At 48.6% G+C, this 143130-nt stretch overlaps 2 protein-coding genes across 2 annotated transcripts; both read right to left on the bottom strand.

Moving 5' to 3' along the window:
• Positions 1-26645: 26645 nt before the first annotated feature.
• LOC308587729 (papilin-like) lies at positions 26646-72088 on the bottom strand (the record flags this gene model as incomplete). Its single annotated transcript, XM_081195497.1, has 14 exons — positions 26646-27054; positions 37543-37674; positions 38981-39148; positions 40804-40971; positions 44343-44510; positions 46077-46244; positions 51415-51582; positions 54129-54296; positions 56710-56877; positions 58196-58363; positions 62874-63041; positions 70193-70327; positions 71543-71608; positions 71992-72088. 14 exons carry the CDS (start codon positions 72086-72088, stop codon positions 27044-27046), a joined length of 1953 nt encoding a protein of 650 aa, XP_081051623.1. The 3' UTR covers positions 26646-27043.
• A 14134-nt stretch (positions 72089-86222) lies between these two features.
• On the bottom strand, positions 86223-94728 carry LOC308588196 (actinia tenebrosa protease inhibitors-like). Its single transcript, XM_081196587.1, has 8 exons — positions 94623-94728; positions 92579-92746; positions 91241-91393; positions 90570-90725; positions 88399-88536; positions 88105-88287; positions 86589-86765; positions 86223-86424 (listed from the first exon to the last, which is right to left on the bottom strand). Exons 1-8 carry the CDS (start codon positions 94708-94710, stop codon positions 86399-86401), a joined length of 1089 nt encoding a protein of 362 aa, XP_081052713.1. The 5' UTR covers positions 94711-94728; the 3' UTR covers positions 86223-86398.
• Positions 94729-143130: the final 48402 nt, after the last annotated feature.

The raw sequence follows: 143130 nt of genomic DNA, 5'->3' as shown, positions 1-143130 counted from the left end.
CAACTTTCCCCTTTTCTTGTGAGGAATCCTATTCGGAATAAGGGAATTTCCCTTAAAAAAGGGAAACGTTGACAGCTATGCTCCGGGAGGTGTTTCTGTTTCTGCAACATTTCTGCCTTCAACTTGCCAGAAGGTGCAGCCTGTTAGGGTTCATCGCTTAATTGGTGTGGATGAGGTTGCAAGTGGGTCAAGAAGGGAGGAGATCCGTGTGCGAGAGACGGGGAGAGAGGAGGGTGAGAGTGTGTGTGTGTGTGGGGGGGGGGAGATGAGGTTCATTGCTCCCACCATCTGGTAGCTTTTGATAGCAGGCAAATCCATTCATTTCCTTGGCACTACCCCCCTTGGCCTAACCTGTCCAAATGCAGATTTATTTTATTTACTTATTTTGCAAAAATTATATGCCGCTTGATTGTAAACAGCCTCAAAGCGGTTTACAAGAAGATCAAACAATAAATCTGGGGGGGGGGGGGATTCATGACCGTACTTAAAAACATACAAAAAGTTGAAATACTAAAAATTGCCTCAACTTCCTAGGCATCTGATTGGGCTTGTCTTGTTTTCAGCAGGCACTGAACAGAGTACAGTAAAGGCACCTGCTTCATCTCAGTTGGCATGGAGCTCCAAAGTTTAGGCGCCAAGTTCTTACAAATGTGGAGCAGGTATTATGTGGCACTTGTAAAATTCTACCAGTCGGTTGAGTGGGCACACGTGGCGTCAAGGCAGCCTCTCAGGTCAACTGGTCCCAAGTTGTTAAGGGCTTTATATACTAATAGCAACACCTTGAACTTGGCCCAGTGGCAAATCAGCAACCAGGGCAGATTTCTGGGCACAGGTGTTGAAGGATGACAAGGTCTCCCTCCTGTCAGCAATTGTGCTGCAGCATTCTGCATTAACTGCAGTTTCTAAATCAAGTGCAAGGGAAGAGCAACCTAGAGAGCATTGCAGTAATCCAGTCTGCTTATGAGATTCCCATGGGGGCAAATGGTCCGCCACTGTCAGAGCAGGATACTGGACTAGGTGGGCGGGCCATTGTGTTAGGATCACCCTACTCTCGTGTAGGACCTTGATAGAGACACATGCCCAACTGGCATGTTCTGTCCCTCCTGGTAGGTCATTCGGGAAGCTTTCTTCAGCCCGAACATCACAGCGACTGATGCCAAGAAGCATCAGCACACTTAGATCCTGCAGAGTATTGGCAGTTCACGTAACAGACTCAATAGCTCAGTGTCTTGGCTAATCTACTTTATTTACATATAATACGCTCGGAGCATTATGCTTTAGCTCCTTCCTCTTTCTCATCCGACAGCAAAGAGAAAAAACAAAAGACAAGAATCCCACATCACGGAACACAGTAACACAAAACTTCCCGTCTCCGTCACTTCCCACACGGTGGAATGAAAACTGTCATGTGATAGACAACAATCCCATGACTGGAAACATGGAGCAAGAATCCTAACACATTGGCCTAAACCAGCAGGTCTCTTCTGAAGTTATGATGATGATGATGATGATGATGATGATTTATATACTACCCTTTATCAAAAGATCCCAGGGTGGAGGAACATATTTTACTGAGCATAATAATATAAAGAAGGCTGATCGCCGAAGAATTGATGCTTTTGAATTCTGGTGCTGGAGGAGACTCTTGAGAGTCCCATGGACTGCAAGAAGATCAAACCTCTCCATTCTGAAGGAAATCAGCCCTGAGTGCTCACTGGAAGGACAGATCCTGAAGCTGAGGCTACTTTAGCCACCTCATGAGAAGAGAAGACTCCCTGGAAAAGACCCTGTTGTTGGGAAAGATGGAGGACACAAGGAGAAGGGGACGACAGAGGACGAGGTGGTTGGACAGTGTTCTCGAAGCTACCAGCATGAGTTTGACCAAACTGTGGGAGGCAGTGGAAGACAGGAGTGCCTGGTGTGCTCTGGTCCAGGGGGTCACGAAGAGTTGGACACAACTAAATGACTAAACAACAAAAAATAATATAAACATAATAAAATAGTAATAGATAGCATAATAATAGATAGCATAATGATGAAATAATAATTACAACCTGCCATAGATTAGTTAATGGCCAGAGGCCACGTTGAGCCTCCTTTGGCCTCAGCCAGCGAGTCTTGTGTTCTTCTGGCGTTCTTCATCCACACCACATTTCCCCGGGTTTCGTACAGGAAGCCTACATGGCCCCCACTTGATCTCCCCCAAATGCCCCTGCCCCCTCCCCCTCCCCTCCCCGCCTGCTGCCTGCCTTTGCCCTCGCTCAATGTCACACTCGGAGTCTGTCAACTTGAAAAAAGGTTTGCATCCGATAAGCGATCGGCCTGTCAGGCGCCGAGTGTCGCTTGCCCGTGATTTACTGCAGCGCCGCTAACGGAGCACAGATTTTTCTTAATCTAAATTGAAAACTGCTCAAGTAGAAAAATAATTTCATTGCTTCATCTTAAAAGGAAGGTGGGTGGGGGGAGATGGGGGCAGGTGAAGGGGGAGACATGTGTCAGCTCTGGGCTCACTCAGAGAAGGAGCAGAGACCACAGCCAAGCAGCAGCGTCCCACAGCCCAGCACCGGGGCGGCCTCATCCTGCCATTCCCAGGAGGAGGAGGAGGAGAGGGCAAAAGGCCTGTGGGGATAGGCGATGCTTTGGGGCAGGTGGCAGCTGAAGGGAGGCCAGGGAGATCTTGAGAATATCCATGCAGCAGCACGAGGCCCAGAATTTGGCAGAAGGAGGAAGAAGAGGAAGGGGGCAGAATAGAATCAGGGTTCCCCTTTGCCCCTTGATCATAGACCTAAGATCTGGAGAATGTTTGTGTGATGCAGCTGCCCTGGCTCAGACCCTTCATGCTCAAGAAGTCTGTCATCCAGCTCTGTCCCACCCCTAGCTAAGGGTAAGAGGTTCTTCTGGGGTAAGAGGCTTGGCTAATAATAAAAATAAAAATAATTTTTTATTTATATGCCACCCTCCCCAGCCGAAGCCAGGCTCAGAGCAGCTAACAACAATAAAAGTAACACAGCATCCTAAAATCAATTCATTCTAAAATCAGTTCAGAGTCAAATTAATGGCAACCACTGGGGTGTGAGGATTACCAAAGGAGGGGGTCAGGCTGTGCCTTGGCCAAAGGCCTGGTGGAGCAGCTCCGCCTTGCAGGCCCTGCGGAAAGATGTCAAGTCCCGCAGGGCCCTAGTCTCTTGTGACAGAGCGTTCCACCAGATTGGGGCCACGGCCGAAAAAGCCCTGGCTCTGGTTGAGGCCAGCCTAACCTCCCTGTGGCCCGGGACCTCCAAGACCTTACAGGACCGTACGGTCCTCCGTGGGACATACCAGGAGAGGCGGCCCCATAGGTACCGTAGGCTGCAGTGCTATATCGGATGTGGCCGCATCAGCAGAAGTCTAGTGTGTCCAGATCAAGGGAAGTCATAGTCCCACTCTATTCTGCCTTGGTCAGACCACACCTGGAGTCCTGTGTCCAGTTCTGGGCGCCACAATTCAAGAAAGATGTTGACAAGCTGGAACCTGTGCAGAGCAGGGCAACCAAGATGATCAATGGTCTGCAGACCAAGCCTTGTGAGGAACAGTTGAAGGAACTGGAGAAGAGAGAATGAGAGGCGATATTATAGTTTTCTTCAGATATCTGGAGGGCTGCCACATGGAAGACGGAGCAAGCTTGGTTTCTGCTGCTCCAGAGAGGAAGACCTGAGTCAATGGATTCAAGTTACAAGAAGGGAGATTATGACGGAAGATTAGGAGGAACTTTCTGAAAAGACTTTTAAAATTCATACTTTGTAACATGGAAATATATATTTGTGTGCAAGTACAGATTTAAAACTATTGTTTATGGTAAATATTTTTCTATTGTCTAATCTTTCTTTTTTCTTCCTTCTTCTTTTCTACACATTGCTTGAAATATGTAAATAATTATGTATATATGCATATGACTGAAATTTGTTTTTTATTTCTTTTTTTGACATTCTTGTATTATTTAATAAAATAAAAAAGGGGGGGAGGAGAAACTTTCTGACAGTAAAAGCTCTTTGACAGTGGAAAAAACTCCCTCAGAAGGTGGTGGACCCTCGTTTGTGGAAGTTTTTTAAGCAAAGATTTGGTGGCCATTTGTCAGGGATTCTTCAGCGGTGATTCTACACTGGAGGGGACTGGACTACATGATCCTTGGAGTCCCTTCCAACTCTACAATTGTGTTATTCCATGATGACCAATAAATACACGTTAAAAAAGAATACAGTAAAATATAACCCAGAAAACAGCAGAGATACAAAAATCATCCCCCACTTTGCAGAATCAGTTGCCTGGAGCTCACGGGCGCTGTGGTCCAAAAGTTTTCGAGAGCACCAGGTTGGCAAAGGCTAAAGGGACAGAGTAGTTTAGGGATGGAAGGGCAGCCTACGAGAGGAGGGCTGCTCCGAGACGGTCTCCCCACTCCCAGGGCCTCCCCACCAGAAATCCCACGCCATGCCGCGGGCCAGAGGGGCGACGGCCGGCAGTTAAAATGGTAATTTCCGAAAGGCAGCGGATGGCGGGCGCCTTTGCTGAGCTGGTAATGACGTGCCCACTGAGCTGCATCGCAACGGCGTCGCCACCAAATTAAAGAAATTCTTTTTCCCGTTTAATTTGAAAGCCACCGCTGGGAAATCTCCCGTGGCTTCGGCGATGATTTCCCCCCAGGTTGGCTTTCTGGAGAAATCTTTAATTTTGATTGTCACACTTTGCGGAGTTTTAAATCAAAGGGAGCGGAGCCATAAATAAAAACCGCCAGCTCAGGAAGCAGAAAAACAGAACGGCAGCCGCCGAGGTGCGCAGCTGCTGCAGCAGCAGAAAGCCACAGGTCTCGCTCCACGGATGGGCGCAGGCTCAGGATGGGCGCAGAGACCTTTGCCGGGGCCTGGCACTGCGGAGTTCATAGAGAAGCACCGCTGACTATTAAAGCACATATTTCATTTATACAAATATTTCAAGGCTACTAATTCATGAGGGCGAGGGGAAATATCAGAGCGGTGCAGGAAGCCATTCAAAGAGTTAAAATCAGAAACCAGGTAACTATTGTGGAGAAATGTGTCCTTCGTTCCCTGCGCAGGGTTGGCAGAAGAGAAAAGTTTTCAGCAGGCATTTAAAGATTGAAAACAGAAGGCGACTGCAGGATCTCTTTGGCAGAGCATTCCACCGGGGATATCAGGGGGAGGTGGGAACCATTGCTATTTCTGGTATTATTGTTGTTGATGTTCGTTTATCATAAACATATGTGCAAACCAGCACATAACCATAAACACAATAACCACACACGGATTATATTCAGTAAAAAAAGCCATCACTAATTCTGAGGAATCTGAAATTTTGACTTGGTTGTTTCTAATGGCTCCTTCCTTGTCCCTCCACTGGCAAACAGAGACCTTTTTTCTCCATCTGGCTTTTGGGAACCGACTGCTTTTAATGAAACGGCTGGTGCTATCCTTCTTTTTATCGTGATTATTTGTATATTTTAAGCAGATCGTATATTTGTATTTAGTTTAAATTTTATCAATGTTTAAACACATTGTTAACAATCATTTTGTTAAAAATGATTGTTTCCCCCCTCTGTTTTTTGTGATTCTTCTTTTTATCTGTATGCTGCCTCGAGTCCCATCAGGGAAAAAGGTGGAGGGTAAATAATTATAACAGACCCCATTGTTTTATGGAGCTTTTACCAGACATATATAGACTCTTGAGAGCAACTAAACTAAAACATCTCCCCAATATAATGAAAATGCCACCAGACTCTTGCCCTTTCTTTTTCTCTGGGGACTTGCATGCCACACTCCACAAAAAGCCAGGCTATTTTACTGCAATCCCATCAGCAGAACCCTCTCTTGAAATTCTCCCAGCCCGTTGTTTTAAGAACCCTCAGTTCTACTGAATTAACTTCAACCTGTTGTCCATAACCAGGTCCCCCAATTTCCGTCTGCCTGGAAGACAATTCTTTTTCTTCCAACTGTTACACGTCCCCCCTAAGTTTGGTTTCCTTGGAATGAAGGTCAACGGAGACCGTGGTGTCCTTAGGAAATACGGTTTCATTTACACATCTCTAACACCCCAACCGATCTTGCTTCTCCATTTAGTCCAAGCTTTGGATCTGGCACAGAGCAAGCAGCTCTCTGTATCTCCAGCTCCCAGCCCAGCCCACACATCTACCCAGGTCATGGTTCTCCTACCTAGCAGCTGGGGGATTGGGCCGTGGGGTGGAAGAAAGGCTCACAGATGAGTTGCAGGGTCACGTCACTTACCAAATTTGCCTGACTTGTTCGGTGACCTCTTTTCTTTGATTCTAACCCTCCCCAGGCACAGGAGCCCAATAATTGGAAGCAACTCAGGGTGTCCTTCAGACTGACCTGCTAAACCCAAAGTTTTCTTTTCCTTTTTTTTTGCTACAGTTCTACAGCTCTTTTCCAATATTTTCACCATCAGTTTGCCCAATAAAAACGCTGCTGTGTTTCTTCCTCTTTCCCCTCCCTTCCCCCTCTTTTCCTATATAATAGTGTTAATCTGCAATAACAGAGGCGCTTTTTAACTCTCCTGTAATGAAGACCTTGGAAAGGGATCACTTCTCAGCTCTATTAGCAATTAAAATAATGAGGGTGGGGGTGGGGAGACGAAAACTCCCAGTGCCGGCCTGTGTATGAGCCCCCTTCTCCCCCCTCCCAGACGGCAGTTCCAGTAGTGAACTCCGGAAAGGTTACCACTGATTTGCATTTTACTCTTCAGTAATTTCCACACTTCAGGGTGCAATTAGATAGAAGGCTGGAGTTATGAATCTGTCGGCGTGGAGAGACCTGAATGCTAACTGACTCGATTTATCCGTGATAAAACCGCAATAATGCCGGCAGATTTTTCCACCGGCCGCTGTAATGGACCTTGACTGCATTAAATGCACATTTTTAAATTTAATTTAATTTTTTTAGCATATCTGATGGCCTGGTTTTCTGTGAGGCACTTCATTCAGTGGAGGGGTCTAGTTGATAGGAGCAGCTGATAGCAGGAGTGAGAGAGAGGCCATGTACACATTAGCAGCTTGAAAAGCAGCAAGGTCACCTGTCCAGCCCTGAACAAACATTTCCAGTTGCATTTGCGCAGTGCTGTGCACCCCAGAGATGGGGAGGGGGTGTCTTCACCCCAGGCACATTACTGGATTTGTTTCCCAGCGCCTGCTACACCCCCAGTCCCCTAAACGCCTCTTCAGGGAAGCTGCAATCTGCACATGTGCAATGGCTTTCTGAACTGTGCACAGTCCAGCTTGACCACGGCTTCCCTCTTCAAATCTGACGGAAGGCGGTTTGAGGGGAAATTCATCAAACAGGAGTATTTTTCAAGAAGCTACAGAACTGCGGCTAAGGTCACGCATACACAGCTGCAACGACCCTTCTGACAATATTCTCAGAGGATCCAAGCTTCAGGGACAGGCTTCCTTTTCCTTCGCGAAGCACACAACCCAGCTGATTTTTCCCCCCTTGCAGGAGAGGGCTGTCCCTTTAAGTTCCGTCACAATTTAGCTGGATCTTTCTGATCTTCAGTCGCATGATTTTCTCTCTCTTTCTTTGCCTCCATCAATTTGGCCTGAGATTTCTTTCTTTCTCTCTATTATCCGCCCTGATTAACTCAACTGCACCTGTCAGCTTTTATTCCACAGAGCGGGGAGCAGGAGCGAGAGCCTGTTAAAATGCATGAGTTTTTATCACATTTGCTGTTTCCCGGATGGCAACGCTGAACCAGAAGCGGGCAAAGGGGAAGGAGGCAGCCACCCTGGGCTCACGGCTCCACTGGAGAGCAACCTCTCAGGCTGGCAAAATAAACTTGCCACTTCCAAGCGGCTCAAGGCGCCCGGGAAGTTCGGTTCTCACTCCAGGAAAACAGACAGCCTGGCTCTTCCAGAAAGCAAGCTCTCTCTGAGCTGCGCTTCACACAGCCAATGCAGTCCTCTCACAGTGTGGACCATTTCGATTCCCAGCTAGGTTCATTTTTCCTTCTTTTTGTTCCTAGGAACATCAGAGGGGCCCAAGGGATCAGGTCAATGATCAGGCACATCTAGTCCAGCATTTTGTCCTCACAATAGCTGACAAGATCCCTCAAGCAGGATCTGAGCCAAGAGCCCTCTCGCCCTCCTGTGGTCTCCAGGACTGGCATTCATAAGCACTGCTGTCCCCAAAAATGGAGGGCAGAGAACAGTCATTGTGGCTGGTGGCCACTGATAGCCACATCTGCTGTGAATTTGTCCAGTCCTATGTTAAAGTACAGAGTGTAGAAGTTGGGAGAGAGTTCTAAAAAGGTAAAGGGACCCCTGACCATTAGGTCCAGTCGTGGCCGACTCTGGGGTTGTGGCGCTCATCTTGCTTTACTGACCGAGGGAGCCGGCATACAGCTTCTGGGTCATGTGGCCAGCATGACTAAGCTGCTTCTGGAGAACCAGAGCAGCACACGGAAACGGCGTTTACCTTCCCGCCAGAGCGGTACCTATTTATCTACTTGTACTTTGATGTGCTTTCAAACTGCTAGGTTGGCTGGAGCTGTGGTTTAACCCACAGTGCCCCCCGCGTCCCTGAGAGAGTTCTACCGTGGTCTTAGAAAGTCCACAAAATCCCCAATGAAACTCATTACTAAGTGTGAGCTTTACATTTTCTTTGTTTAGGCATTCTTATTTCCAGAGCAAAACATTGGAAAGTAGGAGGGTGTTTGCTGTCTTCTTTTTACTGGAACTTAAGGTTGTAAAGCATGCAATAACCAGGCCAGATTAAGATTGGTTGAAGCCTTTAAGCTGTTCTAATTTCACAGAAGCATAGAATTGTAGGTTCATCTCGTCCAATGCAGGAATCACAGCTAAAGAATCGCTTACGAGCAGCCGCCCAGGCTCTGCTTAAAAACCTCCAAGGACAGAGAGGCCACCACCTTCTGAGGGAGTCAGTTCTCCTGTTACCATCAAAAGTTGGTCAGACCTCACCTGGAGTCCTGTGTCCAGTCCTGGGCACCACAGTTCAGTAATGATCTTGAGAAGCTGGAAGGCGTGCAGAGGAGGGTGACCAAGATGATCAAGTACCTGGAAGCAATGCCTTGTGAGGAATGGTTGAGGGAGCTGAGTATGTTTAGCCTGGAGAAGAGAAGATGGTGAGGTGATATGAGAGCCACTATGAAATATCTAAAAGGCTGTCACACAGAAGATGGAGAGGGCTTGTTTTCTGCTGCTCCAGAGGGCAGGACCCAAAATAATGGATTGAAATGACAAGAAGGGAGATTCCGAGTAAACATTAGGAATAACTTCCTGAGGGTAAGAGCTGTGTGACAGTGGGATGGATGAGCTCATAAGACGGTGGACTCTCCTTCAAACACACCTTAGACGGCAGGTATGTTACGATATGGATGCAATGCGGCAGCGAGCTGCAGCTAGCTGGAAAGCAAAACATGATGGGAATGTTGGGACTGTTCCGTGGGAACAGAGGGACAGTCTATTCACAGTGCTGAGCACCGGATTTAGCTCAGAGTGTAATTTGAGCTGTACAGGAAGTACAGGAGGTGGAGTTTGTCTCTCTGCTGTTGGAGTTTGAAGAGAGCAGACGTGTTTCTCTGTAATGCTGCAAAGACAGAAATAAAGGCATGTAAATACATTTCTGTCTATCTCTTTCCCCTGCCTGGGGGGGCAGGGAAGAGTGGTGTGTTCTTCTCACGCTTGAGGAGGATCGCCGATCGTGACCTAGCCTGGATCCTGCTCGGGAATGCAGACAGGGAGGTCAACAGGAGATCAAGCCGGGTACCTGGAGAGTGGCCAGTTTCTCCTGAGAGGCAAGATTTCCTGACAGGTACCCCCCCAGGTGGGTGCTGTCGAGAGAGCAAAGTGGCAACCAGGAAGGATTCCTTTTCTCTCTTCAGAGATTCCTGCATCTGCTTTGGCTGGAAACAGGTAGTCATTTCTGCCACCGAAAAGGCAGAGTGAAGTTTGTAAGAAGGACCATGGCTTGCAGTTTGCATGCAATCCCACCCTTGCCTTTGGTCATCAAACTGGCCTTTGCTGTATTGGAAGTCTCCCGTATCCCATATTCCTTGAGGTGACCAAAGGGCTTGTCCACACTGGAGCTTGTTGTGTGCTTGCATCTGTTTGGGTTCCCATTTAATTAGAGTTCCCATTTAATTTCCATATGATATTATTACAATTATTATATATATTAATAATAATATTTTGTACCCCACCCATCTGACTGGGCTGCTGCAGCTATTCTGAGCAGCTTCTCACAAGGTATAGAAAAACACAACAACAACAGAACAGATTAAAAGAACGCCGATACAGGGCTGCCTTCAGGTGTCTACAGAAAGTCCTATAGTTATTTATCTCTTAGACATCTGACAAGAAGGTGCTCCACTACTGAGAAGGCCCTCTGCCTGGTTCCTTGTAACTTCACTTCTTGCAATGAGGGAAATGACACAAATCTCCACATTTACCTCCTAGGAATTTAGGTTCGCCTGATGTGGGAATAATCTGATAAGCTCTCAACCACTCCACTCAGGGCCACATGCAATTTGTTTGGCTATTTTTGAATGGGTGGATCAATGGCTACTTCGCTTTCAATGCTCACTGCTTCTTCCTCAGCTCTTGTGCTCCTCTTCAGGCAGTGAATACATACATACATACACACATACATACATACATACATACATACACACAGTATTTGATTTGATCTCTCATATTTGCACAAAACCAGAAATCTGCATGAGCAAATTTCTAGTCACCCAACTGTGCTTTTGCACACTTCTTGGACTGGTGTCCCCCCCCCCCTTTTTAAAAGAAACTGCCAGTGCTTATTTGGCATAACAGAACCAACAAATTAGAAGGCAGGGAGGAACACAAAAGGCAACTCCTATTGGTATTGATGGGGAAGACTAAAGTTGCAGATTCCTCATATGCAAATTCTAATACTCACAGGTCTGGACTATTCCAGTCTGATTTGAACGGGGAGGCAGAAATGGATTAAGAGCTAAGCAGTGCTCAAATGTGGATTCACAGTGAAATTGCATTCCGTTGTGGACAAGCCCAAAGAGGCATAGAAGAATCTGTGTGCACATCTCCCTGGGAAACAAATCCACTGCCTGCCAAACCACTCCTGACGCCCTCTTTAAAAATGAGTGTCTGTCTCCAGTCTCTGCAGAGTGCATAACTTGAATCGATCAAACTGTTATTTCTGGTGCAGCAACAGCTCCCTCAGAAACTGGAGCCCCCCCCCCCCCGGCAGGCACTCAACTTCCTCACATTGCAGTCACCATGGAAATGGTTCTCAAGGGCTTGGCGGAAGGGGAGGGAGGGGGCAGGTGTAGGGAGCGCCGTACTAAAAAAAATTACTGCTCTGATCTCCAAAAGAAGAAACAAATCGGCAAATAGCAACAGATGCAGCCCCTTTCAGGTGCATTCCTCTAAACTGAAGCAGAAGCACAAGCTGTGTCCCAGAGCTTTAGTCTGGATGTCAACTGCCATCCAGACTTTCAGGATCAGGTTCAGTGATGTGTTTGCCTCCCACTGCATGAGATCTGGGGATGGGTGTGTGTGGAAAATATAGGCACTTTCCTCTGAGATGTTCTTTCTCTAGATGAAGAACCTGTGCAGGCAGGAGATGGTCTCAGTGCATGCTCTGAATGTGCCTCCTTCACAACAGCACATGCCTCCTATTTGGAAGAGGGGAGAAGGGTTTCCGGTGCAGAAGAGGCATAATAATAATAATAATAATAATAATAATAATAATAATAATAATAATAATAATAATTTATCATTTGTATCCTGCCCATCTGGCTGGGTTTCCCCAGCACTCACTGCATCTGCTCATTTCTTAAGAAGCTCTCATCTTTATCCTAAGTCCATCTGCTTCAGGATTGTCTCTACTGACTGGGGAGATTTCAGCTGGGGGCATCTTCAGTCAGACCTGGAGGTGCCAAGGCTTGAACCTGCAACTTGGCTACTCTAGCAAGGGTGATTGGGCGCTGCTCTGCCTCCAAGCTTTGGGATATGGGTTGCTGGAGGCGAGGGGGCTTTTGCACACAGGCCTTGCATGGGGGCTTCCTATAGGTATCTGGGGGGCCAGATGGGCACTGGCCTGATCCAGTAGGGAGAACTATCTAAAGGTAAGGGTTGTTTGACAATGAGACGGACAACCTCAGAAGGTGGTGGAGTGACCTTGAAGTTTTTGCCCAGAGGTTGGATGGCCGTTTGCCAGGGGTTACCAGTATTTAGCTGCAATTCCTGCATTTCAAGGTGTGGGAATAGAAGACCTTTGGGATCCCTTCCAACTCTATAGTTTTATGATTCTATGATGTCAAACAGGTGGGGTTTTTAAACATCTAATTTTGCTGAATCTCAAAATTCAATATGCTGGAACTTTTGGTGGTGGTGGTGGGAGAATAGTCTTGAACCTGTTAGGATATTGATGTTCCATTCCACCTTAAAAGGAACAGACATGATTGTTGTATGTCACATGTCTGTTTACTCTCCAGCACTGCTTGCTGGGAACTTTGGTTTGTGTATAGCTTTTGCTTATGTTTTCTTGGACACGAAGGGGAGAAGACATGTTTTTCCCTTTGTCCTGATGCTGAATAAAATGCCTGTAAATATGCTTTACACAGCCTCTGTCTGCCACTTCTGTTGCGTATTATTCACTCTGCTGATTAGAGCGTGCTCAAGCTTCTGAAGGCTTCTGAAGCTGTGAGTCGCTGTTTGATGCTGTGCGAAGAACTGGAGATCGCCCAGCTGCCGACCGGTGGGCTGGAGCCAGCTGGGGGCCTGTAAATTGCCCCGTTCCCTTGGACGCATCCCAACAGAACCAACGGATTCAATTTATAAGAAAGAAGATTCTGACTGAACATTAGGAAGAACTTTCTGGCAGTAAAAGCTATTCAACAGTGGAACAGACTCACAGAATCCTAGAATTGCAGAGTTGGAAGGGACCTCACTTCCACAGGAGGTGGTGGATCTCCTTCCTTGGAGGTTTCTAAGCAGAGATTTGGTGGTCATTTGTCATGGCTGCTTTGGCTGAGATTCCTGCCTTGCAAGGGGGTTGGACTAGATGGCCCCTGGGTTCCTTTCAAACTCTACAGTTCTATGCTTCTACCACTGAGCCATATCTTCCCATCTCCGCTACAAGGAGTCCAGACACAGAGGCCAAAACTAGGACCCGTCTCCATCCTCTGCTAGAGCCTTCCTGGTGCAGCCTGACCCTCCCTGCCACCGCATAGCGAAGCATCCATGTCTTGCGCAGCCTTGATGGGAAGCGCTTGGTTTGCATGCCCGCAGGCAGCTGCAGGAAGGGACAGGAAACAAATGAGTCTGTTTATGGAGCCCATAATGTGACCGGCCAAACAAGTCGCTCAGCGAAGCGTCTCCAGCCCTGTAATGGGAGGTTATTTACAGCCATCCCTTCTGGGTGCCAGGCAGGAGCGGCTGCGGAGCAAGACACCCGTCTGACAGTGTGCCAATGTCACCGTGAAGGAGGCTCAGCTGCACATGCAGACACACAAACACCTTCCTGTCCTGGGAATGAGAGAGGGCTCAGCAGGCGGGGGGGGGGGAGGGGGGTTCAGGTGGGGATGAGGTTCTCTACCGAGCGTTGATGCCAAGACCACTGTTTGACAGTGGAACAGGGTCCTTCAAATCATGGTGGACTCTCCTTCCTTGGAGGTTTTTCAACAGAGATTGGGTGGGCATCTGCCTGGGATTCTTTAACTGCGATTTCTGCATTGGAGGGGGTTGGAATAGATGGCCCCTAGGGGTCCCTTCCACCTCTACCATTCTGTGATTCTGTGACTGCCTATGCACCAGGAACGGCCTGCCTCTTCTTGGGCACAGAATTCAGGCCAGCTCACTCTTCCTTGTCTTCACTTGAGCCCACCCTCTCCCAGGCAGCCACCCTGCAGACCTCATCTCCTGAGCTTCAGGGCCCCGGCCATCACCACATAGGTGCGCAGTGAAGAACCAGGACAATCCTAAGCTTGAGGGGCTCTGAAGGTCGTTCATTCATGGCATTGTGCTTTCCCCACTTCCCTACCAGTGGTGAACAGTTACGGATATAGTGTTGGTCAACTTTGGGCTCCTGCGGAGAAGAGGTTGTGAGGGGAATCAGGTGTTTCTGTATTTGTTGTTGTTGTTTAGTCGTTTAGTCATGTCCGACTCTTCGTGACCCCCTAGACCAGAGCACACCAGGCCCTCCTGTCTTCCACTGCCTCCCGCAGTTTGGTCAAACTCATGCTGGTAGCTAAGAGAACACTGTCCAACCATCTCATCCTCTGTTGTCCCCTTCTCCTTCTGCCCTCCATCTTTCCCAACATCAGGGTCTTTTCCAGGGAGTCTCCTCTTCTCATGAGGTGGCCAAAGTATTGGAGCCTCAGCTTCAAGATCTGTCCTTCCAGTGAGCACTCAGGGCTGATTTCCTTCAGAATGGAGAGGTTGGATCTTCTTGCAGTCCATGGGACTCATAGGCGCCGACTCCATGGGGCTTGAGGGGGCTCGAGCCCCCTCAAAAAATTTTTTTGGGGGGCTCAGCCCCCCCAATAATCTCAGGCGGGCGCCCTTCCAGCAGAGCGCCGCCGCCGTCCCCCGCCTCCTCCTTCGCCAGCCAGCCAGCCGCGCGCCCTAATCGGAGAGCCCCGGCCGGAAATCCCGCGAGAACAGGGGAATCCCGACTGGCCACACCTCCCAGCCAGCCAATCGGCTGGCTGGGGGGGCGTGGCTTGCCCTATTTAGGGCCGGGGCCACTTTATTTGCATATTCATGAGCTTATTTATTATTCATGAGCTTTCCCGGGCCCCCCCAATATTTTTTCTAAGTCCGCGTCCCTGATGGGACTCTCAAGAGTCTCCTCCAGCACCAGAATTCAAAAGCATCCATTCTTCGGCGATCAGCCTTCTTGATGGTCCAGCTCTCTCTTCCATACCTTTTCCCCCAAATATATAAGTAGGACGTCAGTGAAGGAACCATGAGAGACTCTTGCCAGACAGTCTGCCTCTCCTCTACATTGGACCTACAGAGAGAGTCCTTGGACCTCTAAGGAGCCAAATTGACAGCTACGTCTATCTATTACAAACACCCCTTAAACAGGGCGCTCCCCTTATTTTCTCCGGGCTCTGATGCCTCTCTCCTTCTGAGGGATCTCCAGCTATCAGAAGGACCACCACATAGAAGAAGGAGAAAGCTTGTTTACTGCAACTCTGGAATGAAAGATCCAAACTGATGGATTCAAATTCCAAGAAAGGAGATTCTGAGTGAACATTGAGAAGAACTTTCTGGTGGTAAGAGCCAGTTGGCAGTAGAATGGACTCCCTCGGAAGGCAGTGGCTCTCCTTTGTTGGAGGTTGGATGGCCCTCTCTCAGGGATTCTCTAGCCTTGATTCCTGCATCGCAGGGGGTCAGACTGGATGACCCTTGGGGGTCCCTGCCAACCCTACCATTCAATGATTTGCCAGTGCTGAGCCCTGGATGGCCAGAGTTTCAGCACTATCTTCTTCCATAAGCAAGATATGAGAGAGAGAGAGAGGGGGGGGAAAGGCTATTTCTGTAAAATTCTGCTGCCTGTCCCACCGACAGCCAGAAAGAGCAAAACAAACCCCTTACCTCCTTCATCTCTTTCCTCCTCCTCCTCCTCAGCCACCCAGAGACCGGAATAGATGGCTGTGGAGCTGAAAGGCTCCAACTGTGGAGGTTATATCCCGGCGACAGCCGCATCCATCACCAAATTTTCATTATTAAGAAACATTCTGTACACAGGGACAGATTTCGCACCTTATCTGAACCCAGCAGCTGTGCCCTAAATTCTGAGCATGGCACTTGTCTGGAGGAATTCACTTGCCCGTGTTTAAAATTAGTGTTAGCATCTATCATTTCCCTGCACCAAATGGGTTTGTGTCGGCCGCTGGCAGCCCCCATCTGTCACCAGAATGCTCTGCTGCCCGCCTCCGCCCCTTATCCGTCACTGCCAGCTCCTGGGACCCTCAGGTGGGCAGCTGTCACCCAGAGGGCAAGGGACTGGCCAAGGGTGCAGCTCCGAGGGGCTCCTTAGGTGTCCAGGGAAGCAGGTTTCCCTTCTCAACACTCTGGACCAAGACATACTATGGGCTCTGAGTGGGTTAACTGGCTGCGCCACAAATAGGGGTCTGGTGAGGAATCAATGTGAGCTCCCAGTGGCCGCACCACCAATGCCTTATGGGTGAAGTCGCAATACTGACATCTTTACAGGAGAACGATAATGCTGCAACATTTAAAGCCCCAGAACTGGAGGTGCAGGGAGCTTCCAGACAAACCATTTAGACCATTTCCCCCACATATCCTTATGCTCAAAATAACAGCAACTACACAGGTGGTGCTGTGGTTAAACCACAGAGCCTCTTGGCTTGCCAATCAGAAGGTCGGTGGTTCGAATCCCCGCGATGGAGTGAGCTCCTGTTGCTCGGTCCCAGCTCCTGCCAACCTAGCAGTTCGAAAGCATGTCAAGTGCAAGTAGATACCATATTTTTTGCTCTATAAGACTCACTTTTTCCCTCCTAAAATGTAAGGGGAAATGTGTGTGCATCTTATGGAGCGAATGCAGGCTGCACAGCTATCCCAGAAGCCAGAACAGCAAGAGGGATTGCTGCTTTCACTGCGCAGCGATCCCTCTTGCTGTTCTGGCTTCTGGGATTCAGAATATTTTTTTCCTTGTTTTCCTCCTCCAAAAACTAGGTGCGTCTTATGGTCTGGTGCGTCTTATAGAGCGAAAAATACGGTAAATAGGTACCGCTCCGGCAGGAAGGTCAACGGTGTTTCCGTGTGCTGCTCTGGTTCGCCAGAAGTGGCTTAGCCATGCTGGCCACATGACCCGGAAGCTGTACGCCGGCTCCCTCGGCCAATAAAGCGAGATAAGCGCCGCAACCCCAGAGTCGGTCACGACCGGACCGAATGGTCAGGGGTCCCTTTATCTTTACCTTTACATCAATAATGCATTTATATGACACCCATCTGACTGGATTTCCCCAGCCACTCTGGGTGGCTCCCAACAAAAAATAGTCAAAGCACAATACAACATCACACACTACTCAGCTTCCTTGAACAGAGCTGCCTACAGATGTCTTTTAAAAAATCACAATATTAAGAACAGGGCAACCACAATATATCAGCCTTTTGCAATTCTCCTGCATCTTTTCTCCCTGTTTTTGATCCCTCCCAACACAGAAAATCCAAACTTTTAGGAAGAATCAGCAACACACACACACACACACACACACACACACACACACACACACACACACGTGTTTGGATCTAGGCCAGGGGAGGACTTTTTCAAGGCCACATTCCTTTTCTAAGCAAACTCGCTGCATTTCAATGGTGGGCGGGGCTGGAAACAAGAGAAAGAGGAGAAATGAATGCAGTTTTTTACCTTGCTACAGCAGGTTGCTTCCAACACACAAAAGAAATGCAACTCATTATTTTCCATCCAGGCAAGCAAACGCCATGGTCAGCATTCAAGGACCCATTCTAAGTAGACCAGAACACCTGACTTGTGGGGCAGGAACAGCGCAGGATGCAACCAGGGTTGTGGTCTGGGAAGAATCCCAAGAGCCAGACAGAGAGAGGTCTGGAGGGACACATTCGGAGGGACAACCCCTGGCCGGACATGGTGCTCCTGTCCTCTAATACCCATGGCGGGGTAGGAGACCTGGAAATAATTCCCATATATTTTGCATCTGTTGTCTTTATCCATGGAGTTTTCTTGTCAGGGATACTGGAGTGGCTTGCTAGTTCCTGCCCCAGGTGGTTCGCATTTAGTCAAAACTCTCCACTATGACCTGTCCTTCTTGGGTGGCCCTGCATGGCATAGTTCATAGCTTCTCTGAGTTATTCAAGCCCCTTCACCATGACAGAGGACGAGATGGTCGGACAGTGTTCTCGAAGCTACGAACATGAGTTTGACCAAACTGCGGGAGGCAGTGGAAGACAGGAGTGCCTGGCGTGCTCTGGTCCAGGGGGTCACGAAGAGTCGGACACGACTAAATGACTGAACAACAACAAATTTTGCATCTGGCAACAAATGCACTGCTGACCAAACTAAGCCGCCTAGAACAAAATATACATAGGTCAGAATGGAGTCTACATTTCTAGGTAAAGGTAAAGGGACCCCTGACCATTAGGTCCAGTCGTGGCCGACTCTGGGGTTGCGGTGCTCATCTTGCTTTACTGGCCGAGGGAGCTGGTGTACAGCTTCCGGGTCACGTGGCCAGCATGACTAAGCCGCTTCTGGCGAACCAGAGCAGCGCACGGAAACACTGTTTACCATCTGAAGGCAGCCCTGTTTCGGGAAGCTTTTAATGTTTGATGTATTATAGTATTTTAATATTCTTTTGGAAGCCGCCCAGAGTGGCTGGGGAAGCCCAGCCAGATGGGCGGGGTATAAATAATAAATTATTATTATTATTATTATTATTATTATTATTATTATTATTATTATTATTATTATTATTATTATTATTCCCGCCAGAGCGGTACCTATTTATCTACTTGCACTTTGACGTGCTTTCAAACTGCTAGCTGGGCAGGAGCAGGGACCGAGCAACGGGAGCTCACCCCGTTCCGGGGATTCAAACCGCTGACCTTCTGATCGGCAAGTCCTAGGCTCTGTGGTTTAACCCACAGTGCCACCCGCCACTTCTAGAGTTAACGCCTTACTTCCAGAGCCACTAGAGGGCCATGGAAATTTGTGTCCCAGGCTTTTTTGACTCGTCTCCCCATGTACTACCTGGGACCAAAGGGGTGCATTGGTTGCCAGATGTGAAATCTATGGGCATTATTTTCAGCACTCCTACCCCCCTATTTCCCCAAACCTGGATCTTGGCATCTAAGAATTATGCCTTGATTTTTTTCTCTCTCTCCTTGCACCAACACTTTTTACCTGCAATACATTTCAGGGGTTAGGGAACGTTCTGTCGTCTGTCAAGTGTGGTCGTGAGTGGGTCAGGAGGGCCTGGCAAGCCAGGCGCCAATTCTAACGCTCAGAAGAAAGGCCTTGAGGTCTTTTCACGGACTGTGGCTGGATGATGAGATGGTGAGGTGCTGGGGTGTCAGAAGGTGTCAGAAGAGGGGTGGCTAGATAATGAAACAGCCAAGATGACACATTCTGCCTTTATGGCAGGCATGCTAATAGCCTTTATTGAATGAAGTCTGACTAATTGGGAATTTGGTCTGAGTCTCTGTACTGAACTCCCAAAGGGAATTTTCTCCCAAAGCTGCCCCACTCACTGGATGGAGCTGCCTTGTGAAGAATTTCCAAGATCCTCACAACTCAGGGATGTGGTGGAATGGGGCTCCCTTTCAGAAGGGTCATGCTTCAAGCCCCTCACCCTACAGAGCACCCAGACATCTCTAGGTGAGGGGTGGAGAGAAGGGGAGCCGGCAGAGGCATCTGGACAGTGGTCACATACCTTCCAGAGAAATCGATGGTTGGAAAGGATGCTTCAATCAGCAAATGGTTCACTGGTTTGAGATGTTTAATCTTCCATTTGACCTTATCAAAAGCTTATTTGCACTGGGATTTAAAATTAAGTTTTCTTAAATTATCTGCTCCCGATTTTACACCGTATTAATTTCTCTTCAAGCAAAAGGGACTTATTTCCATACTCCTAGAGACAGGGAAGGGAGAGTGTCTATTTTCACCTCCCCATCTTCCAGCGAGGGGGATGAGGATCTCTCAGCACCATTTTGGGGAAAGGGTTGTCTACGCAGGGCTTGTGTCCGAGGAGTTATTTCGGAGGGTGGTCCACTCTGCCCAGCCTATGGCCATTTCCCTGCTTTACTACTCTGAGATCCCTTCACTGGAGAGGCCACAGATGAAAGCTATGCTCAGGGCAGTGCAGAGTGTGAAACTCTGGCATGCTAGCTATGGTCATTGTCTCTGGGTGGACATTTCCCTGACCAAGGGGGGCTGGAGCATGTGCCTTTCAAAGTGATGGTGTGCTCATGTGGTTTTCGACAAGGCACAGCTGAGCATGTTGCTTGTACATACAAGATACCCAGTCCAGGTTCAAGCCCTGGCTTTTCCAGCTAAAAGGATCTCTTGGGTCAGCAGTCTGGGAGCTGTCATTCCTTGAGATCTCAGATCCTTACGTTATGAGTCCCACTGAAATGTCTTGGAGGGGCTGGTCAGACCTGGATGTGGAATGGGAAGTGATGGAGGCTGACAAAGAAGGCAACTGACAAGCTGGAAGGTGTGCAGAAGAGTGCGACCAAGATGATCAAAGAGTCTGGAAACTAAGCCTTGTGAGAAACAGTTGGAGGAGCTGGGAATGTTTAGCCTGGAAAAGAGGAGACTGAGAGGAGACACGATAGCCATCTTCAAATATTTCAAGGGCTGACACTTGGAAGATGGACCCAGCTTGTTTTCTGCTGGTCCAGAGGGGAGGACCTGAAGCAATGGCAAGAAAGGAGATTGCAACTAAACCTCAAAAGGAATTTCTGTTGGCAAGAGCCATTCAAAAGTGGAAGGTGGTGGAATCCCATTCACTGGAAGTTTTTAAGCAGAAGTTGGGCAGCCATCTCTCAGGGATTCTTTAGCTGTCATCGCTGCATCACAGGGGTTTGGACTAGATGGCCCTCAGGGTCCCTTCCAAAATGCAGTTCTTTGATTCTATGTCCCCAAAGGAGGAGGAGAAACAGCAGCAGCAGCAACAACCACAGGGGCTCCTCTGCAGGAATGGGAGACTCAGATATCCCACCCCCCACCCTTAGGTGGTGGAGTTGGGGAGACAAATGCAAGTGATGAGTGTTGGGGTGCTGTGCCTGAAAGTGAGGCCCCAACCCCCCCTGCAATTCTTGGGCTGGAGCTGTTCCTTCCTTGCCGAAGGCAGGGCAGTGGCTGTGAGTACCAATGGGGCAGCCTCCCCATGGCTCGTCTTCGCCTCCATTATCTCTCAACTTTGAGTGGGTTAGCAGCTAATGGTTCTGAGGAGCAACCGTCTCCTGTTGCCAGGCAACCAGCCCAGGTGAGCTCTTGAACTTTATCTGGAGAGCTGGAATTTACTAGGGCGTCATGATACAGAGTAACTCTCCCTCCATCACCAGCCAGAGCCACAAGCTTTCACCAGGGCTGTCTGCTCCATTTGCCCAGCGGGTGCAAGATGCAAGCTTGGGGAGCAGCAGTGGCAAAGAGGTGATGGGATGGCCGCTTTCAAATATCTCAAGGGCTGTCCCATGGAAGATGGAGCAAGCTTGTTGTCTCCTGCTCTGGAGGGGAGGACCTGAACCCATGGCTTCAAGTTACAATAAAGGAGATTTGGACTAAACATCAGGAAGAACTTTTTGATTGTAAGAGCTGTTCAACCGTGGAAAAGTCTCTCTGGGCAGAGTGGTGGACTCTCCTTCATTGGAAGCTTTTAAGCAGAGGCTGAATGGCCACCTGTCATGGATGCTTTAGCGGAGATACCTGAATTGCAGAGGGTTGGACTAGATGACCCTTGGCTCCCTTTCCAGTGCGACAATCCTAAGAATCTATGAAAGCCACAGAACTTAATGCCAGGCTGCCTCTCAGTGCACACAGAAGCTGAGGAGCAAAAATAAGAAGGTTCTGCTTCCTTCTTTGCTCTTCTCCGTCTTCTCCTTGATTGACACTGTAATTGGTCTTTGCCTGCCACGGGCTAATTGAGGTCAGCGCTGATTGCAGTCTGCGCCTCCTGCACTTCTCTTCTCATCCAGTCATGATGACATCTCCTCACTGCCTGGCACTCATCCTGCTCCTCACCTGGTTCTTCCCTGCAGTCCTGAGATGCTGGTGCTGGGCACCCCCCTGGGGAAACATCTGTCCTTATGTGCAAGCAGCACTAGGCAAAACCCCACCACCTCCTCTCCTCCATCAAGGGACAGGGCCACTTGCTTGCCCTGGGCCCAGCTCTGGCCACCCAAAACAAGAAATGGGGTTTGTGAGCTGGAGGAGTTTGCATGCCTGTTTCTGAGTGGCAAGGCCTGCATCTTCAAGGGTTGCCTTTGGGCCTGGTTCAGCAGTGCCAGCTGACGCAGAAGGAGGCTGCCCCATTGCTGATGGGGGCATCTGGCGGAGAATATGTGGTACCCTTGTTGAAAGAGCTGTGCTGGCTGTCCACTTACTGCTGAGCCAGGGTACCTCAGGGACCCCTGAACCAGCGGTTCTAAACCTGTGGGTCCCCAGATGTTGTTGGACTACAACTCCCATCATCCCTGAGCTCTGGCCTTCCTAGCTAGGGGTGATGGGAGTTGTAGTTCAACAACATCTGGGGACCCACAGGTTGAGAAAGGCTGCGCCTGAACCCTTCTGTCCCAGCTCAGTCACTGGGATCATCTGCACGAGCACCTCCGGTCGTTCCCTGCATTCCCAGTGCATCAGCCCAGTCCTGTGGAACCCTCCGCCACTAGAGATTCCGCCAGAGCCTTCTGCGCCCACTTTCAAATGCCTGCTGAAAACTCTTCTATTCCTTCAGGCCCAGACAGGCAATTCAGAAGACACCCTTCCAAAAAGAGTTAGCTGGTTTCTGAGTTTGACGATGTGCTTTTTATTATTCTATTGCTTTTGCAGCTGTTGCAAACCACCCTGATATAATATACTGTATATGTTTATGAATACTGGTGTACAAATATGTTTTCATAAACAAAGAAAGAAAGAAAACCATGTGCGAATCAGCCTGAAATCTGTCTGGGTGTAGAGAGCACCCAGCTGGGGGTCAGCTCTCTGTCTCTCTCTCCCTCCCCCCCCATCTCTCTATCTCCCTGAAACTGAGGCAGATCATACCTGCTGGCAGCCCTTCTTCCAGTGATTGAAGGAGCCCTCGATGAGGCACCTGCCAAAATGTTCCGGAGAGAGAAAAGGAACTGATGATTGCCTCCTCCTCAGAGAGAGAGGCCAGCTGCACGGTGGCTAAGCAGAGGAGGAACAGGAGAAGGAAGAGCTCTGTGACCCCAATCAGGGAGAATGCTATTAATGCCTCCTTCTTCCCAGATACACCTGGAGATTTGCATTGATAGTGATTGTGCCCATAATGAGGCGTCCTGACCTCTCTTCGCCTCACTTGCCGGCCGTCTCCACCACATCGACTGCAGGGCTGGCAGTGGGAGAAGGGGCTGCTTGTGCCAAGTTCATGGCTGCCCTGCCCTGGCAGCAGATGTGGGGGTGATGTCCCCAGCTTGGCCTTGTCAGAGCAGCCACAGCGCCAGCGTCAGCATCTCATTGGGCAAAGGATGAAGGGGGGGGGGCTTTGATTCGCATGCCTGAGGAACTGTACGCAGAATATGGCACAAAGCAAGAATAGCAGTACAATGGTACCTCGGGTTAAGAACTTAATTTGTTCCGGAGGTCCCTTCTTAACCTGAAAGTGTTCTTAACCTGAAGCACCACTTTAGCTAATGGGGCCTCCTGCTGCCGCTGCGAAGTCACAGCGCGATTTCTGTTCTCATCTTGAAGCAAAGTTCTTAACAAGGTACTATTTCTGGGTTAGCGGAGTCTGTAACCTGAAGCATCTGTAACCTGAAGCATCTGTAACCCAAGGTACCACTGTATATCTTTCTTAATGAAAACACACAGATTGCCCAGGAAAAGAGCAGAGGGCCTAATCCTGCCAGAACTATGGATCCATTCTGGCCAGCTTCTTCCACTTAGCCGATGGGCTTTCCAGAGGGGCTGTACCGCATTGCCTGGCGGTCACATTGTCGAACTAGAGACCCGGGTTCAAATCCCCACTCAGCCATGAAGCTCACTGGGTCACCTTGGGGCAGTCGCTTTCCTCTCAGCCTGGCCCACCTCACAAGATTGTTGTGGGGATTAAACGAGGAAGGGAGAAAACCATGCGTTTTCTTGAGCTCCTTGGAGGCTGGGAAGTGCAATACAATTAATTTCAAAAAAATAATTAAATATTTGATCAGCTTTTTTGGCAGAAGCAGATGCTCTCAACTGGGTTGCTGCGGACCAGGAAGGATGCGAGCAAAGGGGAGCGCCTGGGGGGGGGGAGGGCTTGGGTTGCGGGAGAAGCACATCTCCCCCCCCCCCCGTGGCGCCAGAGAGGATGCAAATGAAAGACGCTGAATGATGTCTGCCGAGACGCTTCATTTGGGTGATGCATTTGAAAGGGGCTAATTAGAATGCTATTAATATTTATGGGGCCTTATGCGAATGCCGATAGTCGCTATTGGGAGGTATTAAGCCTTATCGCCTTGGCCAGGAGTTCGCGGGGTAACGGGAGGCAAATTTAATTGTTCCGCGAGGGGGGAGGGCGGACCCTGATAACTCCAGCACAAAGCCACCGGCAGCCAGCGCAGGGGGATCAGCCGGCCAAATGGGTTTTACGGCAGGCTCATCAGGCGTCTCTGGGAATTAATTAGCCGGATCACCCGCCAGGCATGGGGCGGCAGGGGTGGTCTTCTCAACCCCTCCGACAGGCCCATAAGCTTTGGGGAGGACCCAGAAGGTCCACCTTGCACCCACGCTTAGTGACCTGCTTGCCGGCTGCGCTTCATGCCCCAGGCATGGGGAGGCACCGCGTGGAGGGGGGGGGGGTCCAGGGTGCTGGAAGGGACCCTCTTGTGGAGAGCCTGCCGGTCAGAGGAGGAGTCCTGGGGCTGGTGGGCTCAGGGGTCAGACTCGGCACAAAGCAGCGCCCCAGGTTCCCCCGAAGGTCTGCCCATAAACCTCAAATCAAGTAAATAATTTCCCAGTAGTGATGTATGGAACTGAGAGCTGGACCATAAAGAAGGCTGATCACCGAAGAATGGATGCTTTTGACTTCTGGTGCTGGAGGAGACTCTGGAGAGTCCCATGGACTGCAAGAAGATCCAACCTCTCCATTCTGAAGAAAATCAGCCCTGAGTGCTCACTGGAAGGACAGATCCTGAAGCTGAGACTCCCAAGACTTTGGCCACCTCATGAGAAGAGAAGACTCCCTGGAAAAGACCCTGATGTTGGGAAAGATGGAGGGCACAAGGAGAAGGGGACGACAGAGGATGAGATGGTGGGACAGTGTTCTCGAAGCTACCAGAATGAGTTTGACCAAACTGCGGGAGGCAGTGGAAGACAGGAGTGCCTGGCGTGCTCTGGTCCAGGGGGTCACGAAGAGTCGGACATGACTAAACAACTAAACAACAACAACTAAAAGTAGAAATAATCAGAATATTGAAACTGAAAGGACAGGTACTTTTCTGAGCACTTGGGGGTCAAAGGAAAGTAATTTAAACAACTGTTGTTGAAGCGTTTCGTTCCGAAGCTGCTAGCTGGGCAGAGCCAGACAGAGGATGACGACAGGGGAGTGTCCTTCCTGCCCCCGATCCCAACATAAATCCTGGCTGCGCCCATTGTCCCATGGAAGAGAGCCGGTGTGGTGTAGTGGTTATGAGCGTTGGACTCGTAATCTGGTAAACCGGGTTCGCTTCCCTGCTCCTCCACCTGCAGCTGCTGGGTGACCTTGGACCAGTCACACTTCTCTGAAGTCTCTCAGCCCCACTCACCTCACAGAGTGTTTGTTGTGGGGGAGGAAGGGAAAGGAGAATGTTAGCCGCTTTGAGACTCCTTCAGGTAGTGATAAAGCGGGATATCAAATCCAAACTCTTCTTCTTCCCATGGAAGGCGGTTGTCTGTCCTTCAGAGGTTGGGTGGCCAGGGTTTCTGCAGCTGTGATTGGGCTAGATGGCCTTTGGAGATCCCTTCCCCCTCTACAGCTCTGTGTTTCCAGCAGGGGCTCATGAAATCCACCCGCGCAAAGCCCACCTCCTCTTCTGGGTGCTGCTTAACTCCCCCCCCACCCCCGCTGCATCCCTGGCTCCCCTGCCTTGCCTCGTTAATGCTCTGATAATCCATAACTAGGTCCCTCTTCACATGCTTGCTGACCTCACGATGGAGCAAAGTTCGCATCCATTTTCCTTCCCCTCATTTGTCTGTAAACCATGAAGAAAAATCGCCACCGTCTGCCGGCATCAGGCAGCCACTTTGATGTATGGCTGTAATAAAAAGCCCATTTTCAGCTGCCTGCCTGCCTGCCTGCCTGGTCGGAGGGGCGGAGAGCGGCAACCGGGCAGGGCCAAGAGCCCTCGGATGGTATGGAGGAGACGGGGCAGTCGGGGCAGGGCTGCGTGTGCCCACTCTGGTTTGGCAGAAGGGCTGACAAGACGCAGGAGGTGACTCTGGGCAGAGAGAGAACAGATTCTGGAGAAGCTTAGCTTTAAGAGCAGAGCAGGCTTCCAGTCCTCATGAAGGAAAATGTATGCTTAGAAGTGTGTGGGCAAGGACTGTTGAAAACCTAGGAGCCAGAGGGATGGCTGAATAAAGTTTGTTTGTGTGTATAATAATAATAATAATAATAATAATAATAATAATAATAATAGGTCTTTGGTTGCTATGCCCCTTCTGGGGAAATCCAGCCAGATGGGCAGGGTATAAATAATAAAATAATAATTATCATTACATCTTAAGACCAGGAAAACCCAAACAAATTATGCAAACCAAGAGAGAACCGTGAAAATGTGCCTGATCAGTGCAGGTGGACATTGGAGCTTGTAGACAGTATTGGTTTATTTATTTAATGAAATTTATATACCACTTGATTGTAGGAAAAAACCTCAAACAAAAAAAGGTAAAATAATAAAATCATCGGTAATAATGTATCATTTAGAATCACAGAGTTGGAATAGACCACAAGGGCCATCGAGTCCAACCCCCTGCCAAGCAGGAAACACCATCAGAGCACTCCTGACATATGGTTGTCAAGCCTCTGCTTAAAGACCTCCAAAGAAGGAGACGCCACCACACTCCTTGGCAGCAAATTCCACTGTCGAACAGCTCTTACTGTCAGGTAAGAACATACAAAAAGTTTAAACCACAAAAGAATAGACCAGCAGCAAAGTACAACTCATGCAAACTTTCTGAACATCTGGGCGGGCTTGTCTAAATGTCTTCAGCAGGCGCTGAAAAGAATACAACGAAGATGCCGGCCTGATAATCAAGAGGCAGGGAGTTCCAAAGTGTCGGTGCTGCCACACGAAACAATCCGAGTTCTTAGAAATGCGGTGCAGAGATTAAGTGTTACCTGCAAAAGGACACCCAGTGAAGCCAAACATTGGAAGATTCCAGAGAGAAAGAAAAAAGTCATCCTTAATGCAGGGCAGCGTTAAACTATGGAGCTCCCTGCCACAGGGAGGCAGTGACGGCCACCAAACTGGAAAGCTCTCAAAGAGGATTGGACAAATTCGAGGAGGAGGCGAGGGCTGTATCCCAAGATGCATAGGGCTTTGTGCCACAAAACCAGCACCTTGAATTAAGCCCGGTAGCTGACTGGCAGCCAGCTAATTGATAGCATTAAACATGTTTCATTTACAAACAACAGCCCACAACTAATCACTCACCGAACATTTTTACTAATAACAAGATCTAGGAGAAAGAGGGGATGAACCATCAATCTCAAAAGTACATGTTTTATTTGTTGTTGTTTGAAATGAATTGTTTATTACCCAAAATAAAGTGCTAAAAAATAACAATGAGACTGCAGTGATTGGGTGGGTGTCTTTAGCCCAGGGCCAAATTGGACCTTAGGAATTGTGGGAACAGTTTTTAGGAATAGGCAGCAGGGGCACCCAGTGGCGAAGCCCATGCCAGCGCCCCCCGGCACCAAAGGGACCTCAGCCCCCAGAGCAGGGGTTGGCAACCTGCAGCCCGTGGGCCACAAGCAGCCCACGGGGGTCGTTTAAATGGCCCATGAGCCACCCCCGAACCAAGCCGCCAGTTGGTGAGTGCCCATGTGCGCTAAACCGGCACAGCCCGGAGCAGGGACTCGCTTCCGCGGTGCTGGAAATCACATCTGCACAGATGCCATCCGGCCCACGGAGCGATTGCTGTGGGAGTGAACCAGCCCAGGCAAGGTAAAACCTTGCTGACCTCTGCCCTAGAACATAGGTAGGCAAACTAAGGCCCGGGGGCTGGATCCGGCCCAATCACCTTCTCAATCCGGCCCATGGACAGTCTGGGAATCAGTGTGTTTTTACATGAGTAGAATGTGTCCTTTTATTTAAAATGCATCTCTGGGTGCATCGTTCTGCCCGGACACTGAAGTCCAGCTCCGAGGGCCTTCTGGCTGTTCCCTCATTGAGAGAAGCCAAGTTACAGGGAACCAGGCAGAGGGCCTTCTCGGTGGTGGCCCCCGCCCTGTGGAACGCCCTCCCACCAGACGTCAAAGAGAAGAAAAACTACAGTGGTACCTCGCAAGACGAATGCCTCGCAAGACGGAAAACTCGCAAAACGAAAGGGTTTTTTGTTTTTTGAGCTGCTTCGCAAGACGATTTTCCCTATGGGCTTGCTTCGCAAGATGGAAACGTCTTGCAAGTTTGTTTCCTCTTTCTTAACTCTGTTAATACAGTTGCGACTTGACTTCGAGGAGCAACTCATAGAATGCGGTGTGGTAGCCTTTTTTGAGGTTTTTGAAGACTTTGGTGATTTTTGAAGCTTTTCCAAAACTTTTCCGACACCATGCTTCACAAGACGAAAAAAATCGCAAGACAACAAAACTCGCGGAACGAATTAATTTCGTCTTGCGAGGCACCACTGTACCAGACTTTTAGAAGACATCTGAAGGCAGCCCTGTTTAGGGAAGCTTTTAATGTTTGATGTTTTATTGTGTTTTTAATAGTCTGTTGGGAGCCGCCCAGAGTTGCTGGGGAAGCCCAGCTAGATGGGTGGGGTAGAAATATTATTATTATTATTATTATTATTATTATTATTATTATTATTATTATAATATTTGTGGGGTCTTTCTGGTGTTCTTACATGAGTAGAATGTGCGCTTTTACGTAAAATGCATCTCTGGGTTATTTGTGGGGCAACAGGAATTCGTTCATTCCCCCCCCCTTCAAAATATAGTCTGGCCCCCCACAAGGTCTGAGGGACAGTGGACCAGCTCTCTGCTGAAAACGTTTGCTGACCCCTGCCCTAGAAGTTGGCTCCTGAGATCACACGACCTTTTGGGTCCCTTCCAACTCTGCAAGTCCATGATTCTATGTCTTCCTCCTCTTGCTCAAAATGCAATGAGAGGCATATGTGCAGACTTACCCCAGTCCCTTCGCTGCCCTCCTGGTGCCTCCACGGAAGAAGCTGCCACCGTCTGCCAAGGGTGCATGTGTTGTGGCGAGGGGCCTGGCTTGCACTAGGGGTGGGTGGGTGGGCTTCCTGCTGGGGGAGGCCTTGCTACAGATTCACATTTAATGCGGCAGGCACAGCCGGAGGCCATTCCTTGGTGTCTGCGAGCCAAGCTATCACAGATAAATATCGATGCACAGAAGGAGCAAGGGGCTGGCAGGTCCATTCCCCCCCTCCAGGCAGGCAGAGCATCCGTTACCTTAGTGTAACAGGGGCAATAATAATAATAATTATTATTTATTATTTATACCCCGCCCATCTGGCTGGGTTTCCCCAGCCACTCTGGGTGGCTTCCAACAAAATATTAAAATGCAGTAATACATCAAACATTAAAAGCTTCCCTAAACACAGCTGCCTTCAAATGTCTTCTAAAAGTCTGGTAGTTTTTTTCCTCTTTGACATCTGGTGGGAGTGCGTTCCACAGGGCGGGTACCACCACCAAGAAGGCCCTCTGCCTGGTTTCCTGTAACCTCACTTCTTACAATGAGGGAACCGCCTGAAGGCCCTCAGCGCTGGACCTCAGTGTCCGGGCAGAACAATGGGGGTGCAGATGGTCCTTCAGGTCTACTGGGCCTTTGAGGCCGTTGAGGGCTTTCAAGGTCAGCACCAACACTATGAATTGTGCTCGGAAACGGACTGGGAGCCAATGTAGGTTTTTCAAGACCGGTGTTATATGGTCTCGGCGGCCACTCCCAGTCACCAGTCTAGCTGCCGCATTCTGGATTAGTTGTAGTTTCCGGGTCACCTTCAAAGGTAGCCCCACGTAGAGCGCGTTGCAGTAGTCCAAGCGGGAGATAACCAGAGCATGCACCACTCTGGCAAGACAGTCTGTGGGCAGGGAGGGTCTCATCCTGCATACCAGATGTAGCTGGTAGACAGCCGCCCTGGACACAGAATTGACCTGCGTCTCCATGGACGTCTGTGAGTCCAGAATGACTCCCAGGTTGTGCACCTGGTCCTTCAGGGGCCCAGTTGCCCCATGCAGGATGGAAGAGGCCCCTGCCCCTTCATTAAGGCTGCATTGTCAGGCTGAGTTTTGGGCTGGCGTTCAGTTGAATCGGTGCAACATTCCCCACACCAAATCCCCATGCCAGGTAAAGCTGCACCGGTGGAATTCCTTCCTGTCGTGAGGATGCTGAAGGCACCGGAATGGCAGCTCAACCTGCAATAGCCAAGGTATGTATATGTGTGGCAGTGGCGTAGCGTGGGTTGTCAGCACCCGGGGCAAGGCAAGTAATTTGCGCCCCCTAACCCGTGGATTTGCGCCCCCTAACCCTAACCCCCAGATGTTGCGCCCGGTGCGGCCGGCCCCCCCTGCACCCCCCACGCTACGCCACTGATGTGTGGCACTGCTGCCCTCTAATGGACTCAGGCGGAAGTGGCCAGAGACCAGAGATCTTGCACTCTGCAAGTGATTCTCTTCTAGCTGATGTGGCGTTCTTGTCACAGAACGGGCTTTTGTGGCATAAATGTCAACTTTCAGATTTGAAAATAAGGGATCAGCAGCCTCACCTGTCCCGGGGACAGTCTATGGGATATCTAACAATCCTCCCCAACCATTTATTAAAAACAACAACACCGAAATAGAGCTTGGAGTAGCCTTCGATTTCCCTTAACTATCGTTAAAATCCACCCAACTTGGTGGTCTTCATTACACCTGGTAGTAGCATATTAACTACATGCAACATGTGAAGACGTCCTTCCTTTTCCCTTTCCTGAATCTGCTGCTCTCCAGCTTTGCTGGGTGACCCCACTGGCTTCCAGTATTATGTACAGAGGGTCAGGAGGGGGGGGGGCAGTGAGCATATCCCAGTGGGCGTGTGCATGAGCACACACAGGTGTGTTTTCACTGGGTGGCCTGTCTGAGTAGAATTACATGCAAAAGCGGCCTCCCACCTGTCTGCAGGAGCATCTGAAACATAGCTCAATGCTGCCACCTGCTGACCAAAGGGGACACAACCTCCTTGGCTGCCCAGATTTTCCCACTGTACGTGAAAGTATGGTCTCATCCACGCCACAGACCAAAAACACTTTTGTAGCACTTCAGTTAGTCACAGATTCTCCCGAAGAATGCCAGGAACTGTAATTTGCCCCTGAGAGATCTGGGATGTAATCCACTGGGAGCAGTCAAGTATAACATTCCTTGTTTTGCTAGAGTGGACATGCAAGGGAATGTTTGGTCCAGCCAGTCAGAAGTTCCTGCTCCTCCTGGCCTGGAGCAGCCTTCCTCTTGCATGTGACTAGCAGGTGGGCTTGACCTTTCCAGACCTGGTAAAAGGCCAAGTCACACGGCCACCTTTCTCTTTTTGACCTTCCTGTTCACCCTGCAAACTCCCAGGACTGCCACTGCAGTTCCCCAGGTCATCTCCCATATGGGGTAAACCTGTTTGTACATGTTTGTAACTGTAAGCCTGATGCCTGCCTTCAGGGATTACACTGTGCTCTGCCTGATCATGAGCAAACCTACTTTTTGTTGTTACTTATGAATAAGACGGCGAAGTCTTTATTCTTTTAGGAGGGATTCAAAAGGGGATCTTACCAGGAACACACAATTCAGTCTGAGCTAGATTGAATTGTATAACAGTAAATGGCTCAGACGAGTCAGCAACTTGTTTTCCGCTGCGTGAAAAGTGGAATGCACTCTGCTAAATGAAGGAACTTGCTAGTGCAAGTTAGGAAGGATATTAATAAAAAATATATCCTCTCCTAAGACTGTCAACATTCCCGCAAGAGAGCTATAGTTCCCAGCAGTCTTGACAAACTACAGTTCTCAGGATTCTTGGTGGAGAATGCCATGCGGTTTATTTGCGTGGGGTTGCTGTGACCAGCCTTTGCAAAGTCTCAAGTCCTCCAAGACCCCCTCCCACCTCTATGCTTCTTGTGGGATGTGAAACACAAGAGCAGTCAAGGACAACATTCCTAGAGTGAACATGTTTTCACCTGGGGAGGAATGTTTGTCCAGCCAGCAGGTCAACTTCCTGTTTCCTTCTGGGCTGGGACAGACTTCCTCTGCATGTGACTAGAGGTGGGTGTGGCCTCACCTGTGCAGGTAATGACAAAAGCACAGGGCAGGGCAGCCATCTCTCTCTCTTTGACTACATGCGTCGAAGAAGCAACATCTGCTTAGCCAAAGATGCTCTCTTGGCCTCCAGCCAAGAGAGGACAAAGGGACTGTCTCCTTATGAGATAGTTTCCAGGTGTACGTTACTTTTCTAAGCTGCCTACTGGGATCCTATTGTGAACAGAATGTGAGTAAACTCTTTTTATACTTTTATAGAAGACAGTGCTGTGTCTTATCTTTTATGAGGGAATAAGGGGGAAATACCAGAAAAGTTATTATAGAGGCTTTAGCGAGCCTGAGCTAACACATCCGCTGTGAGTTTAAAAAGGGGAATGTTACTCTGCTAAATTGTGAGCTTGTTTACACAAGTTGGAAAGGCTATTATCAGACAATATATCCTCTCCTGCATCCCTGAACATTCCCGCAATCCTGAGGCTTGTTGGCTCATGCAGGAAGGAAGCATCCCTTGACCTGATGCCCTTTGACCTGATGCCCCTCCATTGTCCTGTGCTTCGCAACTTGTAGCTGAATCTGTGGCTAAGCTTCAGGTAGGAGCAGACCTGCCTCTGGGTGTGTCTTTCGTACGTGCATCTCACCTCTCAATGCTGCAGTGATGAATAAGTGTGTGTGAATGGAGCTTGAGAGTGCTTGCACATCTGATGCAATGAACTCCTCTTTTTGTGTGCGTTTCCAATTCCTCTTGGAGGTTAGGTTTGAAAAAAGTCTGTTTTAACCTGTGGGACTGTGGCTTGTTCTTCCAGTGGAAACTTCTTTCCCAATTCCTGCAAAGGGGGTGTGGAGTCGTTTCACAGAACCATGGAATGGCAAGGGACCCTAAAGAGGCCTCTGGCCCAAACCCCTGCAATGAAGCAAGCACACAAATTTCTCACACTGAAATGTTGCACCTGGCTTTCCTTTGGGGCCGTGGCCTCTTTTGCAAGGATTCCCACAAATTGGGCAGTGGGGGTGGGGGGCGGCACACCTGGCGGAGGTAGCTCCCCCTGCAGAGTGAGTCTAGAGGAAGGGAGAGTCAGCTTGATGCCCCCAGAGGCTGCCAGGGTTTGGATGACGTGGGGGCAGCAAGGAGTGGCTTGGAGGAACACAGCCAGGTGCCTCACCTCTAAAGGATGGGCTTTGCGCATAGGAGGCCACACCCATCGCTGCAGCACTTCTCTGGGCCAGGGCAGTCACCATCATGCTGGCAGAGGCTCTTGGGAACCACACAAGCAGAACCAGGAGGAACAGGTGGGCACTCTCCAGACTTGGCTGCAAGGGAGTGTGGGATGTGAAACACAAGAGCAGTCAAGGACAACATTCCTAGAGTGAACATGTTTACACATGGGGAGGAATGTTTGTCCAGCCAGCAGGTCAACTTCCTGTTTCCTTCTGGGCTGGGACAGACTTCCTCTGCATGTGACTAGAGGTGGGTGTGGCCTCACCTGTGCAGGTAATGACAAAAGCACAGGGCAGGGCAGCCACCTCTCTCTCTGTGACTACATGCGTCGAAGAAGCAACATCTGCTTAGCCAAAGATGCCCTATTGGATTCCAGCCAAGAGAGGACAAAGGGATTGTCTTCTTATGAGATAGTTTCCAGGTGTGTGTTACTTTTCTAAGCTAAGTCTGCCTTCTGGGATCCTACTGTGAACAGAATGTGAGTAAACTCTTTTTATACTTTTATAGAAGACTGTGTCGTGTCTTATCTTTTATGAGGGAATAAGGGGAAAATACCAGAACAGTTGTTATAGAGGCTTTAGCGAGCCTGAGCAAACGCATCCGCTGTGAGTTTAAAAAGGGGAATGTTGCTCTGCTAAATTGTGAGCTTGTTAACACAAGTTGGAAAAGGATATAATCAAACAATATATCCTCTCCTGCATCCCTGAACATTCCCACAGAGAGGACAAGCCCAGTGTCATTAGGACCTTTAGGAAAGGAGAAGGTCCACCCCAGGGCCTGCAGCCAGCATGCCAGGTCAACCCCAGCATTCAAGCCCCAGGACTGGATCTCAGCCTCCGCTCTGCTCCTTTTCCACCTTAGCCCAGTCCTGGGAACGCTGACTCTGCAAGGTGGTAGCAGCAAGGACACAGTCTTCTCCTCAGTGTGTCAAAGAGCTTTACCCAGCAGCTCTAAGAAAGATTTGGGGGGCTGCTGGGACCATTTCAGGTGGGCGCCTGGAGCTAGGCTAGCCCTTGTTCTGGAGATGCACCCACCCACCCACCCATTTCACCTCCCTGCTACAGATACCAAGAGCATTCCCATGAACAAAGGCCAACTGTGTCACAGAATTAAGGAGGAATCTGCTCTTGGTCCTCTTTGCCTGCTCTTCATGTACAGGAGTCCAACTGGACTCTTCCTGGGAGCCCAGGAAAGCTACCCAAGACTTGTACTTGGCTCGTGGTTCTCCATGGAAGACACATCAAGAACATGAGCGAAATGATCAAACACCCAGCAATAAGGGACCATGGGAGAGGTTTCTCTCCAGCTAACTATCTGTCAGGTCTTCAGGTACCCAAATACAGACGGTCTTTTACCCTCGCCAGATTCAACGTTCTCCCTTCTGCCTTACTTCAGGGCAGATTTGAGGGTAAACCATACACAGCATGGGTCTGCCCTTGTGGCTCATTGGAAGTTGAAACTGCTCCACACGTACTATTACGTTGCCGTCTTTATGAGGATATACGTTTGACTTTTATTACACCTGTTTTGCAAAAGTCCAGGAAAGTATCGGAACACCATAGTTTAAAACTACTGCTAGAGGACAAGAATCCCAAGACGACATTAAATGTAGCCAAATTCTGTGTGTCTGCAATCAATCGCAGGAAGCAAGTGGTATCCCATAATGACCAAACCCCTAAATGTTAACCACAGGGAGCACGCTAATAATTAATTTTAATTTTTATATTTAAATCCTTGTTATATTCACACTGTCCTTTGTATTTCTGATATTTTTATTTTTTTTATGATCTGCGATATTGTGTGTGTTGCGGCTGGTCTGTGACCGTATTAATAAATTCATTCATTCACATCAAGAACAGTCCAGGAGGATATATAAGAACATAAGGAGAACATTTGCAGGATCAGGCTAATGGCCCAACTAGTCCAATATCTGGCCAACCAGATGCATCTTCTGGGAAACCCACGAGCTGGAGCTGAGCACAGGGCAACTTTCTCCAGCTGTGGTTTCTAGCAACTGGGATTCAGAAGCATCGCTGCCTCCAACTATTGTGGCTAGCAGCCTTTGATAGCCTTCTCCTCCTCCTCCATGGATTTGCCCAATCCTCTTTCAAAGCCATCCAGTTTGGTGTCCATCACTGCCTCATGGGGGAGGGAGTTCCATAGACTAACTCTGTCCTGCCTACTGACATGCTTTTTGTCAAGAGGTTCTGCTTAGCTTCCCCCCTTCTCCCCCTCCCCTCACAGTCACCCCAAAGATCAAATAGCACCAGGGAGTTCTTTAAACTGAAGTGACCCCCCCACAACAGAGATGGCCTTTCCCTCCCTCTCCTTCCCCTTCTCTCCTACACATGTGTGGAGGGAAAACAAAGCTTTAAAGCAATTAAAAAACCTAAGGATGGTAAATGTGCACCTCTAGGCTGGGTGGAATGTAACAAACTGGGTGGAAGGTCTGCACAAACTGATAGTAACAGGCACCCCTGAAAAGATCAAGGAGGCTCTGGCAAGCTTGTCTCAAGACAGGCTTGTCTCAAAGGGAATGAGCAGGATGGGGAGCGAAGAGCACAAGACCCCCTTTTTGTGACCTTGCTATTGTGTGAGTTGAAAATTCCTGCTATTGCTGTGTCACACAATGTAGTGGTCACATAGGATTGCTTTGAGGAATTATGAAAAATGAAGCAAGCCATTGTGTCAGCGGTGAAAGCATCGCTTTGACTGGGTTTGGGTCATTGACATGATTTCTGATCGATTCCACAAGCCAGTGGCGTAGTGTGGGGGGTGCAGGGGGCCGCACCGTGTGCAACATCTGGGGTTAGGGTTAGGGGGCGCAAATCCACGGGTTAGGGGGCGCAAATCCACGGGTTAGGGGGTGCAAATCCACGGGTTAGGGGGTGCAAATTACTTGCCTTGCCCCGGGTGCTGACAACCCACACTACGCCACTGCCACAAGCCTCTGCATCTCTGCCCCATTTTCTCTATGCCTGACCGTCACGTATTGAGCATTCTAACACAGACCAGTTGCTTCACCAGGCATCCTGGGTACATAAAAATAAGGAGATAGCTTTGGAGGAGTTAGATTTGATGTAGCTTTTGTTTAGGTAGATCTTAGGGCCAGGAACAGAGTTCACACTGAGGTGGTAAAATGCCTGTCTTTCCCTTCCTTACCTCCAGGGTTTGCTAAATGCATTCCTCCTTGGTTCCTGTTTATTTAGCCTGAACATGTATGCATGCTCAGATAGTAAATAGGTCTTTGTGGTTAAGAGGCTTCCTCTGATCTGACTTTGTCCCCACATGGGGATTTTTTTAATGCTCAGAGGAAATCTGATTGGTTCTTACAAATGCTGTGTTAAAGTTCTTTTCTTAATAAAAACTGCCTGGGCCAGGGCGTGGGATGCACACTTTCTCCCAGGGTCTTGCTAGTCAAGCCTCGTGTCTATTGTATTAATCAGGGTCCAGTCCTTTCTTCCTAATTAATCAGGGTCCAGGGATGTGGGTGGCGCTGTGGGTTAAACCACAGAGCCTAGGACTTGCCGATCAGAAGGCCGGCGGTTCGAATCCCTGCAACGGGGTGAGCTCCCGTTGCTCGGTCCCTGCTCCTGCCAACCTAGCAGTTCGAAAGCACATCAAAGTGCAAGTAGATAAATAGGTACCGCTCCAGCGGGAAGGTAAATGGTGTTTCCTTGCGCTGCTCTGGTTCGCCAGAAGCGGCTTAGTCATGCTGGCCACATGACCCGGAAGCTGTACGCCGGCTCCCTTGGCCAATAAAGCGAGATGAGCGCCGCAACCCCAGAGTCAGCCACGACTGGACCTAATGGTCAGGGGTCCCTTTACCTTTACCTTTAGTCCTTCCTTTGCCTTCAGAATGCAACATCACAATGTATGCTTAGTAGAAAGAGGAGTGTGTTTTAGCTCTTGGTGTAAGTCAGAGCACATTGCGGTCCTCGAATCAAGATGCACCTTGCTTGACAACCGTCTCTTGAGTCTAACCCAGGCAGCTCAAACTCTGACATTTCCCTAACACACACACACACACACACACACACACACACACACACACACACCCTCCCTTTGTGTGCCATGGAGCTGGCTGAGTTACCCCCCCCCCCAAGGGCTTGCCAGGAGCCCCGCAGCACGAACCTGACCCCGCAGCCTCTCACCTTTCACGGGCTCCTTGCACACTTGACCACACTGGTTGCCGCAACACTTCTTGCCCCCTGGGCAGTCACAGTCCTTCTGGCAGGTCATCAGGCAATCGGCAGGGTCCGGAGGGGGGCAGAAGCCGGGCTTCTCTGCAAGAGATCAGCCAGGTGTCTGTGACGTCTCGGGTCGTGGAGGGGATGGGTCCAATGAAGCATTTTTGTTTTCAAAAGCTGCGTCCCAAGGAACTCAAGGGGCTGACACGACACTCCTCAAAAATGGTAATTCAAAGGCATAAAGCCAATCCTCAGATTGAGTAATAAGTCCAGCACAGGGGAAGAAAGGCCATAGCTCAGTGACAGAGCACTTGCCTTGCATGCCAAGTTTCCTGGGTTCAAATTCCAATGGCATCTCCAGTAGGGTAAGGATAGGCCCCCTGTCTAAGACCCAGAAGAATGAACGGGCTGACTCATTGCAAAGTATTCTCCTACGTTCTCATAGAATCATAGACTTGGAAGAGACCACAAGGGCCATCGAGTCCAACCCCCTGCCAAGCAGGAAACACCATCAGAGCACTCCTGACATATGGTTGTCAAGCCTCTGCTTAAAGACCTCCAAAGTAGGAGACTCCACCACACTCCTTGGCAGCAAATTCCACTGTCAAACAGCTCTTACTGTCAGGAAGTTCTTCCTAATGTTTAGGTGGAATCTTCTTTCTTGTAGTTTGGATCCATTGCTCCGTGTCCGCTTCTCTGGAGCAGCAGAAAACAACCTTTCTCCCTCCTCTATGTGACATCCTTTTATATATTTGAACATGGCTATCATATCACCCCTTAACCTCCTCTTCTCCAGGCTTAACATGCCCAGCTCCCTTAGCCGTTCCTCATAAGGCATCGTTTCCAGGCCTTTGACCATTTTGGTTGCCCTCCTCTGGACACGTTCCAGTTTGTCAGTGTCCTTCTTGAACTGTGGTGCCCAGAACTGGACACGGTACTCCAGGTGAGGTCTGACCAGAGCAGAATACAGTGGCACTATTACTTCCCTTGATCTAGATGCTATACTCCTATTGATGCAGCCCAGAATTGCATTGGCTTTTTTAGCTGCCGCGTCACACTGTTGGCTCATGTCAAGTTTGTGGTCAACCAAGACTCCTAGATCCTTTTCACATGTACTGCTCTCAAAAAACGACAACCCAAAAGGCCTTTTTGATCAACCGCGTCCTCACCAAATGCGTAGAACCAGATGACGATGGCATTTTAATTTATTGCCACCCACCCTAAGGTCCCAGGCTGGGTTGCGACAATTTAAAATGGCACATTAAAGCTTTCAATTACTAAAAGAAAATATAACGGCAAGAAATAGGGTGGGTACTGAAAGATACATCTCAGGTGTCAGCGATCCACTGTGGAGACAGAGCGCAGCCTCAGTCGCCCTCCCGGCATCTGCCCAGAGACCCACCTGGGCCCTTGCAGGCCAGCTGGCATTCCTCTTCGGTGGGGAAGTTATTTAGGTTCCCCCTGCAGTTGCCATAGTCGAAAGGGGTGCACTCTCTGCTGGTGGAGTTGAAGTAGAACCTTTGGACGTAGGTGTTGCAGGGACCCGGCTTCTGGGGAAGCTGGCAGATATCTGCAGCCAGAGAGCAGAAGGGGCCTTGGGTTTTGAGCTGTGAGAAAGAATGAAAGGGGTGGGGTCTGGTGGGGGGGGGACACTGTTGGATATGCACAAATCAGTTTGCAGGTTCTGGGATGAAATAAAGCCTAGTTTCGCCCCTGCCCACTGCATAAGTGTTGGTGCTGACCTTGAAAGCCCTAAACGGCCTCGGTCCAGTATACCTGAAGGAGCGTCTCCACCCCCATCGCTCAGCCTGGACACTGAGGTTCAGCACCGAGGGCCTTCTGGCAGTTCCCTCATTGCGAGAAGCAAAGCTACAGGGAACCAGGCAGAGGGCCTTCTCGGTGGTGGCACCCGCCCTGTGGAACGCCCTCCCACCAGATGTCAAAGAGAAAAACAACTACCAGACTTTTAGAAGACATCTGAAGGCAGCCCTGTTTAGGGAAACTTTTAATGTTTAATAGGTTATTTAATTTTAATATTTTGTTGGAAGCCACCCAGAGTGGGCAGGGTATAAATAATAAATTATTATTATTATTATTATTATTATTATTATTATTATTATTATTATTATTATTATTATTATTATTTAAGAGCAGCCTGCTGGATCAGGCCCATTTGGTCCAGCATCCTGTTCTCACGGTAGCCAACTAGATGCCCCAGCCCTCTCCACTGTGACTTTGTCCAATCCTCTTTTAAAACCAACCACCTTGGTGGCCCTGCCTGCCTCCAGTGGGAGGGAGTTCCACAGTCTAACTCTGCACTGTGTGACGAAGGACTTTCTTTTCTCTGTCCCGAAACTCCCAACATTCAGCCTCACTGGAGGTCCACAATATCTAGTGTCATGTACGGCATTTCTGATTCACGGTAGAGGCTGGTGGAAGAAATAGGAGGCCACTGGCGATGGTGAAAGAGTGTATCCCCACAGGGTCTGCCCCCACCCTACTTTCCTAATCACTGTACTCCGACTTTTCTTTCTATGAAGCCTCTTCTCTCTGCCCCTAGGGGTTGGGACACCCCTGAGGAATGTCATGCAGAGAGAGAGAGGGAGCCATAATAATAATAATAATAATAATAATAATAATAATAATAATAATAAATTTTATTTATACCCCGCCCTCCCTGACCAGAGCCAGGCTCAGGGCAGCTAACACCAGTAAAATTACAGTAAAAACATAATAGGAAAAAACCCAATTTAAAATACAGTTTAAAATGCAATTTAAAATGCAGCCTCATTTTCAAAGTAGCCCATGGATCAAGACCATAAGGGGAGGGAAATATAAGAGTCAGACTGAGTCCAAACCAAAGGCCAGGCGAAACAGGCCCTTGCAGGCCCTGCGGAAAGATGTCACATCCCGCAGGGCCCTGGTCTCTTGGGACAGAGCGTTCTACCACATCGGGGCCAGTACTGAAAAGGCCCTGGTCCTAGTTGAGACCAATCTAACCACCTTGAGGCTCGGGACCTCCAAAATGTTGTCATTTGTGGACCGTAAGGTCCTCCGCGGGGCAGACCAGGAGAGGCGGTCCCGTAGTTACGAGGGTCCTAGGCTACGTAGGCCTTTAAAGGTCAAAACCAGCACCTTCAACCTGACCCTGTACTCCACCGGGAGCCAGTGCAGCTGGTATAGCACTGGGTGAATGTGATCCCGCAGCAAGGACCAAGCGCTTACCTGGGTCCCTGCAGGTCTCCTCACATTCCACCAGCGTTGCAAACCTGTTGGCGTTGCCCTTGTGGCCTCCGTAGGTGAACGGGTAGCAGCCTGCTCCAAGGCGGCTGTAGTAAAACAGGTGGATGGAGTGGTCCCCCTCTCCGGGATTGCTGGGCAGCCGGCAGATATCTGGAGCCGCAGAACAAAGAGAGATGGGAGGGAGAAATGGAGCTGGGACTTCTGGGCAGGAACAAAGGCACGTCAAGACCATCCTGGCTGGGAGTCCTGGGAGTCCTGCTCCCTGCCTTGCAGGCTTTCCCCAACTGGCCTGGGAGGGCAGGGCCAGGACTGACTCCAGCTGCAAAAGCTAGGGCTGCTGAACAGACTCTCGGGCTGAGGTCTTGCTTGGGGTTTTTTGTTGCAGGCTTGGGGGGGTTGCTGCTATTTACTTATTTTTTTGCATCTTTATTTGAGACCTTGTTGTGATGTATGTGGAAATTGTTCACTTTGCTTGTGTATTTTTAATGCTTTATTTGTTATTTATGTGGGAATGTTCAGGGAGGCAGGAGAGGATATATTGTTTAATTACAGCGGTACCTCTGGTTGCGAACTGGATCCGTTCCAGAGGCCCGTTCGCAACATGAAAGGAACGCAACCTGCAGCGACGCGTCTACGCATGATGTCATTTTGCACTTCTGCCCATGCGCGAGCAGCAAAACCCGGAAGTAACCGTTTCCAGTACTTCCGTGTCGCCGCAGGATGCAACCTGAAGAAACGTAAGATGAAGTGAACGTAACATGAGGTATGACTGTATATCCTTTCCAACTTGTGTTAACAAGTTCTATAATTTAGCAGAGTAACATTCCCCTTTTTTAAACTTGTGCAGCAGATAGTGTTTATGCCAGGCTTGCATAAACCTCTAAAATAAGTTACCTGGTAATTCCCCTTTTATTCCCTCATGAAAAGAATAGACACGACAGAGTCTTCTATAAAAGTATAAAAAGAGTTTACTCACTCACTCACTCTTTTCACAGATGGATCCCAGAAGGCAGACGTAAGTTACAAAAGTAATATACACCTGGAAACTATTCCATAAGGAGACAGTCCCTTTGTCCTCTCTTGGCTGGGCATCTTAGGCTAAGCAAATGTTGCTTCTTCGACGAATGGAATCAGAGAGAGAGAGAGAGATGGCGGCCTCCGCTGAGGTATTTTGTTACCTGCACAGGTGAGGCCACGCCCACCCCTAGTCACATGCAGAGGAAGTCTGTCCCAGCTCAGGAGGAAACAGGAAGTTCTGACTGGCTGGTCCAGACGCCCTCTTTTTATGTCCACTCTAGGGATGTTGTATTTGACTGCTTTGTGTTTCACACCCCACACTTTAGAACTACAGTCATACCTCGGGTTAAAGTCGCTTCAGGTTGAGCGTTTTCAGGTTGCGTTCCACGGTGACACAGAAGTAACAGAACAGGTTACTTCTGGGTTTCGCTGCTTGCGCATGCGCAGACACTCAAAATGACATCACGTGTTTGCACAGAAGCGGTGAATCGCGACCCACGCATGCACAGACACAAGCTGCGTTCTGCTCAGGGTGTGAACGGGGCTCCAGAACGGATCCCGTTCACATCCAGAGGTACCCCTGTACTTCTCTTATGTTGCCATTATGTATTTTTTCATGTTGCAAGCCGCCTTGAACATGGCTTGAACTGTGGAATAGTGGCATACAAATAAAAATATGTATGTATGCTTGTATCCTAGGAGCTGCTCAGCCGAACATTCGTTCTTGCCCTGGGAGGTGGGTGGGTGGGTGACCTTTGGGCACAAGGTGGGAAGATTAGCCAAGGCCACAATGTGTGGGGCAGCTGCTGCTCCCCAGTTTGCCGCTGTCCTTGTAGGAATCCCTGCCCCCACCCCAAGAATAGCCTTAGCCTTCAGCTTCCCCTATAGAGAATGGAGCAAGTTCACTCACCTCCCAGCCTTCGGGTGGGCTGTGTCTACGTGGGGCAAACACTTAAGGCCACTTAATAGCTTGCTGTGTGTGTGTGGGGGGGATGTCTTGCAGCTGCATACGAGGCAGGATTAAACAGTTTAAAATCTGATGGTTTTGGTTTTCATTTATGTATAGTATAGAGGTTTTCTTTTCCTTTTTTCTTTTTGTTTGTCAGTTTTTGGTATGTATGTTCATGGCTTTTTGTATTTTTGTGCAATCTTCAAATACAGAAAAGTGTTAAAAATAAATAAACAGTTTGAAATTGTAATGACAATAGAAACCATAAATGGAACAAGAGAGCAATCACAAACGCTAATAAAATAAGTAAATCTAAACATGGGTTTAGTGAGCAAAGTGACCCTTTTGCTCCAGGAACAGAGGAAGCTGCCAAGCCATTGGTCCATCTACTTCAGTGTTGTCTACACTGACTGGCAGAATTGTTTCTCTAGGATTTCAGGCAGGCATCTCTCGCAGTCTTACCTGGGGATGCCAGCAGGGATCTCACCTGGGCCCAATGCTCTGCCACTGTTCCTTGGCTTTGGCTTTTGCGCGGTTAGAGTGGAAGCAGGTTATTTCAGGGGACAATATCTGATAAAGCCACTTCCGCCTACAAAAGGAGGTGGGGTTGCAGGCTTCACGCTCCCACCACACGCGCTGCGGCTGGCTCTCAGCCTCCGCACGATTGAGGGAATCCCTGGCCGCGTCATCCCCTGGACAGCCAATCAGCTGGCTTGGGGGGCATGGCCTGCCCTATTTAACGCAGGCCGGGGATCTCCCTCTTTTGCCACCTCCAGCTGTTCCTGTTTCCCACCCTCCCACCCTTTAAGGTTTTTGTTCCTGGACCTTGCTATGGACCTTTGTTGGTTGCCGTTGAATTTTTCCACTTGGGAAATTGGCACCGGCCACTTGGTTTTCGCCTACTTCGTAGCAAATCGTCACAACTTTCTTGGTATTGGTGGTTAGGCATTGGTATTGTTCTGTAGATGGAAGAGGGGAGGTAGTGCCATCACCTGCCCCACATATTGAAGGGTAGTCCATTAATGGATTCCAGGGGCCCTGTCCAAAGCCTATGGAGGCCCCCTAGCGGTGACCCCGGGGGAGTTCCTAGTTGATGTGCACCAGCAGGACTCCCCCTCCCAGTGGTTAACCCTTCCTGGACTTCTAGAGGACAGGCTGAAGTCAGAAATAGTCGGTTACAGTGGCGTAGCGTGGGTTGTCAGCACCCGGGGCAAGGCAAGTAATTTGCGCCCCCTAACCCGTGGATTTGCGCCCCCTAACCCTAACCCCCAGATGTTGCGCCCGGTGCGGCCGGCCCCCCCTGCACCCCCCACGCTACGCCACTGGTCGGTTAGGACCAATGTCTAAACGAATACCGCTCATCACCTGTAACCAATAATGTTGTGGCCTTATTTAGCCCATTAATCATAATAATTGTGTCATGTGTCTTTATTTCCTTGGGGGGGGGGCGGGAACTTGCCATGCAATGAACCCACGACAAGAAGCTTAGGCCAAGAGACTCTTTTGCCTACCTCTCGGATGGGTGGCATGTAAATAATAAATTCATTATCCTTACCCGGCTTCTTGCAGGCGTGCTCACATTCCGAGAGAGATTCAAACCGGTTCTCGTTGCCCGCACAGCCTCCGTAAATGAACACTTCGCAGGTTTTAGTGGCGGGGTTGTAATAGTACCTGGGCATGGCTGCCTTGCAGGGGCCTGTCTCCTTAGGCAGCTTACAGATATCTGGAAGGACGTGAGAGGGTCAGGCAGGAGGGTTGAAGTTGCTTGGGCAAGAGTACTGGGAAATAATTCATAATGAACTGGAAAAAAATGTTTAAAAATACTTTTCCAAAAAACCCAGAGTCCTTTTGGTTGGGGATAATTCAGACTGAAATTCCCAGGTGTCAGAAAAGGTTATTTATGTATGCCCTTACTATGGCCCACATTTTGTTAGCCCCCAAATGGAAATTGAGCAAAGTCCCAACTAAAGAAAGGATGCCAGTATTGCTGTGGTCTAAACCACAGAGCCTAGGGCTTGCTGATCAGAAGGCCGGCGGTTTGAATCCCCGCCACGGGGTGAGCTCCCGTTGCTCGGTCCCAGCTCCTGCCAACCTAGAAGTTTGAAAGCACGTCAAAGTGCAAGTAGATAAATAGGTACCGCTCCAGCAGGAAGGTAAACAGCATTTCCATGCGCTGCTCTGGTTCGCCAGAAGCAGCTTAGTCATGCTGGCCACATGACCCGGAAGCTGTACACCGGCTCCCTCGGCCAATAAAGCGAGATGAGCGCCGCAACCCCAGAGTCGGTCACAACTGGATCTAATGGTCAGGGGTCCCTTTAACTTTACCTGACTAAAGAAGAATGCAACTGAAACAGTTGAAATATGCCCAGCTTGCGGACCTAACATATAGAATAAGAGAACAAGAAGAACACATGTTTAAAGAAGACTGGAAAATGTTTATTGAGTATGTGGAGGAATATTGTGTTTATTTGAAAACGTGGTCAGCATAAAGATAAATTCAGCAGTGTAAATAAGTTTCGATGGATTTAATAATGGAATACTGAGTGGTTTAGTTTATATAAAATATGCTTCTATGGGGGGGGGGGTAGTGATAGCCACCAACTTGGCTGACTTTAAAACAGGATTGGGCCAAATCATGGCCTGATCCAGAAGGCCTCTTCTCATGTTCCTAGGATGCTCATGCTCACACTGGTGCCACCACCAACCCCACTCTATTCTTCTGTTTTTAAATCATTTTAACAGATTTTAGTACTGTTATCTGCTCTTGCTGTAACCAAGACCTGAGACCTTATAATGAGAAGGACTTAAGAAATTAAAGCAAAAGCAACAAAAGCAGAAATAATAGCGGCAATGATAAGGTGGTCTGCCCCGAGCTCATTTAAAGTAGGAAACCAAAATATTTCCTTTTGTGAAATGCTAAGTGGGGTGCGGATTCTGGGCAAGGACTGCAGATTTCCAGGGCTGCCCCAGGAGGTTGGCTGTGCATTGTTGCAGCTTGTATCACCAGCAAATGTCATAGGATCATAGGATCTCAGAGCTGTAGAGTTGTAAGGGACCTCCAAGGGTCATCTAGTCCAACCCCCTTTGCAATGCAGGAGTCACAGCTAAAGAGGCCCTGACCGATGACCACCTGTCCTCTGCACAATGCTCCCCCCTTTGTCAATGATAATGATAATGATGATGATGATGATGATGATGATGATGATGATGATAATAATAATAATAATAATAATAATAATAATTTATTTATACCCCACCCATCTCCTCTGCTCCCCTTCCTTGGTCTGACCTGGGTTGCGGCATCTCCAAATGCATTCCATCTGGGTCTCAAACCGGTTGTCGTTCCCTCCGCAGCCTCCATAATGAAACATCTCGCAAGTCTTGTTTTGTGGGTTGTAATAGAATTTGGGGAAGAGGGCCAAGCAGGGCCCAGAATCCACAGGGAGCTTGCAGAGATCTGTGGGTGCAGAACATAGAGGGGGGACAAAACAGAGGGACTCTCAGACATCCCCACGGAAATGAACTGGTGCCAAAAGCCAAATCCTGCACATTGCAGAAGTGAGTGTGCCTGGGATGTGTGGCGCACTCTGGAGCCAGAATCTCTGGTCCCCCACTGACTCAACAGATTTGGCAAGCTGGCATTTCTATACCACTTGGAAAGAGGGGGGCTTTTCGGTTGCCCCTAATGGAGTTAAAGGAACCACCAAACAACAGGGAGCATTTACAGCTAGAGAGAGACAGCGTGGCACAGTGGTTAAAGTGGTTAGACTAGGACCTGGGAGACACCAGCTTTCAAATCCCCACTCAGCCATGAAGCTCACTGTTAAACAAAAATCTCCAAATGGGTCTGAACTTCCATGTCTAAAACTCCTGGTAGAAGACAAGGATCTGGAGATTACGCTCAGGGTGGCCAAATTCTGTGTGACTGCCATAAAACGTAGGGAACAAGCTGTACTACCAAAATGATTAAGGTTTTAAATGATAATTTTTGGTTATATTTTAGTGATCAAGATTTATTACAGTCACAGATAGGTAGCCGTGTTGGTCTGCCATAGTCAAAATAAAAAAATTCCTTCCAGTAGCACCTTAAAGACCAACTAAGTTAGTTCTTGGTATGAGCTTTCGTGTGCATGCACACTTCTTCAGATACACTGAAACAGAAGTTGCCAGATCCTTCTATATAGTGAGAAGGTGGGGAGGGGTATTACTCAGAAGGGTGGTGGGAATTGGAGATTGGCAGATAGCTGAGATGAGCCTGTTGACGACTCTTAACGACTGTAATAGGTCTTACAGGAAAAGGCAAGGGGTGAGAAGGTGAGAAATGGCTTAGTCATGTATAATGAGATAAGAATCCAATGTCTCTGTTCAGACCAGGTCTCTCCATGGTTTTAAGTTTGGTAATGAGTTGCAATTCAGCAGCTTCTCTTTCCAGTCTATTTCTCAAATTCCTTTGTAGTAAAACAGCTACTTTGAGATCTTGTATAGAATGTCCTGGGAGATTGATGTGTTCTCCTACTGGTTTCTCTGTTTTGTGATTCTTGATGTCAGATTTATGTCCGTTTATTCTTTGGCGTAAGGTTTGGCCTGTTTGTCCAATATAGAGAGCTGAAGGACACTGTTGGCATTTGATGGCATACACAATGTTAGACGATGAGCAATTAAATAGTCCCGAGATGGTATGTGTGATGTTGTTGGGGCCAGTAATGGTGTTGTCCGGGTGTATGTGGCAGCAAAGTTGGCATCTGGGTTTATTGCAGGCTCTGGTGCCAGTGTCCGTGTTAAGTCTGGTTGTAGTATTATTGTGGGTTAGGAGTTGTTTAAGATTGGGTGGCTGTCTGTAGGCAATGAAAGGTCTTCCTCCCAGAGCTTGAGAAAGAGAACTGTCATTGTCCAGGAGAGGTTGTAGATCTCTGATGATGCGTTGAACTGTTTTAACTTGGGAGCTGTATGTGATGACTAGTGGTGTTCTGTTATTTTCTTTTTTGGGTCTGTCTTGCAGCAAGTTCTCTCTGGGTATCAGTCTGGCTCTGTTGATCTGTTGTCTAACTTCATCTGCTGGGTATTTTAGTTCTGAAAAGGTTTGCTGTAGATCTCTTAGGTGAGAGTCTCTGTCTGTAGAATTGGAACAGATGCGGCTGTAACGTAGCGCCTGGCTATATACGATGGACTGTTTGGTATGTTTGGGATGGTAGCTAGAGGCATGTAGATATGTTTGTTGGTCAGTTGGTTTGCGTTATAAGGTGGTGTCTATGCGTCCATCCTGTATTTTTATAGTAGTGTCCAAAAAATGTATTTCTTGCATAGATTGATTCATTGTAAGGTTGATTGTGGGGTGAAAATCATTGAATTTCTGGTGAAAGGTGTCCAGGGTCTGTTGACCATGTGTCCAGATGATAAAAATATCGTCAATGTATCGCAGGTACAAGAGAGGTTTGAGTGGGTAGGAGTTTAGGAAACATTGTTCTAAATCTGCCATGAAGATGTTGGCATACTGTGGGGCCATGCGGGTGCCCATTGCTGTGCCGCTGATCTGAAGGAACAGGTCGTCACCGAATTTGAAGTTGTTGTGGGTAAGGACAAATTGGCAGAGTTTGGTGGCAAGGTCCGCTGTGGTTTTATCTGAAATGGTGTTCCTTATAGCTTGTAAACCATCGTTGTGTGGGATGTTGGTATACAGAGATTCCACGTCCATAGTAGCTAGTATAGTATTGTTGGGAAGATTATTTAAAGATTGTATTTTCCTCAGAAAATCTGTGGTGTCACGTACATAGCTGGGAGCACTGATGGCATATGGTTTCAGAACAGAGTCCATATAACCGGAGACACCCACTGTAATAGTGCCAATACCTGAAATGATGGGGTGTCCTGGATTTCCTGGTTTGTGTATTTTAGGTAGAAGATAGAAAGTTCCTGGTCGAGGTTCTGTTGGTGTGTTGGTGAGGATCTGTTCTTGGATGTGTGGGGGTAGCTCCTTAACAATCTTGTTCAGTTCTTTCTTGTATTCTTGTGTGGGGTCTGAGTCCAATTTTGTGTAAAAGGCGGTATTGGAAAGTTGTCTGTGAGCCTCCTGAATGTAGTCAGTTTTGTTCATGATGACAACAGCTCCACCTTTGTCTGCTTCTTTAATTATAATGTTTGGGTTGTTTCTGAGATTATTCTGTAATAAGATTTATTACACTTACACACACACACACACACACACACACACACACACACACCGTATTTTTTGTTCTATAAGACGCTCCAGACCACAAGACGCACCTAGTTTTTGGAGGAGGAAAACAAGAAAAAGAATATTCTGAATCCCAGAAGCCAGAACAGCAAGAGGGATCCCTGCGCAGTGAAAGCAGCAATCCCTCTTGCTGTTCTGACTTCTGGGATAACTGCGCAGCCTGCATTCGCTCCATAAGATGCACACACATTTCCCCTTACCTTTAGGAGGGAGAAAGTGAGTCTTATAGAGCAAAAAAATCAGTATATCTTAATTGCCGCTACATCTGAATTGCCTCTGTTGTACTCAACTGCAATTCAATGTATCCCTGTTGTGTTTTATGATTTTCCTGATATTGTAAGTAACCTGGAACTGGTCATAGAATCATAGAATCATAGAGTTGGAAGAGACCACAAGGGCCATTGAGTCCAACCCCCTGCCAAGCAGGAAACACCATCAGAGCACTCCTGACATATGGTTGTCAAGCCTCTGCTTAAAGACCTCCAAAGTAGGAGACTCCACCACACTCCTTGGCAGCAAATTCCACTGTCGAACAGCTCTTACTGTCAGGAAGTTCTTCCTAATGTTTAGGTAGAATCTTCTTTCTTGTAGTTTGGATCCATTGCTCCGTGTCCGCTTCTCTGGAGCAGCAGAAAACAACCTTTCTCCCTCCTCTATGTGACATCCTTTTATATATTTGAACATGGCTATCATATCACCCCTTAACCTCCTCTTCTCCAGGCTAAACATGCCCAGCTCCCTTAACCGTTCCTCATAAGGCATCGTTTCCAGGCCTTTGACCATTTTGGTTGTCCTCCTCTGGACACGTTCCAGTTTGTCAGTGTCCTTCTTGAATTGTGGTGCCCAGAACTGGACACAGTACTCCAGGTGAGGTCTGACCAGAAGAGAATACAGTGGCATTATTACTTCCCTTGATCTAGATGCTATACTCCTATTGATGCAGCCCAGAATTGCATTGGCTTTTTTAGCTGCCGCGTCACACTGTTGGCTCATGTCAAGTTTGTGGTCAACCAAGACTCCTAGATCCTTTTCACATGTACTGCTCTCAAGCCAGGTGTCACCCATCTTGTATTTGTGCCTCTCATTTTTTTTGCCCAAGTGCAATACTTTACATTTCTCCCTGTTAAAATTCATCTTGTTTGTTTTGGCCCAGTTTTCTAATCTGTCAAGGTCGTTTTGAAGTGTGATCCTGTCCTCTGGGGTGTTAGCCACCCCTCCCAGTTTGGTGTCATCTGCAAATTTGATCAGGATGCCCTTGAGTCCATCATCCAAGTTGTTGATAAAGATGTTGAATAAGACCGGGCCCAAGACAGAACCCTGTGGCACCCCACTAGTCACTCTTCTCCAGGATGAAGAGGAACCATTGATGAGCACCCTTTGGGTTCGGTCAGTCAGCCAGTTACAAATCCACTGAGTGGTAGCATAGTCAAGACCGCATTTTACCAGCTTCTTTACAAGAACATCATGGGGCACCTTGTCAAATGCCTTGCTGAAATCAAGGTAGGCTATATCCACTGAGTTCCCTTCATCTACCAGGCTTGTAATTCTGTCAGAAAACGAGATCAGGTTAGTCTGACATGACTTATTTTTCAGAAATCCATGCTGACTATTGGTGATCACAGCATATTATGGTCTGTGACCATAATAATAAAATTCATTCATTCACTGGGTGACCTTGGGCCACTCACTGCCTCTCAGCCTGCCCTGCCCCAGAGGGTTGTTGTGGGGATTGAATGAAGAAGGGGGAGAAACTTGAGTTCCTTTTTCTTCAATGGAAGGGTGTGAATGCCTGGAGAAGAGGAGGTTAAGGGGTGATATGATAGCCATGTTCAAATATATAAAAGGATGTCACATAGAGGAGGGAGAAAGGTTGTTTTCTGCTGCTCCAAAGAAGCGGACACGGAGCAATGGATCCAAACTACAAGAAAGAAGATTCCACCTAAACATGAGGAAGAACTTCCTGACAGTAAGAGCTGTTCGACAGTGGAATTTGCTGCCAAGGAGTGTGGTGGAGTCTCCTACTTTGGAGGTCTTTAAGCAGAGGCTTGACAACCATATGTCAGGAGTGCTCTGATGGTGTTTCCTGCTTGGCAGGGGGTTGGACTCGATGGCCCTTGGGGTCTCTTCCAACTCTATGATTCTATGATTCTATGAATGCAATTAGTAATGTATTAAGCCAAGAAAGACCCTAAAGCACTGGTAAGTATTTGCACCACTGTGACATCTGTTTATTTTGAGCATTCATAATGTGATAGGAGTTTTATGGTCTTAGACATATTGCTCATTTAAAAGTGAACAGTGTTGCACCAGTAAAAATCAACCCAGTAAGACAGAAGTTGCCCCATAAGAAGCTATGGGGCTAGAAGGTAGGGAAACGACCCCCAAGTCTGCCCACCTTTGCTCCCGCAGGTGTCTAGGCATTCCTCCATGGTAGCAAACCGGTTGGCGTTGCCCTGGCAGCCTCCGTAGGGAAAGGGCAAGCAGGTCTCCTTCGACGGGGAGTAGTGGTACATGCGGGAGTAATCGAGACACGGACCCGAATCCCGGGGCAACACACAGATATCTGCCAGCAGAGAGCCGAGAGGAGGAGTCAGCAGTCCCCACCTTCCCTTCATAAGAACATAATGTGAGCCTGCTGTGGTGGTCACATGGGATTGCTATGAGGAATTATGAAAACATGGAGCAAGCCATTGTGTCCGCAATGAAAGCATTGCTTGACTGGGCTTGAGTCACTGACGATAATTTCTGATCAAATCCCACAAGCCTCACCATCTCTGCCCATTTTTTCTACTGCCCATTTTCTCTATGCCTGACAGGCACATATAAGCATTCTATAACACAGACCCGTTGCTTCTCCGGGCATCCTGGGCCATAAAGATAGTAGATAGCTTTGATGCACCTTTCCTTGGTTTTGTTAGTCTTAGGGCCAGGAAATAGAGTTTCACATAGGAGGTGATAAAGATAGCTTTCCTTGCCATCCTTCCTCTCATGTTTACTGCTTGTTTATGACCTCCGGGGTTGCTGAATGCATTCCTCCCTTAGTCCTGTTTTATTTACCCCCAGAATGTATGCATGCTCAAATTAGCTCTTTGTAGTTTTAACTTTGTCCCAACGCGGGGTTTTTGAAATGCTCAGAGGAAATCTGATTGGTTCTTAGGAACACTGTGTAAAGGGCAGTGGCGTAGCGTGGGGGGTGCCAGGGGTGCCGGCCGCACCGGGCGCAACATCTGGGGGGGCGCGCTCGCTGCCTCCGGAGTCGCCGAAGAGCCTCGGGCGCAGGCTGTAGCGGAGCCGCATGTCTCACGGAACCGACGAGCTGTGCGCGTGTCCGGGCTGAAGGCGCCCGGCAGGCAGCGGCTCTCAGCGCTCGCCGCGGAGGACGCGCCAGGCAGCCCCTCCTCACAGCCCCACCTCCGCCGGTGCTGCTGCAGCTGCTGGGCCGTTGCATTTTCCTCGCCTCTCTGCCCCCCTCCTCCTCCGGGCAAGCGGCGTCGTTTGGGCGGCAGCGCCAGCAGCAACTCGCAGGTTAGGGGTTAGGGGGGGCACAAATTACTTGCCTTGCCCCGGGTTAGGGGGCGCAAATTACTTGCGTTGCCCCGGGTGCTGACAACTCATGCTACGCCGCTGGTAAAGGGTTCTTTTGTTAATAAAGCGGCCTGGACGAGGGAGTGGCGATACACACTTCCTCCCAGAGTCTTGCCGGCCAAGCCTCGTGTTTTGTTTTATCAGGGTCCAGTCCTTTCCTTTGGCTTCAGAATGCAACAGTCTGCTGGATCAGGCCAATGGGGGTCTATCTAGGCCAGCACCCTGAAGCACTGCTGCCTCCGACTGTGGAGGGCAGAACAGAGCCATTGTGGCTAATATCCATCCATAGCTCTCTCCTCTTCCACAAATTTGTCCCATCTTCTTTTAACGCCACCTATGTTGGTGGCCATCACTGCCTCCTGTGGGATCCTTTGCTGAAGAGGCTCTTTGATCTTTCAGACAAGTCTAAACTTAATTCTCTCCTCTTAGGCAAAGATCATAAGTCGACCTGGCTGGCAGCCAGATTCTGCGCCCAGATTTGTAGGCACAGATCATCATCTAGTATAAAATAGCTTACTTACTTTGGGGTGCCTCAGGGTCAATTTTTATGGTAGCCCAAATCTCAGTTGTAGGGGTGTATGACTATATCTCAATTTTAACTCATGAGCTATTGCTGCAATCTGCTCTGATTGTATATTTTATCTTTATGAATGCTGTTTTTATTGTGTTATGTTATGTGAGTCTTTGACCGTAGTAAATTATCTATCTCACCTTGCCATTGTAACCTACTCTGTCCACCCCCCAAGATGATCAAGGCAAAGTGAATGATATGCCTCCTGTGGCAGGGAGTTCCACCGTTTAACTGTGCACTGCTTGAAGAAGGAGACATTTGGAGTTTAATGGAACAGGCTACTTTGGTGATATTACAGTGCTGCTGATTGTACGCATTGTTGTGCTTAATGAATACCAAGAATGTAAGAAAAGCCTGCTGGGTAAGGCCACTGGCCCATCTCATCCAGCCTCCTGTTCTCCCAGTGGCCAGCCAGTTGCCCATTATGGGAAACCAACAAGCAGGATTTGAGCCCAAGAGCGAGACTCTTCCCTCCTGTGGTTTCCTGGAACTGGGTTCCTCTAACCATGGAGGCAGAGCAGAGCCGCCGTGTCTAGCGCCCGTCAATAGCCGTCACCTCCTGATTTGTTTGTTTTAATATGGTGTGTCTCCCCCCCTCCCCCCCTGCATTTTAAAGGCCTTGTCTTCCACATTGTTGAGCACTTTTTCTTTGGCAAGTACAGTCATACCTTGGGTTTAGGTTGTGTGATTTCGGGTTGCACACCGCGCCGAACCCGGAAGAACCAGAATGGGTTATTTCTGGGTTTCGGCGCTTGCGCATGAGCAGAAGCACTAAATTGCACTTTGCACATGTGCAGAAGCGCCGAATCACAACCCGTGCGTGCGCAGATGCGGCATTGCAGGTTGCGAACGCTGCGGGTTGCGAACGTGCTACCCACACAGATCATGTTGGCAACCCGAGCGTCCACTGTACAATGACGATGACAGCTGCATTGGCAGGAGTCCTGCCTTACCTGGGTTCCGGCACTGATGTTTGCATCCCTCCAGAGTCTCGAACCTGTTGAGGTTTCCCCCGCAGCCTCCGTAAACAAAGGGAAGGCAGGACTGCTTGCGGTGGTTATAGTAGAACATGGGGAAGTAGGCATCACAGGGACCGGGGTCTGCCGGGAGCTTGCAGATCTCTGCCGCCGCAGAAGAAACAAAGACTCATCAGGACAAGGGCACCGTGGGAACTGTGAAAGAGTGTCATGCCCACCCCTCTTAAAAGAGCTGCCCCAGTTGGGTCTAAACATAAAGGTAAAGGGTCCCCTGACCATTAGGTCCAGTTGTGGCTGACTCTGGGGTTGCGGCGCTCATCTCGCTTTCCTGGCCGAGGGAGCCGGCGTACAGCTTCTGGGTCATGTGGCCAGCAGGACTAAGCCACTTCTGGCGAACCAGAGCAGCGCACGGAAACGCCGTTTACCTTCCCGCCGGAGCGGTGCCTATTTATCTACTTGCACTTTGACGTGCTTTCAAACTGCTAGGTTGGCAGAAGCAGGGACTGAGCAAAAGGAGCTCACCCCGTCGCGGGGATTCGAACCGCCGACCTTCTGATCGGCAAGCCCTAGGCTCTGTGGTTTAGACCACAGCGCCACCTGCGTTGGGTCTAGTCGATGTTGAATGGATCAACAGGAATCTGCAAGTTTCTTACATGGTCTCCCCCTATAATTGCACCATAGAAGTATAGAGTTGGAAGGGACCCAATGGTTCATTGGAGGTCTTTTGGCAGAGGTTACGGGGGGCAGGATCTGTCAGTGATCCTTTAGCATTAATTCCTCAATTGGGCTACTAGATCACCCTTGGGATCCCTTTCTACTGCCAATTCTATGATTCAGTTCTAGGATCATCACCATCAGTATATTTATTTGTATCCCACCTTCCCCCAGATGGGGACTCAACGCAGCCTACAGATGAAATAGAAATGGCTAAAAACATAGACGGGAATAATTAAAAAGCAAATCAACACGAATTAGAATTATCTAGCCATGATCTATTAAAACATGCAAATAATTGCAATAAAAACATCACAGCACCAGCCCTGTGGGAATGTTCAGGGATGCAGGAGAGGATATATTGTTTGATTACAGCCTTTCCAACTTATTTTAAGAAGGTCCACAATTTAGCAGAATAACACCCCCCTTTTTAAACTCACAGCGGATGCGTTTGCTCAGGCTCGCTAAAGCCTCTATAATAACTGTTCTGATATTTTCCCCTTATTCCCTCATAAAAGATAAGATATGACACAGTCTTCTATAAAAGTATAAAAAGAGTTTACTCACATTCTGTTCACAATCGGATCCCAGAAGGCAGACTGTGATGGCCTGGGAATCCGATTCAGAGGCTGAACCAGAGGAATCGCAGCCTGCACAGGAGTCCCCGCCTTCCCCGCCTCCAGGGCCGGCTGAGCTGGGGGCAGGGCCTTGGATCTGAAGCGCCTGCACCTGTGCCGGATCCTCAGGAGCAGGCACCAGGTGAATCCACTCTAGCTCCGGAGGTGGTTGAGGACACAGTGCTTACAGTTGCGCCTCTCCCAGCCCTGTCAGGGGAAGGTGAGTCTCTCCCTGGGTCCAGTAACCCTCCAGCCTCTCCTGAGCTGCAGAGGCTCAGGGCAGAGAGGTGGAGGGAACTGGTTTCTCCCAGGAGGAGTGCTCACCTTAAGGCCAGGAGAGGCGGGTCACCTGGGGGCCGGGACCGCCCCTGGCCTCAGAGAAGATAAAGGCCAGTCAGCCCAGTCTCAGGTTGCGGGAGCAACGTCGTTGAAGAGCTGTTTCGGCCAGACCCAGTCCTGTTCCTTCAGAGTTCCTGTCCTTGCCCGGCTCCTCGCTTTGGACCCCGCTTCGCCCGTGGAGGACTGTCTGCTGACCCTCAACTCAGGTCCTGGACCTCGCCCCACGGTAACCTCCCCCCGGGACCAGCACACAGACTTAGCTTAGAAAAGTAACATATACCTGGAAACTATCTCATAAGAAGACAGTACCTTTGTTCTCTCTTGGCTGGAATCCAAGAAGGCATCTTTGGCTAAGCAGATGTTGCTTCTTGGATGCATGTAGTCAAAGAGAGAGAGATGCTGCCCTGCCCCGTGCTTTTGTCGTTACCTGAAAAGGTGAGGCCACGCCCACCTCTAGTCATATGCAGAGGAAGTCTGTCCCAGCCCAGAAGGAAACAGGAAGTTTACCTTCTGGCCGGACAAACATTCCTCCCCATGTGTACACATGTTCACTCTAGGTATGTTGTACTTGACTGCTCTTGTGTTTCACATCCCACAAACCCTTTCCTTAAAGACAATCAGTTCCCAAAAGCCTGGGAGCAAACACAACGGAGAAGGCCCTCTCCCATATCCCCACCAATTATGCCTGTGAGGGTGCTGAGAATGGTCTCCCCCGAAGATCTCAGAGGTTGGGCAGGCTCGCATGGCAAGGAGACAGTTCTTCAGATCGCCTGGGAGTCCCTCCCCGCTCTACAGTTTGATGAGTCCCTCTCCTTAACTCCACGGCAGCAAGGCTCCCCTTCAACAGCCAAGCCTTGCCGGTGGCTGCTTCTCCCTCGGGGTCTCACCAGGGTACAGGCAGGTGTTCCGGCATTGCTCCAGTGTCCGGAACCGGTTCTCGTTGCCATCGCAGCCGTGGTAGATGAAGCGCTCGCAGGTTTTGTTGGCGTAGTTGTAGTAGTAGCTGAGCTTGTGGTTATTGCCGCTGCCGCTGTCCTCTGGGAGCTTGCAGATATCTGGGGAACAGGAGAGAAGAGGGGAGGAGGTAGGAGGGACCGTACTGAGGATCCTGGGTTTTATCCCCACCATCTCCAGCCGAAATGTTACAAAGCTTACAGTTCTGACCGCAAGCCGGATACCCCTCTAGGGTTCTGTTGACACAGAGACCCAGGCGTTTCCTAAAACTGGCACTTGATGGAGCCATAGAAAGCCATGGAATATTATTCAAGTTGTGGTGATTCAGGCGATAAAAATGACAAGGGGATGTAGCAACTCCTCTAGGAAGAAAAGTTGCAGCATTTGGTATGCTACAACAGCGGCAAGAGTCTTGATAGCACAAGGGTGGAAGAACGAGGAAATCCCAACGAAGGAACAGTGGCAAGAAAAACTGATGAGTTATGCAGAGCTGGTGAAATTGCCCTACAAATTGCGGGACAAGGACAACTGTGACTTTAAGGAAGAATGGGAGCTTTTTACAAATTATCTAAAAAGACAACAAAATGGACTCCTTGGCAGGTTTTGAATACACATACACAAATTTATTGGTTGATAACAGGGGAGATACCTGTAGATAATGTAAGGATATGTATAATTTCATAACATGCAGAGAATAATACATGCTGAGAAATCAGAGAGAGGAGCTGAGGGAAGTCTCGGGGGGAGGGTTTGAAGGAGGGAAAGGGGGGGAAATAATGAATATATGTTTTGATAATTTGTTATGTTGAAATTGTTAATAAAAATGTTTTTTTTTAAAAAAAAGTTGCAGCATTTGGGACTTTTCAGTTTAGAGAAAAGAAGAGACGTGATAGAACAAGGTCCAATGTGTGGCTCGAGACCTTTGGCAACATTTGACAGCCCTCCAGGCTTTGCACCATCGTCCTAAAGCCAGATAAGTGAGGTGCTGGGCTTTGGGAAGGAGGCAGGAGGCTCTGGCAGGGTACAGGCATCTCACCACCTTCTTCCCAAAGCCTAGTTAGCGCTTAGGCAGCTTTGGAAAGGAAGAGGGAGGGCTCTAGGACTCTGCCAGAGCCTGTGTCTCCTTCCCAAAGCCAGCACCCTAGGAAGGCTGGAGGGGGGCATTATTTTTTGGCTTTCCTCGCCCTCACCCTGTGCGACAAGAGAGTGTGCAGCCTGTGGTTTCCATGTCCAAGTACACTTGCAGCGCATTTCATATGGACTTATGGACATGCAATGAAGCCAGATGTTGGAAGAGTCAGGGCAGATAAATGAAAGTCCTTCTTCACCCAGGGCATAGTTCTACAGTTTAGCTCCCTCCCACAGGAAGCGGTACCTGCATCTCCCTCTCGTTTCCATCTGCCTGCATCTGCCTCTCACCTGGGTTTCTGCAGGTCCGAAGACACTGCTCCTGAGTGGAGAACCGGTTGCCATTTCCTTCGCAGCCACCATAAATGAACATCTGACAAGTCCTGTTGCTTGGTGAGTAGTAGAACATGGGCTGGTAGCTTTTGCACCGACCTGGGTCCATGGGGAGGCTACAGATATCTGCCACCAGAAATCAAAGAGGCATCAGAAGAGGGCAGTATAAGAGAGTGGGGTGGGGTGGGGAAACTGTGGGCGGGTGGGGGTCTGGGGAGGAGACTTCATGACTGAACGGCAATGTCACCACCTGGAATTTCAGCGAGCGGAAGAGTATCAGCTTGTGAGAAGAGGCCTTGTGAGATCCAGGAGGGGAGAAAGTGGGGCAGGTGGCTCCTGAGATCATAGAATCATAGAGCTGGAAGGGAACCTTGTGGGTCATCTAGCCCAACCCCCTGAGATGCAAGAATCTCAATTAAAATCACTGGCTGGAGAGTGGTTTTCTGAAGTCCAGCATCTACAGTTGTTTTGGCTATTTGAAGGTTGCTAATAAGGGGTCCAGATCTCTCCCACCCAAGGATGCACCATTCTCACCACAATTAATTTAAAAATAGCTTCGAAAACCACTTCTCTGCTTGGCCTCTAGCACTGACAAAGAGTTCTGGAGATCCTGAAAGCTTGCAAACAATTACATATGTTGAATTTTGATTGGCCTAATATGCATTTAGGATGGCTTAGGAACTGCTATACTTATTCCCCTTGCTTTCTCCACTGTGCTTTGAAGTGAACTGCCCTGAGACCTTATGATGAAGGCCAATATATAAAATTAATAAGCTGAGTGGGAGGAGGCAGGCAGACTCCTTGGAGGCCCTGCAGAGTGTCCTGCCCTGGCTGACCTGCACACAGGTCATGCACGCTGCCCCAGGCGCCCGATTGGCTTGCTCCACTGCTGGTTCAGATCCTCCAGTCTGGAGCAGCAGAAAACAAGCTTGCTCCATCTTCCAGGTATGTGAAGATGGCTTTTCATATCACCTCTCCTTGATGCAGGACTAAGGAGGAAACTGGTTATTTTTTATTTTGTTTCAATTTCATGGGCAATCTCTGACATCCCTCAGTGCAAGGCGCCAACCCGCCTTCCCTTTGTGCAAGCAGCAAAGTGATGTGGCCTTGTGGACTTGGAAACCCAGGTACTCTCCGAAACTCACTCTGGATATAGGATTGCAACCAGTGTAAACCAGGACCTCCAATATCCACCCCATTAATTCGGCTCAGAAAGATGCCACGGTCGGACTTCCGGCTTAGCGCCTCAGGCAATGGCGGAATTCCTCTGATCGGGAGGAATCCGCTCCGTGGAAATCAGGGTCTGGCCGCCACGGCGAAGGTGGAAACCCACTAAAAACCACAGGTGGGAGAAGCTTGTGGACGTGGGATTCGGCTGGCACCTTTTGCGCCTCCCCTACTCGCGGGGAAACCCGGTTTCGGGGATCCGGAGCAACGTGGGGTGAGTGGCGTGGTGCTTTGAATCGGCTTCTTTCACTGAGTGAAGCCGCATTGCTCTTGCCGGAGAGCGCTGACTTTTTCCTGTGGACAATTTGATTTTAAAACAACTACCCGTGAGTAGAACGGAAAATTGGATTTTTAAACGTCTTAATTTGGCACCGAACGGGGAGGTTTCAAACAGGAAGTCCGCCTCCCCCTTTTGTAAATAGATTGAAGCAAAGAGGCTGCAAGCTAAAGCCTTGGAAAGTCTCTTATAAAGGATTAAACTTCCATTGGTTAAATCATCAAACCCCCCTTGGAAGCAGGAGAAGAGGGGGGAAATTTAAGATCGTGTAAGCCTGCAGGAGAGAGTGAAGAAAGTCAAATTACCACCACTCAGAACCTGGAAACGGGCTGCTAGTAAGCATTGAAGTTTTGGATATGCTCATTGACTGTGAATAGATCGTCTGCTGACAGTAAGTTAAAGAAGAGAAATACATTGTTTCCATTGTTTCCTTCTGCGTTTAAAAAGGAGTAAAAGTAACTGAAAATTGAAACTAACTTTATTGTTTGAACTGTGCTTAAAAGGATTGATACAAATAGAAATTGTTTCCCCCTAGAGGAAGCCTTTGAAATTGTTACAAGAGCTGAGCTGGGAGAATTTCCATCTCCACCTGCAAGATAAAACTGTGAGAATCTGGAATTGACCTTGAACCGTTAAGAATATTGACAGAAGAAGCATTAGTGGTTGCATTTTGTAAGATTAATGATTTACTGGAACAGCTTTACAAGAAGACAGATGCGAGGACTATAAAAATTGATAACTTGGAACAAAAAGTGACTAATTTGGCACAAAAAGTCAATATTAATACAGAAACTATTCAGGAATCGATACAGGGATCTATTTTGACATGGCAAATCGAGGAGAAGGCGGGGGAGAAAGTTTTTGCAGTGGAACCTAAAGTGGCACAAGTGGAGAGGAAGAGTGCCCCAGCCGTACAGTTGCAACTCGATGATTATAAGTTGATGCCTTTCAAGACTGAATTTAGAGAAAGTCAGACTTTTAGGATTGGAGCCCCGCTTAGACTGGAGAAAGAAAGTTGGACAGATCCTCTCATGCAGGGGTTTATTGACCTTTGGGACCTGGACTTGGGTCAGGAGGAGACTGGAGTTGTGGGGACTGCCAGACTTGGAGGAACTTTGAAACACTACTGGAAATATCTTTTGAATTTCAGTTCTAACTATGGAGATTTGGCTGACTTGTCGAGAAGGAATAAAAACATTGCTAGATGGGAATTTCCCGGAGATCTACTTTTCAGCATCAAAGGAAGGAAAATAAGAACAAGATCAGGAGAAGACAAAGTAAAGTGCATGTATAAACATGAAGAAGATTTGCAGAAGGGACCTGGAAAAGAGTTAAGAGCCTCGGACAGAAGATCACCAGGTTGATGGACTATTTGGAATTGACGGAAATGACTGGCAGAACCCGAGACCAGGGAGAAGAGACGGTGCAAGAATATTGGAAAAAGTTTAAAATTTATATATGGAAATAATGTAAAATTAATGAGTGTTAGAAAAATGTTGGAAGGGAATTATACGGCTTTAGCAGAAATAGTTTAAGGAATTAAGTATAAATAAGTATTATAGTATTAATGGAAAATAAGGTTAAAATATGTTAAGATAATTACATGACAGAAATAGAGAAAGATGGAAAGGATTTGCTGAAACAATTAATAGAAATGGAATACAAAAAGGGAGGTGAGAGGAGGTCGATGAAACAAGGGAATGAAAGAGAGGATATTGAGATGGTATGATGTGTGTTTTTTTGAATTGTTTTTGCTTTTGTTTTGTTTAATGTGTTAATCTTAATGTCGCGTTTTGTATTGTTTATATATTGTATTTTATTGTTCTTTCTTTTTCTTTTTTTCTTTTTGTAAGGTTTAAAAGCAATAAATATTATTTTTTTTTTAAAAAAGAAAGATGCCACGGTCAATGGAATTAAAAGCTGCTGAGAGATGAAGGAACACCTAGATGGCCACCCCCTTCCTTCCCCCGTCCTTCTCCCAAGAAGGCTGACAGGGCCAGTTCAGCCCCATAACCAGGCCTGAACCCAGACAGAGATGAGCCAAGATGACCAGTTTCATCTAAGAGTACTTGCAATTCTTGCTCTGCCTGCAACCCTCTTTCTATAAAATTTGCAACCAGGTGATGGTTGTCACCAGCCAGTGGGTCTGATTCTTTCCAATCAGAACGAATGCTCAGTAAACCAGACCGTTGCATGACCTCTGTGGGAATTTTGTGCAGATAGATCATTCGCTTCTCCTGATTCATTCATTGCCAAATAATTCATTCATTACTGATTCATCCTGAGGCTGTTAATATTGTGCATATGGAAGCAAATGGGATGAATACAAGCAAACTGTTCTTGAAATAAAAAATACTCCAGTCCAAAAATATGGTTCAAAAGCTTTACTTCAGAACTTAACTACAAAACAAACTTAGAACAATAAAGTTACACTCAGATAGATGCATGATATCTTATGCTGATCCCAACACTACAAGAAGGAGGATTCCACCTAAACATTAGGAAGAACTTCCTGACAGTAAGAGCTGTTTGACAGTGGAATTTGCTGCCAAGGAGTGTGGTGGAGTCTCCTTCTTTGGAGGTCTTTAAGCAGAGGCTTGACAACCATATGTCAGGAGTGCTCTGATGGTGTTTCCTGCTTGGCAGGGGGTTGGACTCGATGGCCCTTGTGGTCTCTTCCAACTCTCTGATTCTATGATTTCTATGATCTTAGATTATGAATATCTCCCATCCAGAGCTGAAATCAAAGCTCTGCCTCTCTTGCGAACAACCTCCGTCATTAGCCTGAGACTGTTTTCCTAGAGTGAGAGTTCTTTCTCTTCAGTGGCTTCAGAACAAAAACTAGCACACCCAAAACTGAGACCTACAGATTAACATATGTATAGGCTGGCGATTGCATCATTTTCATCTGATTTAAGTTAAATACCAGTCTCACTTAATCATTAGCCGTTAGGCTCTCTACTTAGCGCCAGTGGAAATTCCCATGCCGTGCTACACAGTATACATACAGACACATTACAGAGTCATTTCCCATTTCAGTGTACAATTAAACAATTATACTTAACAATTCACCCATCCATCTGTTCCTGATCTGCAAACCAAGCTTCCAACAGAGCTCGACATCTCACCTACCAACTTCCCCACAGACGTCCATGCAATGCTTCCTGGTGTAGAAGCGATTGGCGTTCCCTTTGCAGCCGCTGTACTTGAACCTCCTGCACCTCTTGGTGGGGGCGTGGTAGTAGAAGTAGTTCAAGGACAAATTGCAGGAGCCAGGATCCCTGGGGAGGCTGCAGAGATCTGCCGGAAAACAGAAGAGAGGAAGCAGGGCAAGTTGAAATAATGGGAGACCACCATCTTGACCTCAGAGAGGAATGAACCAAGCAGCCCCGTGGCTTCATCAGAACTGGCAGGGATCCTAATTTGGTTCATGAGGCTGTTCCCTTCCCCCAGCAAGCCAAGCCCACCTGCCCCACAGGTAGGTGATGCCAGGTGTAGGGCAGGTAAAGGTGCCTTAAAATGTGCTCCGAAACAGTCCTCGGAGGGGCTTGGATTGGGCCCCTTTTATTGATTTACTTATTCCTTAAAAATTATACACTGCTTGATTGTAAGAACAAACACACCTCCGTGTGGTTTACAAAAAAAGAGAAAACGGTATAACTATTGAAAAATCAACAACAACTACTTGAAACATTCAAAAAGTTAAAGAGCAATAGGCTAACAACAGATTAAAACTTTCTAAACGTCTGGGCAGATTTGTCAAAGAAACATTTTGAGCAGGTGCCGGAAAAGGTACCGCGAGGGCACTTGCCTGAGACCAACAGGCAGGGAGTTCAAAATGTAGCTGCTGCCACGAAGAATTCCTAAAAGAAAAGCCTCTGGTTTCTTTACAAATGTGTATTTTAGCATCTTTTTCAGCTCATTATATATCATCTCCCAGAAACTTTTCACTTTCTTACAGTCCCACCACATATGATAAAACGTTCCTTCCTTTTCTTTACATTTCCAACACTTGTTACACGTCTTAAACATTTTTGCTAGTTTTACTGGTGTTATGTACCATCTATAAAACATTTTCATCACATTTTCCTTTAATGCCATGCATGCAGAAAATTTTAAATTTTCTTTCCAAATTTTTTTCCAATCATCAAATTGTATATTATAACCAAAATCCCTGGCCCATTGTATCATTACCGATTTCCCTTCTTCGTCTTTCGTATGCCATTACAACAATATCTTATACATTTTTGACAGATTTTTACAATCATTGTTTATAATATCCATTTGAAACTTAGAATCTTTTTCTACATAGCCACTTTCTTTGATGTCTTTTTAAAACATTTCATTAACCTGAAGATAATGCAACCAATCATAAACATATTCTTTAACTTGTTCATATGGTTTTAATTTCCATTTTCCTCCTTCTTTAATTATCAATTCACCATAAGTAATCCATTCGCCTCTCATGTTAATTTTCTTTACACTCATGACTTCTAACGGAGATAACCAGTGTGGAACTCTTGGTTCTAATAGATTTTTATACCTATCCCATTAACACACTCCGGAAGATGTGGTTCCCAAAGCCTTTATGAATTTTCTTTTTCTCACACCATAGGTACACGTGCCATCCAAATCTGTTATCAAAACCTTCTAAGTCCAATAATTCTTTATTTTCTAATTTTATCCATTCTTTCAACCAGCAAAGACATGCTGCTTCGTAATATAACTTCAAATCTGGCAGGGCAAAGCCTCCTCTTTCCTTCACATCTGTTAATAACTTAAATTTAATTCTCGGCTTTTTGTCCTGCCAGATATACTTTGAAATCGTTCTTTGCCATTCTCCAAAAATTGTTATCCCATTTATTATGGGGATAGTCTGAAATAAAAAGAACATCTTCGGAAGGACGCTCATCTTTATCGTAGAAATTCTACCTCAAAAAGATAGTTTCATTCTGCCCCACACCTCCAGATCTTTCCTTATCCCGTTCCATACCGGTATATAATTGTTCTGAAATCAATGTTTTTAGGAGTTAACCAAATTCCTAAATATTTTACCTTTTTAACCACCTCTATATCTGTTTGTTGAGTGCCTGGAGGCGGTTGGAGGTTGGATGGCGGCTAACAGATTGAGGTTGAATCCTGACAAGACAGAAGTACTGTTTTTGGGGGACAGGAGGCGGGCAGGTGTGGAGGATTCCCTGGTCCTGAATGGGGTAACTGTGCCCCTGAAGGACCAGGTGCGCAGCCTGGGAGTCATTTTGGACTCACAGCTGTCCATGGAGGCACAGGTCAAATCTGTGTCCAGGGCAGCTGTCTACCAGCTCCATCTGGTACGCAGGCTGAGACCCTATCTGCCTGCGGACTGTCTCACCAGAGTGGTGCATGCTCTGGTTATCTCCCGCTTGGACTACTGCAATGCACTCTACGTGGGGCTACCTTTGAAGGTGACTCGGAAACCTACAACTAATCCAGAATGCGGCAGCTAGACTGGTGACTGGGAGCGGCCGCAGAGACCACATAACACCGGTCTTGAAAGACCTACATTGGCTCCCAGTACGTTTCCGAGCACAATTCAAAGTGTTGGTGCTGACCTTTAAAGCCCTAAACAGCCTCGGTCCAGTATACCTGAAGGAGCGTCTCCACCCCCATCGTTCTACCCGGACACTGAGGTCCAGCACCGAGGGCCTTCTGGCGGTTCCCTCACTGCGAGAAGCCAAGTTACAGGGAACCAGGCAGAGGGCCTTCTCGGTAGTGGCGCCCGCCCTGTGGAACGCCCTCCCACCAGATGTCAAAGAGAACAACAACTACCAGGCTTTTAGAAGACATCTGAAGGCAGCCCTGTTTCGGGAAGCTTTTAATGTTTGATGTATTATAGTATTTTAATATTCTTTTGGAAGCCGCCCAGAGTGGCTGGGGAAGCCCAGCCAGATGGGCGGGGTATAAATAATAAATTATTATTGTTGTTGTTGTTGTTGTTGTTGTTGTTGTTGTTGTTGTTGTTGTTGTTGTTGTTGTTGTTGTTGCATTGCTTCTATGGTACTTTGCTCCATATTTTTTGCAATTATTTTGGTTTTCTTCTTATTTAGTTTGAACCCCGCCATTTTCCCAAATTGTTCAATCTCTTCTAATACTTCTTTTACACTTACTATTGGTTCTTCAATCGTTCTTACCAGATCATCAGCAAAGGCTTTAACTTTATATTCATTCTGACCAACTGTTATCCCTTTTATTAATTTATTTTGTCTAATCGCATTAAGAAAGATCTCCAGGACCATTATAAACAACAATGGTGAAAGCGGACATCCCTGCCTGGTTCCTTTAGATATTTTAATATCTTCTGTTATCACATTATTTACAATCAACTTAGCTCTCTGTTCTGTATAAATTGCCTTTATCCCATTGAAGAACTCTTTTCCCACTTCCATACACATAGAATCATAGAATCATAGAGTTGGAAGAGACCACAAGGGCCATCGAGTCCAACCCCCTGCCAAGCAGGAAACACCACCAGAGCACTCCTGACATATGGTTGTCAAGCCTCTGCTTAAAGACCTCCAAAGTAGGAGACTCCACCACACTCCTTGGCAGCAAATTCCACTGTTGAACAGCTCTTACTGTCAGGAAGTTCTTCCTAATGTTTAGGTGGAATCTTCTTTCTTGTAGTTTGGATCCATTGCTCCGTGTCCGCTTCTCTGGAGCAGCAGAAAACAACCTTTCTCCCTCCTCTATGTGACATCCTTTTATATATTTGAACATGGCTATCATATCACCCCTTAACCTCCTCTTCTCCAGGCTAAACATGCCCAGCTCCCTTAGCCGTTCCTCATAAGGCATCATTTCCAGGCCTTTGACCATTTTGGTTGCCCTCCTCTGGACACGTTCCAGTTTGTCAGTGTCCTTCTTGAACTGTGGTGTCCAGAACTGGACACAGTACTCCAGGTGTGGTCTGACCAGAGCAGAATACAGTGGTACTATTACTTCCCTTGATCTAGATGCTATACTCCTATTGATGTAGCCCAGAATTGCATTGGCTTTTTTAGCTGCCGCGTCACACTGTTGGCTCATGTCAAGTTTGTGGTCAACCAAGACTCCTAGATCCTTTTCACATGTACTGCTCTCAAGCCAGGTGTCACCCATCTTGTATTTGTGCCTCTCATTTTTTTTGCCCAAGTGTTAAAATTCATCTTGTTTGTTTTGTCCCAGTTCTCTAATCTGTCAAGGTCGTTTTGAAGTGTGATCCTGTCCTCTGGGGTGTTAGCCACCCCTCCCAGTTTGGTGTCATCTGCAAATTTGATCAGGATGCCCTTGAGTCCATCATCCAAGTCGTTGATAAAGATGTTGAATAAGACTGGGCCCAAGACAGAACCCTGTGGCACCCCACTAGTCACTCTTCTCCAGGATGAAGAGGAACTATTGATGAGCACCCTTTGGGTTCGGTCAGTCAGCCAGTTACAAATCCACTGAGTGGTAGCAGAGTCAAGACCGCATTTTACCAGCTTCTTTACAAGAATATCATGGGGCACCTCGTCAAATGCCTTGCTGAAATCAAGGTAGGCTACATCCACTGCTTTCCACGGACAGATGAGATGACAATTTGTGCATTTAATTGCTTCAATTTCCTGCCCAGAGCCTCGTAGTCTCTTTTGATCTTCTGGAGGCTATTGCTTGCAGTGTCATTGGTTCCCACATGAACCAAGAGGAAGGGGTATTTGTCAGTGGGTTTTATGATTCCTTGCAGTCGTTCAGTTACATCTTGGATCTTAGCCCCGGGGAGACAGCACACTTCCCGAGACATCTTGTCAGGCCCACAGATCACTGCTTCTGTTCCCCTCAGTAGGGAATCCCCTATCACCACCACATGCCTCCTCTTAGGTTTGGTCGGGGTTCTTCCATGAGCTGTCCGTTCCAAGGTCGCCTGCACATTCCCTGAGGAATCACTTTGCTGCTCGTCTTCATATACCTGATCAACTGTAATGAGGGAGAGATCCTCAAATGGAGTCTGCTCTTCGTCTTCCATGCTAGGGGAGAGGACCTCAAAGCGATTGTGTATTTCTAAACAATCAGAGCGAACCCTGGGCCTCCTACTTCTTTGAGTCACGTTTCTCCATATATCTGGCTCCTGTGTTGGTGAACTAGCCTCCTTCTCAGGGGTGTCCCCTGTCTCCTCCTTGGTGGAGACACTGTGCTCTGTTGCTTCCAAGAAGAGCTCCAGCTCTCTAATTCTTTGGAGCGTAGCTACACGCTCCTCCAGTTGCTGGACTTTGTCTTCTAAGAGGGCAATCAACATGCAATTGCTGCAGGTAAAGCTGCCTGCAACCTTTGGCAAGATGGCAAACATTGCGCAGGAACCGCAGGCGACTGCAGCTGTTCCCTCACCCTCCATCTTGAAAACGTGTCATTGGGGGTGGCTACAGCGGTCCTCCATCATAAAAAGCGTGAAGACAGGACAAATAACTCCCCCCCCAAAAAAACCTAGGTCTCCCCCAACAAACGTTTGAGACTAGCTCCCCTAAATCTAAAAGATGGATCAAACTGCGTGCGCCACTAGGCGCGTGCCGCTGCCCTGCTAGGTCTGATAAGCTCCTCCCACAGCTAATCCCCTGCCTCAACAGAAACCCTGCCCCCTCTGACCTTTGCACAGGGAGAACAGCTAATCAGCCACAAAGAAACACACACACACAAGAAAACCCTTTTTGCTCCTTCTTCAGCTGCTGCCCTTCAAGCTCAGGGATACATCCTTCCACAATGAGGACTGAGGACTGTTTTTAATTTTTCATGGTTTTCACTGTATGGCTTTATATTGATGTAAACCGCTTTGATGTATATTTTCATGACAAATAATAAAGCTAAGGCATGGAACCAAATATCTTCTCATTCAGTGGCCTTTAGTTCTGTGAACTGCCCTGAGACCTCTCGGTATAGGGCAGTATATAAATTCCAATTCTAATTCCAACAATAACAATAACAATAGCAGTCTGTCCTCTTTCTGAAGAAATGCAGCAGTCCCTATTTTTCTTCCCACCATCTGCTGCCACCTACAGAGGACTGTTTTCAAATGAGAAGTGGAAAAGAAGGAGCAAATAGCACAGTCGCCATCAGGAATGTGGCCCTCCAGACCTCTCTATTTGGCCCTTTGGACCCTCTCCAGGAAACCCTTCCCTGCACCTGCTTCATATACATCATTTTGTGGCAGGACAGGCATCCCTCCTTGACCTCTGACAACGTCCCTGCAAGGGTATGTAGAAAAGGGAACTGTTCAAAAGGTAAACATTGCATACACAGCTCACCTTTGCCTCTGGCCCCACCCACCCCTGGCATGTGGCCCCTGGAAGGCTGCCCAGAAGGGAATGCGGCCCTCCCCCCCCGTTCCTGGAATCTGGAGACAGAGAGAGCTGATTGCTCTGTGCTGGATCCAAAGATGTGACGAAGGAAGATCTCCTGGAAGTGTGTTCATGCTGTGACTCCTCCACCCTCAGGTTACATACCTGTGCAAATCATAGGTGCCGACTCCCTGGGGCCCTGGGTGCCTGAGCACCCACACAGTTCCCCATGAAGAGGTTGGGCACCCACAAATTGTTAGAATATTCCGTTCCATCTTAAAAGGAACAGGCATGATTGTTGTGTATCACGTGCCTGTTTACACTCCAGCACAGCTTGCTGGGAACTTCTGTTTGTGTATAGCTTTTGCTTATTCTGTCTTGCTTGGACATGAAAGGGAGAAGACATGTTTTCCCTTTGTCCTGATGTATGCTGAATAAACTGCATGTAAATATGTTTTACATGTGCCTCTGTCCGCCCTTCCGTTGCGAAGAGTTTGTTATCTCTGCTGGCTTGTGTGATCAGCTTCTGAAAGGCTTCTGAAGCTCTGAGTCGCAGTTTGATGCTGTTCCACGGACCGAAGTTCGCCCGGCTGCCGGCCGGTGGGCTGGAGTCAGCTGAGGGCCTGCCAATTGCCCCCGTTTCCTTGGACACATCCCAACACAAATTTCGGCACCAGGGCCATGCACAGTGCACGGCACCCAGGGCCCCATGGTTGCGGGGCCAAGATGGCACTCCTGGTGCAAATTAAAGCATATATCCTCAAGGCACCACAGTCTTCGCTGACCTTTGTTCCAAGGATTCAGAACCTGTGTAAGTGCCTGGAGTCTCACTGGGTTGCTCGTAACAATACAAGATGGTGGGAGCGCTCCCCCTGAATACTGGAATTCCCAAGGGCCAATTATGTGCACGGACAAAAACTCTGAAACATAGGGAAACTTTCCCCCTAATGAGTTCTCCATAAATGTATCTGAAGTGTATCTGAAGAAGTGTGCATGCACACGAAAGCTCATACCAAGAACTAACTTAGTTGGTCTTTAAGGTGCTACTGGAAGGAATTTTTTTATTTTGTCCATAAATGTAAATACTGAAGCAATTTACAAGCTGAGAAGGGACAAGGGGAGAGGACTCACCGTTGACGGGCAACATGCACCTCCGCAGGCGGCCATACCTGCAACACATCTGCTCTCCTGGGCAGTTGCTGTGTGATGTGCACTGAGCGCCACACTCCAGCTCTTGGTCCTTCAGGTTGGTGGGGCATCTCATGGCTGGGAGAGAAAGGAACAGCGTCAGAGGCAGGGATGGGGGGAGGGCAACTGACCAACAGCACAAGAGCCTAACCCTCTCTCTACTCCTTCTAGGCAGTTTGTGATTTAAAGCTGCATGTCTGAGCACCCTTTTTTCTTTTGCTCAGCAGCTTTCCCCTCGAAAACCCACTTTTTAATGCTCTGTTTTAGCAAAGAGCAATCTGCAAGAAAATGATGTTTGCTCCCATTGAGCACTAAAGAACAGGTTTGGGGGCAGAAAGTTCTAGGGTGTTGTTGCTGTTGTTTAGTCATTTAGTCATGTCTGCCTCTTTGTGACCCCCTGGACCACAGCACGCCAGGCTCTCCTGTCTTCCACTGCCTCCCGCAGTTGGTCAGACGCATGTTCGTAGCTTCGAGAACACTGTCCCACCATCTCGTCCTCTGTCGTCCCCTTCTCCTTGTGCCCTCCATCTTCCGCAACACCAGGGTCTTTTCCAGGGAGTCTTCTCTTCTCATGAGGTGGCCAAAGTACTGGAGGCTCAGCTTCAGGATCCGTCCTTCCAGTGAGCACTCAGGGCTGATTTCCTTCAGAATGGAGAGGTTTGATCTTCTTGCAGTCCATGGGACTCTCAAGAGTCTCCTCCAGCACCATAAGTCGGCTTTAAAAACCCCAAATGCTCAGACACAGAACTTTAAAAAGCAGACAAGTGTCTGGAAAGTGTGTGTGTGTGTGTGTGTGTGTGTGTGTGTGTGTGTGTGTGTGTGCATAAGCCCTGAGAGGAGATATGAGAGCCACCTTTAAATATATCGAGGGCTGTCACATGGAAGGCGGAGCAAGCTTGTTTGTTCCCAGTGGAGCAGACAGCCTTGGACGGTAGTGGCCTGTCCTTCCTTGGAGATTTTTCAAGCAGAGGTTGGATGGCCATCTGCCAGGGACACAGGATTCCTCCAGGTGTGGTCTGGCCAAGGCAGAATAGAGGGTACTATGGCATCCCTTAATCTACTGAGACCCCTAGATCCTTCTCACGTGTACTACTGGCACACCAGGTACCATCTTGTAAAGAGGCCCCAATAGTGGCACCCTTGGGAGTTTTAGTTTCCAATGCAAAAGCAGCACTACAGGGATGGGGAGCAGGACATCTGGCGCTGCATGGGAGTCAGGGATGGGGGGAAGGACAACTGACCGGCAGCGAAGGAGCCTGCCCACAGACCCAGAAGGGAAAGTGGCGGACATACCAGGGGGTGTTGGCAGAGGCACACCAGGAGGTGCTGGGTGTTCCTCAGATGACGATGACACTGAATCTGTGGAGAAAGGAGAGATTTCCAAGGATTTGACCTCAACACAGTTAAAGCAACAGCAGCTCATACCAAGTTCTTCAGGCAACAGTAGTACCTGTGAAAAGAATCTAGGGGTCTTAGTGGAGAGACAAACTTAACAGGAGGGAATTCAGCTGGATTACGGGTGGCAGGGATGGTTAACGCCCCTTCCTACATGCCTGTTCATGATCAGCTCCCCACCCCCACCTTCCCAAGAATAGCAGCAGCAGCAGCAGCAGCAGCAACAACAGCAACAACTGCTATTTGCATTTTGGAACCCTGTAGATTAAGCGCAAAGGTCCTTGCCAGGGCAACATCACACCTAGTTTTCAAGCACAGCTTCAGGGTTTTGCTCCATGTCCACTCACCTCCCTTAGCTGAGGCAGGTGGCACCCTGGCCCAGAAGGCTAAGAGACCCACGAGGAGGAAGGTGCACTGGGTCTTCTTCATCATCATCATCTCCATGGCACTTTGGCCGGCTCCAGCGTCTGTTTATTTTATACCTCCCATCGGAAAGATGGGAGGGGAGGAGGAAAGAGAGGCACAGCAGCCGGAGCCAGCCCCACCCCTGCTGGAAGAAGGAGCAGGCTGTGTTGCTGCAGATTCACACACCTGTACACCTGAGCTGCTTCTCCTGCCAAGAGAGCCATTGGACGTGCATGGTGCCACACTCCAGGAAGGTGAAGAAACAACACCAGAGTGCAAAACCTCATAGAAAATAAATTCTTAGTAGCTCTATCCTTTTGCTTTTGAATAGATTTCTTGCTCTAAAAATAAAATTTAACAGGTTATGATCTAGAAACACGACCATACCGAGTGACTGTTTTGATATAAGTACTCTATGGCAGTGTTTCCCAACCGGTGTTCCGCGGCACACTAGTGTGCCGTGAGACACCGGCTGGTGTGCCGTGGGAGGGAGGCGGGCGAGAGGCGGCAGGGAGGATCCGCGTCGAGCCGGGGCGGCTCCGCGGTGGTCGTGCCGAGCGGCGGGGCAGCGCGCGCAAAAGGGAGGAGCGCGAGACAGCGGAGGAGGAGGAGGCCGGCATGTCCGGGCAGCAGCAGCAACAGCAGCAGCAGCAACTCCCGGCGACGGCTCCTCCTCCGCCCGCTATCGCAGCCGCCGCCGCCTCAGCTGCCGCCGCCGCCTCAGCTGCCCTCGCTCTGCTGCCTCCTCCCACCCCGGCAAGGGGGAGGGAAAAAACTTTCATTTTTGTGCGTCCCTCCCGGCGTGACGCTGCGCGCTGACGTCACGGGGGCGGGGCTTTAATGGTGGTGTGCCGCGAGATTTTTTTCTGGTAAGCAGGTGTGCCGTTGCCCAAAAACGTTTGGGAAACACTGCTCTATGGCAACTATGTCAGATGTTTTAACCACCCCTGGTAAAATGCCGTTTAAAATGGTCAGCAGGTGCTTCATGAAATCCACCCCAGCACACCGGCCCAATGGCTTTGGATAATTGGCCAAAATGAGCTTTTGAGGCATTAGAACCAAGTTCCATCCTTTTTTTGGACACAAAGCTGGCCGATCCTACGGCGAATTCCCGTCAATGTTTAGGGTCACCAACTCGAAACCTCATAGAATTGTAGAGTTGGAAAGAGCCCCAAGAGATATCTAGCAATTGCAGCTAAAGAATCCCTGGAGGATGACCTAACCTCTGCTGAAAATCCCCCAACCACCTTCTGAGGTTGTCTGTCCCACCGTTGAATAGCTCACAAAGTTCTTCCTTTTGTGTAGTCGGAATCCCCCTTCTTCTCTGATATATTTTCTCACCGAACCCTTCCTGTTCATTGTCAAACTGGAGGTGACAGAAACCCTAGGTAGGTTCTCCGGAAGGATCTCTCTGTCCCTGTGATTACACCTGCAAAATAATGTTTTGAACCCCTCTATTTATATTGCGCTCTGTAGGGCTGAGAGCTTCACCTTCCTCAGAAAGCTGGACTCCAAAAGTTCCTGAATGCTGAACCACAGAGGGAAGATTCCAGACTTCCAACCAGGCTCAGAGCTATGTAGAGACTAAAATTAAGAACAGTCTGTCTGAGCATGTGCAGAGATCATTTCCCACTCACTATGGAGCAACCCTAGCTTGTTTCCACAGTCCTCAGTCCTGGAACTAGCTTCCAGGCCAGATATGTAGCTGTCAGAGTTGGGAAATGCTCTCTGCTTTCTTTTTATTTTTCCTATCAGTAAGGCAGCTCTAGTGGGACGCGGGTGGTGCTGTGGGTTAAACCACAGAGCCTAGGACTTGCCGTTCAGAAGGTCGGTGGTTCAAATCCCCACGATGGGGTGAGCTCCCGTTGCTCGGTCCCTGCTCCTGCCAACCTAGCAGTTCGAAAGCACGTCAAAGTGCAAGTAGATAAATAGGTACCGCTCCGGCGGGAAGGTAAACGGCGTTTCCGTGCGCTGCTCTGGTTTGCCAGAAGCGGCTTAGTCCTGCTGGCCACATGACCCGGAAGCTGTACACCAGCTCCCTCGGCCAGTAAAGCGAGATGAGCACCGCAACCCCAGAGTCGTCCGCGACTGGACCTAACGGTCAGGGGTCCCTTTACCTTTAAGGCAGCTCTACCAAGGAGTAATCTCAAAGATGTCATATCCTCTTCCAAACCCGGGGTCTTGCCCGGGAGGCTCCCAGCAACATGAACCCCATGGGGCTTGTTAGAACATAGGAACATAAGAAGAACATTTGCTGGACTCGTGGGCAACCAGTTGCCTCTGCTGGGAAGCCCAGAAGCAGGATTCAGGCACAAAACGAACTCTCCTCTCCTGCAGTTTTCAGAAGCATAGTCCTCTTGGCTAGTAGCCATCAATAGCCCTCTCATCCTCCTTGAATTTGTCCAACCCTCTTTTAAAGCAATCTAGGTTGGTGGCATCTCTGCCTCCTGGGAGGGTGAGTTCCCTAGTTAACTACGCGCTGCATGAAAGAGTCCTTTCATTTCTCTGTCCTGGTCTCTGTCTGAACTATTGTCAAGGGTGATGGGAAGGCAGGGGTGGCCACTATCGTCCCATGAGATGAAAAGGGCAGGTCAGAAGGATCCAGACCCCACAGAGAAGGCCAGGAGGACTCCACAATATGGTTTGGTGGCGGACACACCTGGGTGGGGAAAGTGTGAGCTGAAAGGGAGATTGGTTTGATTTGGGCCACTGCTAGATCACACTTGCACCCATTTCACATGAACAGCAGAGCCCCCAATGGGAAACCAGTAGGCAGGATTTGAGCCAAGAGTCTTCTGCCATCCAGTTGTCTCTTGCAACTGGAATTCAGAAGCATTGCTGCTTCTGACTTTGGAAGCAGAGTTGAGCCATCAAAAGCCTTATTCTCCTCCATGAATTGGTCTAATCCTCTTTTAAAGTCATCCAGGTTTGTGGCCATCACTGTCGCCTGATTTTTGAGCTCTCTGTATATTTTGGTTTCATATAGCTCTTTGGGCTAAAGTGGATTAATGAACAATGATGCCGACAATGATGAACTAAGCCATGGGTAGGCAAACTAAGGCCCGGGGGGCCGGATCCAGCCCAGTCACCTTCTAAATCCGGCCCGCAGATGGTCCAGGAATAAGCGTGTAGAATGTGCCCTTTTATTTAAAATGCATCTCTGGGTTATTTGTGGGGCATAGGAATTCATTGATTCCCCCCCACCACAAAAAATAGTCCGGCCCCCCACAATGTCTGAGGGACAGTGGACCAGCCCCCTGCTGAAAATGTTTGCTGACCCCTGAACTAAGCGATAAGTATCAAAGACGTAAGACAAAAACTCCATCTTGGAAACGCAAAGCCACCTCAGAAAAAAAAGAAGGAACTCTTGTCGTCGGCTTTCTCTTTCCAGACAAAGGATCATTCTGTTCATTTCTGAGCCTCCACCTTTCCATGGAGAAAGTCCTGACCCAGTTCTTAAAAATAATGTCCACACTTTGTTCTAAGGAAACAATAGATTAATAAGGAGCAGACGCAATTCTGGTGAACAAAAAGAGAAAAGTGTGTGACTCCTTAGAAGCATCTGGTTGGGCAAGAGGAAGCGAGATCCTGAGGGGCTGAATAGGCAGCACCCCAAGAAGGCAGGCAGGGAACTGACTTGGGGACCCCACTTCTGTTCCCTGCTCTGAGAATCATTCCCCACTGAGACCCAAAGAAGCCTCAGGCTTAGCAGAAGACCAACGATTGGCTACAAACACACCCACAGCATACATTGAAAGCCAGGAACCTTGGAACAGGAGCTTTCCCCTTGCAGACCTACAATTCCCAGCACCTTTAACAAACTACAGTTCCCAGGATTCTTTGGGGTCGGTGTGGAAAATGTGCCTGAAATTTGCTTTCAGTATATGGGATTGTTTGTTTGTTTGTTTGTTTGTTTGTTTATTTACACCCAGACCCTTTTCTCTAGGGAGATCAAGATGGTGCCCAGGTGGTTCTTCCCCACCTCATTTCATCCCCCCACCACCCTGAGAGGTAGGGTAGGCTAAGAGGCAGTGACTGGCCAAGGTCACACCCAGTGAGCTTCCTGGATGAGAGGGAGATCTGAACGCTGGTCTCCTAGGTCTGACTCTAACCACTACACCGTACTGTCTCTGACCAATGAGAGGCCCTTTCACCACTTCCACCTCAAGATCATCTGCTGCCACCTTTTATTTATTTATTGCAGTGGTTGCATTTATATCCTGCCTTTCTGCCAAGGCACCCAAGGTGCTTTGCCTCTCCCGATATGCCCCGTGGAGGACCTTAAGGCCCATAAATAGCAACACCCTAGAGTTCCCGGGCCAGCTTTGGTTTCCAAACGTTTTGGAAGTCGAACGGACTTCTGGAATGGATTCTGTTCAACATCCAAGGTATGACTGTAGTACTGAATCAGAACAAGCAGCAGTCTGTTAAAAACCCGGCTGAAGTTTGCTCCGATTCTTTGTTAAGGAGCGTTTCTTCCCATGGGGAAGCGGAGGGAGAAGCAGAAATGCGTATGAGCACATACCCACCAGCATTTCCCTAATTAAAATTGAGACACACATCTTTTGGTGCTGCGCAAATCAGCTGGCTCGGACGTCTTTTGGCAGCAGTGACCCCTGTGAGAGCACGGCACCACTGGCAGCACAAGCGGCGGCTCGTTCCTGGGACATTCCGGGATCAAATCAGAAACCAGGATGGATTATGACAGCTGCTGTTTCCCTTACAGTGCAGTGCTAGAGAACAGGAGCTCTTTCTCACTCGCAGGTCTTCCTGGCATGCTACATTTCCCACTGCGGTTCTGCCCAGGGCCTGCAAGATCTCTCCCCCCCCCCACCGCATTGTTCTGAACGGCAAGTGACTTTGATCTTGCACAATACCTTTGATAGCATCACAGAGGCATCAAGATGTTCTGAGATGTTATGTGCAACCGATAGGGATCTTATTGTGAGCAGGGAACACTCAGTCTCTGTCACACAGACCTGGCTGCTGGGCCTGCGCATGTCGATCTGCAGCAGGTTTGAAATCTGCCTGCAGAAGGAACTCTGCAGGGATCTTCTCTGAAATATACTCTGAGTCGAGTGTGAATTTCATGCTCTTTATTCAGCTCCTAGCAGCAATGAATGAAACTCCCCCCAAAACGTCTAGCGCTCTCTCTCTCTCTCTCTCTCTCTCTCTCTCTCTCTCTCTCTCTAATATTTATTAAGGTTTTTTTTAAGTAATACAGTAAAAAATAAAAAAGAAAAAAGAAAAATACAAAATAAAGACAGTTAAAAAAAAAAAGACACATATTTTCTGTCACTTATTTTCCTTTAACTTATTTCCCGGACCTCCTCATACCTCCCTTTTTTGTATTCCACTTCAAATTATTGGTTCAGCAAATCCTTACCATTAAATTCTAACCCATTTATAACCCTTTTTTCATATTCTCTTAAAGCATTACAGCTGGAAACCCCCTAATTACTATCCAACATCATTCTATCCTTCATTAATTTTACAATATTTCTGTAGATAATCTTTAAATTTCTTCCAATCTTCTTCCACCGACTCTTCTCCCTGGTCTTGGATTCTGCCGGTCATTTCTGCCAATTCCATGTAATCCATCACCTTCATCTGCCATTCTTCCAAGGTGGGTAGATCTTGTGTCTTCCAATACTTTGCGATGAGTATTCTTGCTGCTGTTGTAGCATACATAAAAAAAGTTCTGTCCTTCTTTAACACCAATTGGCCGATGATGCCCAGAAGAAAGGCCTCTGGTTTCTTCAAGAAGGTATATTTAAATACCTTTTTCAGTTCATTATATATCATTTCCCAGAAAGCCTTAATCCTTGGGCACGTCCACCAAAGGTGAAAGAATGTACCTTCAGTTTCTTTACATTTCCAACATTTATTATTGGGCAAGTGATAGATTTTTGCAAGCTTGACTGGGGTCATGTACCACCTGTATATCATTTTCATAATATTCTCTCTTAGGGCATTACATGCCGTAAACTTCATACCTGTGGTCCATAACTGTTCCCAGTCAGCAAACATAATATTATGTCCAACATCTTGTGCCCATTTAATCATAGCAGATTTCACCGTTTCATCCTGAGTATTCCATTTCAACAGCAAGTTATACATTCTTGACAAATTCTTAGTTTTGGGTTCTAACAGTTCTGTTTCTAGTTTTGACTTTTCCACCTGGAAGCCAATTTTCTTATCCAAATTATATGCCTCCATTATCTGATAATAATGAAGCCAATCTCTCACTTTGTTTTTTAATTTCTCGAAACTCTGCAATTTCAATTTGTCTCCTTCTTGTTCCAAAATTTCCCAATATTTCGGCCATTTGGCCTCCATATTGAGCCTTTTCAAAGCTTTCGCTTCCATCGGTGACAACCACCTTGGGGTTTTATTTTCCAATAAATCCTTGTATCTTATCCAAACATTAAACAATGCTTTCCTGACAATATGATTTTTGAATGCTTTGTGTGCTTTGACCTTATCATACCATAAATATGCATGCCATCCAAATACGTTGTTAAAACCTTCTAAATCCAAAATGTCTGTATTTTCAAGAAGTAGCCATTCTTTCAACCAGCAAAAAGCTGCTGATTCATAGTAAAGTTTAAAGTCTGGCAGGGCGAATCCACCTCTTTCTTTTGCATCAGTTAATATCTTAAATTTTATTCTGGGCTTCTTGCCCTGCCAGACAAATCTAGAAATATCTCTCTGCCACTTCTTGAAACAGTCCATCTTGTCCACAATTTGCAATGTCTGAAACAAAAACAACATTCTAGGCAATACATTCATTTTTATCACAGCAATACAACCCAACAGTGAAAGCTTCAAGTTTGACCAAATTTCTAAATCTTTTTTCACTTCAGCCCAGCATTTTTCATAATTGTCTTTAAATAAATTCCCATTTTTTGCTGTCATATTAATCCCCAAGTATTTCACTTTCTTAACCACAGTCAAGCCTGTCTCATTCTGAAACCTCTCTCTTTCAATCGGTGTTAAATTTTTCTCTAAAACCTTAGTTTTTAGCTTGTTCAGTTTAAATCCTGCCACTTGACCAAATTCTTGAATCAGTTCTAAAACTCTTTTAGTACTAGATTCTGGCTCCTGTAACGTCAATACTAAGTCATCTGCAAATGCTCTCAGTTTGTACTGTTTGGCTCCGACCTGTATACCTTCAACCAACCGGTCCCTTCTAATCATATTTAGCAGAACCTCCAGGACCGATATAAAAAGCAGTGGGGAGATTGGGCACCCCTGTCGTGTCCCTTTTTCTATCTTAAATTCTTCCGTCACCACATTGTTTACAATTAGTTTAGCCTTTTGTTCAGAGTATATTGCACCTAGACCATTTTCAAAACGTCTAGCTATATATACATTATTTACACAATGGGCCGCATGTGATTGACTAATTCCGGGCTGCTCCTGTAGGCCAATCAGGTTGCGGCTTCACTTCCTCCAGAAGCCTGATTGGCTGCTCCTGCAGGCCAATCAGGTCACTGATTCACTTCCAACTGGAGCTGGATTGGGTGGCTCCTGCGGACCAGTCAGACTGCTGCATTCTGGATCCTATTGTTCTAGGATTCAGCTCAATACATAACTCTTTCTTTCTTTCTTTCTTTCTTTCTTTCTTTCTTTCTTTCTTTCTTTCTTTCTTTCTTTCTTTCTTTCTTTCTTTCTTCCTATAAATGATTTTTATTGGTTTTACGTATAATCACTTTATGCAACCTCTTACTTCATCTCTTTGGCTCGACTGAACCTCATGACTTCCCTCCCTCGCATCTGGTGGTTTGCAAAATTAATCTTCACATCTTCACATTTCGCTTCGTTTCCTACCCTTGTTATATCATTACCTAAAATATTATATTACTCAACCTGGATAGGTAGCAATTTCATCTTACAGATCTTCAGATAACCTTGCTAATGATGTTAATTGCTTCCAGTTGTATTTCAAATATAATATAAATTTGTTCCAGTCCTTTTGGAATGCTTGGTCTCGCTGGTTCCGAATTCCTCCTGTCAGTTTCGCCAGTTCTGCAAAGTCCATCAACTTCATCTGCCACTCTTCTTTTGTTGGTAACTCCTGTTGTTTCCATCTTTGGGCTAACAAAATTCTTGCCGCAGTTGTTGCATATAAGAATTTTTTTTATCTTGTCTCGGTATCTCTCTACCCACTATACCCAATCAAAAGGGCTTGTGGGGATCCTCTCCTTTCTTAATAAGTTCCTCAAAGGCAGGGTCGTCTTACCCATAGAGGCTAGTGGCACGGGACGCCAGGGCGCCAAGTTCTGGAGGGTACCAGGGAAGAGGCGGAGTGTGATGGCCTGGGAATCAGATTCAGAGGCTGAACCTGAGGAATCCCAGCCTGCACAGGGGTCCCTGCCTCCAGGGCCGGCTGAGCAGGGGCTGGGGCTTGAACCTGAAGGGCCCTCATCTGTGCCGGATCCTCAGGAGCAGACACCAGCTGAATCCGCTCTGGCTCCGGAGGTGACTGAGGACCCATTGCCTGCAGGTGCTCCTCTCTCAGCCCTGTCAGGGGAAGGTGAGGTTGCCTCTGGGTCCAGTAACCCTCCAGCCTCTCCAGAGGCTCAGGGCAGAGAGGCGGGGGAACTAAGTTCCCGCAGGAGGAGTGCTTGCCTCCAGGCCAGGAGAGGCGAGTCACCTGTGGACCGGGGCCACCCTATGCCTCAGAGGAGATAAAGGCCAGCCCGCCCAGTCCCAGGTTGTGGGAGCAACATTGTTGGTTACCTGTTCCTGCCGGCATCCTGTCCTGCTTTCTGCCAGAGTTCCTGACCATGCCCGACTCCCTGCCTTGGACCCCGCTTCAGCCTCGGACCAGACACGGACCACGCTGAATGGTAACCCCCCCCCCGGGACCAGTACATGGAGGCTGGACGCAGCGCCTCCCGGCTGTTAGGATATACAGTGGTGTCCCGCAAGACGAATGCCTCGCAAGACGGAAAACCCGCTAGACGAAAGGGTTTTCCGTTTTTGAGCTGCTTCGCAAGACAATTTTCCCTATGGGCTTGCTTTGCAAGACGAAAACGTCTTGCGAGTGTTACGATTTTTTTCCGCTTCCCCCCCCTTTTCTAAGTCGCTAAGCCGCTAATAGCCTTTTAGCCGCTAATCCGCTAAGCCTTTAATAGCCGCTAATAGCGCTAATCCACTAAGCCGCTAATAGGGTTGCTTCGCAAGACAAAAAAACCGCTAGACGAAGAGACTTGCGGAATGGATTAATTTTGTCTTGCGAGGCACCACTGTAGTTCCATTCCACCTTTAGAACAGATGTGTGGCTTGTTGTAGGTCACATGTCTGTTTACTTCCAGCACAGTCTGCTGGGGACTTCCATTGTATATTGCTTTTGTTATACTGCTTTTTGCTTGGACACGAAGGGAAGCAGACATGTTTTTCCTTCATTCCTGATGCTGAATAAACACCTGTAAATATGCTTGCATATGCCTCTGTCCGCCACTTCCATTGTGAAATGTTATTCACTCTGCTGATTAGAGCGTTCTCAGTCTCTGAAGGCTTCCGAGGCTTGAGTCACTGATAGATGCTGTTCCAAGAACCGGAGTTCGCCCGGCTGCCGGCCAGTGGCTGGAGCCAGCTGGGGGCCTGCCAATTGACCCCGTCTCCCTGGACGCATCCCAACACCGACATCAGCTCACTACCCTTGCCATGCCGCGCCGAAGCAGCGCTGCGCTGCGCCCGGAGCCTCCGTCTGCCCTGGCCACCGCGGCACGAAGCGGCCAGCTGAGCCGGGAGGTGCCATGTCCAGCCTCCGCCTCTTCCCCGCCGGAGGAGCCGCCCTCCAGGTGCTGCCTGCTTCCTCCAGCCCCGCTGGCAGCGCCGTCCTCCCTACAAAACTCTGGGAAACGGGAGGGGAGTGCCAGAGGGAACTTTGCACCTCGTCGCCGGATATGCTTAAGACGGCCCTGCTCAAAGGGACTCTCTTCTGTTCCCATTAGTTTAGCTATTGGTCCTGACTCTGCCTTCTCCTCTCCTGCCGGTGCAGAAAGAGCAGAGCAGCCTTCTCCAGCCTGAGGCTCTCAGGATCTTTTGGAGCCCCAGCTCCCAATGGCCCCAGCAATGGTTGCCAGGGAGCGTGGGCAAGAGGAGTGTCATCAGCTCATTCCTGTGGAACACTCTGCCACTGGAGATTCTGTGCCAACTTTGTTACTTCTGCTGGATACAATCTTGCTTAAAATGTATATAGGAAGTGCAGTGTAAGCGATGGAAGTCAATCAATGAAGTTTTATTATTGAGATATTTGTAGAATAAATTTGGAAGAAATTCTTCCAGCTTTTCTTCTTCTCCTTCTTCTCTTTATTTTTTCTTTTTCTTTCTTCTTTTCTTCCTTTTTCTCTTTTGTTCTTTTTTTTGTATATGTGTGCTTATCTCAAATGTATATGTATGTATGTATTTGCAATATTTTGTTTATATGTTGTAATTATGTTAAATAAATTAATAAAAATTAATAATAAAATAAACTTCTGCTGAATATATCTCTATTCCACAAGGTCTGGGCAGGCAATTAACAATACATTCATCCGCAGTGGCTAATGGTTAACTCTTCCATGGTTTTTATTGTACAGCTTTTATGTTTTATTCTTGTAAACTGCTGTGATGCATGTTTTTAATGACGCAGTGATCTATATATATATATATATATATTTATAAACGAACAAGCATGGTGCCTTCCAGCGGTTGTTGGGCTCCATCACCCACCAGCCCTTGCCAGCATGGCCAAGGGTCAGAGAAGAGGGCACTGTGATGCTGGCACCACTCCAGACTGGAAGTCGCCCTGCTGCAGGCTTGCATTAGGCGCCACCTTGGAAATAAAGAGCACTTGCCTCTTCCCTCAGAATTCATACCAGGCTCAAGGACCCCTTTACGCTGCCCTGCTATGCGGGGTGAGGGGTGGGGTGCTTGCTTTTCTGATGTGGGGAGGGGCAGCAGGAAAAGGCGGGCTTTGGACAGGCTGCATAGGCAGGCAACGCCAAGAACTGGACTCAGGGGGTGCTGGTGTTTATCCTGGAGAGTGAAGATGATCAGAGCAACCTCCCCAAAGATGGAGGGAGGGCAGTTGTTGCCAAGCAGTGATAACTAGAGACTGAGTTTCCACACAATGAACCTGGGCAACCAGCGGCAAAGTCCCAAGGGCGGGTTTCTTTTGCAGCCCAGGTGCTGAGCATCTGACCTGCAGAGCTGCCCCCAGCAGTTAGTACATCCTGGGATCTAGGCTGAGAAAAAGCTTGACCTCTGGAACATGCTCACCTCAACATGGGGAATTGCAGTTGTCCTATCAACCAACCCTCAGGTCTGCGGCTGTTGAATAAAGGTAAAGGTAAAGGGACCCATGACCATTAGGTCCAGTCGTGACTGACTCTGGGGTTGCGGCGCTCATCTCGCTTTACTGGCTGAGGGAGCCGGCGTACAGCTTCCAGGTCATGTGTTCAGCATGACTAACCCACTTCTGGCAAACCAGAGAGCGCACGTAAACACGGTTTACCTTCCCGCTGGAGCGGTACCTATTTATCTACTTGCACTTTGACGTGCTTTCGAACTGCTAGGTGGGCAGGAGCCGGGACCGAGCAATGGGAGCTCATCCCGTTGTGGGGATTTGAACCGCCAACCTTCTGATCGGCAAGTCCTAGGCTCTGTGGTTTAACCCACAGCGCCACCCGCGTCCCAAGCAGCTGCTGAATGCCGAGTGCTAAATTGGCTCAGAGTAAGGCCTCCCTCATCCATGATCCATGCAGATGAGGAGGTTGAGCTGGTCTGTACCACTGGAACGTGGGGGGCTGAGGAGGGTGGAGTTTGTCTTACCCAGCTGCCTCAATATGGTTCAGAAGCTTCAGCTGGTGCAAAATTCGGTGGCAAGGTTGTGCACTGGGTCAAGACAGTTTGAACATACAGTCTTGCCTGGCTCCTAAATGCCTTGGGAGTCAAATGTTCCAGCTCCCACACGACCAAAAACCGGAAGTGAGTGTTTTGGTTTTCAAAGTTTTTTGGGAAGCCGAGCATCCGGCGTGGCTTTCGCTGTTGTTTCTGGCAAACCTGTGTAATCAGAAACCAATCGGATGCCACGCCTTGGTTTTTGAACTTTTTGGAAGTCAAATGGACTTCCAGAATGGATTTCATTTGACTTCCGAGGTACGTCAGTATTGCACTGATCCTGGCCTGACTGCACCGGCTGCCAATTAGTTTCTGCTTTTGACCTATAAAGCCTAAGTGCCTCAGGACCGCAAGACCTCTCCCCATATTAACCCTGCGATTGCCACTGGAGGCCCTTCTCCATGTGCCTCCTCTGCAAGATGTCCGGAGGGCAGCAACACGGAACAGGCTTTTTCTGTGGTGGCTTCCCACTTCGTTGACATCTTCATTATATATCTTTAGGCATCAGGCAAACATGTTCTTCTTCAGCCTGTCCTTGGGCTGATTAACATTCTGGCCTTTTAAATGTGCTTGTGGGAGGGGGGTTATTGGTTTGCTTTTGTTTTATTGTGTATTTTGTCTTCTCATTTTGTATTTTTTATGTTGTGAACTGCCCTTTGATCTTTGATTGAACAGCGGCATGCAAATTTTATAAATACAGTGGTACCTCGAGTTACAGCTGCTTCAGGTTACAGACACTTCAGGTTACAGACTCCGCTAACCCAGAAATATTACCTCGGGTTAAGAACTTTGCTTCAGGATGAGAACAGAAATCGCACGACGGTGGCACAGCGGCAGCGGGAGGCCCCATTAGCTAACGTGGTACCTCAGGTTAAGAACAGTTTCAGGTTAAGAACAGACCTCCAGAACGAATTAAATACTTAACCCGAGGTACCACTGTAAAATAATAGATAATTCTAATAATGTTTTGGATGGTTATTTGTTGTTGCTGCTGTTTTAAAAAATGAACACTCCTGTTTTATTGCATATCGTATTTTGTATTTTATTGTTTTTGTAAATCACTTTGGGAAATGCCTTTGGTTGTGTGGAACAATGTATAAACCAGATTAACTGAGCTAACTAATTCTGCCTATCTGGCTGGGTGCTGTTTTGTGGTTTGCCTCAGACGCCAAAATGTCTCCAGCTGGCCCTGCCCAGTTCCCCCCTGGTTCTTTGGACTACGACTTCCTCCAGCTCCTCCCCTCCAACAGCACTAACTGGGGGCTGATGGGAGTTGCAGTTCCAAGCATCAAGACAGCACCAGGTAGGGGCGAAAAAGGTGCTTGGGACCTTTTTAGTAGGAAAACCTACCAAAAATCTAAAATGGATGGCTGCCGAAAATGACACACCCTCAAATTTTGTAATTTTGATATGGAAAAAACTCTTTCAGTTTAGCAGGGATATGAGAAGTGTGAAATGCAGAGCAAACTAGTGAGGTATCAATGCACAGAGCTGCAACTTGCTCCCCCAGGAAGCAGCGATGGTGACCAACTTGGATGGCATTTCCGTGGGGCCTGTAAGACAGAGTTGTTCCGCCTGGCCTTTGGCTTGGAATCAACTTGATCCCCTTCCCCTCTTTCCTCTTTCCTTTCTCCTGTGATGGAACTCCTATTTGGGGACTTGCCTGGCTTTTTTCTGGCCCACTTAGGACCAGTCTGGATAGTTGGCCTTGGTGAAGACTTCACGTTTTCATCCCCAGAAAGATTTTGATTTGAGTTTCTACTGAAATGAGGCTGCATTTTAATGTTGTATTTTAATCTTGTTTTTAAGTTGTATTTTAATTGTTTTATACCTGGTGTTAGCCGCCCTGAGCCCGGTCTTGCCTGGGGAGGGCGGGGTATAAATAAATTATTATTATTATTATTATTATTATTATTATTATTATTATTATTATTATTATTATTATTAATTGACTTGGATAAATTCCTGGAGGAGGAGAAGGCTATTGATGGCTACTAGCCCCAATAGCTATGCTTTCCATAATCAGAGGCAGGGATGCTTCTGAATCTGAATTCTCTCCCCTCCTTCCTCTTGTGCTCAGATCCTGCTTACTGGTTTCCCGTTAGGGCATCTGGTTGGCCACTGTGAGAACAGGATGCTGGACTAGAGGGGCCCCCATTGGCCTGATCCAGCCAATTCACCTTATGCTCTTATGTTATGTTCTTATGTAAGCCTTTGGTCTGATCCAGCGGCCAGACTTTTATGTTAACTCAAGAACCAGATTCAGAGGATGCAGCCGAACATCTCATGTCTTTATTTTTGGAGAGCAGAGTTGACCCCACCAGCCTCCCTGAAGGTGGAGGTGGGAGGGAGGCGAGGGCTCCAGGGCAGGGTACCAGGTTGGTGTCTCTTCCTCGGACTTTGAGGGGTCAGTCTGGAGAATCGTGCAGACAAGGGAATATGTCAGTGAATGACTCAATCAGATGTTGTGGTGGAGTTTGCTGTGGAAAGGAAAGAGAGACAGTTAAAGGGCAGGAAGGAGACTCTTGCCTTGAACTGGCACACAAGAGTCCGTGGCCAGCAATGCAGATGTTGGAGACCCTGCCGCCTGTCTGTTTCCCAAGCCAGTCCCATTCCTGAAGGACAGATCCTCTTTGTTTTTCACCTGGTTTACTTGAAGTTCCGCAGACCATTTTGCACTCCAGTCTCGTGTAAAACCGGTTGTCATTCCCTTTGCAACCGCCATAAACAAACTTCTTGCAGGAGGAAAGAGTTGAATTGTAGTAGAAGAATTCTGAGTAAGCGCGACATGGGCCAGTCGCACTGGGCAGCTCGCAAACCTCTGGGGTGGAAGTAGAAAAGGTGGTGGTGGATACACACACACACAATTGTATAGCAAATGAATGCAGAATATAAAGTCGACATAATACACCCCTCACCGCCCATAAAAAACCCAAGAGAGCAAGAGCATTAGCACCATATAGAAAGAACTCATACATCAGTGGGAGGCAAAAGGCTGCCTCTCCCCATATGAACCTACTCGGACCCTGAGATCAAGAGGTCCATAGGGTGGCAACACGAGAACGGGGCCTTCTCTGCAGTGGCTCCCCATCTATGGAATGCTACCCCCAGGGAAGTTTGCCTGGCGCCTTCATTATACACCTTTAGGGACCCGGCAAAAACGTTCCTCTTTAACCAGGCCTTTGGTTGATTGACATCCTATGACCTTTTACAATGTGTTGGGGAGTCGGGTTGTTCTTGCTTTTATTTTTATTATCTATTTTGTGTTTTTATGTTATGAGCTGCCTTGAAATTGTGGATACAGGGCAGTATAAAAATGTAATAAATAACAGCAGTAATAAAGAGTAAGTACGCACGCAAGAACAGGAACTGGACCTGAACAGAAGGGTGGGAGAAAGTCATGCAGGCTAAATTGTCAAATGGAGAAAGCCTTTACAGCCCCACACTTCCAGCCCCACGCACACTGCCGTAGTTGAAGGACAATATCACCAGATTCCTTCTGAATGGAGAGTTTGGTCATGTGGCTGAAGATTTACCCTACAACTTCCTGGTTTGCTCAATCTATGAAGACTGAAGAGCAACCTTGTTCAAAGATTTAAATCTCCCAGTTCAGCCATTGATTGGGTATCGGATTTTATTGGAGGACAGGCCCCCCAATACCTCTGAAAAAGAGGCTCGTTTTGCCCTTAGATCTGCAATTTTAAGGACAAAAATTTGTGGGAATGGTAAGTTAAATTATTCAGGGGAGCAGACCTTTATCTGACAGAACGCCTGATTTTAATAAATATTTTAGCTGTGCAGTGTTTACACGGTTCTGTTTAATGTATTTCATTCTGTTTTATGTATTTTGTTTTGCAGTGGCTTTGGCTAAACAAATAAATAATATTCCTAAAAGCAAACTCAATGCACGTGACTTCCCCCCAGAGCATCCTGGGAACTTCAGCTTTCCTTCACAGAGCTATCTTTTCCAGTTCTCTTAACAAACTACAGTTCCCAGGATTCTGTGGGGGGAGTCACGTGCTTTGAATGTGCATTGAAGAGATGCTTTGAATGCATCGTGTGGACCTGCCCTCTTTGAGCACAATTGTGTCCCTCTGACATGTGGGCTGTGACTCCCTTTCAAGGAGGTTTTGGCAGTGCATGAAAGGCATGCGCTGTACCTGGGCTGATTTTCCCACAGGCCTTCTCGCATGCCTTCTTGGTTTTGAACCTGTTGCTGTTGCCCCCGCAGCCGCCGTAGATGAACCGCAGGCACCTCTTCTGCGATGGGCTGTAGAAGTATCGTGGCATGTAGCCGAGGCACAGTCCACCATCAGGAGGCAACTGGCACCGGTCCCTACGGACTGTAGGAAGAAGAAGGGAAGGTTTGGGGTGTGGGCTGACTAGCTCTGTGCTATTGCCCGGGTACCCCAAGAGGAAAAGGTGTGAGGAAAGGGGTGTGGCTTTGCCAGTACCTGAGTCCAGGCAGCCCAGGCTGCACCCAGTGAAGCAGCACTTCTGTTTGAGGGGGCAGTCTCGGTCATCTTTACAGGTGTCATTGCAGGGCACAAAGGTGTACACCAGTTCCCTTTTGGGACACACGCCAGGGTGCTCTGGAAGAAAAGAGTTGGAGAAGAGAAGTACTGTATTTTTCGCTCCACAAGACGCACCTGACATAAGACGTGCCTAGCTTTTAGAGGAGGAAAGGGGGAAAGCCCTGTTTTTTGAGGATCAGCTCAAAGTCGTTGAGCTTACTTTGCAAAGGGAAAAAATCCTGTTTTTATGGGGTTCAACTCACAGTTCTGCAGCTTCTTTAGGAAAGAAAAGGGAGCCGTTTCTACAGTTTCCAGACAGATAATCTAATCAGCCAGTCACATGTCGCTGGGGGAACAAACAGCCTCCGTCTGCAGAACATTCAATAATAGAGGCCTGGGCAAGGAGCCGGAAAGGGAGCCAGTGATCGACCACACATTCGCTCCAAAAGATGCACAGACATTTCTCCTTACTTTTTAGGAGGAAAAAGGTGCGTCTTATGGAGTGAAAAATATGGTAGCTTAGCTGTGCTTCCTGAATCACAGGGTGGGGGTGGGGGGTGGACTAGATGGCTGTCCAACTCTACAGTTGCGTGAGTCTACAAGGAGAAGCTTTGTTGGTGCCCAGTGAGACATGAGCCTAGTCAAGAACATAGGAGGAACTCTGTGGTAGGATCAGGCCAAGAGGCCATCTAGTCCAGCTTCCTGTTCTCATGGTGCCCAACCAGATGCCTCATTGGAGAAGCCCACAAGCAGGGCCTGAGGGCAACAGCCCTCTGTTTCCAGAAGCTGGTGTGCAGACGCACACTGCCCCTGACCAAGGAGGCTCTACAACCAGCCATACTTTTGCTGAGGAAGCCCGATGGAGAGTCTGAGTCTCTCCATAACAGGCTCTGCTCCCTCCTCCCAGCAGCTGCCAGGACAGGCTCTCTCCCTCCTGATGATCTCAATGGGCTTTCAGAGCTGCAAACACAAGACCTAGTATTTTTGCAAGAATAAGGGTTCTGAAATCAGGATGGTGGAAATGTAGTCCCCCCTCTCTCACACACATCTCAGGCCTGGAATGCTTAAAATACATGCTTTTGCAAATAAAATTTTCCTTAATGCAACACATTTATGTCTGTTGTTTTCACAAACTTATGCCTTTTTAATGCACACTTTACCCTGTCAAATGCATTTTTGTTGACATTCCTTGGTTGGGGAACTGTATTGCAAAATTCGGAGATGTGTGAATTTTGTAGGATGGCTGTGTTTCAGTTTGCATATTGTGTTGGAAAGTATGAAGGAAAGAGGCTTGATTTTAAGTGTGAGCTGAATCTCGTTTCTTCCCTGCCCTTAACCATAACACATCTTGATACTGAAGGATGGAGCAATCTGTCAGGGTGGGCTTTCTCTTTTCCAAACTTATTTCTCCTTTACCCTGAACATTCTCTCCATTTCCCTATCACTTTGCACAACAGTTCATGAAAACTGGGGTATGCAATGCTGCCAATGTTTGCACGAAATTCCCCCTGATACAGTGCAATTTTGTACATTATTTCTACTACAGTCATACCTCTTCTTGCGTTTGCTTCACGTTGTGAATTTTCACGTTGCGAACGCAGCAAACCCGGAAGTGTATACTAACGGGCTTTGCCACGCTGCACACGCAGAAGCATTCTGTACGCTTTGTGCATGCTCAGAAGCATTCTGCATGCTTCGCACATGAGCAAAACCACTCTATCGCGCTCCACACGTGCACAGAAGTGCCGCTCTAGTTGTGGACTTTTTGGGGTGCAAACAGCACCCCGGAATGGATCGCATCCTCAACTAGAGGTACCACTGTACTGTTTTGCACCCTTCTCTTTTCGGTAAGGAATTTTCTGTTGCAGAGTTGCGTCACAAAATCCAGACAATTGTGAACTTCAACAGCATTTTGGTTGGCTTCCTAGTTCAGCAAATGTGAATTAGGTTGTTTTGCCTTTAAATGCAAACTGAATTATACCCCCCCATCATCATTGGCACCCATGGGAGTGGAGAGTCAGGGAGTGGCACCCAACCACTTTTCCCTTTCATTCTGATTGGGTTCCCACGCATTGCCCAGCTGTTCTTTGGCCTTGCTGGAAAAGCCATACCTTCCTCAGCCTTTACACACAGCTGGTGGCATCCGTATCTGCAGCACTTCCTCCTTGGGATGTGGAGACCGAAGTCACAGTCCAAGTCGGTTGTGCAGCTGGTCAAGCAGGGGCGGTCCAGCCGGCGTTGCGTCCTTGGGCAGTATCCGGGGATGGCTGGGGAGGAAGAGGGAGCAACAGGTGGAAAGGCAGAAGGAGATTCTGCAGAGGCCACGGAGAACCTTTGGGCAGATCGTATGAGACTGATGTGCCATGATGACACTAAGAACATACAAGAGGAAGCTGCTGGATCAGAGCAGCATTCTGCTTTCACAGTGGCCAACAAGATGCCAGCCTGCACAACAGCCCTCTCCCCTCTTGTGGTTTCTAGCAACTGGGATTCAGAACTATTTCTGCCTCCAGCCACGGAGGACAACTCTAACCCTCCAGATGTTTTTAGACTCCACTTCCCCCATCCCTGACCATTGGCCATGCTGGCTGCAGAGGATGACAGGAGCTAGAGTCCAGCAACGTCCCAAAGGCCACACTTTCCCTATCCCTGGCACAAGATGAGAGGGTCCATGGAGATGGGTTGCCAAAGGCGCCTTAGTTGGGTGCTGGTCTTCTTCTCTCCTGGCAACTCCTGTCCGAGGGTCCCTGAAACCAGAACGGCAACCTCCCTTTGCCCTTACCTTCGGAAGGGAGCCAGCACTGTCGCCCACAGATGGTTCGGCAGCAGCGCTCGTTCCCTGGGCAGCTGGCATCCGTGGAGCAGAACTGGCCACACATCACCTCACCTTCCACCCGAGCAGGACATGTGCCAGGCTTGACTGGAAGAGTTGTTGCTGGAAGAGAACATGGGGCAGGCTGACTCTTTCGCTGGTATGACTCCCTGGGAAACTACAAGCCCTTCCTAACAAGCAAACTATGTGGGCTGATTTATGATAAGTAACCCAAAACGTCTCAGAACACTTGTTGGCTTCAGTGACTTTCCCTGCCATCATTTTCTTTCCACCCCATGCAGTGTGTGGCCATTCTCTCTCTCTCTCTGGGCCAGAGACTTTTGCAGCCAGCATTGAGAGACCTCCCTGTTGATCCTCCTGGCGTTCCTGAGTCTTTAATTTCCAAAATGTAAGAAGGGCTTCCTATCAGGGAGAGGTGACACATAGAGAATAGGAAGGAGACTCCCCCCTCCACCTTGGGAAACAGCTTGCCTCCAGGTCAGGAAGGCTCACAGGACAGGGATTTCTATGAGTAGCTGAGCCTTCTCCACCTCTGCTTAAAGATTGGTGGGGAGGAGGAGAAACCTGTTGGGTTTATTGTTGCATTTCCTCTGCTCTTTCCTAGCTGCTGAGTTTGTATCGTTGGACTGCTGTGCTAAAAGCTTACTTTCTTTACTTGCAAGTAAACACCTCTGTCGTTGGACAGGAGCCACAATGAACAGCATCATGATATTTAAAATGTTATTTCCAATTCATTTCCTAGTGATCCCTAGGATGGAATCTGCCATTTTTGTAGTTGCTGCCCAATGAGTCAAGACCTTAACTGAATTATTTGCTATGTCCTCTAGGTCTTACTCCTGGTCAGTCACCACCTGTCCAGACCCCATGAACATCTATGTGCAATTGCAGTTTTGGAGTGGTCTTAAATGTGAATCACTTGACTCTTGTTTACACTGAATTGCATTTGCCATTTTACCTCCCAGGTCCTTCTGGAGCTCTTCACAATCGCTTCTTAATTCTGAAACTACCATAAGCAAACTCACTGCTCCCCCCTAATTCTAGGCCACTTATGAACATGTCAACAAGTTCAGATCCCAACGCCAATCCTTGGGGACCCCACTTTCTACATCCCTCCAAATATTCCTGCTCTCTGCTTCATGTTTCTTTACCTGTTCCTGATCAGCACGAGGACCTCTCTTCTTGGTCCAACCCTCTTATTCTCACAGCTCCACTTATTCCAATGATTTTGGCTGAAAATCCTTGGCTCCTCCCTCTGCCTCCACCTGACCGTTTGTCTCGGGGTCTTACCTGGGCGCATGCACCGGCGTTCACAGGCACTGCGACTGTGGAAGTTGTTGGCATTCCCTAAGCAGCCCCCATAAACAAAAACCAGGCACCTCCCGACCCTCGGGTTGTAGTACCAGCGAATGAACAGGGCCAGACAGTTGCCTCTCTGAGGAGGAAGTCTGCAGATATCTGCGGGACAAGAAGAGACGCAACAGAATCGGAAACAATATACAGAGTTTAGAGCCCAGAACTTCTGATGTTGGAGGAGCAACGCTAGCAATAGACTTGCAAAGTCCTCTGAAGGCAGCCCCACAAGCACAGCTTGCTTTCTGCTGCTGCAGAGGAGAGGACCTGAATCAATGGATTCAGAAGACAAGGAAGGAGGGTCTGGCTAAACATTAGGAAAAAAGCTCTGACAGTAAGAACTGTTGAACAGTGGACTGGACTTTCTAAGAAGGCTTTCTTTGGGGGGAGGTTTTTTAAAAGGGGTTGGATGGTCACTGGTCAGGAATTATTTAGCTGTGATTCTTGCACTGCAGGGAGATGGACTGGAAACCCCTTGGGATTCCTTCCAACTCTACAATTCTATGATTCTCAGATTGGGCTGAAAGTATTTCTCCTGTCTTACCACAAAAGCCCAGCAGGTAGCACCACCCTATCTGCCATTCGAAACAGGCTTTGGTGGCATTCTGTCCCAGTGAGGATCAAGCCCACTGATGAAGCTGCAGGGAGACACATGCATGAGGTTCTTAGAGGAAGTCAGAAGCGTACTGTAAGTTGCGTCTTATAGAGTTGTGCAGCCTGGTGTTGCCCGCTGAAGCCCCCCTTTCTCCATCAGGGTTAGAGGTGAAGGAGCAGATCCTGCATCTCCTTTCACTTGGCCACCTCAACAGACTCAAATGCCACCAGAAATGCAGTTGGTCTGCTGTCGCCAGAGACTTCTGGATATTTCACAGTGCAACAATATGTCTCAATGAAATACTGGACAATTAGCTGCTTGACACCCTAGAAAGGCACTGGCCACTCAGGGTGGTGTAGAAAGGAGATTATGATGAAGGAAGACCTTGCTGAGGGTAAGAGCTGTTTGACAGTGGTATGGTCTCCCTTGGGAGAAGGTTTTTAAGCAGAGGTTGGATGGCCATCTGTCATGGATGTTTTAGCTGAGATTCCTGCATTGCAGGGGGTTGTACTAGATGAACCTTGGGGTCCCTTCCAACTCTACAATTCTATGATTCCATGGACTGACAGGCAGAGCAGCTTCCTGTGTTCCTAAGGCCAATGAACACCCAGAGTTATTTGTGTGGCTCATTTTTGACCAGGCAAAAGTTGAAGCCCACCACCTTGTCCGTCCCACTGTCAAACATCTCTTACTCTCAGAAAGTTCTCCTTAATGTTTAGGAATCTCCTTTCTTGTCACCATTGGTTCGGATCCTACCCCTCCATCATCCATCTGGCATCCCTTCAGATATTTGAAGGTTGCTCTGGGATCACCTGTCAGTCTCCTCTTCTCCAGGCTAATCATACCCAGCTCCCTCAACTGTTCCTCATAAGGCTTGGTTTGAGGACCGTTGATCATCTCAGTTGCACATGTTCCAGCTTGTCCACTTCCTTCTTAAATGGTGGCACCCAGAACTGGACACAGTGCTGTAGGTGGGGGTCCAACAAAGGCAGAAAAGGGTGGTACTTTTCCTTCCCTTCATCTGGACACCAGACCTCTGTTGATGCAGACTAGCATAGCTAGCATATTCTTTTTTCCCCTGCTGCAAAAGGAGAAGGAAGGCTGGTGGCCACAATCCAAGGAAAGCTGTGCCAGATGACCAAATAGGCAGAGTAGGCACTGACCTATGAGCCCCATGCCTTTTAGGGGCCTTGCAACAAAGGATAAAAATGGACTTATTAACATAGTTGGTTGATAAAATCAAAAACGTGTTGGGAGAAAAGGCCAGGCTAATAATGAGGAGAGACAAGGCAGGTTAACAGGATCACCCCTGAGCATTGGGGGACACTTGGAAGGGCTGGTTTAAAGAGAACAGAGCGCTGAAGGGAAAGGGGAGGTGCCACTCACCCACAATGAGCTTGGCAGGTGCAAGAGGGAGCTGGTGCAAGAGCAGAAGGGTCCCCGCCAGGAGGAAGAGGCTGGAAGGATGGTGCATGGTGGACCCAGGAGTGAGTTCTCTCCACAGCTCAGGCAGAAGCACCTTATTATACTCTGACCTCACCAGGATGGCAGGTGGCTTCATGCAAGAAGCCCAGCCCAGCCCTGAACAATGGAGCTTCAGGGAGGGGATCGGGAGAGAGGCTGAAATGTTCCAGAGAGGGAGAAGGACAGGGCAGGGATTTGGCAGCAGCTGCTGCCCAGGGAAAAGTTTGGTCTGATGGGGATGGAGGAGGGTGTTTGGCAGATTTATGGTCTCCTCAGTTCCCAGGCAGGGGCAGAGCCAGGAACTGGCAAAAGGCTCTGTGGAACGACTTCTTTCTCCACGAAGCCTTGGGGTGGCTGCGTAGTGGAAATCCAGTTCCGGGGCATCTCTAAAGTGAGATTGGCTGAGAGATCATAGGGTTGGAAGGGACACAGAGGGTCATCTAGTCCAACCCCCTGCAATGCAGGAATCTCAACTAAAGCATCCATGAATCAACCAATGTGCTCAATAATTCTCAAGAATTGCCTGGACCTCACGTCCTTGACCACATACTGGGAGAGTCTCATGCTGTTTGTCTCAAAGGGCCCTGCACTTTCTATGATGAGGATGTCTCAAGCTCATTTTAGCTGGAGCAAGCCAGAAAAGACCCCCTCAGAGGGCAAAGTTCTGTGACCTCTGTCACTAGAGAGATCCACACCTTTCTTTCTTTATCTGGTGTCTGGTACATAGAAGTCCTCTTCCTCTGGAGATTTTCAAAGCAGAGGTTGGATGGTCACCTGTCAGGGATTCTTCAGCCGTGATTCCAAATTAGAGTACCCTTGGGGTCCCTTCGAACTCTACAATTCTATAATTCTAATTTCTCTGCTTGGTATCTATACACATCTATGCATGTCTAAATGCGTATGCATGTTTATGGCAGAAATAAGGAAATGAAACTGTGATATTTCAGCAGGTTGAATTTTGTGTCAATTCCAAATAGCAGGTTTTAGGGAGCCTGCGATGAATGACTCTAAAAGTGGCGTAGTGCAGAGGTTCCAGAGCAGAATTCTGCATGAGCTGGATTAAAAAAGAGAGCCGAAAATGGCCATTAAAATAATCCACCCAGAATCCACAGGCCTGCAGCATTTCTGCTCCAAGTGCAGATATCTAGGGCCTGAGGTGTCCCCCATTGTTCTAGAACTTGCATTGTTTTATGGATAAAATCACAAAGGCACTAGGATGTTACGTGCAACTGATAGGGATCTTATCATGCCGATGGAACACTTTGTCTCCCTGATGCAGAGCTGGCAGTCAGAAGTGTGCGTGTCCATTGTGGCACGTTTGAACTGTGATGCAGTGCAGAAGAAATATTGCATGCAATCTCCAAGGGCACTAAAGATGAGATGCATGATCACGAGTGGAACATGTCTCTGCCGTAATACTCTGCGGCCATTTGTCAAGCACTTGCTGAGGGTGACAGCGGAGGCATTCGTCTCACTTTGAATTGGCTTCCTGGCATTATCGTACTTCATCCCTGATTGGCTATGAACATGCAATGTTTGGTGCCATCTTAGACCAAATCAGATGTGCATGGAAAGAAAAATGAAATCTTGATGCAATGAACTGTATGCTTCTGTTCCAAGGAGCCAGTGTTGTTGTTGTTGTTGTTGTTGTTGTTTTGTGTGTGTGTGTGTGAGAGAGAGAGAGAGAGAGAGAGAGAGAGAGAATGAAATGGATCAGGAGAAAGTTCATAATCTTTTCTAAACATTGTTTTGGGGTGCTTGTTGTTGGAGATGCAATATTTCTTAAGGAAATATTTCAGTAAGTTCTTCAGGATACTTGTGAAGTAGGGATTATTCTCAGGATCATAGAAGCAGCAGAAAACTAGCTGGCTCCATTAACTCTCCTCTATTCTGTGATGTAAATCCTATAATCATCGCTGAGAACAATACCCTTTGCTGGGCTTGCCTCGTCATCAGTTCTATGTGGTTTTTTTTTCTGCATCTGCATCTGCACAAAGAACTCTGGGACTAGTAGTTCTTGAAATGGCAGATCACACAGAAAAAGCACACGCACAAAGACCTCTCTGATTCTCAAACGCCAAGTCCTAGTTCGATGGCTCAGGCACATTCTCTCTCTGTTCTAGAGAAGCACCATGACAACCAGGTTGACGTTTGTTCTGATTCACAGCTAAAGAGCAAGTTCTCCCTGGGGAAAAGCAGCAGGACAGGCTTAGGTCTGCAAGAGTCCAATGTGCTTCATGAAGAAGGACTTCCTTTCATCTGTCCTGAGTCTTCCAGCATTCAGCTTCATGGGATATCCAGGAATTCTCATGTTGCTTCCCCCTGGGGGCAATGGGATTGCCTAGCGGGGAGCTACAATGACTTTGGGTGCATGCTCTCCTTTGGTATAAAAGGCCCCTTGTTTAGTAATCTCGTGTTCCCTAACCATTATTTGTATGGCAAATATAGTTTTAGTTGCTACTTTCCATGCACTCACATAACTGTGGTTTATCTATTTTGCTTTGAGAATAATAATATTATCGTGGACAGAGTGGAATGCTTTGGAAAGTGGCAGAAAGATATCTCTAAGTTTGTCTGGCAGGGCAAAAAGCCCAGGATAAAATTTAAAATACTAACTGATGCAAAAGAAAGAGGGGGATTTGCCCTGCCGGACTTAAGGTTATATTATGAAGCTGCAGCTTTCTGCTGGATGAAGGATTGGTTACTCCTAGAGAACACTGATGTCCTAGATCTGGAAGGGTTCAACAATGCTTTTGGTTGGCATGCATATTTGTGGTACGACAAGGTAAAGGTCCATAAAATGTTTAAAAACCATATTGTCAGAAAAGCAATATTTATTGTCTGGACAAAATATAAAGACTTATTAGAGAATAAGACCCCGAGATGGTTATCACCAATGGAGGCCAAGGCCCGAAAAAAAACTCAATATGGAGGCCAGCTGGCCGAAATATTGGGAAATAATAGAAAAAATTGGAGATAATTGGAGGCTGCAGAGCTTGGAAAAATTAAAAAACAAGGTGCGAGATTGGTTACACTATGCTCAAATCCAAGAGGTTTTTAAGTCAGATAAAAAAATAGGATTCCAGGTGGAAAAATCGAAATTGGAGACAGAATTGCTTGAACCAAAGACTAAGGTACTTTCTAGAATGTACAACTTGTTGCTTAAATGGAACACTCAGGATGAGACAGTCAAATCAGCCATGATAAAATGGGCTCAGGACATTGGGTATAACATCATGTTTGAGGACTGGGAAAGGTTATGGACCACCGGAATGAAATTCACGGCATGTAATGCCCTGAAGGAAAATATTATGAAAATGATATATAGGTGGTACATGACCCCAGTCAAGCTTGTATCTGAAAAATGTAATAAAAATATATTTTTTTTAAAAAGGAAGGGACCCTGGGGGTCATCAAGTCCAACCCCCCTTGCAATGCAGGAATATGCAACTGGGGTCCCCCTCCCCCTTGAGCTCAGGACCAACAGCATCTTAATCCCTCCGCTGTTGACTTTGGGAAGAAGCCTCAGCCTGCTTGCTCTGAGGTGGCTCTGGGGAAATCCCCCTTCCAGCTCCTCCCTTTCCTCCTAAGGAGCACCTTTGGGGCCAAGAAGGACTAGGGAGGTGTCTGTGGCTTCTGTATCATCATCACTCTTGACAAAGGCCCTGATTCACTGAGCAAAGCCCAGCAGAGCGGAGGGCGGAGCCCTTGGCCCCTCGGGGCTCTGGAGGAGTGAGTTTCCCTTCTGCCCCGCTTTGCAGTGATCTGGGCTGTGGTTTAGAGGAGGCACCTTGAACCCTGCAGGGCCCACTTTTCCAGAACTGGGTTTGGCAGCGCAAGGTCTCTCAGCTCTCTAGGAGAGCTATCATTTCTCAACTCATTTCTATGCTGTTTGGAGAGATTTCCTTTCTTATGTATCAAATTCAGATACGCAAAACTCCCAGCAAATCACGAAACTGGGCTTCCATTATGCGTTTTGCTGCTTTTATTTTTCTGCAATTTGTTCCTTCTATCTACTTTTAAAAGAAAATAAAACTTCATAGATTTGGGGTCGATGATTATCCACAAAACTCGAGGCGAGGCGAGGCTTGGCAGCTGGAGCAGAGGCAGGAGAGGGCCGGTTTGGTTGCTGGCAGTGGCCCCCAGGTTAGCAGAAATGTCTTGGGTCCCTCTACATACCGTCACTTAACACCAGGGAATCTGTAGGGGAATATGGAAGAAGGGTCAGTCTGTAAGCAGGATTGGGCCAGGGAGCCCTGACACCCCACCCCACGGTTCCCCTTTTCTTCTTGTCCCCTGTTTTCAACAAGCCCTTTTCCCATGGAGGAAATTTCAGTTTGAAATGTTAGTTTTGCTTTCTAGAGAGCACTTCTGTCAGAGCTGCTTCAAGATCCTAGCTCACAGAGGATCACGCTAGCCAGCGGTCATTAAGTAAAAGTCTTTATTGAGTTACAGTTTTCATTCCCAAGCTGCTGCGTGCAACTCTACGTCTAATGGCTAGATCGGCGAAGCTCCGTCTGAGTCTCCGCCCCTTGTGCACCAACTTAATATCCTAGCCCTGCTCCACCTTTTCCGCCTGACTGCTCTCCTCTGGGTCCCTCTGCCCCCCGGGGTCTCTTCCTTCCGGGATTCTTCTGACGCCGACCCCCCGGAACTCCCTGTCTCCTTGCGCCGGGCTTTAGGACCTGGCTCCCTTTCCTGGCTGCCTACTGCGTCACTTTCCTGTGCATTTGAACTTGGCGCGTGCGCCCAACCTTCCACTTTCCGTCTGACCGTTTCTTCGCTCCCCGATGGAGGTGTGGCCACTCCTGACTCGTGCCCTCCCCCCTGTTGCGAGCTGCCAGCGCTTGATCTCTGGCGCTCTTCCTCTTCCCTGCTCTCTGGCTGTGACGCTGGTCCCGATTTCCAACTGCTCTCCTCGGAGTCCCCTCTGGCTCTATCTTCCTGGGGTGTCCCCCTAGGCTCCCCCCTTGCCCTGACCACTGGTGCTCCTTTCTGTGAATCTTCTGATTCACTGGAAAGACTCGGAGATCTCGGGTCGTCGTCATCACTCATCTTTTCTTCTGCCTCCTCCCCCTCGCTCTCTGTTTCCTCCCTTGCCCTTGCCTCTGCTCCTGAACCCCTGACATCCATCCCCCCCTCGAAGCCCCCCGTTCCCCCCTCCCCTCCTTCCGGTGCGGGAACTGGGTGCTGCTGTGTCAGAGGGACGAACGTCGGATACAGTTCGCTTCCCGTGGCGGGCCTCCATCTGAAGTCTCCCGGTTCTGCCTCCCTGCTCTCGTCGACGACGGTCACCTCCGCTTCCATCTCTGTGCCGCCGTGCTCGAAACCAGGGTCGTCCCCGAAAACGTCCATGTCCGTCTCTCCCTCACTTCCTCCTGGCGGCGTTGCTCGTCCTGGACCTTCCTGCCACTTCCTGCGCCACTGCTCCTCTGGTCTATCGTCCCACCAATACGAGGGTTCTGAGGCAGATCCCGAGGGTGACCCCTCCGGGGAACGGGCGTCTCGTATCGGGTCCTCGTCCGAGTCGAACCCCCGGAACGTGCTGGCAGAAAGCGTTGGCGTGAAAAGCCAGTCGTCGAAAAAGTCTGCTGGCATTGGTCTATGTGGGAAGAGGGCATGAAACTCGTCTTTGAGCAGAGGTTCGTCCAAGGCGTAGCCCGGCACCCAGCTGTTCGCACTGGCCGGGGTGCCCTCCTTGGCGAGAAGGTATTCTACCCCTTCTTCCCCCCATCTGGAGTCCAAAATCTCCGTGACGTCGTTGATGCGTTCCTTCTGTGCCACTCCCGCGTGCCCGGTTCCATTTCTGAGCGGACTCGGTGCCGTTCCGGGTTCCTGAAACCTGTGCGGTGCCTTGTAGGGAGTGAGCACCGATCTGTGGAACACCGGATGCATTCTGGAACCCTCCGGAAGCGCCAGCCTGAAAGCCACCGGGTTGACCTGCTCTTCGACTTGGTAGGGCCCCAGTTGCTTATGCCCCAGCTTCTTCTTGGCCAACGACCTGGCCGGCACTGCGTGGGCTGCTAACCAGACCCAGTCTCCCACATGGATCTCTTCGCCAACCCTTCTGTGTTTGTCCGCTTGCACCTTGTATGCATGTTTGGCCAGCTCCAGGTGTCGCCGCAGCTGATCGTGGACCTCCTGCAACTCCGACGCGAACGCATCTGCTGTCTGTGGCTCCCCCTCTCCCATCCTTTCCAGTCCCGGGAAGGTTCTGGGGTGCCTCCCGTTGTTAGCGAAGAACGGCGTGACCCCCGTGGACACGTGCTTCGTGTTGTTGTAGGCAAACTCGGCGAGCGGCAGGTAATCCACCCACCTCGCAGGCTGTTGATTCGCATAACATCTCAGGTACTGCTGCATGATGGCATTGACCCGCTCCGCCTGCCCGTTGGTCTGCGGGTGTCTCGCCGACGCCAGGTTGATCTTGACGTTCAGGAAGCCCATCAGCTTCTGCCAGAAATTCGAGATGAACTGCCGCCCCCGGTCGGACAGAATAGACCGTGGCAGACCGTGAACCTTGAACACGTGGTCTATGAACAGTTTGGCGGTTTGCTCCGCCGTGGCCACCTTGGCACACGGAATGAAATGTGCCATCTTGGAGAACAAGTCCACCACCACCAGCACGGCCGTCTTGCCCCTCGAGCTGGGCAGATCCGTGACAAAGTCCAGGGCCACTCTCTCCCATGGTTCGACCGGAGTTTGCAGCGGTTCCAACAGTCCGGCCGGCGGTTTGTGCACCGGTTTGGCCCTCTGGCAGGTGTCACACCGCGCCACGTAGTCCGCGACCTCCCCTCTCATTCCGGGCCACCAGAAGTCCCTGGCGACTAATTCCACCGTCTTCTCCTTGCCAAAGTGCCCGGCAGTGGGCGCGTCGTGCAGCTGCTGCAGTACCTTGGCGCGAAGTTCGTCTCCCGGCACGTAGATGGCCCCTTTAGGAATGAGCAATCCATCTCGCAGCTGGAACTCGTCGGTTGCTGCCGTGCCCCTTTGCACCTCTGCCATCTTTGCTTGCGCGAAGGAGTCATCCTGCAACGCTCGTCGCACCGCCTCCAGGTCCACTGTTGCCGCAGCGCACGCCCACACTGTTGGTGCGAAGATGTGCATGGCGGCCGCTGGCGTGGCGTCCTCCAGATACTGTGGCTTACGGGAGAGAGCGTCCGCCATGGTGTTGGTGTCCCCCGGGACATACTCTATTCGGAAGTTAAAGTTTGCAAAGAATTCGGCCCAACGTATCTGCCTCTGGTTCAGGAACTGCGCCGTGCGCCAGTGCTCCAGATTCTTGTGGTCCGTGCAGACCTGCACCGTGTGCTTGGCGCCGATCAGGAAGTGCCTCCATGCTTTGAATGCTGCATGAATGGCCAGCAACTCCCTGTCCCAGATGGTGTAGTTCTGTTCGGACTTGCTGAGCTTCCTGGAGTAAAACGCTCCCGGCCTCCAAACCCCCTGCGGGTCTTTCTGCAGCAGGACTGCTCCCACGGCTCTGTCCGAGGCGTCTGTCTCCACCCTCATCGGCCTGCTGGGGTCGACATGCAGCAGCTGCTCTTCCGACGCGAAGAGACGCTTGAGTGCCTGAAAGGACTGCTCCGCCTGCTCTGTCCAGATGAACTTCTTTTTCTTGGAGCTAAGCGTGTCCGTGATGGCCGCTGTCTGCATAGCGAAGCCTTTGATAAACTTGCGATAGAAGTTCGCGAAGCCGACAAACCGTTGGACCTCCTTCCGGTTGCGTGGGCTCTTCCAGTCCAACACCGCTCGAACCTTGGCGCTGTCCATGGCGAGCCCCTTGTCAGACAACTTGTAGCCCAGAAAATCCACCTCCGTCACGTCGAATTGGCACTTCTCCAGCTTGGCGTAGAGCCTATGCTGCTGTAGCCTGCTTAGCACTTCTTTGACGTGTCTGTCATGCTCCTGCTGCGATTCCGAAAAGATCAGGATGTCATCTAAGAAACAGACGCACGTCTTGTAGAGGAGCCCCGCCAACACGTGATGCATGAACGCTTGAAAAACGTGGGAGCCATTTTGCAATCCAAAAGGCATAACTCTATATTCGTAGGTGCCCAGAGGCGTGAACATGGCCGTCTTCCACTCATCCCCTTCCCGCATGCGAATGAGGTTGTACGCCCCTCGCAGGTCTAACTTGGTGAACACGCTGCCCTTCCGTACCTTTGCGAGGAGGTCGTCGATTCGGGGCATGGGGAAGTCCGATGGCTTGGTCACACTGTTTAAGATGCGATAGTCCACCACAAGTCTTTTTTGGGGCGTGTCCCGCTTCTTAACAAAGAATACAGGACTGCCCCCCGCTGCCTTGGACTCCCGGATGAAACCGCGCTCCAAATTATGATCTATGAACTCTTTGAGTTCCTGCAGTTCGTCCTCAGACATGGAATACAGCTTCCCTTTAGGCAGCGCCGCCCCCGGCAGCAGGTCAATTTTGCAGTCATATGGTCTGTGGGGGGGTAGCCTGTCTGCCTCCTTCTCGCAGAAAACCTCCAAAAATTCTGCGTACTTGTGGGGAATCGCTTGCAGCGTGCCTAGCAGCAGCTGTGACTCCTCTTCCTCTCCTTCCTGCCGGGGGACGATGCAGTGTTCAGCACAAAAGGAAGAGCCGAAGGTCAGCTGCCTCTGGTACCAAGCCAGCGTTGGGCTGTGCTTGTCTAGCCAACTCATGCCCAATACAATGGGCGTGTCCGATAGTTGAGTGACGTTGAAGCTGATGATTTCCTTGTGATTCCCAAGGCGCATCACCATTGGTGGCGTCTGCTTCACCACTTGCCCCCCTAGCAGCTCCCTGCCATCCACCGTGACCACCTGCAGGGGCAGCGTGGCCGGCAGCAACTGTATAGCGTGCCGGTCTACAAAGTCCTGCCCTATAAAGTCCGCATTGCTTCCCGAGTCAATGGTGAGCGGCACGTCCATGGTGATTCCATTGGGCAGCTGGAGCGATGCGGTGAGCCTCACTACTGGTTTGGGCGGGAGGGGGTCCATGGGCTGTGAAATCTCCGGGGACTTCTTCACTGACACGTCTGGCTGGGCCCCATTGCCTCTTCCTCCAGCCAGACATCGTTGTTTATCTGCTGTGGTCCTCCTTGTTGCGTTGCTGCAGTTACCATTGCTGAGGCTGCAGTGTGCTTGTGGAGCCTCCGGGGACACTCTTTCGCCATATGCCCTGGATCCTCGCAGATGTAACACTTCCTGTTCCCTCTAGGAGGCTTCGCTTTCACTGTTGTCGGTGCTAGGGCTCTGGCTGCTGATTGAGCCCTTGCACTTCCAACCTCCATAGGTTCCACCCCTCCTCCTTGTGGAGGCGTGGATTGCGCACGCGCTGCTTCTCTGGGAAGGAAGGAGGAGCCCCTGGCTGGTTCGCGCCCTCCACGCCCTTCGTCCCTGCTCCACGGACGTTCTTCCAGCCGCACCCCCACCGCTAGCGCCCTCTGAACGATCTCCTGCGTGGTCCGGGGTCTCTCCCCCCTCGCAATTTCATCTTTAACAGAGCCGTGCAATCCCTCCCAAAACAGGTCTCTTACAGGAGCCGAATCCCTGTCCCATTCCAGAGCACTGACCAAAGCGAAAAAGCGGGCATGATACTGCCTTACGCTGGCCCTCCCTTGTTTCAGTCCATGTATCTGCTGCCGAGCAAGATCCACGTCAATGCTTGATAAGAAACACCCATCCATCACTTTAATAAAGGCATCCGCATTTTGGAGCGCCGGATCCTTATCCCTCCACAAATTGCGCAGCCATGCTTTAGCTTCCCCATGCAAATGGGACATGATGAACCCCACTTTCTCTTGCTCATCTCTAAAGTCTTTTTTCAGCAGTTCCAGTGCGCACATTACATCTGCTCTAAAGTTGGGGTACTGCTGCAGGTTCCCATCGAAGTGAGAGACCAGACCGCCTGTTCGTCTCGCCAACCCAATTCCCTCCTGTCTGGGTGTCAGTTGCCCGTGCTTCGTAAGCATGTCCAACCTGACCTGGAGATCCCTGCAGGCGGCAGCTGCCTCCTCCTCTCTCTTCCTGGATGCAAGAGCCTCAGCATTCAGTTGTGACACTGCTTTTCTGAGTTCCTCTATCTGCTGCTCAGCCGTCATGTTGTCTGCCGTTCGTGAGCTAGCTAGTAGGCACCTGCTTCTCTCCTCTCCTCGAGGCTGTAGATGCCCACAATTTGGAGACGGAGCTTACTGTCAGAGCTGCTTCAAGATCCTAGCTCACAGAGGATCACGCTAGCCAGCGGTCATTAAGTAAAAGTCTTTATTGAGTTACAGTTTTCATTCCCAAGCTGCTGCGTGCAACTCTACGTCTAATGGCTAGATCGGCGAAGCTCCGTCTGAGTCTCCGCCCCTTGTGCACCAACTTAATATCCTAGCCCTGCTCCACCTTTTCCGCCTGACTGCTCTCCTCTGGGTCCCTCTGCCCCCCGGGGTCTCTTCCTTCCGGGATTCTTCTGACGCCGACCCCCCGGAACTCCCTGTCTCCTTGCGCCGGGCTTTAGGACCTGGCTCCCTTTCCTGGCTGCCTACTGCGTCACTTTCCTGTGCATTTGAACTTGGCGCGCGCGCCCAACCTTCCACTTTCCGTCTGACCGTTTCTTCGCTCCCCGATGGAGGTGTGGCCACTCCTGACTCGTGCCCTCCCCCCTGTTGCGAGCTGCCAGCGCTTGATCTCTGGCGCTCTTCCTCTTCCCTGCTCTCTGGCTGTGACGTTGGTCCCGATTTCCAACTGCTCTCCTCGGAGTCCCCTCTGGCTCTATCTTCCTGGGGTGTCCCCCTAGGCTCCCCCCTTGCCCTGACCACTGGTGCTCCTTTCTGTGAATCTTCTGATTCACTGGAAAGACTCGGAGATCTCGGGTCGTCGTCATCACTCATCTTTTCTTCCGCCTCCTCCCCCTCGCTCTCTGTTTCCTCCCTTGCCCTTGCCTCTGCTCCTGAACCCCTGACAACTTCCGTCAAAAAGAGATGAAAATTAACCCACTAATTCCTAACACATAGAACTCCCTTGTCCGTTTAAATCTTTCTTATCACAAACCATAAATCAAGCATTTTGTTCCGAATCCAGCCCTTTAAACATCAACTTTCCTTCTTTTCTCCTTAAAACCAGAAAGCAGCTGGCTATCCAAATGTGGATTTTTGCTGACAGGCGCAGAAACCCTTTTGGCTTGTAAACTATTCTTCCCACAGACTTGAGTCTAGCTGTCATCAAATGCCACTTGCTATCTCAGTTGGCAGGGAGCCGACGAAAGAAGACCAGCCTGCCATCTTCCCTTCCCCGGAAGTCAGGAGACTGCAAGTCTCGTGGTCCCTGCTGAGTGGGACAGGGAGCCTGTGGGGCTAGCGGAGCTCGAGGGGCTGGCAGAAGGGGCACAGAGCTGTCCTGACATCCCCCCTCCAGCTCCCAAGAAGGTCAGGCAGGGCTGAGCCACTCACCACCATCAAAGTCAGTCAAACCATCAGGGTCTAGGTCACCATGCTGCGTGAGCACTCCAATCTCTTCTCCAATGATAGTCCCAGAGAATGCTTGGATGAATGTGACCTGCTCCTCAGCATCCTGGACACCATCAGAATTCCTGCCATTGTTTGGGGGGAGGAAAGTGATGAGCTGGGAACCCCTGAGATCTTCCAGACCTAAACCTTTCACTGCAGCCTGATCAGAGCTAGGTCACCCCACTGGGAGCAGCTGTGCGGACGTGGTTTCCGTGACTAGGTGCTGGCTCCCCCTACATGGGGAGTGACTGTGGCTTCCCTGATCTCCGATGGCCCCCCTTGCCTACACCTGCTCCTCCTAGGATTGTGCCTTCCCAGAATTGGGAATGGTTTCTAAAAAGGTCTCTTTGGTTCTGTCTGAACAAGCAAGTGGTGCCTCCTCTGCGTGGGGAACAAGGAGAAATGCTCTTGGGTTCTCTGAAGAGGAACTACTAGGGTTGCCATATCTGTTGATTTCTTTTCTCTCTCTTTTGCCTGAAGTTGTTGAGTTTGTTTTATTTTTTGGGGACCAAATGGTGTTTTTGGGGAAAAGCTCCAAAGAAAGAAAAGAGTTCTAAAGCTTTTTTTGACATTTTTGGCACAACATCATCCCCCCCCCCCCGCCCCGGCCATTGCTGTACGCTCAGGTTTTCCCAGACATTTTGCCAATTGCTGAACATGACCCCTGGATGCCATTTTCCAGGGCTGAATCCCAGATATGTCTCTGAGTGGGACATGGGCTCTGAGTGGGAGTGCTGGCACTGAGAAGAGATGAAGGTCAAATGGGCGGGGGGGGTGTCTTTGCTTTAGGGTGCCTATCAAGGCTTTTGGTAGAGAATGTGTGTGTGTGTGTGTGTGTGTGTGTGTGTGAGAGAGAGAGAGAGAGAGAGAGAGAGAGAGAGAGAGATTTAAACGTTGTTTCAGCTGTTCAGATGGCTAATAATAATAATAATACCTTTATTGTCAATGTACAACCTGTGTACAATGAAATTAACCGAGCCTCCCCCCCCCCAAACACTCAATCTCATTGAGGACAGAGGACAGGATCACACTTCAAAACGACCTTGACAGATTAGAGAACTGGGCAAAAACAAACAAGATGAATTTTAACAGGGAGAAATGTAAAGTATTGCACTTGGGCAAAAAAAAAATGAGAGGCACAAATACAAGATGGGTGACACCTGGCTTGAGAGCAGTACATGTGAAAAGGATCTAGGAGTCTTGGTTGACCACAAACTTGACATGAGCCAACAGTGTGATGCGGCAGCTAAAAAAGCCAATGCAATTCTGGGCTGCATCAATAGGAGTATAGGATCTAGATCAAGGGAAGTAATAGTGCCACTGTATTCTGCTCTGGTCAGACCTCACCTGGAGTACTGTGCCCAGTTCTGGGCACCACAATTCAAGAAGGACACTGACAAACTGGAACGTGTCCAGAGGAGGGCAACCAAAATGGTCAAAGGCCTGGAAACGATGCCTTATGAGGAACGGCTAAGGGAGCTGGGCATGTTTAGCCTGGAGAAGAGGAGGTTAAGGGGTGATATGATAGCCATGTTCAAATATATAAAAGGATGTCACATAGAGGAGGGAGAAAGGTTGTTTTCTGCTGCTCCAGAGAAGCGGACACGGAGCAATGGATCCAAACTACAAGAAAGAAGATTCCACCTAAACATTAGGAAGAACTTCCTGACAGTAAGAGCTGTTCGACAGTGGAATTTGCTGCCCAGGAGTGTGGTGGAGTCTCCTACTTTGGAGGTCTTTAAGCAGAGGCTTGACAACCATATGTCAGGAGTGCTCTGACAGTGTTTCCTGCTTGGCAGGGGGTTGGACTCGATGGCCCTTGTGGTCTCTCCCAACTCTATGATTCTATGATTCTATTGCACTCTGTGCGCTTGTCACACAACACACCAACCCTGAAAGTCATTTGCTACTATGTTATTTTCCATTCAGCAGCCTAACAGCCCACGGATAGAAACTGTTTTTTAGCCTGTTGGTACGACTGATTCTACTTCTATATCTTCTGCCCAAGGGTAGAAGATTAAAGAGGTGATAGCCAGGGTGTGAATCGTCGCTGAGAATTTTCCTTGCTCTCCTAAGGCCGCAATCCCTTGCAATGTCATCTGTCGGGCTCAGGGGACAGCCCATGATATCATGTGCTGTGTTCAGCACCCTCTGTAGAGACTTTTTGTCCGTGGCTGTCAAGCCAACGTACCTCACTGTGATACAGTATGAAAGGACTGGTAAAAGGAGTGTTAGGATATTTCCGTTCCACCTTAAAAGGGAGCAGGCTTTCTGTAAGAGTCTGCGCATGTCCTGATCACAGGATGTTTATGTTCTGATATTCCTTTCGGTTTTGTCAGTTGGCCAGAGATGCTGACACAGAACGGTCACGTTTTCTTTTGTTCTGTTAAACGCTAATAAAGTCTGTAAATTATGCTCTTCTGCGGTGCGACTTTTGACTGTGCTTTCTGCTGAAAGAGGGTGCACCAGCCTAGGAATGTGGCTAGGAATTTCCAAAGGCTTTGTGCCCCTAACTGTTGGATCTGCGTGACTACGGGAGATTGATGGACGTCCCGACTGCCAGCTTGGGGGCCATGATGGACGTTATCTCCCTGGCAGTTTCCCAACAACAAGGTTTCGGGCCCAGATTCACGGCACCTACAGGAGAGTAAAGCTGCAACAGACTGCGTTTGAGAGGCATGAAGTGGGGAAAGCGAAAGCAAGGGGGGCTTTTGGCTTTTCTGTTTACCTCGCAAGGAGTCTTTGATCTCCGGCAAGGCTTAATTGGCCTGGGAGCTGCGCCAAAAAGGCTTCGTGATTAATGGCTGCCAAGATAAGGAGCCTTTGAAGGCAAAATAGGCTCACGGCTCAAGTAAAAGCTGGAATGGAGTTTTTCCAAGCTTATGGAAATGCTGAATGCACTAAGTTGGATGGGCAGAATTATGAAACCTGGGCAAAATGGTGTGAGAGTTTGCTGCGTCAGTTTGGGGTATGGCATGTTGTGAGTGAGCCCCCCCCCAGTTCCTCTGACAGAGAGATGGAAATCACATGATTTGAAAGCGATAGACGTAATAGTCTTATCCGTATCTCTTGAGGAAATTAAGACGCTGGCTGGCAACACCACTGCACGTGGAATATGGTATGCTTTGATGAAAGCTCACAAGGCAAAAATCCCAGCCCAGAGTTTGACTGCATCGGAGGTCCTAGCTGTTTCCCAGAATGTGAGTGAATCCAGGGATGCTGAGGGCACCGGTTGCAAGCTGCAGGGGGAGCTGACCGTCACGTCATCCCAGGCAGCATTCCAGCCTCCAGGGGGAGCCAAGGAGTCGGCAGCTGAGAGCTCTGTTTCTCATGGGAACCAAGGCCATCGCCTTTGCAGAGGCCGGAAAGGCAAAGGTAAACAGAGCCAGACGCATACGTCTGCAGATGGCCAGGAGCAGAGGGAGGGTGAAGAGCCCGTGCCAAGGGAAAAAAAAGCGTTGTTTGCTGGCACTGCTTCACCAAAGGCTAAAGGCACGTCTGCTGACCAGAAGCAGGGGGGCAAGCTGCAAAAGCCCACGCCAGTGGAAAGCAAGGTTTTGCTTGCTGGCACAGCTTCACCAAAGGCTAAAGGCACGTCTGCTGGCCAGGAGCAGCAGGGGGGCAAGCTGCAAAAGCCCACGCCGGTGCAAAACAAGGGTTTGCTTGCTGTAAGGACTGCTCCAACAGCCAAAGGCAGCTTTGTTGTTGATTCAGGCTGTACGCGCCACATTTCGAAGGATCGCCATCTCTTTATCTCCTTCAAGCCTCAGGAAGGTGAGATCCACCTGGCTGATGGAAGGACGTTGCAAATTGCAGGAGAAGGGACTGTGAAACTTGCAAGTCTGCACACTACCATCAGTAATGTACTTTTTGTTCCAGGAGCGGCGAGCAACTTGCTTAGCGTCCCACAGCTTACTGGGCGTGGTTTTCAGATTTCCTTCAAGAGGAGCGTCTGTGTCATCAGTAAAGGCAAAGAGGACTATTTGCATGCAAAGTTTATGGATGGTTTGTTCCATATAACTTATGATGACACTGTTGTTGTGAATAATGCTGATTCTTGTTGTGTTGCACAAACTAACAAAGTTCTTCATGCAGGTTGCATTCATGATGCGCATCGAAGATTTGGTCACCTCTCTTGGAAGGCACTGGCCAAGATGCCAGAGGTGGTTGAGGGTTTGAACATCAAACCCTGTAAATATCACATGAAGTGTGTATCTTGTGCAGAGAACAAAGTGAAGGTTGCTCCCAAAGACAAGGAGTCTAGCAGGCAGGCTTCCAAACCCTACCAGCTAGTGCATGCGGACCTGGTTGGTCCACTTGCGCCCTCTATAGGAGGAGCAAGGTACTTCATGATTCTGATTGATTCTTTTTCGAGGTACATTCATGTGTTTTTGCTCGAACAGAAATCGCAAGCGTTTCCGAAGTTTAAGGCATTCTGTGCTTGGTTGGAGAATGTGCACGGTAAACGTATTTCTTGTTTTTTTACTGATCGGGGCGGGGAGTTTACTTCTCAGCAGTTTGAAGCTTTCCTGACTGAGAAGGGAATCCAGCATGACATGTCAACGCCCAGATCGCCATGGATGAATGGGCTTGCGGAGAGAGCAAATCAGACATTGCTGCAAGGAATCAAAACCTTGTTGCATGATGCCAATCTCCCTGATAAGTTTTGGGGGGAAGCTCTGGGGAATTTGGTTTATACCGTTAATCGCAGATTGTCATCACCTATTGGTTGTACCCCCTATGAGAAGATGTTTGGCAAGAAACCCAACACCAAACACATGAAAATCTTTGGTTCGGACATGTGGGTACGCACACAACAAACCAACAAGCTTGGGAAGCGTGGGGCACATGGTTTGTTCATGGGGTACGAAAAAGGTGCATACAGGGTATGGATGACTGACTCTAAGTCCATTAAATTCACAAGGAGTGTTGAGTACAATCCCAAGTGGGGGGAAAATGTGGGAATTTTCCAGAGTTACCCAGAGGAGGATGAAGGTGATGTCAAGCAAGCAGCTAAAGATGAGAAAGCTGCTGCTGATGAGGATGAGGATGATGATGATGATGATGATGATGATCAGAGTTCGGATTCCAGTTCAGTGGGCGGCGCTGCTGCTGCTGCTGCTGCTGGTGTCAGTGACAGTGATGACACAGCAGACTACCAGAGCGCAAAGGCCTCAGTCAGACCATCTGATGCGTCTGACAATGAACTGGAGGAACCACTGTTCACCATTGGTCATTTTTCTCCTAAGAAAGAGGAGATGAGTCCAGAAGACTTGCGTCTAGTACGCAGATCTGAAAGGGCGACCAAGGGCAGACCTCCAAAGAGGTATGCTGATGAGTTTGCTAAGACAGCAACTGCTGTTCTTAGTAGCTCAGAGAAGGTGTGGGAACCTTCAAGCTTCAAAGAGGTTCAGGAGTTAACCTCTAAAGATGCTGAGCCTTGGCTTAATGCCATGAAGGCTGAAGTTGATTCCTTGAACAGGAACCAAACTTGGGAACTGGTACCGGTAGTCCCAGGAATGAGACTGGTTGGCAGCAAATGGGTCTTCAAGGCCAAGACAGACCAGAATGGCAAGGTAGTCAGACACAAAGCCAGATTGGTTGCCAGAGGTTTTTCACAGGTACCAGGACAGGATTACCACGAGACCTACTCACCCACAGTCAAATATGAGAGCATTCGGCTGATGCTCAAGATTGCTGCAGAGGAGAAACTGCATGTTTCCCACCATGACATTAATACAGCTTTTTTGTACGGGGTTTTGGGGGAGGAGCTGTACATGCTTCCACCTGATGGGGTGCAGATACAGAAGGGAATGGTCTGTAAACTGCGGAAATCCTTATATGGTCTCAAGCAGAGTGCCAGGTGTTGGAACACAAAACTCACTGAGACATTGCTTTCTCTAGGTTTTCACCAGGGCAAAGCTGATCCATGTGTGTTTGTCAAGGAGGAGGGGCAAAACAAACTGTATTGTTTATGTTTTGTTGATGATCTTCTGATGTTTTGGAAGAATCAGGCTTTTTATCAAAGCACCCTAGCTCAACTGAAGGAGCACTTTGACATGAAGGATCTTGGTGAGGTATCCAACTATCTTTCTCTGCAGGTGGAGAAGGACCAAGCAGGTAATTTTCTGGTACACCAAACACAGAAAATTGCTGATGTGTTAACCAGGTTGAATTTGGTTGATGCAAACCCAGCAGACACACCGATGGTGACAGGTTACCAGGTAGACAGTACTGCTGAAGCGTTTTCTGACACAACGCTGTACAGATGCATTCTAGGCAAGATGAATTTCATTGCCAGATGTTCAAGACCTGACATAGCTGTAAGCTGTAATCTGCTTAGCAGACATGCCAACAATCCTACGGTTCAGGATTGGAAAGCTCTGAAGCGCATAGCCCGCTATTTGAAAGGGACTATGCACTACAGGCTGAGGTTCACCAGTCAGAAGACTGGAGGTCTTGAAATCTTTGCAGATGCAAGTTTTGGAAGTGACACCACGGATGGTACAAGCACTTCTGGAGTATGCTACATGTACAACCACTGCCTGTTTGACTGGTTGTGCAAGAAGCAGACAACAGTGAGCCTAAGTTCCTGTGAAGCAGAACTCAATGCTCTGTCATTTTCACTCATGGATTGTGAATGGTTGATGCAACTGTTTAAGGACATCAGGGTGTCTGTGAAATGTCCTATACAAGTGTATCAAGACAATAGATCTTGTTTGGCTTTGCTGAACTCGGAGAGTTGCAAGCAGAGAACCAAGTACTTGCAGATTAAGCTACATCGTGCAAGAGAGTGTATTCAGAAAGGACTGATTCAGGTGTCCTACATGCCAGGAAATGAAATTCCTGCTGATCTGTTGTCTAAGGTTGTTAACAAAGAACAACTTAAGGTTTATGTACAAAAGTTGCAATTGGGTGAACCACAGGTACTACAGGTTACACGGAAAGGGGGAGGATGTTAGGATATTTCCGTTCCACCTTAAAAGGGAGCAGGCTTTCTGTAAGAGTCTGCGCATGTCCTGATCACAGGATGTTTATGTTCTGATATTCCTTTCAGTTTTGTCAGTTGGCCAGAGATGCTGACACAGAACGGTCACGTTTTCTTTTGTTCTGTTAAATGCTAATAAAGTCTGTAAATTATGCTCTTCTGCGGTGCGACTTTTGACTGTGCTTTCTGCTGAAAGAGGGTGCACCAGCCTAGGAATGTGGCTAGGAATTTCCAAAGGCTTTGTGCCCCTAACTGTTGGATCTGCGTGACTACGGGAGATTGATGGACGTCCCGACTGCCAGCTTGGGGGCCATGATGGACGTTATCTCCCTGGCAGTTTCCCAACAAGGAGTTCATCAATTGTTGTTTAACATTGTCCTTTTGCAAGACCCTGAGGAAAAGGAGTCTCTCCCACCTGAGTTATATTGTTTTTCTAAGTGAGGTCTTCACTAAGGTAAACTCCCAGGAATTTAAAGGAAGAGACTCTCTCCACACAGCCCCCCTTGATATACGACGGGACTACTTCCCCTCTCTTCCTCCAAAAGTCCAACACCATCTCTAAATTAATTCCACTCTGGATGGGTGAGGGGTGCTACCGCCTCCCCCCCCCCAGCTTCACCTGTCATATAGGCAAAATAATGTCTCCAAGTCCTCAAGTAGCTCCACTCCCAGAATGAAGGAGTCATCATCAACCTGGAGTTTTTCCGGCTGCAAGGACTCTACAGGCAAGACATCAGACCAAGAAGTCAGAGTTTTCCTCTCCAGCCTCGTAACTAGTCTTGGCCTCCCGCTCCTTCTCCCCTGCGGAATTGTGGGAATTGTTCCCTTTGGGTGTGCATTTTTGGATGTTTCATTGATTGTTTATGGCTAATTTTTCTATGTTGCTGCCATGTTGTTTTTCCGTGTTGTAAGCTGCCTTGAGCATAGTTTGAACTGTGGAAAGGTGTCATAGAAATAAAATTATGCATGCATGCCTGTGAGAGGGAAGCTGGGATACCTAGGATGGTGAACATCAGGAGAGCCTGCTGGATCAAGCTCATAGCTGTCAACGTTCCCCCCTTTTTAAGGGAAATCCCCTTACTCCGAATAGGATTCCTCGCAAGAAAAGGGAAAAGTGGACAGCTATGATCAAGCTATCAACCTCTCTGCTCCAACTTCTTGCTCCCACGGTGGCCAACCAGCTGCTCCAAAGGGAAACCTGCAAGGCCCTGATCCAAGCATGAAAACAACTCTCCCCACCTCCTTTGGTTCATAGCAAGTGGTACTGAGAAGCAGGGCTGCCTCCATTAGAACAGGCAGAGAACAGCCATTGGAGCTGCCTGCTGTTGATAGCCTTCTTTTCCTCCCTGATTTTATCATGTTCAAGCTGTCTTGCTTGGTGGCCGCCTCTGCCTCTTGCTGGAGTGAGTTCCATAGTTTAACAGGGTTCAAGTTGCCAGGGAGCAGGGCTGGTAGGCAACACTGCGCTCAGGGGCCAACTGAGAGTGAGGAGGCGACAAGTCTCGGGCTCCCCGTTCAGTGCGCAGGGAGCCCGCTGGGCTTTGAGGGGCTGGTGGTGGGAGGGACACAGAGCTGCCTTCGCGCCCCCCCCCTCCGGCTCCCAAGAAGGCGATGCAGGGCTGAGCCACTCACCGTCAGCACGTGGAAGAATAAACCTTCCAAGACACAATCCGGAAGCCCACGTATACATCATGATTCCTGTTTCGGAGTGGGGGGAGGAAAGTGGGCAGCACTCAGCTCCTCCCAACTTAAACCCATCACTGTCGCCTGATCAAAGCCAGGTCACCCCACTGGGAGCAGCTGTGGTTTTTTCCAAGAAAAATTAGGTGATGCCCACCCCAGTTACTTGCCCGCCTTCCCACCCTCTCTGTCCCTCCCACCTCCATCCACTGCCCCCACCGCTGTCGCTTCCCACGGCTGCAGGCACAGCCTCGCGGAGCTGCTTTGACGCGACGCTTTGACCATCGCCAAGTGAGAGCTGGACCATCAAGAAGGCTGATCACCGAAGAATGGATGCTTTTGAATTCTGGTGCTGGAGGAGAGACTTGAGAGTCGCATGGGCTGCAAGAAGACCAAACCTCTCCATTCTGAAGGAAATCCGCCCTGAGTGCTCACTGGAAGGACAGATCCTGAAGCTGAGGCTCCAAGACTTTGGCCACCTCCGGAGAAGAGAAGACTCCCTGGAAAAGACCCTGGTGTTGGGAAAGATGGAGGGCACAAGGAGAAGGGAGTGGAAGGCAGTGGAAGACGGGAGTGCTTGGCGTGCTCTGGTCCAGGGGGTCACGAAGAGTCGGACACGACTAAACGACTCAGCAACAACAACAAAGCTCCTTCCTGGAAGTTGCCCGGTGACAGGCAGCCAAAGCGGTGGCTTCAGGGCGGCAGCGGAGGAAGAGGCAAAGGGGCGGGGATGGGGTGGGGTGGGGGAGGGAGTGGGGGTCAGGCAAGCGAGGTGGCGGTAAGGCGCACCGGCCCGCACCGTCTCAGAGAAAGCTCTGGCTGTGGGGACGTGGTTTCTGTGACAAGGCCCTGGCTCCCCCAGCAAGGCGCGCTGTGCCTTTTCTGACCTCCACATTCAAGCTTGGGGATTTTCAACCCTCCCCCTTGCAATGTTCCTCCTGGGCCAGTTCCTCCCAATAATTGCCTGTTTGCTTATTGGAAGTGTTTCTGGTCTGCCCCTCAGGCAACAGTCTGAAAGGTAAAGAATAAAGCGCAGACATGGAGACAAACGCAGCTCCAAAGGAAACCTCCAGCAGCAGCAACAACAGAAACCCAAGTGACAGAGGGGATGGAGAGGAACCAGGTAAGTGCAGGAGAGGCGGCTTGTGGGGCAACAACAGATCATCCTCTGTTTGGGGCTCTGGGTAGGAGGGCCGCCTCTGAGATGGGCTGATGTGTGGGGAGCGGATGGGAGGGAGAATCTCGGATCTAAGGAAGGGGTCAGCAACCTGTGGTCCACAGGGGTCGTTTAACCGGCCCCTGAGCCACCCCCGAACTGAGCTGCTTGTTCGGCGAGTCCCCGCGCACTTTAATAAACCAGCGCAGCACGGTATTGGGACTCGCTGCTGTGGTGCCGAAAATTGTGCCTATGCATGCGCAGACATCGGAAATCATGCATGCGCGCGCTCACACTCGCTGACAATCTGGCCCACAGAGAGATCTCCGCTGGAGTGAACCAGCCCAGGCGAGGCAAACCTTGCTGACCTCTCCTCTAAGGTGCCCCAGCCTGGATGCTTGGGGGGCGGGGGAAGCCAAAGTTCTGCTTTGTATCATTGCAGGAAGGGACTGCAAAAGACGACCCCCGCTTTCTGGTTTGTGAACTCTCTAGGTCTAATGCACGCTCCTTGAGAGCCCCAGAGAGAGCCCAGCTGTCCTAAGAAGCTTGCAAAGAGGGTCCTGTCAAGGCTATCGGCATAGAACGTGGGTTGGCAAGCTAAGGCCCAGGGGCTGGATCTGGCCCAATTGCCTTCTGGATCCAGCCCGCGGACGGTCCGGGAATCGCTGTGGTGATCGGCGTGGGGATTCTGATCATTCGGGCTTCGTCATTTCCCCCCATCCACACTGCCACGGCGGCGGCTCCTCCCTCCCTCCTCCTGGCTTCTCCCTGCCCTGCCTAGAGGAGGAAGGGGGCTGGGCTTTGTTGAGCCGCGGATGGCTGAGTGCCATTTTACGCAGCCCTTCTCCGGAGCCAGCCCCTTTGCGCCACTCATTGTCCCTCCGCAGCCACCGCCGCCCGCCCCTGCCACTCGCAAGGCACAGGTAAGCAGCCACCGGGGCTCGTTGGGTGCTGTGGAGAAGGGAGGGGAGAGTCGGTGGGGTGGTGGTGGTTTTCTTCAAAAGATAGTCCAGCCCCACAAGATAAAAATTGTTGGAAGTGTAAGGAGAAGGAGGGGAATTTCCTCCATATGTGGTGGATGTGTCCTAGCCTCACCTGTCCTTTACAGAGCCAGCTTCCTCCACCTTCGCCTCCTCATTGGCTTGTCGAATCTGCAGCCGTATCCCCCGCTGCAAGCGTACTACAAAGCCGTTGGCTCCATTGCCTGCAAGGAGGAATCCAGTCCAGGGTGAGGGTCGCGCTCTCCAGCCCCCTGCCCACGCCTCCCTTCCTCCTCCACCGAGGCGTAGCCACAAATCACGTAAATAAATAAAAATACTCAGCAAACTGACCAAAGAAGTCGCAGGTAGCTCGGTTCTGCCCCCTAACAAAAGTCCTGCCCCCCCAAAATCCTGGCCATGCCCATATGCTCCACACCTCTATGATGGCATCCCGCTCCTCTTTGATGGGCACCTAGCCCAGCACCCTCATGATGTGCCCAACTGCTTGGTGCTGATGTCTTCACTACCATCAGCATCAAATCATAATCACAAACATAATCACAATTATTTATTACTTATACCCTGCCGATCTGGCTGGGTTTCCCCAGCCACTCTGGGCGCCTTCCCACAGGAGATTAATAATACATTAAAACATCAGTCATTAAAAGCTTCCTTCAGAGGTCCTTCCACCACCAACTGCAGCAGCCTCCACCTTCCTTTGCTCAGAGATGGGTTGAGATTTGCAGGGGCTAGTTTGGTTTTTGCCGGAGCCCTGAGGTCCACCAGCTGGAGCCAGCTGCACAGCAGCAGCTCAGGGCAGGGGTGTCTACTTAGAATCCCGTCCGTGAAGAAGGCAGGGCATAAATACCCTAAACTGACTCCCCCTGACTCCATGCCTTCCTGAGTCCTTGCCCCTCCAAGCAATCCCCAAACTTACATAGTATGGATGGCAGCAGAGCCCAGAGGATGAGCGAGGGACCCATTGCGAAGAAGAAGGAGAACCTGGTGGACCTCACGCTGGAAGGCAGCTCTGAATGGTGCTCAAGGCTCAGATCGGCAGCCATATATCCTCCTCCCTCCCCCCTCACCCCGCCTCTCCTGGGTTGGGCTGGGACAGAAGCCAAGCGGATTTGAGTGTGTGGGTCCAGCTGGCTCCTGGTCCAGATAATTTCCCCGTGATAATCAATCAAAAATAACACAAGAGGCACCTGCTGGATCTAGCCAATGGTCCAGCGTCCTCTTCTCACAGTGTCCAACCAGGATCTGGGCAGAAGAGCAATACTCTCCCCTGCTGTGTTTTCCAGCCCCTGGTTTCTGAAACATTGCTGCCTCCAACTGTGGAGACAAAGCATAAATGTGGTGCCTGGTAGCCATTGGTCCAGCAACAGGAACCAGTAAGCAGCCCTTATAGAATCACAGAACCATGGAATGGTAGAGTTGGACGTGGTCCAAGGGTCGTCTAATCCATGCAACAACCTCGGTTTAGGCATCCATGACAGATGACCATTTGGCCTCCACTTAAAAATTGCCAACGAAGGAGAGTCCACCACAGAGGGAGTCTGTTCCACTGTCAAACAGTTTTTACTGTCAGAAAGTTCTTCTGGAGAAAGTTTCCTCCTGGAGCAGGAGAAAAGAAGCTTCCTCCATCTTCCATGTGAACAGCCTTTAAGATATTTGAAGATGGCCATCATATCTCCTCTCAGTCTCCTCTTTTTCAAACTAAACAAACCCAGCTCCTTCAACCGTTCTTCATCAGGCTTGGTTTCCAGACCAGTGATTGTCTTGGTTGGCCTCCTCTGTACCCATTCCAGCTTGTCAACATCCTTCTTAAATTGTGGTGTCCAGAATTGGACACAGTATTCCAGGTGTGGTCTGACCAAGGCAGAAGAGAGCGGGACTATGACTTCTTCCCATGATCTGGTCTCTAGACTTCTGTTGATGCAGCCTAGAATAGCATTACCTTTTTTTGCTGCTGTGTCACATGGTGGACTCATGTTCAGCTTGTGGTCTACCAAGATCCCAAGATCCTTTTCACAAGTACTGCTAGTAAGCAAGGTGTCCCCCATCCTATCTTTGTGCACCTGGTTCTTCCTGCCTAAGTGCAGAACCTGACATTTCTGCCTGTTGAAATGCATTCTGTTCGCTTGCACCCAGTTCTCCAATCTGTTAAGGCAATATTGAATTCTGATTCTGTCTTCTGCAGCATTAGCTACCCCTCCCAGTTTGTTGTCATCTGCAAATTGGATGAGCATCTCCTCAATTCCTTCATCCAAGTCATTTATAAAGACGTTTAAACAACAACGGGCCCAGGACAGAACCCTGCAGCTTCTCACTTTTTCCAGGATGACGAGAAACCATTAATGAGTACTCTTTGGGTTTGGACACTTACAAAAATAAAATGCATTATGTACGGTACCTTGATGGGCCAGCCTGGACTGGATGGATAGATTTAAGACTTCAGGACTGTACAAAGAAGCCCAAATCCACGTTTTAGTTCTTGAATGGCCTTTCTGAGCAAACTCAGGGAATGTACTCAGGGAAAAGCTTTCTCCAGTTTCAAAGCAAGACAAATGGCTGGCTTGTTGAATTGAAAGAGAAGGAAGAGGGGGATGGGGTGAAAAAAGTAGGGCCATTAAGAGTGTGTGTGTTTTCTTTAAAAAAAAAAAACAAAAAAGAAAAGAAAAATAACTCTAGCAATAACAGTAAGGTGAAGTAAGAAGTAAAAAATAGTGATGATAATGATGGGAGGGCAGGGGAAGGGAAACAATGATAGATTTCCCCCCCATCATCATCATCATCATGAGGAAGTCAGGGCTGAAGTGGTGGTCCCAGGAAGTGGCCTGTGTTGGTTCAGGAATCCTTCATAATTCATGAGAGTTTATATACTAATAATAAAGTTAAGAAAAGAGAAGTTTTGGGAAGACCCACCCAGTGCCCGTCTTCTCCTGGGGTGACACGTTGGCGTGGCTCCCAGTTGGGCCTCTGCCCGCCTCCCTTGTGCCCATCGCCAGATGCGACAGTTAGATGTTGTGATGACCAGAGATCTTGATAGCCAAGTGGAATTTGCCTTGCAGTTTCAGATGTGGATGTTGCTGTTTTATCTGATGAAACTGATGAATACCTTTCAACTAAGTTGGCAGCAATCTGGGTGCTTTGTTGCCAGAATCAGGCCATCAGCCATCATTGTCTAACTGAATTAGTGCATCGTCCCAACTTTTCTAGCTGAAGGCATTGGTGCATGTGAGATGCAAGTCAAGGCCCGAATGCGGAGAGGGGGAAATGTCATGCGGGTGTCATGTTGTGGCCGAGGGTGGGGTGTGGCACGTCGGACATTCAAACCGTGCCACCTACGTTGCGCTTGCAATCTTGGCTACATGCGGCAGGAGTGCAGGGAGTGGGAAAGGTGATGTGCTGGTCCAGGGGGAGGTTACCGTGGGGCGAGGTCCAGGACCTGAGTCAAGGGTCGGCAGACAGTCATCCACGGGTGAAGCGGGGTCTACAGCGAGGAGCCGGGCAAGGACAGGAACTCTGGGGGAACAGGACTGGGTGCTGGCCAAAACAGCTCTTCAACGACGTTGCTCCTGCAACCTGGGACCGGGCTGACTGGCCTTTATCTTCTCTGAGGCCAGGGGCAGTCCCGGCCCCCAGGTGACCCACCTCTCCTGGCCTTAAGGCGAGCACTCCTCCTGGGAGAAACCAGTTTCCTCTGCCTCCACCAGGAGAGGCCGGTGGGTTACTGGACACAGGGAGAGACTCACTTTCCCCTGACAGGGCTGGGAGAGGCGCACCTGTAGGCAATGTGTCCTCAATCGCCTCCGGAGCCAGAGTGGATTCACCTGGTGCCTGCTCCTGAGGATCAGGCACAGGTGCAGGTGCTTCAGAAGGCGGGCCCTGGAGGCGGGGATTCCTGTGCAGGCTGGGATTCCTCCGGTTCTGCCTCTGAATCGGATTCCCAGGCCATCACAGGTGATGTCGGGGTGGGTGCCTGGAGCAGGTCCGGAATAAGTCACAGTGTCCGTGAATTTAACTCTTTATTCAAAGAAGCAAACGACTCAGAAGGCCAGGCCTAGGGAGCACATCTTCCCAATACAGTCATACCTCAGGTTACAGCCGCTTCAGGTTGCGCTTTTTCAGGTTACGGACCGCCGAAACCCAGAAGTACTGGAATGGGTTAATTCTGGGTTTTGGCGGTGGCGCATGTGCAGAAGTGCTAAATCATGCTTTGCGCATGCGCAGAAGAGCTGAATCGCAACCCGCGCATGCACAGACATGCAGACGAGGGTTGTGAATGCTGCGGGTTGTGAAGGTGCATCCCGCACGGATCACGTTCTCAACCTGAGCATCCACAGTAGGTCTTGCCCCAATGAGGAGGTTCTGAGGACTGAAGGTCCTCAACTTCCTATAGTTGCCTAAGCATAGCTGTCAACGTTTCCTCTTTTTAAGGAAAATTCCCTTATTCCAAATAGGATTCCTTGCAAGAAAAGGGAAAAGCTGACAGCTATGCGCCTAAGCTTGAATGTGGAGATCAGAAAACGCACAGCGCGCCTTGCTGGGGGAGCCAGCGCCTTGTCACAGAAACCACGTCCCCACAGCCAGAGCTTTCTCTGAGACAGTGTGTGCCAGTGCGCCTTACCGCCACCTCGCTTGCCTGGCCCCCGCTCCCTCCCCCCCCATCCCCGCACCTTTGCCGCTTCCTCCGCTGCCGGGCTGAAGGCACCGCTTTGGCTGCCTGTCACCGGGCAACTTCCAGGAAGGAGCTTTGTTGTTGTTGAGTCGTTTAGTCGTGTCCGACTCTTCGTGACCCCCTGGACCAGAGCACGCCAGGCCCTCCTGTCTTCCACTGTCTCCCGCAGTTTGGTCAGACTCATGTTTGTATCTTCAAGAACACTGTCCCACCATCTCACCCTCTGCCATCCCCTTCTCCTTGTGCCCTCCATCTTTCCCAACATCAGGGTCTTTTCCAGGGAGTCTTCTCTTCTCATGAAGTGGCCAAAGTCTTGGAGCCTCAGCTTCAGGATCTGTGGGGTGAGCACTCAGGGCTGATTTCCTTCAGAATGGAGAGGTTTGATCTTCTTGCAGTCCATGGGACTCTCAAGAGTCTCCTCCAGCACCAGAATTCAAAAGCATCTATTCTTTGGCGATCAGCCTTCTTTATGGTCCAGCTCTCACTTCCATACATGACAGTCCTTCTGGATGCCTGCATTTCATGCTTTCTGTAAGGCTTCACATCAACTTGGTAGAATAGAGTGGTACTTTTACTTCCCTTGATCTGGACACTCTACTTCTATTGATGTAGCCTAGAATAGCATTGGCTTTTTTTTGCTGCTGTGTCACACTGTGGACTCATGCTAAGCTTGTGGTCCACCAAGACCACTGGATCCTTTTCACATGTACTGCTTGCAAGTCAGGTATCCCCCATCTTATATTCGTGCATCTGTTTCTTCTTGCCTAACTGCAGAACCTGGCACTGGTCCCTATTGAAATTCCTTTGGGCCCCGTTCTCTAATCTGAATGAATCTTATTGCAGCCGGGAGAAAGGAAATCTTTTCTAAGCTGCAGCAGCAGACTTCTAGTGTCCTGATAAGGGGAAGTCATAGTCTTGCTCTGTTCTGCCTTGGGGATTCCTTCCCCTGGCTCTCTACCTTTTAACCAAAAAGCACTTCTAACGTCTTTCAACCCCTATCAAGTTTAGAAGACTCTCCCACTGCTTGTGGGCAGGGTTTTCAGTGAACTTTGCCTTAGGAGATTCGGATTCATGTCTCATCTTGAAAGTCCAATTGGGGGAATAGCTAAGCAAATTTCCACTATGATCAGCACAACAGCTCGCCTTCTGATGATTTAGCTGGGCGATACTTTCTTTTCTTTTCAACATCATGACATATCAGCAGAGAGATGGGGATAGCTCAGTCGGTAGAGCATGTGACCCATGTTGGGCAAAATATTCCTGGGCTGCAAGGGGTTGGACTCCATGATCCTTGTGGCCCCTTCCAACTCTTCAGTTCTAGAATTTATCTCGGCTGCTTCTTCTGAGATTCATGGTCCACCCCAAGCCGAGGAGCATCAAGGCTTTGCTGAACTGCTTAGCTGGTGGGTGGAAGAGACCTCCTGCCCCCCAGCTGAACAGCTCTGATGCCTCAGAAGGCATCCTGGCCCCCAGCAGAGGGAGCTTCGATGCTTATCTGGCTTGTACATGAGCAGGAAGAGCATCAGAGCGCCATATAGCTGGGGGGCGGGGAGCACTTTAACTGAGTCCGGGTTCAGTAAAACTGCTTAGCTGGGGCACAGGCAGCCGTGTGCTCCTCAGTGTGCCGGTGTCTGTTGGCATTGGTCGCTGTGATGTTCGGGCTGAAGAAAGCTAATGAAGCTCCTGAACGAAGGAGCAGGAGGGAGAGAACATGCCAGTCAGGCATGTGTCTCTACCAGGGTCCTATTTCAGTGTAGGATGAGCTCCTGACAGTCCTAACTGTCCCAGTATCAATTGCATTTAACCTTTGGAGAGAATGCATCCATGAATGATTCCCTGCATTTTGTGACTCTCCTGCCTCCCTCCTAGGCTGTATTGCACATCTCCTGTCTGAGCTTGAAAGCGGTGCAAATGGTCAGCCAGAATGTTTTGCTATGTCTGCTTTGAGTCAGCACCGGGGTGTTAATCCAGCACCTCTGCTGGAAGCTCTTTGACACGTTTTGCAAACAGGGAAGTAAAATATGGGATTGGAATGTCAATAGTTGAGACCAAATCAACCCCAAGGAAGTTGATACCACGATGGAGCTATGTACCGTATATTTCGCCCTATAGGGCACACTGGCCCATAGGGCGCACCTGGTTTTTTTTGGGGGGGGGGAATGAATAAAAAAAATATATCCCCCCCAGCCCCCAGAACAGGCTGCTGCCCGCAAGCATTGCAAGCCCGCGGGAACTCCCGCCGGACTTGCAAGGCTTGCGGATAGCTTCCTGAAGCCTGGAGAGCGAGAGGGGTCGGTGGGCACCAATGCCTCTCACTCTCCAGGCTTCAGCAAAAGCCTGCATTTGCCCCATAGGATGCGCACACATTTCCCCTTCATTTTTGGAGGGGAAAAAGTGCGTTCTATAGGGCCAAAAATACGGTATGTTGACATCCCATGACCTGCAACCTTTCTTGATGGATATAGAAGGGTGTTTTCATGTTTCATGACTACTTGTGTGCTGTGTAGAAGTACGCTGTATAAGCTTTGTTCTGATGTGCCTCATGGTAGACATTTCCTTGACTTGGCAGGGTGGGGCCTCGGCGCCTCATCTTCCTCCCCATGTTTGGTGCTGAAGGGGGAAATAAGGAACATTCCAGGATCAAATCCGAAGCTGGGATGGTTTTTGTAATTCTGGGCCTGTCCCCAGAAAATCAGGACACTTAGAATCATAGAATCATAGAATCATAGAGTTGGAAGAGACCACAAGGGCCATCGAGTCCAACCCCTTGCCAAGCAGGAAACACCATCAGAGCACTCCTGACATATGGTTGTCAAGCCTCTGCTTAAAGACCTCCAAAGTAGGAGACTCCACCACACTCCTTGGCAGCAAATTCCACTGTCGAACAGCTCTTACTGTCAGGAAGTTCTTCCTAAGGTTTAGGTGGAATCTTCTTTCTTGTAGTTTGGATCCATTGCTCCGTGTCCGCTTCTCCGGAGCAGCAGAAAACAACCTTTCTCCCTCCTCTATGTGACATCCTTTTATATATTTGAACATGGCTATCATATCACCCCTTAACCTCCTCTTCTCCAGGCTAAACATGCCCAGCTCCCTTAGCCGTTCCTCATAAGGCATCGTTTCCAGGCCTTTGACCATTTTGGTTGCCCTCCTCTGGACACGTATCAGTTTGTCAGTGTCCTTCTTGAATTGTGGTGCCCAGAACTGGACACAGTACTCCAGGTGAGGTCTGACCAGAGCAGAATACAGTGGCACTATTACTTCCCTCGATCTAGATGCTATATTCCTATTGATGCAGCCCAGAATTGCATTGGCTTTTTTAGCTGCCGCATCACACTGTTGGCTCATGTCAAGTTTATGGTCAACCAAGACTCCTAGATCATTTTCACATGTACTGCTCTCAAGCCAGGTGTCACCCATCTTGTATTTGTGCCTCTCATTTTTTTTGCCCAAGTGCAATACTTTACATTTCTCCCTGTTAAAGTAATAATAATAATAATAATAATAATAATAATAATAATAATAATAATAATTTATTATTTGTACCCCGCCCATCTGGCTGGGCCTCCCCAGCCACTCTGGGCGGCTTCCATAAAAACCAAAAATACAGTAAAATGTCACACGTTAAAAACTTCCCTGAACAGGGCTGCCTTAAGATGTCTCCTGAAGTTCATCTTGTTTGTTTTGGCCCAGTTCTCTAATCTGTCAAGGTCGTTTTGAAGTGTGATCCTTTCCTCTGGGGTGTTAGCCACCCCTCCCAGTTTGGTGTCATCTGCAAATTTGATCAGGATGCCCTTGAGTCCATCATCCAAGTCACTGATAAAGATGTTGAATAAGACCGGGCCCAAGACAGAACCCTGTGGCACCCCACTAGTCACTCTTCTCCAGGATGAAGAGGAACCATTGATGAGCACCCTTTGGGTTCGGTCAGTCAGCCAGTTACAAATCCACTGAGTGGTAGCAGAGTCAAGACCGCATTTTACCAGCTTCTTTACAAGAATATCATGGGGCACCTTGTCAAATGCCTTGCTGAAATCAAGGTAGGCTACATCTACTGCGTTCCCTTCATCTACCAGGCTTGTAATTCTGTCAAAAAACGAGATCAGGTTAGTGTGACATGACTTATTTTCCAGAAATCCATGCTGACTATTGGTGATCACAGCATTCCTTTCTAGGTGCTCACAGACTGTTTGCTTAATGATCTGCTCCAGAATCTTCCCTGGTATTGATGTCAGACTGACTGGGCGGTAATTATTTGGGTCCTCTCTTTTCCCCTTTTTGAAAATAGGGACAACATTTGCCCTCCTCCAGTCTGCCGGGACTTCGCCTGTTCTCCAGGAATTCTCAAAGATGACTGCCAGTGGTTCTGAGATCACATCTGCCAGTTCTTTTAATACTCTTGGATGCAGTTCATCTGGCCCTGGAGACTTGAATACATCTAAACTAGCCAAGTATTCTTGTACTATCTCCTTAGTTATTCTGGGCTGTGTTTCCTCTGCTGAATCATTTGCTCCAAATTCTTCAGGTCGGGCATTGTTTTCTTTATTGGAGAAGACTGAGGCAAAGAAGGCATTGAGGAGTTCAGCCCTTTCTGTGTCCCCTGTTTGCATTTCACCAGATTCTCCTCTGAGTGACCCCACTGTTTCTTTGTTCTTCCTTTTGCTACGAACATACCCATAAAAGCCTTTTTTGTTGCTTTTAACCTCTCTAGCCAGCCTGAGTTCATTCTGTGCTTTAGCTTTTCTGACTTTGTGTCTACACGTGCTGGCTATTTGTTTGAATTCCTCTTTGGTGGTTTCCCCCCTTTTCCATTTTTTGTACACATCATTTTTTAATCTTAATTCAGTTAAAAGTTCTTTAGATAGCCACCCTGGCTTCTTTAGGCATCTTCCATGTTTCTGTCTCATTGGTATTGCCTGACGTTGTGCTTTTACTATCTCCCTCTTAACAAACTCCCAGCCATCATGAACTCCCTTTCCTTTTAGTATTACCGTCCATGGGATCTCACCCAGCACTTCCCTAAGTTTTATGAAGTCGGCTTTCTTAAAGTCAAGAAATTGAGTCCTAGTATGCTTGGCTGCTCCTTTCCGCTGTATAGTAAACTTCAGAAGAGCATGATCACTCGCGCCTAATGATCCTTCCACTTCTACCCCACTAACCAGGTCATCAACATTGGTTAGGACCAGATCTAAAATGGCTGTTCCTCTTGTTGCTTCTCCCACTTTCTGGACAATGAAGTTGTCTGCAAGGCCAGTGAGGAATCTGTTTGACCTTATGCTCTTGGCTGAGTTTGACATCCAACAAATATCCGGGTAATTGAAGTCCCCCATTACTACTATCTCCCTTCCTTTTGCATGCTTGGCCATCTGTTCCAGGAAGGCATCATCTATGTCCTCCGTTTGGCTTGGGGATCTATGGTAAACTCCCACTTGGGTGGGGCTGGATCTGGGACAGGACTGGAAGGCAGGAGAAGACTTGAAGGTGGGGCATCACGTGACCAGGTGTCTGATAAGGTATGTTGTAAACAAAATCTGCCCTTTTCCCTTATGGGGTATCCAAGAGCCTGCATAGAGTCCTTACGTGGGTTCCCTATTGGTAGGAGAAAATAACAGAGGCCAACCAGAGAATATTGAGAAGCAAAGCAGCTTGTAAGCCTGATCTTTATTGATCTGTTGCAACAGGGTGCTCCCCTCACACACAGGAGAAAGGAGGAGGACCCAGAACCCAGCTGTGCCCGCCCTTATATAGACATTTTAAATTGCCCACCTTGGAGTCCAAGACCGCCCCCAGAAACATCATACGCACATCACAGAAGGGGTGTAGCCCAAGACCACCACCCCAGATACATCATACCTACATCACAGAAAAGGTGGTCTACAACAGAAATTTGAATGTTGTTGCTTTTCCTGTCTGTCAGGTTATCTTATAATGCCTTATCTGATTGCCTTTCCTGGCAGTCTGTCCATTCCTTTGAGATGGTGATTTCCCAATTCCTGAGACAATGGGAAGGTTCCCTGACTCCCTCCCTCCTTGCAGGGAAAACATTGGGTCAGTGTGGGAGTCAAAATGGTTTCAAGTCGGTCTTCCTGTGCTGATCTATGTCAGTGCTTAGTTGGTACATTTATGAACATTTATTTTGAACATTTATTTTGGGGTGTAGGCTGTTGAGATGTGTGAGGAAGCTATCTAGTTTTTTCTTCCCGTGTGGCCAATCTACAAAAAACCTGATGGCTCCCTAGGACACACTATCTACCGGAAAAAAACACACACCAACCGCTACTTACATGCACAATCACACCACCACCCTGCACAAATAAACTCCGTAGCCAAGACTCTCATCTCCAGAACCAAACGCCTGGCTGACAAAGACCACTTGACAACTGAGTTACAGAATCTTTCAAATGTGTTAATCGCCAACGGATACCAGCAAAACAGGGTTACGAAGCTAATCCAAAAAGAAACACCCCCCAAAAACCAAGACACAGAAGAAAACAATGGCATGGCCCTCCTTCCTTATATCAAGGGCACTACAGATAAAATTAGCAAAATCCTCCATAAACACAATATCAAAACAGCCTTTTGCACCAACCAAAAAATAGCCAATATCCTCAGAAACCCCAAAGATAAAATCCAGTTAGAAAACCAAGGGGTCTATGAAATACCCTGCAAAGTCTGCCCAGCCACGTACATTGGACAAACAAACAGACGAATAAATGCACGTATCGCAGAACACAAGAATGCCGTCAAAAAAGAAGAAAAAACTTCCTCTCTTTACCAACACATGAAAGAAACAGGACACGAAATTAATTTTTCAGATTCCAAATTGCTCTTTAACATGGAACACCACCACAAGAGAATAATCATGGAAGCCATCGAGATAGAGAAACACCCTCACAACATGAACAAGCGTGACGATACGTCCCGCCTGCCAGACATCTGGAAAATAGCCCTCCCCACAAAAACCGACACCAGAACCAGAGGCACACAGAACGCCATCTCCAATCAACCACACCAGACCCAAACCCAGACCCTCTCCACAGATAATTACTTGAGGGATATCTTGAGTGATTTCTTGAGTGATATTCTGAGTACCACTTAGGAGGGTCATTAGGTGTGGATTAGTTGCTAAAGCTTTCGTGTCTTGACCTCTTGAGCTTGTGAAGAGTTTTTTCTGAGGAGATGGCTGTACTGCACTTAGTTGTGCTCTGGCTTGGCTTCGTGTATAGGGGCGAGCTGTGGTTTTGTGCCCTGTGCCAGCCAGATCTGTGTAGGGATTGCAGGGGGGTGCAGCATCCGGAGGTGCCACTATGGTTTGGCTACTGGATGGTGTCTGTAATTTATCTGTGGAGAGGGTCTGGGTTTGGGTCTGGTGTGGTTGATTGGAGATGGCGTTCTGTGTGCCTCTGGTTCTGGTGTCGGTTTTTGTGGGGAGGGCTATTTTCCAGATGTCTGGCAGGCGGGACGTATCGTCACGCTTGTTCATGTTGTGAGGGTGTTTCTCTATCTCGATGGCTTCCATGATTATTCTCTTGTGGTGGTGTTCCATGTTAAAGAGCAATTTGGAATCTGAAAAATTAATTTCGTGTCCTGTTTCTTTCATGTGTTGGTAAAGAGAGGAAGTTTTTTCTTCTTTTTTGACGGCATTCTTGTGTTCTGCGATACGTGCATTTATTCGTCTGTTTGTTTGTCCAATGTACGTGGCTGGGCAGACTTTGCAGGGTATTTCATAGACCCCTTGGTTTTCTAACTGGATTTTATCTTTGGGGTTTCTGAGGATATTGGCTATTTTTTGGTTGGTGCAAAAGGCTGTTTTGATATTGTGTTTATGGAGGATTTTGCTAATTTTATCTGTAGTGCCCTTGATATAAGGAAGGAGGGCCATGCCATTGTTTTCTTCTGTGTCTTGGTTTTTGGGGGGTGTTTCTTTTTGGATTAGCTTCGTAACCCTGTTTTGCTGGTATCCGTTGGCGATTAACACATTTGAAAGATTCTGTAACTCAGTTGTCAAGTGGTCTTTGTCAGCCAGGCGTTTGGTTCTGGAGATGAGAGTCTTGGCTACGGAGTTTATTTGTGCAGGGTGGTGGTGTGATTGTGCATGTAAGTAGCGGTTGGTGTGTGTTTTTTTCCGGTAGATAGTGTGTCCTAGGGAGCCATCAGGTTTTTTGTAGATTAGGACGTCAAGGAAGGGAAGTTGGTTGTTGGCTTCTATTTCCATAGTGAATTGTATTTTGGGGTGTAGGCTGTTGAGATGTGTGAGGAAGCTATCTAGTTTTTTCTTCCCGTGTGGCCAATCTACAAAAAACCTGAAGCCACCCTGCAAAGTCTGCCCAGTCACGTACATTGGACAAACAAACAGACGAATAAATGCACGTATCGCAGAACACAAGAATGCCGTCAAAAAAGAAGAAAAAACTTCCTCTCTTTACCAACACATGAAAGAAACTTAATTTCGTGTCCTGTTTCTTTCATGTGTTGGTAAAGAGAGGAAGTTTTTTCTTCTTTTTTGACATGTAGGTTTTGCTTCTTTATTGTTTCTATGAACTGGAAGGAGTTTGTAACGTGTGAAGCGATAGATTCTGCATAGGGCTGAAGTTGCTTAGCGAGAAATTTAGCGAGATTTTGTAGAGGTGAGCCTATGGAGCTGACTATTGGTCTGAGTGGTGTTCCTTCTTTGTGTATCTTGGGGAGACCGTAGAGTTTGGGGCATCTGGATGATTTTTCTCTGGGGATGATTCTTAGCTGGATTTCTTCACTGATAGGAGAGGCTTTTATTTTGGATTTGGTGGTTTTTTCCAGATAGGTGGTGGGATCTGTTTTTATAGGTTGGTAGGTAGGGTCTTGGAGTAGATTTGATAGTTTTGCTTGGTAGTCCGATGTGTTCATCACAACAGTGGCATTACCTTTGTCTGCTGGGAGAATGATTATGTTGTTGTCTTTCCTCAGGTTGGTGAGTGCTTTCTGTTCTTCTTTGCGTAAATTGCTTCTGGGTGGTTTGCTGGAGCAGAGGATGTTGGTGACTTCAAGTCTGATTTTATTGGCTTCATCTGGGTTGATTTTGGTTAGGCTAGCTTCGACTCCGCATATGATGTTTTCCGTGGGGATGCGTCTCGGGGCGACTGCAAAGTTGAAACCTTTGGAGAGTACTTTGGTTTCAGTTGAGGTGAGGATCCTGTCTGATATGTTATGTACTGTTTGTTTCATGGGTTGTTGTGGAGGGTGGCTGGGCTTCTGGCGTTTCTCTAGTTTGTGGAGTTTGTTGGTGTGTGTGTCTGTCTTATGTGCGGACTCCGTTTCAGCTCTCCAAACGGCTAGTTGTTTGCATTTGTCCCAGAGTGCAGGGTGGATTTTGTTACAAAGTTTGAGGTGAAGAGTGAGCAGATCTTTGTTGGTTTGGTTTAGTAGGTATCTTTTCTTATGTAGTTCGTTTCTGATTAGGGATAGTTCAGTTCGTTTCAGGATCCTTTCGGTAGCTGGGGTTTTAGAGTGGAATTTAAGTTGGAAGCATGTGGGAATTAAGTTGTTGTCTCGGCAGTTGCGTAGGAACAAGAGATCACATAAGATGGTGGCTCTTCGGATTTCTAGTTTCTCGTAGGTTCTTGTCAGCTGGAAGGTTTCCTCCCCGTAGAGGTGAGATATTTGCTTTCGTAGATTTTCACGGGTACAGGAATGCAGGTTTTGGTGTCTTCGGGTGTCTTCCCGTGTAAGAGTTGGGGTGTCTAGGCGACGTTTCGACGAGGTCTCACTCGTCATCTTCAGGCTGGTGCTTTCGGCTTCTTGTTACTGGAACAGAGCAGGATCTCAGTGTTTGAGTTCCTATAAATACTGTTGAGGGGGTGTGGTGTATAGCCTCCAACGTTCTGGGCAGAGAGGAAGTTCCCAGGTTAGTGTGTCTTTTCTTCTTTTGTTCATTAATTACTTGAGGGATATCTTGAGTGATTTCTTGAGTGATATTCTGAGTACCACTTAGGAGGGTCATTAGGTGTGGATTAGTTGCTAAAGCTTTCGTGTCTTGACCTCTTGAGCTTGTAAAGAGTTTTTTCTGAGAAGATGGCTGTACTTCACTTAGTTGTGCTCTGGCTTGGCTTCGTGTATAGGGGCGAGCTGTGGTTTTGTGCCCTGTGCCAGCCAGATCTGTGTAAGGATTGCAGGGGGGTGCAGCATCCGGAGGTGCCACTATGGTTTGGCTACTGGATGGTGTCTGTAATTTATCTGTGGAGAGGGTCTGGGTTTGGGTCTGGTGTGGTTGATTGGAGATGGCGTTCTGTGTGCCTCTGGTTCTGGTGTCGGTTTTTGTGGGGAGGGCTAATTTCCAGATGTCTGGCAGGCGGGACGTGTCGTCACGCTTGTTCATGTTGTGAGGGTGTTTCTCTATCTCGATGGCTTCCATGATTATTCTCTTGTGGTGATGTTCCATGTTAAAGAGCAATTTGGAATCTGCAAAATTAATTTCGTGTCCTGTTTCAACACATGTTTTTTTCCGGTAGATAGTGTGTCCTAGGGAGCCATCAGGTTTTTTGTAGATTGGCCACACGGGAAGAAAAAACTAGATAGCTTCCTCACACATCTCAACAGCCTACACCCCAAAATACAATTCACTATGGAAATAGAAGCCAACAACCAACTTCCCTTCCTTGACGTCCTAATCTACAAAAAACCTGATGGCTCCCTAGGACACACTATCTACCGGAAAAAAACACACACCAACCGCTACTTACATGCACAATCACACCACCACCCTGCACAAATAAACTCCGTAGCCAAGACTCTCATCTCCAGAACCAAACGCCTGGCTGACAAAGACCACTTGACAACTGAGTTACAGAATCTTTCAAATGTGTTAATCGCCAACGGATACCAGCAAAACAGGGTTACGAAGCTAATCCAAAAAGAAACACCCCCCAAAAACCAAGACACAGAAGAAAACAATGGCATGGCCCTCCTTCCTTATATCAAGGGCACTACAGATAAAATTAGCAAAATCCTCCATAAACACAATATCAAAACAGCCTTTTGCACCAACCAAAAAATAGCCAATATCCTCAGAAACCCCAAAGATAAAATCCAGTTAGAAAACCAAGGGGTCTATGAAATACCCTGCAAAGTCTGCCCAGCCACGTACATTGGACAAACAAACAGACGAATAAATGCACGTATCGCAGAACACAAGAATGCCGTCAAAAAAGAAGAAAAAACTTCCTCTCTTTACCAACACATGAAAGAAACAGGACACGAAATTAATTTTTCAGATTCCAAATTGCTCTTTAACATGGAACACCACCACAAGAGAATAATCATGGAAGCCATCGAGATAGAGAAACACCCTCACAACATGAACAAGCGTGACGATACGTCCCGCCTGCCAGACATCTGGAAAATAGCCCTCCCCACAAAAACCGACACCAGAACCAGAGGCACACAGAACGCCATCTCCAATCAACCACACCAGACCCAAACCCAGACCCTCTCCACAGATAAATTACAGACACCATCCAGTAGCCAAACCATAGTGGCACCTCCGGATGCTGCACCCCCCTGCAATCCCTACACAGATCTGGCTGGCACAGGGCACAAAACCACAGCTCGCCCCTATACACGAAGCCAAGCCAGAGCACAACTAAGTGCAGTACAGCCATCTCCTCAGAAAAAACTCTTCACAAGCTCAAGAGGTCAAGACACGAAAGCTTTAGCAACTAATCCACACCTAATGACCCTCCTAAGTGGTACTCAGAATATCACTCAAGAAATCACTCAAGATATCCCTCAAGTAATTAATGAACAAAAGAAGAAAAGACACACTAACCTGGGAACTTCCTCTCTGCCCAGAACGTTGGAGGCTATACACCACACCCCCTCAACAGTATTTATAGGAACTCAAACACTGAGATCCTGCTCTGTTCCAGTAACAAGAAGCCGAAAGCACCAGCCTGAAGATGACGAGTGAGACCTCGTCGAAACGTCGCCTAGACACCCCAACTCTTACACGGGGAGACACCCGAAGACACCAAAACCTGCATTCCTGTACCCGTGAAAATCTACGAAAGCATATATATATCTATATATATATATATATATATATATATATATATATATATATATCTCCTTAAATTTTATTATTACTGGTAGAGAGAGAGCAGCTGATTTTTTTGAGCCCAGAGGAAGGGAAAGAGGGGAGACGGGCACAGGCGAGAACAAAGAGAGGAGGAGGAGGAGGAATGAAAGGAAGAAAGATGCAGATGTGAAGCAAAGGATAGGTGTGGTAAACCGATTACCCATTCCCACCCCCCTTCAGAGTAATACCCCTCCCCACGCTCCCACTATATATAAGGGTCTGGTGACTTCTGTCTCAGTGTGTCTGAGGAAGTGGGCATGCAGACGAAAGCTCATACCAAGAACAAACTTAGTTGGTCTCTAAGGCGCTACTGGGAGGATTTTTTTTATTTCACTAAGAAAACATGCTGTTTAAAAATGGATGTACCGTGCTATATTAGAAGCAAAAAAAAAAGTTGTTTTGATGAATTGGAAGAGCTGCAAAAAGATTCCATGGAGCACATGGATTGATAATATGGACAGATTAGCTACATACGAACAAATTGCATGTCGACACAAATTAAGAATGGATAAATATGAGGAAATCTGGAAGGACTATTTAAGCGATAAGGCGGATAGTGGTGGGAAGTAGGGGGAAGAGAGAGAGGTGGGGAAATATTGTTAAAAAGGTGTAGTCATAGGTATATCAGTGTATTCAAATCTGAATTGTCAAATTGTGTTATTAGTGTCATTATGGTTTTTGTTGTATGTGTCTTTTGCGGTTGTTGTTTGTATTGAAAAAATGATTAAATAAATTGAAAAAGAAAGAAAAGAAAAGATGCTCTTTTACGAATACAAAAGTAGCCCCCTCTTTTCTGCGCCCTCCCCCTTAGAGCTGATGAGGGGGCTGGGTGCTCTGGTACGGAAGCCCTCCCCCAACCTCCGGCCCAAATGTTTTCTAGGCACCATTGTGCTGCTGAAAGGACAGGCTCTGGGCATCCGTGAGCCACGGGTGTTTTTCTCTGAAGGGTCTGACATCAGCGGCTACGTCTTGGTTTCTCCTGATTTGGAAGATGCGATCTCACATTCTAACTACTCCCAAACCCAAACAATGCCACTTTTAGCGTATCAATGGCTGTGTGATCCATTGCTTGGCGTCCTGAACCTCCACTTCCCTCCACAAGACGTGGCAAGGAAACACCTAGAGGCAGACTTCTTTGGGAGCCAGAGGGTGCTGCAGTCAGCTTCTCCCTCCCAGCAGGCTGAACCACCTTAGGAACCTTCCTCTGTGTTGCAAAAACCAGAAGTATTAATCATTTATGCCCATTAGAATTAATTCACCATGCTTAATTTGCTTTTGTACTCATTGCTTGTCCATTTCTCAAGGGCAGTCAGAGAGGGTCTTCAATGCAGGCTCCGTGTAAGCCCCCAAAATCAAGGATGGAGCTCGCAGGACCGGCTAGCAGAACAGGGTTAGGCAGGCAGAGATGGCATTGCAGAAACGATAACGTGGCAAATTCTCATTTGTTCAACACTGTATCTCTGGAATGAATGCCCTCTGAGGTATAAAATACTGTGATTTCCTTCTGTACCTTCACAGACTACCGACTTGGAAGTCAGGAGTCTGTTTCTCTCTCTTTTATTCAGCTGAATAAACCTGAGTTCTCCCTCTCAGAAGTTCTGACTCCCTTTCCTTTGGTTGGGGGGTGGGATCTGGAAAACGTACCTAGGGGAAGAGCAGCATAGATTTATGCAATATGTGCTCCGACATGGCCTAGATCTAGCAGAAGCAAACCTCAGGAAGGTGGCTGACTCCCCTTGCTTGGAGGTCTTTAAACAGGGGTGGGGGGCATATGTTGGAGATTCCTGCACTGCAGGCAGTGGGACTAGACCCTGGGGGTGCCTCCAAGCCCTACAATTCTATGCTTCTAAGGTACTACTTAGTGAATACACATTCAGCTCAAGATTCTGCCCACAACCCTCCTACACAAATACCTATTCCTGCTTCCCAACCCCTTTCCCCAAATTTCTCTTAGGGTGCACCAACACTTTGCCCCACACCTTATAGGCACAGGTCTGTATTATAAGAGTCAGTGTCTGAATGCTTCGCCCCTCTTGAGCTGCTTTCCTTGCTTAAAACCCGCTCTTTAATGCTGAATTGTAACAAACAGCAATTTGGGTTTCCCGTGGATTGCTGTTTGCTCTGATACAGCGGTAAAGAGCGGGTTTTTGAAAGAAAAGTTCCAGGGTAAGGTGGGTGGGTGGGGAAAGAAGGGCTTGGACCCAGCACTTTAAAACATGGTCCTGTGCCCAGACACACAGCACAAAAGGTAGTCTGGATGAGCCCTTAGTTTAAGGAACCTTAGCAGAGGGGCTGGAAGCTTCTCTGATGTCCCCATCTGTGTGTGTTTTTTTAAGGGGGTCCTCAGAAACCGTTGCCGTTTCCAGTCCAGTGAGCCAGATATCTTCCAGCAGGGCTTCCTCTCTCCCTGGACACCTTTCTCAATATCACCCACCCTAAACAGACTCCCCAATGCCAGTTCTTAAAATTGTCGAATGGGAAGGGACCCCAAGGGTCACTCTAGCCCTTCACCCCTCCAAGCAACCCCCAAACATACATAGCAGACCTGCCCGCTCACACTGGGCTGGCACAGTTGGCAGCAGAGCCCAGAGGATGAGCGAGGGACCCATCGCAAAGAAGAAGGAGAACCTGGTGGACCTCACGCTGGAAGGCAGCTCTGAATGGTGCTCAGGGCTGAGATTGGCAGCCATATATCCTCCCCCCTCCCTCCCCCTCCTCTCCTGAGTTGGGCTGGGACAGAAGCCAAGCGGATTTGAGTGTGTGGGTCCAGCTGGCTCCTGGTTCAGATAATTTCCCCATGACAGCCAATCAAAAAGAATTTAAGAAGCACCTGCTGGATCTAGCCAATGGCCGTCCAGTCCAGCGTCCTCTTCTCAAAGTGGCCAACCGGGATCTGGGCAGAAGAGCAATACTCTCCATTCTGAAGGAAATCAGCCCTGAGTGCTCACTGGAAAGACAGATCCTGAAGCTGAGGCTCCAAGACTTTGGCCACCTCATGAGAAGAGAAGACTCCCTGGAAAAGACCCTGATGTTGGGAAAGATGGAGGGCACAAGGAGAAGGGGACGACAGAGGACGAGATGGTGGGACAGTCTTCTCGAAGCTACGAACATGAGTTTGACCAAACTGCGGGAGGCAGGGGAAGACAGGAGTGCCTGGCAGTGCTCTGGTCCAGGGGGTCACAAAGAGGCGGACATGACTAAACGACTAAACAACAACAACAAGTAGTAGAAACTTTTCTAATAGTAGGGCTCTGTAACTTGCGATTGGGTCAGTCTATGAATATGTAGTGCCTTAAAGGTAAAGGGACCCCTGACCGTTAGGTCCAGTTGCAGACAACTCTGGGGTTGTGGTGCTCATCTCGCTCTATAGGCCAAGGGAACCGGCATTAGACAACTTCCGGGTCATGTGGACAGCATGACTAAGCTGCTTCTGGCAAACCAGAGCAGTGCACGGAAACGCCGTTTACCTTCCCACCAGAGCGGTACCTATTTATCTACTTGCACTGACATACTTCCGAACTGCTAGGTGGGCAGGAGCTGGGACCGAGCAACGGGAGCTTCGAACCGCCGACCTTCCGATCAGCAAGCCCTAGGCTCTGTGGTGTAGACCACAGCGCCACCTGCGTTCCCCAATGTAGTGGCTTAAGATGTAACAATTATGTATATTAAGAAGTCCCCCCCGATGCAAGGGGTCAGACTTTGGAATTTATTCTGTGCCTGTTTGGCTGGCTAGCAAAATAAAACCCTTTGTTTTCCTCATTTGCTGCATGAGTTTTCTTTCAGCCTCTACACTGATTTTTGCAACACTAGCCTCCAGGGTAGGAGAAAACAAGCTTGCTCCATTCTCCATCTGACAGCTCTTGAGATATTTGAAGATGGGCGTCATATCTCCTCTCAGTCTCCTCTTCTCCATACCCAAGTGTCCAGAACTTGACACTGGACTCCAGGTGGTCTGACCAAAGCAGAGTAGAGCAGCACAATTACTTCTCTTCATCTGTTGATGCAGCCCAGAATATCATTAGTTTGTTTTGCTGCTGCATCACACAGTTGACCCAGGTTAGAACGTTATGTACTTTTCAAATGTCAGGTCGGATTATTAATATTATTTTTAGAAAAACCTGTTTAGTAAGTAAGCATCTTGGAATTGTTTTATTTTAACTTTTATCATCCTGTTTGCATCTTGATTTAGTTATGCAATTCATCAGTCAGATTGTGTTTTATGTGGGTTATTATTTGGGCCTATAATTACCGATACACTTGCCTCTAATTATGTATCCAGAAGGCGTTTCACTTGCAGTGAATGGTTCATCATTGCGGTGTATTGTGATGTCATTGTTGCAGAGCAGAGTTTTAAAAAACGAACCATAAATCCATGCATATTGTTTTTCAGGTTGGTGATGGTATCTTTCGCGTCCTCTTCTTATCTTCCTCTTCTTATACGGGTGCCTTAAGGAGTTGCAAATTCTTACTTTTGTCATGGATGTATTTGCAAATATTTCATAGAATCATAGAATCATAGAGTTGGAAGAGACTACAAGGGTCATTGAGTCCAACCCCCTGCCAAGCAGGAAACACCATCAGAGCACTCCTGACATATGGTTGTCAAGCCTCTGCTTAAAGACCTCCAAAGTAGGAGACTCCACCACACGCCTTGGCAGCAAATTCCACTGTCAAACAGCTCTTACTGTCAGGAAGTTCTTCCTGATGTTTAGGTGCAATCTTCTTTCTTGTAGTTTGGATCCATTGCTCCGTGTCCGCTTCTCTGGAGCAGCAGAAAACAACCTTTCTCCCTCCTCTATGTGACATCCTTTTATATATTTGAACATGGCTATCATATCACCCCTTAACCTCCTCTTCTCCAGGCTAAACATGCCCAGCTCCCTTAGCCGTTCCTCATAAGGCATCGTTTCCAGGCCTTTGACCATTTTGGTTGCCCTCCTCTGGACACGTTCCAGTTTGCCAGTGTCCTTCTTGAACTGTGGTGCCCAGAACTGGACACAGTACTCCAGGTGAGGTCTGACCAGAGCAGAATACAGTGGCACTATTACTCCCCTTGATCTAGATCCTATACTCCTATTGATGCAGCCCAGAATTGCATTGGCTTTTTTAGCTGCCTGGTCACACTGTTGGCTCATGTCAAGTTTGTGGTCAACCAAGACTCCTAGATCCTTTTCACATGTAGTGCTCTCAAGCCAGGTGTCACCCATCTTGTATTTGTGCCTCTCATTTTTTTTTGCCCAAGTGCAATACTTTACATTTCTCCCTGTTAAAGTTCATCTTGTTTGTTTTGGCCCAGTTCTCTAATCTGTCAAGGTCGTTTTGAAGTGTGATCCTTTCCTCTGGGGTGTTAGCCACCCCTCGCAGTTTGGTGTCATCTGCAAATTTGATCAGGATGCCCTTGAGTCCATCATCTAAGTCATTGATAAAGATGTTGAATAAGACCGGGCCCAAGACAGAACCCTGTGGCACCCCACTAGTCACTCTTCTCCAGGATGAAGAGGAACCATTGATGAGAACCCTTTGGGTTCGGTCAGTCAGCCAGTTACAAATCCACTGAGTGGTAGCAGAGTCAAGACCGCATTTTACCAGCTTCTTTACAAGAATATCATGGGGCACCTTGTCAAATGCCTTGCTGAAATCAAGGTAGGCTACATCCACTGCGTTCCCTTCATCTACCAGGCTTGTAATTCTGTCAAAAAACGAGATCAGGTTAGTCTGACATGACTTATTTTTCAGAAATCCATGCTGACTATTGGTGATCACAGCATTCCTTTCTAGGTGCTCACAGACTGTTTGCTTAATGATCTGCTCCAGAATCTTCCCTGGTATTGATGTCAGACTGACAGGCTGGTAATTATTTGGGTCCTCTCTTTTCCCCTTTTTGAAAATAGGGACAACATTTGCCCTCCTCCAGTCTGCCGGGACAACCTTGATGGCAGAAAGTGAGGAGGAATTAAAGAACCTTTTAATGAGGGTGAAAGAGGAGAGCTCAAAATATGGTCTGAAGCTGAACATCAAAAAAACGAAGATCATGGCCACTGGTCCCATCACCTCCTGGCAAATAGAAGGGGAAGAAATGGAGGCAGTGAGAGATTTTTCTTTCTTGGGCTCCATGATCACTGCAGATGGTGACAGCAGTCACGAAATTAAAAGATGCCTGCTTCTTGGGAGAAAAGCAATGACAAACCTAGACAGCATCTTAAAAAGCAGAGACATCACCTTGCCAACAAAGGTCCGTATAGTTAAAGCTATGGTTTTCCCAGTAGTGATGTATGGAAGTGAGAGCTGGACCATCAAGAAGGCTGATCGCCGAAGAATGGATGCTTTTGAATTCTGGTGCTGGAGGAGACTCTTGAGAGTCCCATGGACTGCAAGAAGATCAAACCAATCCATTCTGAAGGAAATCAGCCCTGAGTGCTCACTGGAAGGACAGATCCTGAAGCTGAGGCTCCAATACTTTGGCCACCTCATGAGAAGAGAAGACACCCTGGAAAAGACCCTGATGTTGGGAAAGATGGAGGGCACAAGGAGAAGGGGACAACAGAGGACGAGATGGTTGGATAGTGTTCTCGAAGCTACGAACATGAGTTTGACCAAACTGCGGGAGGCAGTGGAAGACAGGAGTGCCTGGCGTGCTCTGGTCCCGGGGGGAACAAAGAGGCGGACACATCTAAACGACTAAACATCATCATCATCATCATCATCATCATCATTATTATTATTATTATTATTATTATTATTATTATTATTATTATTATTTAAGGCATGACTGCAGGGAGGGAGGGGTGACATCATGGGTTGTGCCGTGTGCTGATTGGCTGAGGGTGGGGTGTGGCACCTAGAACACCCAAACCTCTTCACATACCTTGTGCCTGTAATCTTGGCCATAGGGGTGGGACACCTGCAGCCCACCTAATGCTGCCCCTCCCTCATGTTGACTGTGTCCCGCATGGCAGTTTTTCTAAGATAGAACCAGAGAGGAAGAGAGCAGCTGAACAAATTTGCTCTTCTAACACAGTACGCTGTGTGGGCTACTTATTTAGACATTCATCCAAGTGCCCTTACCGAAAAGTCCGTGTGTGTCAACTTTGCATTTAAAAATCTTGCTCAAGCATTCTCTGTGTGCTAAGCTCAACTTCTGCTTATGTCACAAATTCCTAACTGCTTTCGCCACTGTCAGGGGTTTAGGTGTAGAGGCACGGGCAAGGGAGGAAACAGAGAGCGAAGGGGAGGAGACAGAGGAAAGGATGAGTGATGACGACGACCCGAGATCTCCCAGTCTTTCCAGTGAATCAGAGGATTCACAGAAAGGAGCACCAGTGGCCAGGGCAAGGGGGGAGTCTAGGGAGGCACCCCAGGAAGATAGAGCCAGAGGAGACTCAGGGGGGAGCAGCTGGAAATCGGGACCAGCGTCACCGCCAGGAAGCAGGGAAGAGGAAAGGAGCCAGGGGGGAAGCGCTGGCAGCTCACCACAGGAGGGAGGGCAGGAGTCAGGAGTGGCCACACCTCCATCGGGGAGCGAAGAAACGGTTAAGAGGAAAGTGGAAGGTTGGGCGCGCGCGCCAAGTTCAAATGCAGAGGAAGGCGGCGCAGTGAGCAGCCCCGAAAGGGAACCAGGTCCTAAAGCCCGGCGCAAGGAGGCAGAAGGGTCCGGGTCAGCGTCAGAAGAATCCCGGAAGGAAGAAGCCCCGGGGGGTAGAGGGACCCAGAGGAGGACAGTCAGGAGGAAAAGGTGGAGCAAGGCTAGGATATTAAGTTGGTGCGCACGGGGCGGAGACTCAGACGGAGCCTCGCCGATCTAGCTAGTAGACGTAGAGTTGCAGACAGCAGCGTGAGAATGGAAACTGTAATTCAATAAAGACTTTTATTTAATGACCGCTGGCTAGCGTGATCCTCTGTGAGCTAGGATCTGGAAGCAGCTCTGACAGTAGGCTCCGTCTCCACATTGTGGGCATCTGCAGCCTCGAGGAGGGGAGAGAAACAGGCGCCCACTAGCGAGCTCACGAACGGCAGGAGACATGACGGCTGAGCAGCAGATAGAGGACCTCAGAAAAGCAGTGGCACAACTGAACGCCGAGGTTCTTGCATCCAGGAAGAGAGAGGACGAGGCAGCTGCCGCCTGCAGGGATCTCCAGGTCAGGTTAGACGTACTGGCAAAGCAAACACCCCGGCAGGAGGGAATTGGGTTGGCGAGACGGACAGGCGGGCTGCTCTCTCACTTCGATGGGAACCTGCAACAGTATCCCAACTTTAGAGCCGACGTACTGTGCGCACTGCAACTGTTGCATAAAGACTTTAGAGATGAACAGGAGAGAGTGGGGTTCATCATGTCCCATCTGCATGGGGAGGCGAAAGCATGGTTGCGCAATTTATGGAGAGATAACGATCCGGCGCTCCAGAATGCGGATGCCTTTATTAAAGCGATGGATGGGTGTTTCTTATCAAGTATTAACATGACAAGCACGTCAAGGAAGTGCTGGGCAGGCTACAGCAACACAGGCTCTACGCCAAGCTGGAGAAGTGCCAATTTGACGTGCCGGAGGTGGATTTTCTGGGCTACAAGCTGTCTGACAAGGGGCTCGCCATGGACAGCGCCAAGGTTCGAGCAGTGTTGGATTGGAAGAGCCCACGCAACCGGAAGGAGGTCCAACGGTTTGTCGGCTTTGCGAACTTCTATCGCAAGTTTATCAAGGGCTTCGCGATGCAGACGGCGGCCATCACTGACACCCTTAGCTCCAAGAAGAAGAAATTCATCTGGACAGAGCAGGCGGAGCAGTCCTTTCAGGCCCTCAAGCGTCTCTTCGCGTCGGAAGAGCAGTTGCTTCATGTCAACCCCAGCATGCCGATGAGGGTGGAGACAGACGCTTCGGACAGAGCAGTGGGGGCGGTCCTGCTGCAGAAGGACCCGCAGGGCGTGTGGCGGCCGGGAGCGTTTTACTCCAGGAAGCTCAGCAAGTCCGAGCAGAACTACACCATATGGGACAGGGAGTTGCTGGCCATTCATGCAGCGTTCAAGGCGTGGAGGCACTTTCTGATCGGCGCCAAGCACACGGTGCAGGTTTGTACGGACCACAAGAATCTGGAACACTGGCGCACGGCACAGTTCCTGAACCAGAGGCAGATACGTTGGGCTGAGTTCTTTGCGGACTTCGACTTCCGCATAGAGTATGTCCCGGGGGACACCAACATCATGGCAGACGCTCTCTCCCGCAAGCCACAGTATCTGGAGGACGCAACACCAGCGGCCGCCATGCACATCTTTGCACCGACAGTGTGGGCGTGCGCCGCGGCGACCGTGGACCTAGAGGCGGTGCGGCGAGCGTTGCAGGGGGACTCCTTCGCACGAGCAAAGATGGCAGAGG

Source organism: Podarcis bocagei (genome assembly GCF_964188305.1).
Source record: "Podarcis bocagei genome assembly, chromosome: 5".
NCBI classification, from domain to species: domain Eukaryota; kingdom Metazoa; phylum Chordata; class Lepidosauria; order Squamata; family Lacertidae; genus Podarcis; species Podarcis bocagei.
The sequence above is the reverse complement of the archived record's forward strand: the minus strand, read 5'-3'. Positions and strand labels throughout refer to the sequence as shown.

Coding starts and splice junctions, on each gene's coding strand:
- LOC308588196 (XM_081196587.1), bottom strand. CDS start 94,710: ATGCACCATCCTTCCAGCCTCTTCCTCCTGGCGGGGACCCTTCTGCTC. Junction 90,726..91,240: donor GTGCTGGCTCCCTTCCGAAG/GTAAGGGCAAAG, acceptor CTTCCTCCCCAG/CCATCCCCGGATACTGCCCA. Junction 86,425..86,588: donor CGGAACTTCAAGTAAACCAG/GTGAAAAACAAA, acceptor TCCTTTCCACAG/CAAACTCCACCACAACATCT.